This window comes from Melanerpes formicivorus, unplaced genomic scaffold (genome assembly GCF_026170545.1).
Source record: "Melanerpes formicivorus ecotype bairdi unplaced genomic scaffold, bMelFor1.0.p_v2 SCAF_14, whole genome shotgun sequence".
Lineage (NCBI taxonomy): Eukaryota > Metazoa > Chordata > Aves > Piciformes > Picidae > Melanerpes > Melanerpes formicivorus.
This window is the reverse complement of record NW_027142366.1, coordinates 2,107,542-2,225,308: the sequence shown is the minus strand read 5'-3', so window position 1 is coordinate 2,225,308 and position 117,767 is coordinate 2,107,542. Positions and strand designations below refer to the sequence as shown.

Genomic DNA, 117,767 nt, shown 5'->3' with positions numbered 1-117,767 from the left:
TCCCCCCCCCCCCCCACCTGCTGGCCCCCCACTACTAATTGTAATCACAAAAGGCAAATGGGAAGGGACTGGGGGAGCAAGGCTGTGGTTCACTGGGGTCATGGTCTCCATCAGTCATTCTCCCAGCCTGTTGCTGGGTAAAAGCTTGGCTCCTTGGTTATCGAAATGACTGAGCAGTAAAAGCCTCTTTGCCCACACCCCCCCCAACCCCCCCAAAAAAAAACCCCTCAAAAGCTGTTTAACTGACTCAAAAAGCATGAACTTCCCATCAACATCCAGAGAAGACTTTCTGTTGGCTTCTCTAGGCACAGAAGGGAAAACAGAGGGTTTGGTGACTCAGGCACAAACCTGGGATCTCTTCCTTTCTCTGATGCTGTTGGCAAATCCTTTAGGACCCAATTCAGTATGGGGCCAAATGCCACCATCCTGGTGCCATTCAGTGGGGCATGAGAGGACACACTGCTGTGTCAGGACTGAATCTTTGACTGTGCTGTGCCTGAAGTCCCCTCAGCTGCAAAGTATCATGGTGCTAACCCTACATTGCATAATGGTGGAGGAGCTCATCACTATTAATGCCAGGGAGATGCTTCCAGAACTCTAGATAAAAGGTGCTCAAGGAGGGAGAATTATTACCCACATGGGCCGAGTAGCTACAGGGGACTCGAAATCTGTTTGTGTTTGTAGGATGTAACCACTAAGGAGGGAGAGACTGGGACAATGGAGCATGCACAGCACTAATGGAATGAGCGTAGGAAAGAGGATATCTCTGGAGACCCTTAGAAACCATTTCCCAGTGGTAAGATCTGCTTGGGTTGTTTGTTCTTCTTCCCAGATGAGAGCTGCAGTCGTGGACGCTTTTATCACTTACGAACTGGACTAGATGGAGGGCCAGAGAGCCTTCTGTAGGGCTGAGCCTGCCTGGCTCTCCAGTGGGTGGGTCTGTGGATTTAACAGGTCTCAGCTTCCGTTTCTCAGAGCTGTGCTTTGTAAGAGAGGAATCTGGACTGGATGTTTCAGAGCTGTTTTTCATGCTTCTGAGATGCAGATGTGACCATGCAAGGACATGACTTGGGCATCTTGAGGCTGCCGCTGCAGCAGAACAGTTGGGGTGGGCACATCCCCATCCCATCTTGGGATGGAGCCTTGGGATATGGTTTGGGCTGAGGTGTGAATTTGGAGCAGCCCCCTGGTAGCATGTGAGCATGATGGTTCCTTGAAGCTATTTCACTCAGAGATTCACTTTTCCAACTGATTCATGTTCCCAGTACAAGCCAATTTCTTGCTATGGTGCAAGTAAAGCTCTCTGAGGCTCTGCATGCTGATAAGCTGTACCCAGGATGGAGTTTCCTAATGGGCTCTGAGCACTGTGGTGCCAAAAGCTGTATGAACATAATGACCTAGATGACCTTTAAAGGTCCCTTCCAACCCAAACCAGTACATGATTCCATGATTCTATGATCAGCAGGACAAGGGGTGATGGTTTTAAACTAAAAGAGGGAGAATTGAACTAGGTAGAAAGAAGAAATCTTTTATGAGAAGGGTGGTGAGACACTGGCCCAAGTTGCCCAAAGACATAGTAGATGCCCCATCCCTGGAGCCATTCCAGGTCAGCCTTGCTGTAGTTGCAGATATCCCTTTTGAATGGATGAGTTTTAAAGGTCCTTTCCAGCCCAACCTAGTCCATGATTCCATGAACACAGGCTGTCCCTCGAGATCAAAACCGAGTTAAGACAAGCTGTTTGCAATCTGGCAGTGCTGAGAGACCTTTCATTGCCGTACAAACCGTTGGGCAGGCCAGTAAAAGAAAGGCAGCATCCATCCCAGCTTCCCAGGAGTATCTATCCTTTCTTACCCACAGTCCCATACTGCTCCCAGGTCGCGCTTTGCACCCTCAGACAGCCTCATTTTGTGCTCTGGGGAGCTGAAGACCTGCAGCACACCACACTTCTCTTTTTTCTCTTGGGTTTTATGTTGGGTTTTTGTTGCCTTTTTTGTTGTTGTTGTTGTTGTTGGGGGTTTTTGTGGTTTTTTTTCCCCCCCTCTCCTGGACACTTTACTTAGGTTCTTTCTTCCCTCTCATTTTCTCTACCATCAAATGAAAGCCATTCAGACCAAAACGGTTCAGTCTGCTCTTTGTGTCTGGAAAACAGAACACCAAAGACAGCTGGACCTACCCGAGATGGCCACGGCCGTGGCAACAGTGGCTCTTTGTTAGCTCTGTTGTCTCTGCCCCTATCTCCAGTGTCTGGGGCCCTGTCTCTTTAAAGCTTTAGTGCGCTGTGTCAAAGCCAACAGAGAGTTCAGCTTATTAATGGATTCGCTAGGTTAATATCCCAACAGTTTGGTGTGGTGGGGGGTTTTTCTTGTTTTGTTTTGTTTTTTCCACCAGCATAATTTAGAAAGGGGGGGAGGGTGGAAGGGGGAAAAGAGAAAGATAACCCAGTCCCATTTCTGGGGAGGAGGGCACGGCATGGCTCATTGCTTTGGAGAAATGGAGCTGGAATGGTTGGTCGGGGCCAGGAGGAGGTGGTGGCCCAGCCCTTCGCCTTCCTGTCTGGGTGTACATCTCTCTCTATCTCCTTCTCCTGCGGGGTTCCCTGCATCAAAGCTTCTTCCAGTTCTTATGCTAATGAGGTGCATTAATGCTTAATGACTGTGAACAGGCTTGTTTAATTGCACCTATCTGAGCAGGAGGCACGTTGCTGTATAAGAGGGAACGACCATGTAAGCAGCTGCATGCCCTCCTGGACAGTCTTAATTACATGTAAAACTGATGTGATCTAAACCACCAGGCTGGTGATTAGTTTAGTGAGGCAGGTGGTACTTTGCAATTCAGTGCCTCAGAAACTCTAGAGCAAGTGAGATCAGATTCTTTCGGAGGCTATGGAGGATAAGGCAAGCCCTGATCATCCTTGAATTTGATGTTGGGTGGGGACAAGCAGCGGCGTAGTAGATTAATTTAATTAATTTATTGCAGTTAGTTTGCAAAGACATTATCCGCCGGCGTCTGTGCGGAATACTGAGCAGTCCCATTAATGCAATGCTATTTCGCCTGTAAATCCTCTCCCCCCGCCCCTTACAGGAGAAATGAGCTGCAGTGGTCTCAGCTTTCTGCAGCGTTATCTCGCGCTGTTTGAATCCGACTGATTGTCTGAACTACAAAGGGCCCCGGCGCTAAGCAAAGCCATCCCCATTGGCACTAGACCTAGATTAATGACTCTGCATGCATCGCCTTGGCTCCAAACTGGATTTCCCTAAAGCAGCTAAGGGCGCTGCTGCCTGCATTCCCCTACTGGCGCCTCTGGCCGGCTTGCGAGGGCTGTGCTGGTGAGAGCAGCTGATCCGGGAGCACCTCCAAGTGAGAAGGTGGTTAAGGAGGGGTGTACAGGTATGAAGGTACCTGTCATCACCAGCCATCTGCTGCTAATTACCCAGCCTCCCTTTTTTGCCGTTGTTTGTTTTGCTTTTATTCACCAGAGGGGGGGATTAAAAGAAAAAAAAACAAAACCCAAACAAAAACCCACAAAAAAACCCCGAACAAACCCCACATCCTCACAACCTTATTTAGAAATCGCTTGAAGCTGCAGTCCTGAGCCCCGCAGTGTCTTGCAGTGGGTCGTGCTCCCAGGGCAGGCATCTGCCAGCACACCGTCCCTGTCTCTGCGCTGGACCCTTCCCCTTGGCCTCCTCTCCTTTCGCTCCCTCCCCGTCCCATGAACTCTCTGATCTTCCCCCCTCCCTGCCGGCCCGGGCCCCAGCGGAGGCTCTTCCTGACGTTACTCCCACAACAACCACTTCCTTCCCGTCCCGGCAGCCCCTGGCTCCACAACCGTCCCTTCCCGGCCCTGGCCCCGCACTATCTCCCCGAGACCCCTCTTCTGCTGCTCCACTTCCAGCCACCGCTATTTGTTTTGTAAGGGCTTATCTCAGAAGTGGAGGCTCTTTCCCATGGGGTGAAAGCCGTGGCCATGGGACTGCGGGGTGGGAGGTGACTCACAGCCCTGCTCCCACCGTCACAGAATCACAGAATCGCGGAAGCCTTGTGGTTGGAAGAGAGACCTCTAAGATCATCAAGTCCAACCGTTAACCCAGCACGGCCAGGGCACCACTAAGCCATGGCCCTCAGCACCACAGCTACACAGCTTTTCAATCCCTCCAGGGACGGGGACTCCACCACTGCTCTGAGCAGCCTGACCCAGGGCTTGACAACCCTTTTAGGGAAAAATTTGTTCCTCATGTCCAACCTAAACCTCTCCTGGCACAACTTGAGGCTGTTTCCTCATGTCCTATCACTTTTCCCTTTGGAAAAGGGATCAACCTCCACCTCACTCCAGGCTCCTTTCAGGGAGCTGTAGAGAGCAATTAAGGTGTCCCCTGAGCCTCCTTTTCTCCAGGCTAAACAACCCCAGCTCCCTCAGCCTCTCCTCACAAGAATTGTTCTCCAGACCTTTCACCAGCTTTGTTGCTTTTCTCTGGACGTGCTCCAGCCCCCAATGTCTTTCTTGGACTGAGAAGCCTAAATCTCTTCTGGTAGCTGTAACACCTGTAAGATTTTGGGGTTAGAACCCACTACATGGGACATATGTTAGCTAAACCATGGGGACTAGTTCCCCAAAATTAAACATCCCCCCCCAACCCTGCCACTCTTTAGGCTTGTTTGCAGGGAGGGAGGTCCTGGCCATGACAGCTGGCAGCTTGTGGCAGGAGGGCAGCAGAGCAGGAAGTGTGGAAGGAGCAAGCTAGGTGTGTGTCAGGGGTAAGAGAGTGCTTTGGCATCTTCTTCAGTGTCTTCCTCCCAGCTGGTGCGGTGTTTCCTGGCAGGAGAAGGTCTGTGGCAGTGGCAGGGCAGCAAGAGAGGGAATGGCAGGGGGAGGTGCAAGAGGGCAGCTACCCTAAGGGGAGAACAGGACCCAGTCTGGTTTGGGTGGGAGCTCTCGCTCCACGGGTGAGTCCCACTCTGAGGGGTCACAGCTACCTGACTCCCTGTAGGGGAAGTGGTACCACAGCCACCTGCCTGCTCCTTGCCTGCTCCATCATGGCTTTTCCTCCCCTTGTCCTACTGAAGCACATTTTGGCATGCCAGCTTTTGGCCCTAAGGCAGACTTTGGGGGGCAGAGATGACTTTTCCTCTGAGATAAGCCACCCTGCACTCAGCCCTGTGGTGGCAGTGGCAAGGCAAGCCCTGAGGTTCCTGATACTGCTGCTCCCAGGAACCCTGACCCAGCGTAACGCCATCACACCAGACCTCACTACCCCAGCAGCCATGCCTGCCCACAGTGCCGTGCCCTCAGGTGTGCCAAGCACCCCCAGACACCCCATCTTTAGGAAAGCAGGAGCATTTTACAGAGAGCTGATGCAGAGCTGGCCCTGCCACGGCCGTGGGGTACCTCTGCCTCGGTGGGGGCTCAACCCTGAATCGTCTGTGGGCAAAACACTCTGGCGCTGAACCTGTGCCTGAGCAAAACCTTTTTTTAGCGCTCCCCTATTTGCCAAGCACACTTCCTTTCTTTTGATTCTTACCACCTACATACAGTCTGACTGCAATGGGGGGAAGAAAAAAAAAAAAAGAAAACAACACAGAGAGGGGGAAAAAAAAAAAGAGAGGAAGAATTGCAACATTCAGTCGAAAGCTTTTCTGTCTAATGACGTTAAATTTATTAACCAAAACTCCAGCTGCACCAGGCTGGGATCTAATAATATTCAGGCTATGGAGACATCAAGTAGAAAGAAGCTTAAAGCCCTTTTTATTTCACAGTAAAACTGTCAGTAAATAACTGGATTGTCTTGAGACTGAGAAAATGGGGATTTATCTTCCTGAACATGAAAAGTGTGCTTATGTTTTTTTTTTTATCAGCTTCAAAAAGCCCCAGCAACCTTGATTTTTTTTTTTTTTTTTCCTTCCACACCGTTCTCAGCAGCTCTGCCAAGCCCCAAAACCACACAAATCAAGAGACAGGCTCTAAAGATATTTTTAATTAAATTAATTCCTTTTCCTTCCTTCCCCATTTCTCCCTTCTCCCCTCCTCCATCCTCTCTTTCTCTCTCTCTCCCTGTGTCCCCAGCTAATGACTTCTAAGCACTGTGACATTTCAGCACTGGCTGTCACTAACACCACACCTCCATGCTGGTTATAAATTGGGCACAGAGACATAAAATTCCCTGCAGAAGGTCCCCGTGTGATGATATTCTCGGAGGTAAATCTCCAATAGCTCCCTGTTTTCTTTAATAACGCTAATAGGCATAGATTAATTAAACTGTTATATTGCTTCCTTCTTTCTACCAGCACCAGTTAGAAATCTTATTACCTGCTCCTCTCCGCTTGCCTTTTCCCCAAGGTGGTTCTATTCCAACCAGTTACCAAGGTTTCTCAGAGGCTGTAGCACAAGGTGAAAACGACAGCCACCATCTCCACGAGGCTGGATCCTGCCCCCAGCCCTGGGCTCCGAGATCTCACCGACCTCGGCAGAGTCCAGGCGGGCGTAAGCGGGGTCAGGATTAAACCTCAATTTGTCTGAAGAGGTTCTGTCTTGAAAGCAACAGCGGGGCTATTGTTGAGTCTGGATTCCCCCTCTAAAAGGGACCACAGCTGTAGGAAAGGGAATTGTATACATCCATCAACTCCTCCAGGGCCCCAGGATGTATTAGTTAAGATTGCGGGATAACATGTCTCGGCTCCACTGAAGGGGTCCTTTGAATGACATGTTGGATATACTGTTGCACATCTGGCTGCTGTATTATTGAATTGCTCTACGGTTGCATTTTCCAGACCACGGGAATGTCTTGGTCTGGATTGGGGAGGGGTGGGGGGGGGGAGAAGGATGAAGGGGATGACATGTGGGAAAATTAGAGGGATGCATCCCGGTGGGTTTGGATGGAGCTGCGTGGTGGAGGCGGGGAGGGAAGAGGAGGGGGAGCAAGGCAATGCTTTCACACAAAATGCCGTGTTGCCATTTGAAATCCACTCCAGAGCTTCCTGCTCTAATTAAATTTGTCACCATCGTTACTATAATGCCTGCCATTCCTCCGGTGCTTTTTGTTCTCAGGGATCCCAAAACATGACAGAGGCAAGGGCAAAACCTCCAGGTCCTCCCTGGTACCTCTGCGGGAGCCTTTTCTGAGCAAAACCAGGAAAAAATGCAGTTGTAGAAGCTGTTGTGGGGCCACTTCTGGTTTGGGGACAGTGGAGCAAAGTATACCGAGTCTGGGTGATCCGGGTAGCTCTCACACTCACACATAAGGTACCTTTGGGACCCCTCATTTGCCGGAGCTTCAGTGAGCGCCCTGGGAAGACCAGCTGCCCCAAAGAGCCCTTCTTGGGTTCTCACTTGGCTTGTCCCTCTCTCAGCCCCTCCAGACCCACATGGGAGCCCAGGGTCCCCATTGCTGCATATCTGCTCTAGGCACCATGTCCAACCAGCCTGCCAGGGGGTGCCACGTACGGCTGCTCTGCACCGTGCTGGGGCAGGAGGAATTCACTAATTACTCGCGGCTCTTAGCATGGCCCCTGAACGCTGCCAGAGTGGCGTGAAGGGCTCAGAGCAGAAGACACAACCTGCTCCATCGTGTCTTCTGTGTCAGCTTGCAACGAACTGAATGCAAAAAGGCTGTCTGAGCTGCAAACAGCCGAGCCCTTGGAAATTTAAAGGTGCAGAGCACACAAAACAAAGGCGAGGCGATCGCCCTGCTGAATATTCATCCTGGTGTCTGATCCTGCCAGGAGCAAAGCCCACACAGCTCCCCTGAAAGCTGATGGGAGGGAACCTTGATCTGAACCTCATCTTGGGCTCCAGCCCAAATCTGAAGGGGGGAGGGCAAATTAGTCCTTAATGCACATATATCTTAGACTAAAACCTGATAAGGGAACTCTCCTATGTTAATTTACCGGAGTTATTTACTATCCTGATTGCTGAAGGTACTCTGATTAGCGCATGCAATATTTCTATACCTTCGGTCTGATTAACCCATATCTGCAAAATAAATATTTGTCTCATTATAGTTATGCGATCGTGCAATCAAAGACCCCATCATAATGGGAAAGGGAGAGAGTATCCGTGTGGAAAAGGCAGGGAATGGCGACACAGAACGAGCAGGTTTGAGAGCGAGGAGATGAAAAGCGGGGGCATAGCTGGAGGGGGAGGCTCAGTGGTCATAGCCTCTGGCTGGAGGGGTTGAAATGCCAGGCAGGGCACGATTCTCCTCCTGTTTCACCCGTGCTAATTGGGACTAACTCCACTTGACTCAGCAGTGTTGTGCCAGTCCCAGCGAGAGGAGGGTCAGACCTTGGGAATCACAGGGGTGAGTCCCAGCAGGCTCCCAGCCTCCAGCTTTTTTGAAACAGAAGCAGGGAGTTCCCGGCAGCAGCGCGGTGCATGTGCCAGTCTCCCAGACGAGCTCTTAAAATAGCCCAGCGCACCAGGCTGTGGCACCGGGGGAGAGCGCAGAGGATGAAGTGTTCAGGCATTCTGGCCCAGATCTGGGGAGAGGAAGGGGGTTGGCAGCTGCCTGTCCACGGTGAAGGTGGCTTAACGCAAGGTCTGGGGCAGCTGGCACCCTGCAGCCGGACGGCGGGGAGCAGAGGAGGTGGCAGCCGGCGGTGCCGGCCCCGCCACGAGTGCCGGTCATCCTCCCTCGGCGAGCCGTAAGTCATCTGGAGGAGAGGATCCCCACTCTGCCGTTGCAAGGCTGTTTTGCATATGCTCCGTTAGGAAAAGCGAGGGAGTTTTATTGTGGCTGTACAGAAGAGTGAAGTCAAGAGGTTGCTTTATGGCTCGCAGATCCCGGCGTCGAGAGGAGAGCGTCCCAGATGCAGCATATAGTAAAGGCTGGCGGCGTGGTGTGGTGCTGCTGCATCGCTCTGCAAAAGAGCTGAAGTCATTTTTCTTCTAAGGGCAGGGGGTAGTGGGGAGGAAATATGAAGGCAGCCCTGTTGCTAAGGAAAGCTGCTCTTTGTATGGTCGTACATTTAGGTAATGCTAATGAAAGACCATAGAGTAGCGAGGTGCAGATGTCAGCACTGTGCACTCCTGGATGTTTGATTAGCATTTCTTTGACTTTGCCTCCTCTTAAGAGAAATACCTGAGTGTGTGGATATTAGGAAAATAAAATCCCCCTTCTCCCCTGCCAACAGCACACGTTGTGCAGAGCAGGGGAAGACCTTACCAAAATGAAACGCTCCATAACGAATGTGTATTTTTCTACCTTCCTTTTCCCCCCCCAACACACACACCCTGGAGAGGAGGAGAGCAAACATGTGATGAGAACAGAAATAGTCACATCGCTTAATGCATTGCTGGACGGTGCCCAGCCGGCACGGCGATGAACCTGGCGTAAGACCCGACAGCAGCAGACCAGCACAGCATCCTATTGAATGGCTGGTGGCCCACAGATGTTTTAAACCTCCAGACTGCAGCTCTCAGAGGCTTCCCTTTCGACTCGAGCTTCGGCAGGCTGCTTTAGGAAGCAAAGGCTGCAGATGCTCTATCCAGGGACCCAGCGCGTCCGCGGATTAGCTGCTGTGTGCGCGGCGTGCCGGCCCGGATCCGGTGATCCGGCTTAGGAAGCGGGAGAGGACCCACGCTGCCGCTACGGAGCCTGGTGTCCTGCTCTTGAGCGTCGCCGGAGGAATGAGTCAGCCGTTTTCCTCTGCGCGGGGGTCGAGTGCCTGCCCCCGGCTGAGTGTCACTAATAAAAGCACCCAGGAATGGAACCGCTCTGTGCTCGCCTGTCGTGCTTGCGACTGTTTTAAAGAGCAGCTGCTCTGCGTGAGACTTCCAGAGAGAGAGAGCTTGAATGAAGCCCTTATATCTCTCTCTTTTTTTTTTTCTCCCTTTTTTTTTCCCCCTCTGCCACACAGTGTAACGTGGGCTCTGTTCCTCTTCGCCTTTCGCTCTTCCTCCCTGGAGCAGCCCTCTGTGTCGTAGAGGAGTGAGTCCTCCTGAGAGTCCTCCAGCTCCTGTGAGGAACGGTTCCCTCAGGGGCCAAATCCAGCAGCAGGGCTCAGGGGGTGGCAGAGAGGTCTGTGTGAGCAGCTCTCCTCCGTGCCAGCAGTGCTTAGGACAGAGGTTTTCACACTTTTTTGGTGCAAGGCCGGGGACGCCTTCCTCCCTTGCCAGTACCTGCCCCTCCCTCTCGCCGTTGTGCAACATCCCAAGGGCAATTACAGCAGCGCTTACGTGGAGGAGTGATATTGGGAAAGTATTTAGTCATTTTTAACTGTTCTGCTGGCAGCTCCCCTCCCTTAAGGTGGTTCCTGTTTCTTCTCCCTTTCCAGCATTTCATTGCAACTCCTCATGGAAGTCCCTGGCCCGGCAACCCTTCTTGGTGCATCCTTGGTTGTCAAGGGCTCCTTTCAGGGAGGGCGAGACCACGCTGCCATGGAAAAGCCACGTTCCCATCGGACAACTCTGTTCCTTTCCTTTCCCATGCCTGTTACTGTGATTTTAAATCCTTGCACCTTGGCAGTGAAGCGGAGGGGGGATGGTTTTGAAAGCAAAAGTAAAAGACAGGAGGTTGCAGATCCTCTCCTGCTCTCAGAGGCTTCTGGATACTTCTTCATCTCCATCCCCAGAGTGCTTTTCCCTGGACCCTGTGTAAACAAGGCAATCCGTTACGGCAGTTTGAGCGTTACTCCACAAACACACCGCCGGCCCCTGCCCCCACCACAGGCTCTCCCCACTCCTTCCCTTCCTGCTGCTGTGCCGAGCGTTGGCATGGGGTTATCTGGTGCTCATCAGCACGTGGGAGCGACCTCTGAGCATTGGAAAGCTCCAGCAGGACCTGGAGTGGTGTCTGCTTCAGCCCCATGGCTGTGCTGCACAGCTGATTCTGCCTCAGAAGGACAAAACTGAGGAGCCTTCAGGGAAGGTTAGGGACAATGATGCGCTCTGAGGGAGGGATATGGAAGAGTCAGGGTGAACCTGCCTTGGCAAGGGGGGTTGGGCTAGATGATCTCCAGAGGTTCCTTTCAATCCCTATTATCATTCTATGACTCTGCGATTCTGTGAGTGTTGTTTGTCCTAGAAAGAGGCTGAAAAGCAGATCCCATGGTTTGGCACACCAAACCAGCAGTAAAATGTGCGTGATTGGGGTTACAAAGTCAGGCAGTGAGCACATAAGAAATCCCAGTATTAAAGGCACCTGAGCGGCTTACGGTCAGCAGTGGTGTGTGTTCATTAGGGCACACTCTTAATTCTCTGGTCACAAGCTACTTGTTCCTCAGGGTTTCTGTCTCAGGAAGCGTGGGAATGGATGGAGCTCAGTTAAACACAGCTCAGGGTCCAGTAGGTAGCTGTCCCCCCATTATTTGCCCTGCAACCCCAGTGCCTCGTTCGCTGTATGTTGTGCAGATCCTACTCAGAGGACAAATTTGTTCCTCCTGGACCTGGCAGTGCTGGGTTAATGGTTGGACTTGATGATCTGGAAGATCTCTTCCAACTGTTCAGAGATGATTCTGTGATGATTCTGTGATCCTATGATTATCTTAAAATGCTGAGTCTGCTCTCACCCCTTGCTCTCTCTTCTTTCCCTCTGTCCTTTCTACCTCCATGCTGCTCAGTAGCTGGCAGAGGGGAGGAGAACGACCTCCTGCCAGTAATAACCCTTTTGAGGAAGGCTGGGACCCCAGCACAGGAGGGAATATGCTCTGCAGCTCCAGGAGGGGTGATGCAAGTGCAGCCCACATGCTTCACGCTGCTAGCATTTGATTTTTCCATCTGTTTTTTGTTTTGGTTCAGTTAAAGGCGGAGAGGGGAGGTGGGTTTTGGTGTGAACCTCTTGTCTGTCTGCATGCAGTGTGCAGGAGAAAGGCAGCTTAGCATGGAAAGCCCCAGAAACCCCCAGGAGTGGGCTGGGGAACTTAGACATAATTTCTTCTGAAGCTGCAGGGGAAGCATACATTTAGGAGAAGCAGCCTTGCAGCCTGCTGTATGTATTCCCTTTCTGAGAGCCCAGCCAGCCAGAACCTGGAGGGGACAGATGGAGGAATTAAGGACATACTCAGCTGGGCAGTAGGACTAAGGGATGCTTGCAGGGGAACTGGCTCCCATACCTGAACCACTTTGGAAACAAGGCTGGGAGTCATCACAGCTTTTCTTAGCAAGAGAGCCCTCCACCGGAATAATGTGTTGTGGACATAAAAGGAGATCTGGAGAGGGAGTATTTTCACCCTGGAAGCTGCTGAGGAACTTGCATTTAGCTGCTAGCAATCTGTTTCAAACTGGGTTTCTGTCCCAGGGAAGAGAAAGCAGAATGATCTCGCTGCCCTGACCAGCTGTAAATTCTTCCCTGGCTTTGCTGGGGAAAAACAATGCTCTCTCAGTGCAAGCCTCCCAGAAACCCAGGACACAGCTCTTTTCTGTGTCAGCCCTTCACTGCTTTGGAGAGAGCAGCTAAGGAGAGCAGTCGAGCAGATCCTCCTGACTTTTATCTACCCACAAGTCGGTGGAGTGCCCAGTGGAGGACGGAGATGCTGCCTCCCCCCCTGAGCTGGGCAGGTCACGGTGACACACGCATGACCAGGGAAGAGAGGCCAAGAAACCATTCCTGAGAGAAGAGACTGGGGAGGGATAGGTGTAGCAGAGCACAAAATGCAAAAGCCATGTGGAAACTTTTGCATTTAGATGCCTGCAGCAGCAAACTGGGGGAGCCTTCCACGAGGACCGAGGATTTCCTGCCTCACAGCATTTGCTTAAGAAGTATTCATAAATATCCCTTCCACTGCTAACCATCCTTTTCTGCTGGGATTTGCCATTAGCAGCTAAATTCAGCATTCTACATATAAAAAGCACTGAGGCTCAGTTCTGTACCATGCTTTCTTCAAAGTTCTTGTAGAAAGAGACAACTCCAAGCTGGATTGTGGCTGAGAGCGTGTTGGGAAGCAGGGATTGTAACCCTGCTCAAGGTGCAGTCGCAGCACCCCAGGGGGTGCACATAGTGATGGAAGGATTGGGGGGGTGCCCCCTGCAGAGGGACCTGTCAGATGGGGGAGCTGCTGCAAATGGTGGCAGCTTGCATCGAGTGTGTACAGGCAGCACTCACTTGGAGGCCAAAAATGGGCAGGTTCTCCTGGATGCAGCAAGAAGCACATCCCTGATTATCCCATCTCATTGCAAATCCCTTCTGCAGCACGGGGAGGGGGGATGTGGGGGGCTGAGTGAGGTGTGTGCAGCCTTTTTGAACAGGGAGGGAGATTCTTGTTCCTCCAGCTGCTCTCTCAAAGGTACCTGGACTTTTCCAGCTGAAGTTATACCCACGAAGTGAGCCCACAGGGAAGGTCCCCATGGAGATGCAGTTTTGGAGGGGAGCTGTAGCCTCATACTCCGGCCTGCAGAGGAGTTTCCAAAGGGGGAATTAGGACAGGATTTCAGTGGAAGCGGATTATCCCCTTTCTCTCTTCTCTGAGCACATTTCTTCCTCCAAAGCAGCACATGACAGGCAGGGCAGCAGCCGAGGGGGCTGGCAGGGCAGCTCCCGTGCATGCTGGAGGGGACCAAGCCCCAAGCTCCGGAGGGTTCCCTATGTACCCCATGTGGATGGAGAGGATGGAGCAGGAATAGCAGGAGTGGGCTGGAGGGAGAGCAGGCAGCAGGCACAGAGCTGTGCTGCTGAAGGGGAGGCACAAAGAGCTGTCAGAACAGCAGGGGCTTGTGCTGGCGACGGCTGCAAATGGAGATGGAAAGGGCTGGAGAGGAAAGGATGCGACACAGCTGGTCCCCTTCGGCTTTGATCTCGAAAGCAGAGGGGTGTTGGCCACAGAGCAGGAGGGGGGGGTGGGGAGAAGGAGGGTGACTCATAAAAATATTGCTGTTTCCATGAAGATGCAGTTACCTGAGGACAGGAAGGAGGAGGGAACTTCCCTGCAAACGTGGGGGGAGCTGGAAGAAAAAGTCCCACTTGTGTCGAAATTGCCAGCCTCCTTAGGAACACAAAGCTGTTTGCTTTGGAGCCAGCGGGTTGGTTATTTGCTGCGAGTTGCTGGTTTTGAGCAGAGCAGAAGGTGGTTTGTGTGCTTGTTGCTTCAGGGCAAAGAGAAAAAAAGAGAGAGGGGGAAAAAAAAAAGGAAGAGCTGATTTTCTCAGAGAACCTGTGTGGTGGAGATGTCTGTGGAAGAGAAAAAGAGACATCTCCTTCCTGCTGGCCGGGTGAGGGTGATAATCCAACCCTGAGTTGCTGGGGAGAAGTCAAGCACACCCCTGAGTCTTCATTTGGAGGCTTTGACCACGGGAGGGCTGAGGTTTTGCCTTCCTGACCGCCGTGGGGAGAGAGTTGTGGTTTACTCACAGACAGATAGGTTCACTCTGTGAACCTGTCCCTGCACCTCCCCAGCTGCAAGAAGGAGCGCAGGAGGACACGAGAAGGATGGGTGGACATGGCTGATGCCTGCCCTTCACCAAAGCGAGCTCAAACTTTCTCTTGCTTCTTCCCCTCCCCCCCATGAGCCCGTGGGGGATTCCAGCTCACGGAAGCCTCACGGCAGCGCAGCACCCGCTCTTCATTTTCATCCTGGAGGCAAAAAAACCCAAACCCCAAACCACCCCACAACAAACCCAACAACCCCCCAAAAAAAAATCGCTGGAAATAATGCTTCATCACTCTGAAGGTCCTGACACCAGCCTTAACCACCACATCACGAACCTCCTGTCGCAATTGTGATCTGCGTATGTGTCAAATCTTGCCTCGCAGATAAAAGCTGCTCCGCAGGCACCTTTTGTACTTAAAATACGGAGCCTTTAGAATGTGAAAGAAACAACAAAATGTAGGACGCCACACAAAGCTGACCCACTGGGGACTGGGGTGGGGGGGGAGGGGGGGGGAAGGGGGGTGGTGGTGGTGGGGAGAGAGAGGGGGAAAAAAAACCCCGCAAGAAGGAGGGCTTGACACACAAAAATTGTTTTGTTAACAAAGCATCATTGTTCGACTCTGAATCGGTTTGACTGGAGTGGTAGAAACACCCCATCTGGAGACAGATGGAGAGTTTTCTGGCTAAAGAGACGGCGGGGAGGAGGGATGGCTGACAACCCAGCAGATAGCATTGTCTGCTGCTACCTTGGCAATGGGGAGGAGAAAGGGTGGGTGGCAGATTAGGCGTCCCCTTTGCAACCCGCTGCCCGCCGCGCCGGCTCCTCCTGCGCCCTGGGCCCCGCGCCCGGAGGGAGGGAGATGTGCGCCCAGGTTGGCAGCTCACGCTCTGGGATAATTCTCCCTCTCTTCTGGCAGGGTTGGATGGATGCTTTTGGGGACTGGGGAGGTGTCTGGGGAGGTGATGAGTAGGTGTGTGCCCCTCCAAGGTGCTTTTGGTGCCTGCCACAGTGGTGAGGTGGTACCATGCCCCTTGTGTGCTGTGCTGGGGCTTTGTGTGATGTGGTTTTACAAGCACTGGGGGACCAAAGTAGAAATGGTTTCCTGAAGCCTTGCTCCTACTCTCACATTGCTTTTACCACTCACTTCCAGGAGAGCAGGATTTGGGCTGCTGGGAGGATGCTGAGTGGAAGCCAGTACAGGCAGAGCTGTGGAGAGTAAAGCTGGTGACAGCAGCACTGAGAAGCTGGGACATGCACTGAGGTGCCTGGGTGACCCAGCAGGGCTGCAGGCCTCCTGAAGACCAGCCCTTTGAATCGCCCTGGCCACCTTGCTGAGGTTGGGAACCAGTGGGGGGAAATCTCTGCATGAGCGCCTGGGGCCTCTTAGCTCCAGCACACACTGACTGTGAGGTGGTTTCTGGCAGCAGGCTCTGCTGGCTCAGGGTCTGCTCGCCCAGAGCTCACCAACAGCCCCTGCTTCCTCTGCTGCCTTCCATGCCTGATGGGAAACTCTGGGGTGGGTTCTGCTCCTGCCAGAGCTTTGAGGGATCGTATCCTGCCCACCCTATCTGAATTCCTGATTACTTGCTAATTGCTTGACACACTCTACTTGCAATGCAGGAGACAGGCTCACGTCATCCTCTGTGGTTTGCCAGGGGAGAGTGTGAACCTCTCTTTGACTTGCCTTGAAATAGATGAAAAAGAATAGAGCTCGATATGATTAATGTGAAAACTTCAGCTTGGTTTCTGTCCTTGGCATCTGGGCTTTGCTCCTCTTAGCATCACTCTGCCTTGGTTTTTGAGGGTTGGGCTCACGCAGGGGCATCTGAGAGCTGATGTTGTGGGGCTGTGGTGGGCTGGATGCTCCTCTGCAAGGTCTGTCCATAATCCCCAGCCACTGGAGACATTTTGGGTTTGTGCAGCAGTCACGGAAGGATTCAGGTGGTTGCCTCCAGGCACTGCTGAGATAATACCTCAAGGGCTCCTATTCAAGCCCACTGGGGCCTTTACATTTGCATGGTGGAAATATATTCAGATGCACCATGGCTTTTCACCGAGCCCAGATGAGCCAGGCCAGCTCAGCCCACTCCATCCGGGCAGGCAGTTGCCCATGCAGAGGGGCTCAGGGGACTGTCACAGCTTAGACACAGCCCTGACAAAAAAAATGTAAGTAATCAAGTACAAAATGGCTTTGGGGGTTGAGCCTTGAGACTGTAGCAGCAGCATGGCAGTGGCAAGGGATGTCCTGCTGGTGCCCTGGTGTCCCCACACCCATCCAACACGTGCCTGTGAGCTTGCAGAAGTTGATGCAGTATTGACCTCCCTGCCTGGCTCTCCAGGTCTGCCTCCTGCATCCCCTGCTCTGAATGGATCCTGCCTGGTCCCAGCAGTGCCCAAGATGGCCCAGAGGGACATGGCATGGGTAGGAACTTGAGGGTAGTGGGAAGTTCTGTGTCACTCATGTTGTTCAGTTCAGGAAGTCCCAAAGTGCTTGCCTCCATCCTGGCACCACAGGCAACTTTAGGACGAGGGAGAAGAAGTGAAGGGGATCACGGAGTGTAACCGAACACAGGGGCTGGAGCAAACCAGTTCAGATCTGTTTATCTGAGCGTTTTTGTAACGTGACATGATTGTCCCAGAGGGAAGGCACATGGAATTTGGAGAAGCAGAATGCTTGGACAGCCAGAACCTACTTTTTCAGCCATTTGTCTGACCCAGGCTGCTGGGAACACTGTTCCCATAGCTTGCCCCCCAAAAGCATCAATTTGCTGTCTCCAGTTGTAGGCCTGCTGCAGGCAGGGACCACACCAGATACACCACACGGGCAAGAGAGAGGAGGTGACACAAGGCTGGAAGGTTCAGCTCATGCCCTGGCTTTTGGTGCCAGGAGGCCAGCCAGAGTGCAGACCCCCCTGCCATGCACTGCCTGCCCTGGAATGAAGAGATGGAGCCCAGACTGGTGGTCATGCAGCAAAGGACCCTGACACATGCACAGTGGCAGGCCAGGATGCTGTTTGCTTTACCCTACCACTTGGAAAGCAAAGTAGGTCCCTGGGGACCCAAGTGCCATCCACCCCACCTCCTGCATAGCTCCATCCCCACCATCCCCATCTCTGCATGGCATGAAATCTTTCACCTTGCCTTCCCCTGTGCAGAAAGGGGAGAAAAATCAGCACGAGAGCTCTCCTGGGGAGCAGGAGGGATGAATTCACCTTGCTGAGAGGCGAGGGAGCCGCTGGATAAGAGGCGCTGGAACGAGCGCAGAGCAGATTAATCTGCAGCAGCTTCAGCGCCGCTAATCAGCGGTGTGAAAGCTCTCGGGGAGGTCGGGAGGCTTTCGGGTGGCATTGCAGAGGCAGCTCCTGCCTGCGCAGGCAGCAGAGCAGCCAGGTCGCTCCTCTCTGCCTCCCAAACGCCTCCTGCGCCGGGCTCTGTGAATCAGCATTTCTGCAGCTGAAAAACAGAGACAAGCAGGGAAAGGCAGGGAGGCTGCTGGGGAGCAGGGAGCCTGGCAGGGACCCCTTCTGTTGGGGGACCTCGTCAAAAACGGGCTGAGGGGGGGTGTCCTGCTGTGGATTTGCAATCTGCTCCCTCTTGGGTTTTTGATGGTTACCACCGTGCACCCCTCGTGTGTGTGTGTGGTGAGGTAAACAAGCACTGTGAGCAATGCCTTCCCTTCTGACACAGCAATGCCTCCCCTTCTCACACAGCAGTGCCTTCCCCTTCTCACACAGCAATGCCTTCCCTTCTCACACAGCAATGCCTCCCCTTCGCACACAGCAATGCCTTCCCCTTCTCACACAGCAGTGCCTTCCCCTTCTCACACAGCAATGCCTCCCCTTCTCACACAGCAATGCCTTCCCTTCTCACACAGCAATGCCTTCCCTTCTCACACAGCAATGCCTTCCCCTTCTCACACAGCAATGCCTTTCCCTTCTCACACAGCAATGCCTTCCCCTTCTCACACAGCAATGCCTTCCCTTCTCACACAGCAATGCCTTCCCCTTCTCACACAGCAATGCCTTCCCTTCTCACACAGCAATGCCTTCCCTTCTCACACAGCAATGCCTTCCCTTCTCACACAGCAATGCCTTCCCTTCTCACACAGCAGTGCCTTCCCCTTCTCACACAGCAATGCCTTCCCCTTCTCACACAGCAATGCCTTCCCTTCTCACACAGCAATGCCTCCCCTTCTCACACAGCAATGCCTTCCCTTCTCACACAGCAATGCCTTCCCCTTCTCACACAGCAATGCCTTCCCCTTCGCACACAGCAATGCCTTTCCCTTCGCACACAGCAATGCCTTCCCCTTCGCACACAGCAATGCCTTCCCTTCTCACACAGCAATGCCTTTCCCTTCTCACACAGCAATGCCTTCCCCTTCGCACACAGCAATGCCTTTCCCTTCTCACACAGCAATGCCTTTCCCTTCGCACACAGCAATGCCTTCTCCTCACTCGTCCCTTCCCTGCCATAGGTGACAGGGGAATGTGACAAGCTGGTGCTGGGAGAAGGCATGAAAGCGATGCAGCTCCTGAGCAGAGGACCTGGGGAGATCCAGTTACAGCAGTGGGGTTAGAACAAAAGAGATTTGCCTCCAGGATCAATTCCTCTCCATTTCCCGGGCTGTGCGTGTGCCTGCACGCACCCAGCAGCCTCTGTCTCTGGCACTTGGTGCTGCCGGCTGTGCTGCATGAGCAGCTCCAGGCCTAGCCAAGCATTGGCCTCCAAAGGTCTCCAGTGCTCCAAAATGCTATTTTTTGTCCCCCCTTCTCAAACCAGAGAGAGCAGGGCGATCCCCTGGGACAGGCCTAGAAATAGCAAGGTCAGGCTGGGTTTTGCAATGCTTGAAAACCAGGAGCAAAGCTGGGCGGTCGGTGGTTACCAGAGATCCAGCTCTGCCAAGAGCCGACCCAGTGTAATGCTGAGCTCTGGATGTGGGGCTCAGTATGCTCATGGTCCTCACTGGTGGCTTTTGAGATGTTTGGAGGTGACACCTCCCTTCCATGACACAGCTGGCAGTGAGCAAAAGTGGAACCCCTAGAAAGCCTGTTCTGTGACTTAAAGGCTGTGCCAACATTGACCAAAATGCCATTGCCATCCCTGGAGGGGTTTCAAAACTGTGTAGATGTGGTGCTGAGGGATGTGGTTTAGTGGTGACTTGGCAGTGCTGGGTTAATGGTTGGTCTTGATGATCTTAGAGGTCTCTTCCAACCTAAATGGTTCTGTGATCCTAACCCACAGAGCTGGTGGGGCTGGGAGCGCGGCGAGCATTTCACACGTGCCTCAGGATCAGGTTGAGGAATTAGCTGGGTCCAGCACCCTGGGGTGCTTCTCATGCCTTTTGGGGAGGGATTTGGCTTACTTGGGGTTGGGTTTTGTTTGGCATATTGCCCCCAAATGCCGCTGGGGATGAGCTGTGGAGAGCACAGATGTGCATCCCAAGCATACCGCAACGAGGCTCCTGATTTAAGGGCTGTGATTAACCTCTTTCCAACAATTGCTAACCAGGTGCAGAATTGTAATGGGAAGAGGAGAGAGCGCAGTGAAAGCAGCCAGTTCTGCTCTGTCACCTGGAAATGCACACGGATGCCATTTTCTGCCTGGAAAACAAGCAGGGGTTGGGATGTGTAAAAGGGTGCAGGGACACCCCATTTGTATCAGCACTGCCCTGTGGCTGCTTCCCAGAGCCTGCCTTAGCTTGGAATCCTGCAAACAAGGCATTGATACGATGTGAATCCGGCACAGGGCGTGCTGGTGTGTGGGATGATGGGCTGTGTGCAAGGGTGCTACATAGGAATGAGGCAGAAAATCACCCTGGAGTTTATAGAATGAGCACAGAATGGCTTGGGTTGGAAGGGACCTTGATGGTCATCTAGTTTCAACCCTCCTGCCATGGGCAGGGACACCTCCCACTAGACCAGGTTGCTCAAAGCCTCATCCAGCTTGGTCTTAAACACTAACAGGGATGAGGCATCCACAGCTTCTCGGGGTAAGCTGTTCCAGTGTCATCCTCATAGTGAAGAACTTCCTAATGTGCAATCTAAATCTACCCTGCTCTATGGTTTAAAACCATTACCCCTTATCCTGTCACCACAGGCCCTTATGCATACAGATTTCCTGCCCTTCATCTCAGGAGTCTGAGCTGGAAAAGCACCAACTCCTGGTGGCCTCTGCCAGGTGTTCCTGCATGCAGGCAGGATCCATGACCTGCACATGTAGCTGTGAACTTGGATGTACCCAGCCCAGGTTTCTGTGGCACCTTGCTTTTTGGAGGAGAAAAGCAGTGTTCCGTGCTTAGGCATGAGAAGGAAGAGCCACTGCAGCCTGCCCTGAAGCAGGAGCTGCCAGGCTTGCTCATTTTCAGGAGATGTGGCCTCTCTGGGACTCAGGGCTTCTCTGCCTGGGACTGACACTGGCCTCCCAGGTCTGCTTCTTGTGTGTGACACTCACAAGTGCTGTATCTCACCCCAAATACCAATCCTGTCGTGGTGGGGTTTGGAACACTTTCCAAGCTGCCTGCTGGCCAGCCAAGCACTGTGGTGCCTGTGCGTGCAAGGGCTTCTGCACCTTGCTTTTGGAGGGATGGACATCTACTCCTGCTCCAGCCACTGGCTGGCTGCTTTTAGTGCCCTTCCCTTATAACCTCTTTCCCTTTCGATCTCCCCATCTCTTAATAACCAAATCCCTGTGTTTTGGCCCCAAAGAGGAGGCTGTAGCCTGAATTTCACACTGGGGCATCCCCGGGCAGGGAGCAGCGGTTGTTGCGCTCCAAACACTTTGCAGAGTCAAGAGCTGTCGTGTCCCTGGGGGGAACAAGAGGGAGAGAGCGGGATGGGGAGCTGGGAAAAAATGGGAGCACCCAAAGCAGGCGAGTGGCTGGGCTTGAGAGATGTGAGAAGACAGGAAAACTTATTCAGGACAATTAATAGCCGCTACAAGCAAGGGTTTAAAGTGAACCCAAAGCCTGGGGGGGGGGGGGGGGGGGTAGGAAATGAAGTGGCTCACCATTGGTATTTTATTGCTTAATTTTTGGTTTATTTTGTATTTTATTTTGTTTTATTTTGGTTTGTTGGTGGTTCCCCCCCCCCCCCCCCCCCCCCCCCTTTATGATATGCTAAATGCAAATAAGCAATTCTTACCGAGCTGGAGAGGGAGGCAGGGAGGCAGGGAGGGGATGGAAGACATGCTGGGAAAAGTGAGTGGGATCTAGGTTTTCTTGCCTCTTTCACTGAATTACTGGCAGGCCTTTTGTAACATCTGTTAAAAATAAAACAAACATTCATTGCCATTTCTCGCTGCCTGAGATGGCTCCTGAAAAAAAAAAAAGGGGGGGGGGGGGGGGAAGAAAGGAAAAACCCCAAAAAAATTTCAACCTGTCCAGGAATTTGTCTTGAAAGTTGCCCTCCCTCTCCTCACGCCTCCTCTTCTCCAAGGGAGATTTCCTTCCTGGACTTCCCAGGGGCTCCATTAGCCCCACATTAAAGCCTTTTTGCTTTGCTCTGAAACTCTCCATCGGAGTAAAAGGAATTCTAATAAACCACTGGGAAGACTCTTGCTATTCACTCTTTCCATGGAAACACGGCGCTGCCTCGGAGCAGAGCTCCTCTCCACAGAGCCTGGGTCACGGCAGGAGGAGACCAAGGAGGGATGGAGAGATGGTTTCCATTATAAGAGACCTTTTGAGAGAAATAATCACTGCTCTCCCACCAAGGAAAAGCCTTCGAGACGATGGGGGCCTCGGCACGCCGCGGGAGCGGGGCTGGCCTCGGGGCGGGGGGTGGTGTGAAGTGGGGATGTGCTGAGTGCTGAGGAACTCATTAAAACATCTGATGAGTGGAAATGAAGGCACCCAGAACCGATTCCTCTGTCTTGATGGGACGCAAGAGACCAGGAGAGTGGATGGACCTGTGGTGCTGTGGGCAGAGGCTGCAGGGGAGCTTGGGTGCTGTGAGGGGACAGGGTCACGGGAGGACATTGGTGGCTCCTTTCTCAGGGCTGTGCTGCACCAGCTAAATGTCACAGAAGGCCTTTTAGAAGGCCATAATATTTGCCCTGGGAAGGGTTTTCTCTGGGTCCTGGGCAGGAGCTGATCCAAGGAGGTCAATGCAATGTCCACCCTACCCAAAGTGACTGTGATAGAATTAATTTGGAGGCTCCTTGCAGGCACAGTCGTCCCAAGGGTTGCTGCTGCAACACCACAAGATGAAGGATTTATTTTTTAAGTGTGAGGAAGCTCGTTAGAAATAGCCCAAAGGGCAAAGTTAGCAAATGAAAATCCATTGGATCCGCTCAGAGCTGGTGCATGGAGCCTGATGAGAGCTGGGGCAGGACTGCCTGCTCCCTGCCTGCACGGAGCTGCGGGCACAGGGTGGGCAGTGCTAGGTGTCACTTGGGTCAGGGGATGGGAGCAATCGTTTGGGATCATTGGCAACATCAGCCAGGAGGAGGGATGAGAGGAAGAGGGATGAGGAAGAGCCAGCTCAGAGCATCCCACATTGGCACTGGGGATGTCCCAGGGCCAGCAAAGCACAGCAGGGTCAGAGAGAGGGGAGGCTGGTGGGGAAAAGCTCATTTTTCTCAGCACAGAGGAGGAAGCCTTATCTTTGTAGGTCGAGGTGGCAAGACACTGAGGAAACCAAAATGCCTTTGTTTTAGCAGCTCCAGAAATGACATTGCAATGAGTCATTATTTTATAGCCCCCTTGGGGCAGGAGGTGGAGGAGTTACCTCCAGGGAAGCCTCCAACTTTGATTGGCAAGGTGAGACCTGCACTCCTGGCAGGGAGGATGGGAAGAGGCTTTTAGATGCTGGTCTTGTTGGATCTGTGGTAGCTCAGGGTGGGATTTTCTCTGTGGAAGCAGGTGATGAATGCACAGGGCATGGGGCCACATTCACACCTGGGGCGGGGAGGGGGGGCTGTGAGTCATTCAAGGGGATGCTCTGGAGCTGACTTTCATCAAGAGGATGGAAACTTTCCCATCTACACAAGTGCAGCACCATCCCTCTGAGCTTGGAGGCTTTAACGAGTTTTAATTGCTGTGGTAGGCGATGGTCTCCCACCCAAATGGCAGCTGGGCAGAGACAGACGTGGCCTTGTCACGCAAATGGAGGTGATGTGGGTGCCACCACCTCAGAAGTGCTGAGAAATCATCAAACCAGCCTTTGTGAACCCATAAATTTGAGTCACAGGACTATGAATCTGCCAGGAAAAAAAACAACAAACACCGAAGTGTTTGGTGGTGATTTCATTTGCATGTGGGGTTCTCAGAAGCTTGTGGTTTCAACCTTGGTCCTCACCACAGCGAGGTCAGGGTTTGAGAAGTGCAGGGCTGAGGTTCTCCTGAGATCACAGGACTCCTGGAAGGGGGGATTTCAAACGTACCAGAGCCAGGGAATGACTTGGATGGAGCAGACTGCTGACCTGGTGGGATTGTAAGAAAAAACTAACAAATACTTAGCCTTCTCTGAGTCCCAGAGGAGAAGCTGGAAGTGATGTCCGTTAGACAGGTCCCACCTTGGATTTACTAGGGCAGCAGTCCACAGCCTGTGGTGCCAAATGATGGAAAAGCTCTTCCCTGTGAAGGGCAGAGTGGGATCAGTGGTTGTGGGGAATAAACACTGAGTCCCAGGGGGGCCATGGCATCCTGGCTTGCTTTGCCATCCTGCAGAGGCACGTGTGAAGTTGGAGGTGTTTGGGAGCATAGTGTGGTGTATTGGCTGTAAACAACCAGGCTGGGGCTGAAATGGAGATGGGGATGGAAATCAGGATGGAGACAGGGATAAGACTGGGGAGAAAAGGAACCAGGGACATGAGAGCAAACAGCCTGTTTTGGCAGATGCTGGGTCTCCTTATGAGGTCTGGTCTGTTTTGCAGCTTGATGCCTGCTATCTCAAGTAATTAACAGGGAAAAGAGAGGGTCTGGTTATCCATCCTTCAAGAGCAAGGGGTTGAATTGAAAGGCAGCACCTTGGAAGTGGATCAAATAGCTCTCCAGCCCCCTGCGTATGGCTCAGCAGCTCGCTGCCTTGCTGCGTTATCAAGGTGAACAGCTTTGGTTCAATTAGAGAGAGGCTCAGAGTGGAGTCGTGGGAGGAGGCAGGGCTGGGCGTTTGCACCCTTTAGGCAGGGACCAACACACGGAGCTGCACGGCAGCGACCTCGGTCAGCCTGCATGGGCACTGCTGGTGGCATGACGTGGGCGTCCCGGTGTGCCAGGGCCACCAGAGCAGCGCTGTGCTTCCCTTTGCGCGGGGACCAGCTCCCCCTCTTTGCTTTTGCGCCGGATTTTATTTACCTCGTGAAAAAAATGTGTGGGGAAGGATTGCTCTTTGTTACCGTTTCCCTTTCCTTCAAATAACGTCCTCCCCCTTTCCCCCCACAAGCGATGCCTCCCAGGGGTGAGCTACCATCAGCTCACCGTGCACCTAAATCCCAGCAGATGCACGGCGCAGGGAATCCGTGCGCCTGTATTTTTCCTGCCTGGGCTGCAGCTGGCTTCAGCAGGCAGAAAGCTGCAGGTGTGATTTGTTCCTTTGCTTCCACTCCCCCCTGTGCTGCCTCCCTCTTGCTTTCCGTGCCCGCTGCTGGGCGAGCCCACCCCGCTCATCCCACCCAGCTCATCCCAGTGACGAGACCCTCCTGCCACCCCAGGCTGACTCCGGTATCTCCCCAGTGCAACGCCTGGTGGAGGGGCTGGGATGGTTGGGGCTGGCGTGTGTGTGTGAGGGGAGGGGGGGTTAATCTGATCCTACGAGGCTGGAAGAGGGAAAAAAAAAAATCCAAACTATAAAGGCGGCAGCAGCAGCCTCCTCCTTTTCCCTCTCCCCTGCTCCAGAGGATTAAGCCTTAAAAAAAAAAAGGGAAAAAAATGTCTGCAGCTTTCTGTTGACCCTGCATGATGGCATTTTTGCGCTCTGTGTGCTGCCTCTGCTGATTGCTATTCCTGGCACAAACACACACACACGCACACACACACACACACACACACACGCAGCCCCAGCACGGCTCACACGGGCACAGCCATCACCCCCCCCCTCCACTACCCCCCCCTCCCCCAAAATAATACCCAAACCAAACCCCAGCACCCCAGCCATCATCCCCTGAACCCAACGCAACCCCCCCCCCCCCCCCCGCCGACCCTCAGCATCCTTGAGGCTACCGTGGTCTTCTGCGCAGGGAGAGCCAGCGGCACCCCTCTCACCCTCTCCTCCACCCCACTTCTCACCTCCGTCCCCAGCTCCAGCGAGCACTTTTCCGCCGGAGCCGCCCGCAGAAGCCAGAGCCCTCCACCACTCCTACCGCTGGCATTACATTTTCAGCCTGGATGCTATAGGGCCGTTTCTAATTACCTTATATCCCCTAGTGGTCTATGAATAATGGTTAGTGAAGGAGCTCAGAAGGGCTGCTGAGAAGGGAAGCGAAAAAAAAAAAAAAAAAAAAAAAGAAAGAAAGAAAGAAAAAAGAAAAAAAAAAAGAGAGAAAAAAAAAAAAAAAAAAGAAAAAAAGAGGAAAAAAAAAAAAAGAAAAGGGAGAATTGTGCTATTTCTCACATTTTTTTTTCTAAGGATCTAATCTGGCTACTGTGCTCTGGAAGAGGAGGAGAGCGAGCCAGCAGGAGAGAGAGGAGAGAGCGAGGAGCAGCGCAGGTATTGTTGCAAGCTACATCTTTGTGCTTTTTTTTTCCTCCCCGGTTTTTTTTCCCCCTCTCTCTCTCTCTTTTTTTTTTTCCCTCCTTTTTTTTTCCCCCCCCCCTCACCCCCGTTTGGAAGCCGCAGCCGAATCGGAGCTCTCTCTGTGTGGTGTGTCTGTCTGTCTGTCTGTGCACGGACAGAGCTTTTGCCTGGATTTATTTCTTCTTCTTCTTCTTCTTCTTTTTTTCCCCCCCCCCCTCTTGTGCAACTCGTGTGCCGCCGCGATTGAATGGATGCACAGCACCGCGGAGTTTGGGGAGGGAAATTGGGAGGCTGGGGGGGTGGGGGGGAGAGGGGGGGGGGGTACGTCCGTCTGTGTGTGTGTGTGTGTCCGTGTCCTATGTGCAGCAGAGGAGGAGGTGGAAGGAGACTGGGGGGCTTGGGGGGGGGGGGGGGGGGGGGGGGAGGTAAGGGCTGTGTGTGCTGGTGGTGGTTGTTTTGCTTTTCTGGAAGTAATAAAGAAATTTGCAACCGGTCCAAAAATCCTCCTGACTTGCCGATGGATGAGTGTCTGAACAAAGCTTAACAGCTGAGACTCGGAGCATTTGTGTGCGGAAGGGTTGGATTCCTTTTGCTTGTCCTGACTCCTACTTTCCCAAAGTTAAAATAATAAACGGGGCACGGGGGAGGGAGGGGGGAGAGAGGAGAGGGGGTGGGAAGAGAAGAGGGGGGGGTGGGGGTGGGAGGGGGGTGTGTGTGCGCTGCGAAAGCCTCTGAGGAGGGAAATCTTCCAAGGGAGGCTTCTTTCACGGTGGAGCTGTGGATGTGGATGGGTTTCTAGTTGTAAAAGTTGGGCTGGGCGGGCGCCTGGCGCTGCTTGCCGTTGTCTGCACGTGAGAACGCTGCCTGCATGCATTTGCTTTCTTCTGGGCTTTTTTTCGGTGGCTGCCGGGGCAGGGAGCTCAGCAGATATCACCCGAGGAATCGCGGGGTTTGCACATCTGGCTGCTCCTTCGGGAAGCCCCTCGGTGGGACTTTCACCTCCCACTCCCTTTCTCCCATGGCAGATTTTTTACCCCCCGCCCTCCCCCCTTCCCCAAATCCTCCGCTGACATTAATAAACAAACAAACCAGGGAATAACCGAGGAGCCTGGTGAGGGGGATCTGAGCCTGCTGCTTGGTAGGGGGGGTCCTTGTGCTTTTGTTTTAAAGAAGGGAACAGCGATGATTGGAAACATATGAATAGGATGCAATGCAGAGCGGGTGTGTTACGGGGGGGTGTGTGTGGGTGGGAAGAGCTGGAAACTGCTTATACGACAGAAGCAGGGCTTGAATGAGTGTGGTGAGATGAAAGGCGAGGGGGGTCCGTCCCCTCGCCCCGCTGCGGGGCTGCGGCGGCGTGGTGATTCCCAAAGGCAACGGGAATGGTCTTGGAATTGGGGAAGCGGGCTGAGGAAGGCGGGGGGGAGGGGGGGAAATACAAACCCAAACAAATAAAAATCCCAACCTGAAGTATGTGATTATATCCCATCCAACTTTGCCGGCTGCGGTGTTAATGGAGCTATTCATACCTGAAAAGAATCAAATCCGAGGAAAATATGTCTGTGAGTGGAGCCGGGGGAGGGGGGGGAAATGTGGGAGGGCAGAAGCAGGTCTCAAACCCCCATCAGCCCCCCCCTCTAAAAAAGTGCCGCTGAGGTGAGTGGTATCAAGGCGATATCCAAACGTGGTGGGATTGTGTTTATTTGGGCGGAAATAAAGATGGAGCAACTGCCCCGGGGAGGGTTGGAATCCCCTGGGAATGGCTCTGGTGCTGCCCTTCGCTGCCTGCCCTTCGCTGCCTGCCCTGCCTGGCCTTGCTTTTGTGTTTGTTTGCTTCCAAAGGAGGGGGGAAGAAGGGAGCTGGAGGGGAGGGGGGGGGCGGGCAGGGGGGAGTGGAAGGGATGCGAAGGCGGGGAGAAGCCGTGAGGGCGGAGAGCCGATTTAAATTGGACTTAATGGATTCCCAGGGCAGCTCTTTTAGATGAAAGTCAAAATAAGAGCCAAAGTGAATCTCAGCAGACCTGTCTGTTGCATTAGAGATGCAGCCTTCCTCTCCCTGCCTCCCTCCCTCCCTTTATTCTTTAAAAGAGAGGGGGAAAAAAGTGTTATCCGTACAGAAGACGGCGTGGAGTTTCTCGTTCCTATAATGAGAGCTCTAATTGAAGAACTTGCAGCCTCTTGGGAGAGTCTTTACTGATCGCTGCTTTTGTTATTCATGCCACGCTCTGTTTTCTTGGGTATTGGGGGACGGGGGGGGGGGGCTGTGCCGGCATTGGAGTGTGATGCTGTGGCCCCCCCCCCAAAGCTGGCTGCTGGCAGGTCAGACCCCCTGGTCCCTTGTGGGTAGGCTGGGTGGCTGTGCCATGCCTGAGGAGGAGATATGTGGCTAAAAAGCCCTGGCAGCTGGCGGGGGTGAGAGGCTGCAGTTTGGCTGCGAGTGCCCCTTGTCCTCACAGGACCCCCCCGGGGCTGTGGGATGGATCCTGCCTGGCATGGGATAGGTATTGGTGAGGGTGCAAAGCAGGGCTCCTGCCTCCTGCGCGGGCTTGCTGCAATAGCAGGGAACTCGAGGTGGCTTCAGGGTGCTGTGGGGTGCCACAGGGTCCATGGAGTGCCATGAGGTGCCACAAGCCCACTCGGTGCAGAGGGCAGAGGGCACTGTCTCAGATCTCTTGGCCCTCAGGACTGTGGGGTGACTCTGCAGACCAATTGTCAGCTGGAGGGGACAGGCATTATACCAGAGCCACGTGGGTCCTCTGCCCGCCCAGGATGCAGGGTGGGACATGGCCAGTGAGGCAGCAGGACCTGTGTGGAGCAGGAAAGGTGATATTCCCCCCTCTCCTGGCTTTTCTGTTGCTCAGCAGTTTAGGAAAGGGATGAGCAGAGGGACTGGTCGATGGGGCTCCCCTCCACGGGGGGTCACATCACACTCACTCTCCCTCCCGGTCACCCTTGGGTGTCTCTGTGATCGCAGGGAGGTGGTGGCTGTCCCCAAGCCCTGTGTTCCCACCTGCTTTGAAGGCAGTGCTGCATGTGGCATTGGGCTGGTTTGGTGCAGCCAAAAGCGCCTGAGAGGCAGGTCCGTGTTGGCCATGTGTCCCTCCCCCAGCCCTGGACACCTTTTACAGCTACAGCTGAACTCTACTGTGGGTGAAAACAAGCACCGCAAGCCCTGGGGATGCTCTCGGTGGCATTTCAAGGCTGCGGGGGATGAGTGTGGCTGGGGAAGAGGAATGTGTGAGCAGGATGGGGCTCCACCAGCCCATCAGCTTAGCACGGAGGCAAAGCAGTTAACCTGGACGTCTGATCTCCCCGAGAATTGTGTATTGACCCTGACAGCGATGCATCAGGAGCGACAGACTCTCCATCATCGATCCCTCTCCTCCCATCACCAGGTGTCGACACCGACAGTCCTGAAGCTTGGCTTTAATTTCAGGGCTCTGGCTCCAGCATGTAACACTGAGCCATGGTCCCAAGGTGCTGCCAGGCTTTGCAAACACCTCCGTGGGCAGGTTGCCATCCCAGTTTTGTGGTGGGGGTGGCACTTGCTGGGGGTAGCTGACTTGAGCTGAAGATGTGGCTTGTGGAGGACCCAGTGGGCAGGGTGGCCTCCTGAGGTTGGCATTGCAGCCTTTGGTGGAGGACTCAGGAGATGACCTGAAGCTCCTGCTTTGTTTGTGGTTGCTAGGGCAACCCTTTGATCTGGTCCTTCCTATGCCATCGGTGCCAAGCAGCAGAGGATGCACCCAGCCTCGGGGCAGGGGGGTGGTGCCCCATTCATTCTGCAGCCTTTGCTGGGTGACCTTATCTAGCCAGGACATCTCTTGCCCTCATCTACTCTGAAATGACCATGGACTGATCTGATGGACATGTGGTCACATATTTGTGCCACCCCATGGAGGCTTGATGGGGAAGGTGCTGGGTTTGGGGACTGATAAAGGCACTGCTGGGGGCCAGCTGGCACCTTGCCTCTCCTCCTTCCCAGCATCTTGAGATGTTTTGAGATGCACACAGCTAAGCTGAGACTGAAAAAGCTGCTTATGGTTCAAGAGCATCTCCTCAATGGAGGAGAGAGGAAGGCTATTCATTCCTCCCTTTCTTTCAGAGCTAGCAGAGCTTCCTTTGCCAGTGCAGGGGTTCTTCCTTCTCCCCCCTGCAAGGGACCGTTAAAAGCCAGGGCCAGCAGATATCTTGACACCCCGTCAATCCGAGCCTTTTCCAGCAGCAGTCTCTGAAGGCTGGCACTCTGCTGCACAGAAGAAAACAAGTGAGAAGAGGGGAGGAGGCGAGAGCAAGCCTTTGCAGCCGGCAATCGATAATTGTAGTGTCAGTCACTGCCTAGGAAGTTCCTGCATCCCCACTGTCGCTGGCGAGGGGAGGGAGAAGGGGGTGGCAAGAGCTCGTCTCTGCCCCATGTAGCATCGGGCACAGGGCAGGGAGCGATGGCAGGGGGCGAGAGCCCAGCCCCGACAGGAGCCTCCCGCTGCATTACTCACCACTTGATGTAGCTTGAACCTTTCAACTCCCTCCCCTTGGGGATGGAGCAGGCTGGGCAGAAGGTGTCGACAGAAAACGCTCTGCTTTCTTAGGTTTAAGGGTGGGTTTTTTTAATCCCTCTCCTTCTTTCTTTTCCCTTCCCCACCCCTCTCTGTATGCATTTTGGGATCTAAGATTATCCAAAAAATAGAAAAGAAATAAAAATACCCAAAACCCCCTCCAGAAACCCAGCCCAGCTCCCCCTCGTGTGTGTCTCCGTCTTAGCAAAAGCCGAGGTAAAAGATCAAGGAATTCTTCCTTTTGTGCAGCTTTCAAGACTAAAGATGTGCTGGTGAAAAGGGGAGGCTCAGAGAACCAGGCACACACAAGTGTTAAAGGAGAGGCTTCCCCTTTGTCTCCAAGGCAATCAGCCGGCGAAGGGATCCACAAATTAATTAAAAATTGCTCTGTCTTGATTGAGTTATTCCTGCTCGCATCCCACCTGCCTATTAAAAGGCTGGGAATGGCAGGAGGAAATTCCTATTTCTTTCCCAGACAGCTCAGACGTGCTATGGATCCTCTCCCTCGCCTTTTATCCCAGGAAGCAAAGGAAATAAGGGAAAGGAAGGGCTGGCGCTGCATCCAAAGAGGTCTTTCCTGGAGGATGTGTCCCTCTCCTGCGCTAACGAAGGCTGCGATGTTTGGGCGATGTGGAAGAGAAGCGAAGAGCTTTGGCGTGTCCTGCGTGGGCCACGTCGTGGTTGTAACTCCACGAAGCTGATGGAGGTCCGTCAGAGGTTCATTTGGCCCAAGGTCTGGAACTTGCTCCGCAGGGAACGGGCTGGATCTCTGCCTTGGTGGAAACGAGAGGTATTCAGATGGGTTTGTTGTGGCTGCGCTATGCCCAAGTGGTAGAGCCGAGCGAAAATCCCAACTGGTTGTATCCCCTGTGCCAAAGCACCATAAATACGCTGTGATCTGTCAAGTTGGGCACGCTCTCCCACATTTACCACTGAGAACATTTTAAGGGGGTAGATTTATACGTAGAGGATGTGCAGAAGGCTCCCTGTGTGCTTTGCTGAGAGGCTTGAACTCCATCCCAGTGTGCTGACGTGGGGAAGCCTTTCTCCCCTCCCGTTTATGGGATTTCCACCCAAACCGAGCCTGCGCCAGGGCTGAGCGCAGCCCGAGCCCAAGCTCGGCTCCCTGTCACCAGCTCCTCTTGTGCCCATGCAGGGCTTGGGCTCCCTTCTGGTTTGGGGGAACGTTGTCAGGCAGTGCCTCTAAGCTGGATACGGGGGGGTTGGTTTGCTGCTTTGCAGTCAGACCTTGCTTCCTCCGCTTTATTGTCATCTCCGCTCTTAGTCACCGCTCGATGCCTCACCAGGGGACACCGCTCCTGCTGCATTTATGGCAGCCACTAAAATCAGCACTCAGTACTTGTGCTCTGATAAGGAGGGACGCTGAGCATCAAGGAGGCTCTGCCCAGCTCTGTTATGGTCCTCATGGGATGTGCAATGGGGCCGCAGGGCAGGTCAGTCACCAGATGGGTCCCCTGTGCTGGGGACCCCCTGCTGGCTGTGCTGGGCTCACGTCGGGAGGGAGTGCTGGAGCAGTGCTGGGAAGGAGCATCATCGGCCGCGTTCTCAGGTGGACATGGCCAGCACATAAATGAAAATGAGGTGCTCGATAAAATAGGAAAGAATCATTAAAACCGTTCAGGGCTGCTGGCTCGCAGAGGCGTCGGCACTCACTGATCCAGTGAGGCACGGCCACGTCCCCCCCCCGCCCCCAGACACTGCGTCCTTCAGCTCGGCTGGCGCAGGGTTAACCCCCCCCTCAACACCACCTCGTCCTGTAATAGCGTGTCCTTCAGCATGCCTGTCGCTGCATGATCTATAGAACAGGGCTGGCCTGTTCCTACCACTGCCTTTCAGCAGGCTGGCAACTGGATTCTCCGGAGGAGGCTCTAGTCCTATCACAGCGTGTCCTTCACCGTGACTGCTGCTGCGCGCCGGGCTCGGCAGCGCGGGGCTCTAATACCTTGTAATTCACTCTGACTGCTGTGGCAGGACCTGCACCGCGCTGCGCTGCCGCAGCCCTTAGCCTTTTGCATCTGCTCGCTGGCTGTCAGAGCAAGGGCTGGGTGGGAGGAGACGTTGGGGGGGACGGACCTTGGAGGTGCCCCAGGGCTTGCAGCCCGCAGCCTGGCTCTCAGCAGGTGCGGGGAGGGTGCTGAACCACCCTGGGGCACAGTCCCATCCTGCCCCCTGGGTGGTTTGCAGGGTGAGCTGTCTGTGAGGAGGGTGCTGGAGGACAGATCCTGCCTGGGCAGGGGAGAAATCGCCATGTGAGTGTGCCAGGGTGAGAAATGGCCTCAGGGTGCAAGGAGAGCATCCTTCCTCTGGGTGGTTCTCAGGCTGCATGACAAACGTCCAAAGCCCAGCACACACAAAGGAGAAGGGGACGTTTGGCTACTGAGTGTGTTTGTTCCAGGAGTTGATTTACTTTGAAGACTTAAAGCATTCTCTGATGCTTCTCTCTTCATTGCTTAACCCTGTTCCTTTGCCAGTTAAATAGGAACACAGCCACTGTCAACAAAACCCTTCCGGAGCCTCCTCCGGGAACATTTGCTGTGCTGTTCTCTTCCCGTTGGACATTGCTCCCTCTCCCACCTACCTGGTTTAGCTTCTCCATGGCAGAAGGTGGCTCTACCCATGGGCTTTTGCTGCTGTGAGAGGCAAAGGTTTGCTGGCCAGGCAATGGAGCTCACCAGTGCTCACTGCTCTATTGAGCACCAGTGGGAGCTGTGGTGCTGTGGTTGTGCATGGCACAGGGTGCAGGTGACTGCAGCTCAGCCAGGAACTGGTGCTTTGTGGTGTTGGCTTTTCTTTGCAGAAGAGGCAATGAAAAGCAATTGTAGGAGGCTGGAGCCTGCAGGAAGAGTGAGGATGAAGGAGAATATCCTCAGAGGGCTTCCAGGCTGGGAGAAGGGCACGTTCGGTGGTGAGATGGTTGAGGGGGCAGGTGTTTGGAACTGTCTCTTCCCTGCAGCATGATGCTCAGCAGCAGGCACAAGTGTGGCATTGCTGGAGGAGCTGGCAGCTTGACGACAGGAGCTCTGGTTTTCCAAAAGACAGGTGCTGGCATCTCCCATTTTGCTTCTGTGCAACTTGGCAGCGATGCTGCTGCTCCAGCGTGGACTGAGGAAGGAGAAATTTGGCCCAGTGTCTTTTCTTCCTCCCACTTCCCCCAGCAGCCTGGGCTACATATCTGCAAACAGCTGTAAGAAGAGCAGAGATCATTAGCTGGAAGGATCAGATGAGATAGTTTCTTAAAAGGATTGTCTGATTTCTCTATTGATCAGCCTGATTTAAAAGAGGGAGTTGGGTCAGAGGGCATAAATTATCATTGAAGGAGGGGTGAAGGCCTCAAAGGCTGTGCTGCACTTAGCTGCAGTGCTGAGGAATGTGTCTCTCAGTAGGGATGTGAATAGCTGAGCGCTGTGGCTGCTGGCCAAGTTGGGTCTCCTCTACGCTGAACTGGGAACCGAGTCAAGGGAAGTGAATTTCAACTCGGTTAAAGAGCCTCTCCTCACCAAGCTGGTTGCTCACAGCCCTTGCCAGTATGGCAGAAGTGTCTGCTTGGGGTCATAAGGGAAAAGGGCTTCAGTGTGTGGCCCTGCATGAAGTTTGGGGTGCTGCAATGGGTCAGTGGAGCTGTGGGGTCCTGCTGGCTGTGAGCTAGTTCCCTCCCTGGGGAGACAATGCTCTTGCCCCACTGAGACCTGTGACCTCTCCCTGGCTTTCCCCAGGCTCCCTGTGTGGTCTCCAGTGAGATGTTGAACCACAGGAGGTTTCTGCCTCCCTGGCTATAAAATGAAGCTAATCTGCAACCTGAGGTTACTGCTTTCCCTGTTCTTGTGATCACTGCCTGGGGCTCCTGCATCTCCTCCTGCCGGAGTCATGGGACTCACAGCCTTCGCTGCGGCCCCCTTGACCCTCCGGCTTATGGGAAGGGGATCAGGAAAGCATCCAGAGAAAATAAGACACTGTTGCTGTTGACTGCAGAGGGTCTGGTTTGGGGGAGAGATCCCCCACACTGGCTTGTTGGGCAGCAGCATGGACCCTTGCAGTGCTCATGGGGCTGTCAAGCACAATGGCTGTTCACTCAAGGTGCAGCTCCTGTAGCACAGGGTGGCACAAGCGCTGGGCAGCAGCCTGTTTGTATCTGTTGGGCTGTGGGCAGTGCCCATTTCCACACCAAATCTCATCATTGCTGCCTTCTCACTCCTGGAGCTCCACTCCAGGCCCTGCCACTCGAATGTGGCATCTCCTCAAGCTGAGCTTGGTGTGAGTCAGTTGATTCTTCTTGCTGGTTTGGTGCCCGGTGGAGGTTTTGGCTGGAGTAGGAGGGAATCACAGCCCTGCAGGGTGCATGAGAGCTAAGGCCAACCCTATGTGTCATGCTTCTCCTTTCGTCCTCCTCCTCCTTGTTCTCATCTTCATGATGGTTGAGTCTCCTGTGCCCAGGTCAGCATCCATCTATCTCTGCCTTCTGCTGAGGTTTGCATGTCTCACCTCTGGCTGTGCTGGACCATGGCGATCTGCAACAGGGTTGTGCTACCCCAACAAGGTTTGATTTGGAGCCAGGACAGGCTGGCTGGTGAGGAGAAGCTGCAGGAGCTGTTGTGGGATGACAGAGCACCCTCCAGTCAGGGTTTGTGCTCTTTCCAACCCTAATGGGGTTTGTCCCCTTTTCATTTCTGGCTGTGCTAAAATAAAGCAATGCCAGAAGCATGGTTTCTGGGACATCACTGAGGTGAACACAAACAGAACTATAGCCAGGGGTTGTGGACAGATTTGAGGTGCCCTGGTGAGCACTGGATTAGGACATCTGCCTGGAGCAGCACTGTGGGGGAGACAGATATAGCTGTGTCCCAAAGGTGGGCTGAGAGCATCTACTCACCTTTGCCCAGGGTGTTGGCAGTGTCATTGGTGCAGCCGAGGCTGCTGCCTGCCCTGGTTTCTGCCCATCCTCTTGATCCTGCCCTCCCTTGCTCCCTGCCCCCATGCACAGGGGCTGGCAAGGCTGGCAGCATGATGGTGGCACACAGTGTGTGGCTTGGGGCTGGGAGGAGGTGAGCCAAGGCATTATCATGGCTCACCTCTGCCAGGTGAAGAGCAGGGGGCCAGGACTCCAGCCTAGGGCATGGCCTGGAACAGGCAGCATTGGGCAGAGGTCTCAGACCCAGCACAAGGACAAGCTGGGGTGGCAGGGGCTCACAGCAGCCCCACTCTCAGCAAGGAAGCCTCATCTCTCCCAGGCATCTGCGTGGTGCTGGCTGCCCAGTTGCAGGAGAAGGGTGCGGTTGTGGCCACTGGCGAGCGGTGCCTGGGCTGGCATTATCCTGGAAATGTCAGGCGAATGCCAGCCCCGCGCTGAGTGCCAGGACGCGGCGGGAGGCGGTGACTCGGCTTGCTGGCATTGGCTACCATTTTAGAGGAAATGTGGAGCAGTGGGTAATTATTTCTCTTTCTTAATTGAAATTTCAGCCTCAGTGGTTTGCGAGAGCAAGCGGGAGAAGGAGCACAGGCAAGCGTGACACGAACGTGGGGCTCACCAGGGGACAAGGGGGAGCGTGGGCACACCAAGTCCATGGGGTGGCAAAGCATCTCCTGGGGTCCAGCACCGCTGGGAAGGAATTCCCAGAGCCCTCAGGCCTGCTCCTGCTTATGAAATAAAACCAGCCCTGAAAAGGCAGAGATTTCATTTTTTTTTTCCTTTTTTTTTCCCCCGGGGGGGTGGGGGGAAGAGAGAAGGGAAGGAAGGGCAGGGGGAGAAGGAGGGGAAGCTGCTTTTATTGTTTCTTGATTCCTCTATTTCTGTTTTGCTTGGGATGGAGGGCCAATTAAATGAAATTAGGCGCTGCAGTCTGGCACCCCGCGTGGGCGCGGAGCAATCAGGTGTAACGCAGCATAGCTGATGAGAGCCAATCAAGATGTATAAATGAGGTGTTGACATTCAAACAGCGGGCACCCGCGCCGCCCAGCCGCTGCCAGGCTGGCAGGCCCCTGCCACCGCTTCCAGCACGGGGTTGTGACAGGCGACAGAAGGGAGGGTGCCCGACAGGGCCGTCGGGCTCCGCTCGGGCTCCGAAGTGTTTTGCGTCAAGTGTGACACTGGGGACGTGCCAAGCTGATCATGCTGGGAGGGAGTAGGCATTAAAAGGGTGGGTGGTGGGCATCCCTGCCAGGGTCTGTTCGTTGGCATGCCCGGAGCTTGCAGCCTGTGGTCAAGGAGATGCGGCAGTCACCAAGCTGCTGCAGGGTGGAGAGCAAAGCGAACTGCTGTTGGTTTAGGGAAACTGAGGCACAGGACAAGTTGGTGGAGAAGGGCTGCAGTACTGGGGCCTGGCTTAGAATCGGAATTGGTTTGGTTGGAAGAGACATTTAAGATCCTGCCAAGTCCAGCTGTTAACCCAGCCCCGCCAGGTCACCGCTAAACCCTGTCACCAAGCATCGCATCTACACAGCCTTGAAACCCCTCCAAGGATGTGGACTCCACCACTGTCCTGGGCTTGACAACCCTCAAGGGGAAGAAATTGTTCCTCATGTGCAACCTAATCCTCTCCTGGCACAACATGAAGCCATTTCCTCTTATCCTATCACTTGTTACTGGGGAGAAGAGGCTGACCTCCATGTGGCTCCAACCTTCCTTTCAGGGAGTTGTAGAGAGCAAGAAGTTCTCTCCTGAGCCTCCTTTTCTCCAGGCTAAACAACCCTAGCTCACTCAGATGCTCCTCAGACCACCTGTGGTCTAGACCCTTCACCACTTATGTTGCCCTTCTCTGGACATACTCCAGCACCTCAATGTCCTTCTTGTAGTGAGGGACCCAAAGCTGAACTCAGTATTCAAGCTGTGGCAGACATGACCCTCCACGTGGTACATTTCCATTACCACTGGCAGTTTTGCCTCTGCAGTTACCTGGGGACTAATGGCAGTGGGACACATCTGTTCCTATGTGGAGATCACCACTGCCCAGGGACAGTGGATGGGGACCTCACTGTGACCACTCTCCTGGCACGTGCAGGGCCTGCGTGGCTTGCTTGCTGTGGCACCCTTGCTGTGGCTACCACCTCAGGGAGCTGGGGGCCGATGCCATAGCAGCACCACACAGATCAGAGGAGCTCAGAGGAGAAAGCAGCTCAGTGGTGAACAACCTCTTCAGCATTTCCTGTCTCACGATGGAGAAATCGCATGTGGTGAGGAGGCTCCGAAAATAGGCTCGGCAAACTTTAAACCACATTTGCAGATGCTAAAGGTACAGCCAGAGCAACGCCGGAGGGGAAGACATCCCCGGGCAGCCTTGCCTCCCTGGCGTTAACGCTCAGCGCTGCCGGCCCCGCGTCCGAGCTGGCACAGCCACAGGAGAGCCGCATCGTGGGGCAGCAACCCTGAGACGGGCAGCGCGGCCGGGGCGTCGCTCTCCTCCGTGTCCGCGTTAAGTGTGCCGGGAGGACATTAGGAGCAGGAGCACGTCGCGGCAGGCTCTGTCTAACAGCGCTGCCGCCTGACCCTGATTTGTAGCGGGGCTGAGCAGGGAGGTTTGCTGGAGCGTTAGGGCTCTTCCTGTGGTAATCGCCGGCCGGGCGGCACACGCACGGCGCTGCCGGCGGCACCGGGGGGCCGCGGCGGATGGGCTGGGGAGAAGCTGTCGCAGCTGGGTCGCGGCGCGTTTGCTGGTGAGGGGAGTGAAGGGGCACACAGGGACGCCTGTGGCACAAGCGGTGTTGCCGCAGGGGCTACTTCTCGCAGTGGCAGTGGTGCTGGTGAGGAGGAGGGTGAGGAGCCGGCTGGGTGCCACCTGTGCCCCAGCAGCTCTGTGTCCGGTGGCTTGTCCCACATGCTGCAGGGAGTGGTGCTGACCCCTCGCTGCCTGACCCTATGTCACATCCCCAGGGCTAGAGTCATTTGGGGGCAGTGGCTCCCTAATGTAGCCAAGAGACATTGTTTCTCCTCTCCAGTCTCTACCAGGATAAGGATGACAAACTGTCAGAGAGTGCCAGTCCCAGTGGCCCTGGTGGGATCTGGATGCAGACAGATGTGTCCCACTGCTCTTCAGCCCAAGGGACTTGCAGAGGCAAAACTGACCCTGGCAATGGAAATGCAAAACCTGAAGGATCGAGCCAGGCCCTTGTCTGTAGAGGGCTGGTGGGGGGCATTGTGGCCATGAAAGTTGGGAGAGGCAGCACTGCCTGTGGGCACCGCTCCATGGTGCTAGGGTCCCCTCCGCCTGTGCCAGCCCCACAAGCCCAGGTGGAAGACAGCAAGAAGCCTTTAACCTTGCACACCTGGAAGGTTGATTTGGGCAATTGGAAAGATGAAAGTAACCAGAGAGAGGGAACAATTGTAGGGAAGAAAAGGAGATTCCTCTCATTTAAGTTAGCTGCCTGATGCCAGCAGCTGGCAGACCCTGGCCATCTCTCGCAGGCAGCTCTATGTGGTGCATGGGAAGGCAGCAATGGTTTGCTCTTCAGGAGAGGCTCCCTGGGAGGTTTTAGATAATTGCTGTTTGTGCAATGGTTTGGGAGAATCCATTGCTTACTCCCCACCGTTGCCTGGCTTCACCTCTCCTCCTCCCTGCAACTGCTGCATTCTCATGGCTGAGTTTGGGGGGATGGTTCTTCATCAGCCTTTCCCTGAGACCTCAAAGGGGAAACACTGCCCCTCAGAGCTTTGTTTTGGGTGAAAAGCAAACCCAAACCCAAGCCTCCGACAGGCACAAGCTGTGTGACGCCTTGAGGCTGGATGGCCAGGGAGCAGCACTGGTCCCCAAGAGTCTCTGTGGGTGAGCGCTGGCCCCGTCAGGATCAGTGTTTTGGCAAAAGGCATCACCTTGCCAGTAGGAATAATAACCAGGAGGGGGAGGGGGCCGGGGCAGGCAGACAAGCAAATCCGTTTTATCAGACGCCGCATATTTTATGAAAGCACATTTCAGCTCTTCAGCCTTGGAAAGCTTTTCATACCCTTTAATTTTCTAATAAAAAGGAATTACGTTTGCTGAAAAGCCAGTAACAAGATTCACTGTCATTGTCTTTTGTACAGACCATAATTCCTGGCTTGGGCTCCTGCCTGCAGCCCCGTTGTGTGGTCCTAGGTGTGGGTCTGGCACGCTGGCAGCGGGGCACAGAGTTGCTTTGTTGATGGGAGCTTGCATCAGGTGTCCAGTGATGACAAGGGGTGAAGGCAAGTGCCACATCCAACTGCAACCATGCTGATGCCTTTTGGTGCCATGAACCATATGTGGCATCTGGTTTGGAGGTTCAGAAAGGTGATTCCTACCGGCTGTGAGTGCTAGCGAGCAGTGCCAGGGTGCTGCAGTGTACCCACACTTGCAGAGCCATTCTGCAGACCCTCCTAGACTGGGAAGGCATTTTGTGACCCCATCCGATAGGATGGAGATTTTGGAGGTGTGAAGGATGTGGCACAGCAGGCAGCGATGCTTGCCACATGCTATGCAGCAGAAAGATCTGGATCAGACCCTATTTCTGTGCCTCCCCCTGTGTCACCCTACCCAGCTGGTGGGGTGGCCTATTCCCAACAGCCTGTCAGCTCCTGGTCCTCTCACTGTCCCACCCATCACATTGCCCCTTGCAGGGGTTTAGTGCAGTGGGAAATTGGCTGTATCCTGGCTGGGAATCAGCATGGCAGAACTTCATCACCTGCTGCTTGCATCAGATGGGGCAAGCATGGAGCAGGGACCTTGTGTCAGCCAGATGAGAACTGCTGGCACCTCTCAAGGGTCCTGATGCACCAGAGCTGCTGCTCCTCTCTCCATGCTGCTGCTGGCCCTGTTGGGATATCCCTCCCAGGCAGTGGCTTGCTGTGGCTGATGCCAGGGGACCATCCAGGTCCTGTCCTCCATGGGGAAAGCTGTCCCCAAAACCTCAAGGATTTAGTGGCCCCCAAAACCTCAGCAATTCACGGGGTGGCAGAGTGGGGCAAGCACTGGCACAGACTGACTTCCCAACAGCTTCCCCATGGTGAGGGATGTGCTACTAGCGTGGCAGGTGGGATGGCTCTTGAACCAAAGCCCAGGGAATTTAATCGCCTTGTAATCATGAGCTCAAGAGCAGTGTGGTTAGGCTGGTGGCTGGGAGACAGCTTTTCCAGTCTCTGATGTGGATGGGGCAGGTCATGGTTAAACTCATGCTGGAGCAGCTGGGTGTCTTTGCTGGTGGCTGGAGACAGTGAGCCATATCTTTTGTCTCTGTGCCAGCACTGTGGACCTGGCTGTAGAGGAGGTTCAGCTGGACAGCTGGCGCTTCCTCATCACTCCCCAGCCTCCCAGGCATCCCTCCTGCAGGGTGCAGGATCCAGCATGCAAACAGCCTCCATGACACTTGACAAACCAGCAAATCCTTGAGGTCTCACCAACTACAGCCCATGCTGGTGGACAAAGCATGCCAGGGTGCCAGCTGTGTCACAGTGAGCAGCCTGGCACTGAGAGCCGTCATCTCCTCTCAGCTCCCCTCAAGGCCCCAGCACATCCTAGCACTGCTTGAAGCATCAGGAGCCCATTGAGGTCTCACTTGCTCCCTGCTTCCCCCTGGAGATACATCTCTCTGAGCCTCAGCTCTGCCTTTGCCGCTCGGGCTCCCGGTCGGCTGCCACGTGGCGTCGGAGCCACGATGCCGCAGCTGCAGGCGCTCCTGGTCTCCCTCCGAGTTGCTCATTTGAAGTTTTTAGCTCACAGGCTGTTTTCGTGCAGGGGGGGATGCAAAACCGGCACACAAACACCAATAAATATCCTCCCCGTCCTTCCCTCCACTCCAAACCTCGTTTTCATGCTCCCTTCCCAGCTGGTTTTGGGGGGGAAAGGGCTTTTCAAAGCTTTCCGTAAACGTGTGTAACAATAGGAAGCTCGTTGCCTTTTAGCCTGCGGCCGGCACAGTTTTAAATGAGGTCCCAGGTAGTCATGGTTACCTCTCCTCTTCAGTAAGAGATGACTTTTATTTCCTGCCTTTTGTATTTGCACATCTCAGATATACATTCTCCTAAACCGTAATTGGTATTCACGGATAGCCGGGGACGCAGGAACGAGCTGCCGCAAGAGGGGAAGAGCCAGATGGACGCAGGGGGTGTCAAGGTCTCCAAGCCCCCAAACATCAGGAAATCTTAATTTCAAGTCATTTTTCCTCCCCTGGCAAGGGCGGGGAAGCAGACCTGCCTCTCTGCAGCCTCAGGGCTTGTCCTGGTCCCACCTCCCTCGCAGCGTCCTGCTTTAGCCCGAACGCTGCCCTGGGATTGGGGATTCACCCTGCCTGGCAGCAGCAATCCCGCAAGCCTCCTCTAGCAGAAGGGCTCCCTGGCATTCCCCCATCCCCTCCCAAGCATCCTTTGATCACACCAAGCTGCGACGGCGGCAGAGAGGCTGTTCTGAGCACCCCCCAGCCCCGAGCAGCATCCTGACCCTCACAGGCATTTTGGAGACCAACCCTGCACCTTTGGATTTTGGGAGTGGAGGGTGGGAAGCGGAGTGAGGTGGCCATACGAGCACGGGCAGGGGAGCAGGCGCGGGAGGGAGAAGCGCTCGGCAGTGATTGATGAAAGATCATAGCCTCATTCCACAGGATCATTGCTCAGAGTGTGGGCAAAGCTGCGTGTCCCAGGGGGACCATCGCCAGGATGCGTGCGAGCCTGTCTTTCAGGGCAGAGGGGATGGAAAGCTACATATTTTATGCCTCTTTCTCTTTTTTTCCCCCCCCCCCTTCTCTCTCTCTCTCTCTCTCTTTCCCTAAAGCACCAGGAAAACAAAAACCCAAGCTGTCTAATCAGAGACGAGCAGATTCCACCCACTTCCTTGGAAAAAAAAACCCACCACCAAGAACAACAACAACAAAAAAACCCCTTGCCTTTTCTTTTTTTTTTGCTAGGAAATCATCTAGCTGCATTTTACAGCAAGCAGAGTGCCCCAGCGGTGGCTGGTGCCTTTCTGGCAGGATGATAACCAGTGCTGAACAATTACTGTGCTGGAGCAGGAGCAGCAGACATATTGGCTTTTCTCAGCCAGCAGGAAAGAATTTGCAAAACTAAGCAGGCAAGGGGAGCAGCTCAGATCTGCGGCGCTGGGCGCGCGGTGCCGGGGACTCGCGGCTCGCCAGATTTGCTGCTCGCAGCGTATCAGGGCCTTGCACACCGCATGCACCTGGGCTCCTATTTACACTGGGTTTGCTGCTTCTTGTTTTCTGCGTTGGTTTTGGTTTTTTTTTATCCTGTATTTTTTCTTTAGCCAGGGAAGAGCCTGGATTTCCTGCCTGGAAAATGCCTTTGGTTGTTGCCAGCTCCCTCCCGCAACCCCCCCCTCCCTCCCGCAGATGCTCGGCCCCCCCAGGTGTGCGCAGGGGCTGGTGGGGAGGAGTTATCTGCTTCTTTTCTTTTCCCTCCCTTTGCTGAGAAAAATGTGTTCTTGTCAAGGAGGTTGTCCATAAAAAATAACAGTGCTGGGAAGAAAGACAGCCAGCTCCGTGACATTTACCTCGGTGGGGCCACGATTGATGTGCAGCACCCAGGAGCCTGCCCTGTGCCAGCTCAGCTGCCCCCAGCGTCTGCCAGAGGAGCAGGGTCAGTCCCAGGGTTCCCAGGGGAAGCCCTCTTGGGGCACAGCCCCAAATCAGCACTCAGGGTAATGCTCCTTTGCTCGGTTTTAACTCCAGGAGGGGGATTTAATGGGATTGTTGGAGCGACTCCCATACCACTAAGGTCTTTTGGTTCTTCCCTGGAGCAAAACTCCACCTGATTTAGGTTTGTTCAACCTTGAGAAAAGAATGCTTAGGGAAGACCTTATCACTGTGTTCCAGGATTGAAAGGGTGGCTACAAAGAAGAGGGAGACTCTCCCTTTTTACCAGGAGTCACATGGAAAAGATGAGGGTAATGGGTACAAGTGACTCCTGGGGAGATTCCAATTAGACACAAGAGGAAAATTTTTCACAGGGACAATCAGCCATTGGAATAATTTCCCCAGGGACATCTTGGAAACCTCAACATTTAAGATTGAGCTGCATGGATTGCTGGGCCATCTTATCTAGACTGTGCTTTCCCCAAGAAAGGTTGGACCAGATGATCCTTGAGGTCCCTTCCAACCCGGGATTCTGTCATTCTATGATTGCAGGTTCCACATCTCTCATTTTCAGGTGGGGAAAGCAAAGAAGTGGCTTGTCTACAGCCTTGTGGAGTTGGGAGTCAGGGTCTGGCCCCATGAATAGATCCACTCACAGCAATCCCCTTCCCATCTGGAGCTGGGGAAGGACTGTTTAGAAGGGCTTGTAGTGATAGGATGAGGGCCAATGGTTTTAAACTAGGGAAGGGTAGATTTAGGTTAGACATAAGGAAGAAATTCTTTACACTGAGGGTGGTGAAATAATGGAACAGGTTGTCCAGAGGGGTGGTGGAGGCCCCATCCCTGGAGACATTCAAGGTCCAACTTGATGGGGCCCTGAGCAACCTGATCTAGTTGGAGATGTCCCTGCTCACTGCAGGGGGGTTGGACAGGACAACCTTCAAGGGCCCCTTCCAACCCAATGCATTCTGTAGTTTCCAAACAGGATGCTCTGCTCCAGAAAAGAGACAGGGCCAGACTGGCACCCTGTGCCCATCACGGCTGCTGCCTGGCAAGGACAGCAGGGCAGAGCCTGGCCCAGGATGCAAACTGCACATGGGTTGCAACAGCAGCTGATGGAGACTCCAGTATATTAGCAGCATTAATTAAGTTACAAAAATTATGCATGTTATCAGTTATGAGATGACCTTTCATAAACTCAGTTATTAAAGCAATAAAGCATGACCTGCTGGTCCCAACCAGTTTAATGGCTGGCTAAGAGTGCGGTTTTTCACATAATACTTTTAGCAGGTCATTAGCTGAGCAATAAGACAACATAGAGAGCCAAAGTGATGCGTGCAAATGGCAGGGAAGCAGACACATCACTCCATGAGGGGACATGGAGCTGAGGGTCACCCATCCTCCCACGCTGCTCGAATGGGTCTGCGTGGGCGCCGGTGGTGGCTGCGGTGGGTGATGGCGGTGCGGTGGCTGCTGCCAGGTCTGCTCCCAGCCCTGCTGTGCTGAAATCCTTGAGTCGTGGGGAAAACCCAGCCCTGGGTGCTGTGGGGCAGGTCTGGGGCTGCTGCTGGTCCCTCTGCAACCCCAAGCCCCTGCTGCAAAAGGGAGATAGGATACTGGAACACGGTCCAGGATGGGAGACCCTGACCTTCCATGGGGCTGGGGAAGGGATGGAGGGGCCTCGGTTACTTGTGCCTGGACAGACTCTTTGCACCAATGGGTGCTGGTCTTGGCATACAGATGGTGTTGGTCTTGCTGTGCAGATGGTGCTGATCTCTTTCTGCAGATGGTGCTGGTCTCAGCATGTGGATGGTGCTGGTCTCAGTGTACAAATGGTGCTGGTCCTGGTGTACAAATGGCACTGGTCTTGGTGTACAAATGGCACTGGTCTTGGTGTGCAGACAGAGCTGGTCTTGGCATACAAATGGTGCTGGTCTTGGTGTACAAATGGTGCTGGTCTTGGTGTACAGAGAGAGCTGGTCTCGGTGTCCAGACAGAGCTGGTTTTGGCATACAAATGGTGCTGGTCTTGGTGTACAGACAGAGCTGGTCTTGGTGTGCAGACAGAGCTGGTCTTGACATACAAATGGTGCTCGTCTCAGTGTACAAATGGTGCTGGTCTTGGTGTACAAATGGTGCTGGTCTTGGTGTACAGACAGAGCTGATCTTGGCATACAAATGGTGCTGGTCTGGGCATACAGATAATGCTGGGTTTGGCATATGGGTAATGTTGGTCCCCCCAGGCTGAAACTCCAGTTTAGGGGTGTCCAGGTTGGTCCCTACATCCCTGTCATGCCCACAACAGCATCCATGGGGACATGACCCATGTCCAGAGCCAGCCAGAAGAAGCCACCGAGCTCTGGCTGCCAGGTCCTGTTCCTTCCATGCACTGCTGCCGTTGCTGAGCACATCCCAGCCGGGTGCCAATGCCCTCTCCTGCCCGTGGCCACGCTGTGGTACCCGGCCATGCCCAGAGCCGTGCCACGTCACCGGCACCCCCAGGACCCCCAAAGCGCCTTTCCCTGTCCCCGCCAGCCGTTTCCAAGCACTGACCCTCTCCATAAACAAAGGAGAGGGAGAGGGAGGGTGGCTGGCATGTTAATATACTCTCCCCCCCTCTTTTCCTCCCTTCATCCCTCTGGGAAAGGCCTTTGCAGATATAAGCAAACCTTGATTAAAAGCTGCCTGACAGGCAACGGCAGCAGCAAGCAGCAGGCAAGGAAGCTCTCCAAGTCCAAAGGGAGCTGCTTCTGCTGCTGCCGCTGCTGCCTCCATTCTCAGATGTCCCTGATCCTTTAATCAATCACAGCCGCGGAAGAGAAGAGCAAACACCCGTGCTGGGGCAGAGGTATGTGCATGCATTCGTTCCAGCCGCAGCACAGCCAGCAGGGTGGCCGCACGGAGCCATCCCTGAGCCCGGAGATGCTCTTTCATCTCCCGGAGGCAGCAAAGGGCTGTGTCATTACTGGTCCCTCTCATGTCCCCGTGGGACCTGCTATGGAGGATGGTACCCGCGGGGTGCAGGCAGCAGGATAGGTGCAGGCAGCAGGATGGGTACAGGGACCCTCTTGCTCCTGTCTCTGTCCTGTTTTACTCCAGTGCAAAATGCATCCCTGGAGGGGAGGATGCTCCAGCTCCCTTCCCATGGGCTGCGCTGCACCAGCGTTCCCATGCCTGGGCAGCAGTGAGTGGGCAAGATGGGTGTTTGCAGAGGGGTACCCCGCTGGGGAGCTGCTGCAGTGGGGATGGCTGTGGGGTACCAGCCTGAGCGTTGCCTCTAACACAGGATTGGCCACAACACAGCCAGCCTTCGACGGCAAAGCCTGGCAGGGCACGTGGTGCTGCACCCGCAGCTCCTGGCTTGGCAGCCCTGGGGGGCACAACTCCGACCTGGGCTCCGTCGGGTAGGCAAGGGCTCCACTCCAGCCCCAAATCAGCGGTGTGTGGGAGAACCTCCCCGCCCTGGGATGATTTGTCACCAAACCCTGCGTGTCACCGCGGGACTTGCTTCCCGGCGGGGCTGGAGGTGGGGGGGCGGCGGAAGGGAAAACCCGCGGCGTTTTAATAAATCCCAGCAAAAATCCCCTCCTTCCTGCCCCGCTGCCCCCAGCTTGCGGGGGGCTCTGCCCGCGCCAAAGCCGGCAGGAGCAGGCAGGGACTGCGATTTCCTCGCTTATGTGTTTTTCGCCGTTGCTTATTTTTAGCGCCGCGTCTTAATATATAGTGACAGTGCCCTGGGACGTAGCGAGCCTCCGGTCGTATGGGAAGGTGTCTGGGGCAGAGCCGCTTGACGCCGCCGCCGCGTCTCAGCCAATCGCCGGCATGAGGCTGGCTAACGAGGCACCCGCCGCTACCGGGGCTCCCCCGGGTGGGAGGGGGGGAATGGGGAGGGTGAGTGGCAGGGTTGAGCCGGTGCCGTCAATTGGCCCAGGCTCTGCAGGGAGGAACTTGCTCTTTGGGGGAGTTCTTAGGGTTTAAAGCCCTTTTAATGGCTTTGGGTAAGGGGGTTCTGGTAGTGGTGAGCCAACGGTTGGGTGAGGGAACACTGGAGCAGGCTGCCCAGGGGGGTTGGGGAGTCTCCCTCTCTGGAGATATTCAAGACCCACCTGGATGAGTTCCTGGGTGACCTGGTATAGGTGATCCTGCTCTGGCAGGGGGGTTGGACCTGGTTGATTCTGTGGTTCTGTGTTGATTAGTTAGGGTTAGGTGATTGGTTAGACTTGATGATCTTGGAGGTCTCTTCCAAGCTGGTTGATTCTGTGATCTCTCGAGGTCCCTGCCAGCCCCTGACATTCTGTCATTCTGTCATTCTGTGACTCATGGTCGTGGCTGAGCTGTGCTGGGTGGGAGTGGTGATGGTGTTGGGGCTATGGCATCTCAGAGGAGAACGGCTGCCTGTGTGGTTAGGGACATCCAGCCAGGCAGGTATTTGGACTTCAGGGGTACTGGGGGAATGCTGGAACCATGCTGGCCTCAATTTCCCTTCTTAGAGCCACTTTTTGGGGAGGGTTGAATGGTTTCCACGCCAAGATGTGCCATGTGCTTGCGTGTTCAGTCCTCCCAGCAGGTTTTATTGCAGAGAGGCAGCCAGCAGAGTCGAAGGGACATCAAGATCTTGCTGGAGCCTGGGGGGGAGCCCACCAAGCTGGAGGTCACCAGCACTGGCTCAGCTGCAGGTGCAAATCCAGTGAGGACATGGTGGCCAGGGGAGAGCTGGGAGCATCATGGTGCTGCCTGCCCCAAGCCCAGTTGTAACAGATCTTTGTGGAACCATCTCCTCACCATGGCGAGCTGCCCCACACCCCAAAGATGCTTCACAAAGGAACTCTACCAGGCTGCCAGTGTGGGGCAATGCTCAAGTCCTGACTGAGACATCATGGGGCAGCTCAAAACTGAACCTTCAGGAATCCCCAGTCCAAGGGAGAGTAGGGGGCTCTGGAGGGTGCCAGCAGTGGGGGTTGTGGCCCAGCCACCTCCTGGGATCCAGCAGCCCCAGGGTTTTGACAGGAGTCACAAAGTTCTTTAGGACTGGGATATCTTTGGTTGGTGGAGGCTCCAGCATCCCAGGTCTATCCTCCATGTCCTCCAGATAGCATCATGGTGCAGTTCCTGCCCTCTGCACCACAGCACCCCTCTGGGTTTGGGGGAGCAGAAGGGAAAACCCCCTCTCATCCACCCCCCACCCCCCCCACCTCAATTTTATCAAGATGTTGCTATGTGCCCAGCACTGTTGTGGGGCTCCCCACTTCGTGCCTGACCCAGAGCTCTCACTGAACTGGAATTAAATCCTCCAGATCACACACACCTGAGGAGTTGGGATACTTCACACACACGTTTCTGATGCTCCAAAGATGCTGGAAGCTGGAAGAAGGTGTTGGAGCTGAAGCCATCTGGAGCATTGGGCAGCTTTAGAACCCATCAGAGAACACTGAAGGACATCAAAGGACACTGAGAGACTCCAAGGGATGCCAAAGGACATTGAGGGATACTGAAGGACACTGAGGGACACTGAAGGACACCAAGGGATGGCAAGGTCCCTCACACAGTGCCAGTGCCCCTTCTGCTGCTTTCCAAACGCAAGGAACGCTCAGAGCATGGCAGCACCAGCTCTGCCAGCTCCACCAGCTCCACCAGGGCATGCCAGCACGCCAGGGCATCGGCTCCTCTCCGCACAAAGCCGGTGGCAGCTCAGCAGGGAAATAAGACCCTTGGTGGTTTTGGCAGCGTGCTGCTAATCAGCACGACCCAGCACGCACCGCCGAGGGCTCGCTGCTATTTCAGGAGCCTACTTGAAATCCACCTGCAAGAGGGGAGAGGAGCGCCAGCAAGTAAATAACCCAGCAGCCCGCCGGAACGAGAGCCCCGGCGGGGGCAGCACGAGCAGAGAGGCAGCGCTTTGAGGAAGAACAGAGGAGAGCAGTCAAGTGCAATCTGGCAGCTGAGGGGCTCACTCCTGATCGTGCCCCAGTTTTCCACAGGGATGCTTGCTGGGGAGGTCCCATCCCAGTGGCCGTGGTGGGGGTGTTGCCTGCATCCATAGCATGGATGGATGGACCCCCCCACAGACCTGCATCCCTGCTCGATGTGTTTACCACGTGCTGCTGTTCAGCTTCTGCCTTCCCTCCCTCACCTCTCTCTCCCCTTTCCTTTCCTGAAACATTATAAATCAAACAGCTTAAAATGTAAAGCATCAAAAATTCTAAAACCTTCATCTATTATTAACTCTGACAGTAAATTCCACCTCTGAATGTTTCACATAGCAACTGTTACCAGGACTCAGCATCCGAAGCTGATGTTCCAGCAGCTTTCCATCACACTGCCGCCACTCCAGTGATGCTGAGACTGTCCCAGTGAGACATGCTGCCACTTCTGACACCTTTCCATGGCACTGGCATGACAGCAGAGAAACCCAATTCAGATGGAGTGAGCGCAGCCCAGTCGGCTCCACACAGGAGCCTGGCACCTGCGTGTTGGCGTGCAGGTCCATCACTACCTCCGTGACAGCATCTCACCCCCTAAACTTCCTTGCTTTCACCATCATGTTATGGAGCACCCTAAATAATCACAGAATCATGGGATTGTTTGGGTTGGAAAAGACCTCCAAGGTCCTTGAGTCTATAACACTATCATGGCCATTAAACCATGCCCTGGTCTGCCATGTCCACACATTTCTTGAACACCTAGGGGGAGGTGTCCCTGCCCACGGCAAGGTGTTGGAGTTAGATGATCTTTAAGGTCCCTTCCAACCTGCACCATTCTATGAATCTATGAATCTTCCAGCATGGTGATTCCAACACTTCTCTGGGCAACCTATTGCAATGCCTGACAGTGGGAATGAGGATGGGAATGGGGTAGTTAAATAAGCAGGTAGAGAAATGCTTTGCAGGGCATGGTCTTTGCTTTTCTACTGCTGCTTTGCCCCGGTGCTGGCTGTGGTTGTGCCCCCTGGGTGGTATCTTCTGGCCTGGCATGGGCGGTGGATCTCACTGCCCTGATCATCAAGGTTAAGCTGAGCTTTCAGTGAGCTTGTGGTGTGCTGGGGTACCTGCAGGAACCAGTAGCAGGGCATTCACTGCTGGTGCTTGTTCACTTTCTCCATGTGGCTCTGCTCTGCATTGTGTTATGCATTGGGAGGCCAGGGTGACTCTGACTGCTCAGCTAGAGTCAGGCTGGGGTACTTTGGGTTGGATTTGGCTGTGTTGGAGCAGCAGAAGCCTGGGTGGAGTCAGGGAAAAGGGGACACTGAGCCTGGTCCGGTGAGAGCCTGGTGCTGAGCCATGGCCAGCTTGAGGTCCAGAGAAAGGCAACAAAGCTGGTGAAAGGTCTTATGAGAAGCTGGTGAGGGAACTGGGGTTATTCAGCCTGGAGAATAGGAGGCTCAGGAAAGACCTCTGGCTCTCTACAACTCTCTGAAAGGAGGTTGGACCCAGGTGAGGGCTGGTCTCTTCTCCCTGGTAACAAGTGACAGGACAAGAGGAGACAGCCTCAAGTTGTGTGAGGGGAGGTTTAGGTTGGACATTAGAAGAAACTTTGTCACTGAAAGGGTTCTCAAACACTGGAACAGGCTGCCCAGGGAGGTGGTTGAATCCCTACCCCTGGAAGTGTTTAAAAGACCCCGAGATGTGGTGCTAAGGGACATGGCTTAGCACCAGACGTGGCAGAGTTAGAGGCTGGTTGGAATCGATGATCTTAAAGGGCTTTTCCAACCAAAAACATTCCATGATTCTCTGACGACAGCAAGGTTCACATCCACATTCCCAAGCAGCCAAGGCCACCCAACCCCACATCTCAACATGAAGATCCTCACTTCACCATCACCCCAGCTGTGCCATCTTCTCTCAGGTCCCAGTGGCTGCCCATGTGCCACCAGGATGTCTGCCGTGCCGCATGCCGCGCCATGCTCTGTGTGTCATGCCGTGCTGTGCCACGCAGCAGTGGCTGCTCCACCACTTCTGCAGGGACAGGCAGCAATTTTCCTGCTCTGAAGAAGCTTGTGAAGGTTTGAGTGAATCTGGGAAGCAAATCTAATTGGCAACCTGGTAATTCCTCGGGGGGACATGTTCCTCGGTCATATCTAAGTACATTCCAGCCAGTGTTTAAGACACACTGAATCCAAACTTGGACAGTCAAATACCAGCAGCTCTAAGCTCCTTATCTATTTCAGGCAGATTAACTCCTTAATCATCCCTTTTGGAAGTTCCCTGCCCCAAATTCCTCTCCCTCTTCCCCTTTATCCTCCTGCCTGGTTTTTCAGCAGGAACAAAAGGAGCAGGGCTGGTGAGGTGCAAAAGGTTGGGCTGCCGCCCGCCCGTGATTGACAGAGTCAATAACCAGCAACCAGGAGAAGGCTTTTGGAAATCTGCTTCTCCCAGTTCACCTGTGCCCAGTGTTTGTCTTTGGGATTTGGAGACAGGGAATGGATAATACCCAAATAATTTCTCACTTGGCATCAAGACTCCAGTTATGATTTTCAAACCCCTTTTATTCTTTTACTTCAGTTTTTTTTTTCCAGCTCCTTTTTATTCTTTTTTTCCCTTCCCCCTCTCCCCACCCCCCCACCCCCCCCCCCAGGAGATCCTTGCTCATTATCCACAGGTTCAGCCAGGGGTACCAGCTTCCACCATGCCAGCTGGGGACATGTGCCACTCCACAGCCCCTGGCCATGCTCATGGCAAGGGGATGCTCATGTTTTCCACCCCTCCCAGCAGGGAGAGGAGGCTGTGCCGAGTTGCCAGGACGCAGCCGGTGCTGGCCGCTGTCGCTCAGGGGAGTGCTGGAGCATTGCACTTCATTACCGAGCTGCCTGCTGCTGGCAGGAGATGGCTTAGAGGGCAGAGCTTGGCAGAGGCACAGCCAAATTCATCTCCAGAGGACAAACCTGTCTGTAGGCAGACACCAAAGTGCAGTGTCTGTGGAGCACCTGGTGACCAGTGGGGGGCTGCCATGCCAGTGCTGAGGAGCTGGTGGTCACTGGGTCTGCAGTTTGGGCAGTGTGGTTTGGCACGATCGAGAGGCTGTGCCAAAAGTGAAGGCAGGGGGAACCATGAAACCAGACCATAGGACTGGAAAACTGGGGACAGGGTGATGTGCCCTGTGGTTATCATGGGTCCCAGGGAGGTGGTCTCAAGAGCACTGGGTCCATCAGCGGTGTTGAATGACTCTGATCTGAAGCACAGGCATAAATCTCCCTGCGTGCCCACCAGCAGGGGAGGGACATGGAGACATAGGTGGCAAAGCTCCATGGCCTCCCAGAGATGGAGCAGGATCATGGAAGGGGGATGGGTTGCATTCAGGTGCCAGGGGTCCACCAGTAGCCACCCTGCAGCAGCATCCTGGTTTCAGCATGAACTTGCTGAAAGTTTTCTCTGGTTGTGGCAGAGCCTGGTCCACCAGAGCTGGAGGGGATGGACCCAGCAGCATGGCTGTAGGAGCTAGAAATGTCCTGGAGTAGATGGCCACCTGTCACCCTCTGGGGTCTCCAGGGCTGCTGGGAATGAGGACACCTGCTGGACAAGGAGGTCTGGGCCTTGGCACAGGGCTGGGGCATGAGCCCACTAAGTCCCCATGGTCCCAGCCTGGCATTTCCCGTGCTGGCTAGGGACAGGAGCACCACCACAGTGCACAAACCTGGAGCACCCCAGAGGTGGGAGGACTGAGGCACAGCTGGAGAGTGGTCTCAGTTCCCACCCAGCTATGTTTCCTATGCAGGGTGCAGGCCAGCTGTGAGCTGCAGTGCTGGGCAGGTGCCAGGTCCTGCCACTGGGTTTGTGCCCATGGGCCAGTACGGCCTGGGCACTGTGAGCTGTCCCTATTGTGTTTCCCCAGGGGGCTCAGCCTCTCACATTCACCTGCAGCCACTTGCAGCATCCACGAGCAGCTGGCTCATGAGATCATGCAGAGCAGATGTGGGACAGGGGCAAGGATCCATTTGCTCTCCCAGCTCCTTGGAAAAGATTTTATTTTCATTGTTGCAGTTTTAGGCTATGCCTTTAAAATTGCAGCATGGCAAGCGACAGGACACGAGGAAACAGTCTTGAGTTGCACCAGAGGAGGATTAGGTTGGATGCAAGGAGAAATTTCTTCCCCAAAATTGTTGTCAAGCTCTTGTCAGGCTGCCCAGGGCCACTGGTGGAGTCCCAGTCCCTGGAGGACTTTAAAGCTGTGAAGATGTGGTGCTGAGGGCCATGGTTTAGTGGTGACCTGGCAGTGCTGGGTTAATGGTTGGACTCAGTGATTTTAAAGGTCTCTTCCAACCAAAACAGTTTTATGATTCTGTGAACCCCAAGGGACCAGGACTGCAGACAGCCACATCCTCAGCATCACCAAGGAGGATACCATGGGGCATGAACTTTCCTTGCCCATCAAGGGGGGTCCAGCACCCACATCTCTCCCGGTAACAAACCAGCATCTTCTTTATGTAGCTGCTGAGTGAGGCAGCTCATCCGACAGTCGTGCCAGTGAGTGAGCAGTTGTGAGGCTGCTCTGTGGGGAGAGTCTCACTGGCAAAAGAATCAATGATCACAAATGATCAGTTGGCATCGGCTCTGGGTAGCAAGAGCAATGAGCTGCATCCGGGCACCACCAGGCAGCACTTCAGCATAAGCATCACTCTGCTTGTTCTGCACTGCTGCCCTTTCCTTGCAGGGATGCAGTGGCATCCAGCATCAAGGGGAAACTGAGGCAAAACAGGGCATTGGAGAGTGAGGGGAGAGCATATTGATTGGAATGGGTAATTAATTATTGTTGGAATGGTTGGAACTGAAGTGAGTCAGGCCAGGAGCAGGAGGAAGGAAGGGAAGGAGGAAGGAAGAAGGATCCTGACCTGTCAGGCAGAAAATGAGTCAAGAAGAAAAATTAAAGTGCACTGAGATCCATCCAGACTGTCACTTCACACTGGCACCATGCTGGCACCGTGCTGGCACCGTGCTGCTCACTTGTTTGAGGCTGGAGGGTTGGCTGAAGGTCACTGTGGTGGTGAGTGGCCACCCCACAGCAGTGGTTGTGCCCACCGGTGCCTGGCACAGGCTTGTTTTGCCCATCCTGGCCGGCAGCAGCAGGGTTTAGGAGCAGGGGGGGAGAAGCTGAGCTCTCCATCCCCTCAGCCATGTTTCCAGCCTCATGCCAGGCTCATTTTCCTCTCCCACTGGCACCTCGAGGTTAGGGTGAATCCCATGCCAGAACAGGAACATGCCCCAGCCCTGCCTCCACGTTACCTCTGCCAGGGATTGTGCTCTGGAGCCGTGACCCACCGGGGAGGGAATGTTCCCAGCCAGGCTCAGGCTGAGCAGCTGCTCTGCTGTCAGCCACCAACCTTTTTTGTTCCCTCTTTTTCTTTCTTTCTTTCTTTCTTTCTTCTTTTTTCTTATTTTTTTTCCTTTTCTGCCTTTTTTCTTTATTTTTTCTTTTCTCTCCTTTTTCCTTACCATGCCTTTTTTTTTTTTCCTTTTTTTCTTTTCCTCTTTCTCATTTTGCCTTTTTACTCTTTTTTTCCTTTTTCTTTCTTGTTTCTTTTATTTTCTCTTTTCTTTTTATATTTTTCTTCTATCTTTACATATTATATTATTTGGTTTTTCTTTTTATCTTTTCTTTTTTTTTTCTTCTAATATTTTTCCTTTTTTTTCTCTCCCCCCCCCCTTTTCTTTCTCTTTCTTCTTTTTATTTCTTCCCCTTGTTCCCCCCCTCACCCCCCCCTTTTCAAATCCCTTCTTCCCAGCTGACAGCTTCCAGCAGCGACCAAAAAAAACTACCACAACTTGCTCTGATTTCCACATCCCCTCCGTTCCTCAGACACTCCCCAGCCCAGCCCAGCCCAGCCCTCTGCCAACCTCTCAGCCCTGGCATCGAGCACCCAATCTTCCCCTGCTTCAAAATAAAGGAGGAAGAACCAGGGGGTGAGAGGCTGGAGCTGGCAGATGAGTTGGATTTCCATGTGAGGGGATGAGGTTGAGGAGGCCACGGGCTTCCCCTGGCAAGCAACGGAGGAATCGGGGCCAGCAGAAACGTTGAGTCATGAGTGCGGTTCGCAAGCGATGAGAGTTTGTTTCCCCAGTAAAATTCCTGCCTGGGGAGGAGTGGAGCCGGTTGGGGGTGGTGCAAGGATGAAGGACTTTACCCACCAGAAGGGGCACGTTGCTGGAGGCGCATCCCATTGCACCGGGAATTCCCTGGGGAGTGGAGTTGGAACTGGGGGGGCACACGACGCACACCTACCCAGGGAATTCCCAAACAGCTGGATGGGAGGAGCAGCGCGATCTGGGGGGGGGCTGCAGGGGATGGGGACGCCATCCCTCCTCCTCTTCCTCGCTCCCCGCACCCGCCCACCCCAGCGCAATGGGCGGTGCAGCCCCAGTTCCATTTATCAACATCTGCGGGCAAGTGAAGTGTGCAGGGAACAGCTGCTCCGGTCGGCTGAGCGCCGAACTGGGCGGGGGGAGGACAGACACAATGATGGAGGGGAAGTAGGGGGCTGGGGTCTGTCCTCTGGGTATCATCCCGCTGCCCCACTGCTGCGCTGCAAGGGCGGGTTGGTATGCTGGGGGGTGGTGGTGCTGATGGGGGGAGGACTGGGGAGAGGGTCTGTTAATGGGAGTGCACTGGAGAGAGGGTGTGTTCATGGGGGTGCACTAAAGGGGTTCACTGGAGAGGAGGTGCATTAGTGGGGTTCATTGGGGAGAGGATGTTCAAGGGAGGTTCCTTGGGGAGGGGGTGCATTACAGGGATTCACTGGGGGAGGGATGTATTAATGAGGTGTGTTGGAGACAGGATGTGCTCAAGGGGCTCATTGGGAAGAGGGTGCATTAAAGGGGTTCACTGGAGAGGGGGTACATTAAGGGGGTGCATTGAAGAGAAGGTGTATTAAAGAGGTTAATTGGGCAGAGGGTATATTAAAGGGCTTCATTGGTGCAGTCATGAGGATGTATTGAAGGGCTGCATTGGAGAAGGTATGTTAAGGGGGTTCAGTGGGGGAAGGATGCATTATTGGGGTGCATTGGAGAGAAAGTCTATTAAAGGGCTTGACTGAAGAGAGAGTGTGTTAAAGGAGTGCATTGGGGAGGCTGTACTGAAGAGGTTTGTTGGAGAGTGCTATTGGGGTGCATTGGCAGAGGGTGCACTGAAGGGGTCATTGAGGGGACAATGCATTCAGAGAGTTCATTGGAAAGAGGATGTATTAAAGGTGTGCACTGGAGAGAGGCTTCATTGGCAGGGGGGCATTAGAGGGTGCATTGAAACAGGGGGTGCATGGGCAGTGGGTGCACCCAGCTGGGGATGCCCAGTGCCTCCAAGCTGGGTGCCATCACCCGGTGCCAGACACTGCTGGGGGGTACCCGCAGGCGGCAGCTCCACAACCGCCTGCAGTGTTTAACCCTGCCCAGGGCAAGCCTCTGGGTCCTTCTACACTGCCAGGGGGGTGTCTCTATGTCTTTCCAAACCCCCCCATTCTCATTCCCATCTTCCTGGTCTGCCCCACACATCTCGACCCCGCTGCCTTTCCCCTCCCTTTTCTCTCTTCCCTCAATAATCAAATTCTCCGGCGCAGTTTGCGGTGTGGCAGCCGGCCAGGAAGGGTTTCTTTAAACTCCACCAGCTCACAATTAAACAAATCCGGGGCTGACGCTGCTTGATAGGCGTTTGTTCCCCTGAGAGCCTCGAGGAGGGGGTCCTGCCCTTTTGTTCCCCTCTCTGATGCCGCCTCGCCACGTGGGGCTGCACCCCTGGGCTGGGAGGGGATTTGGCGCAGAGGTTTCAGGGTGGAGGGCGAGGGGTGCGCGGTGCCAGCCCTGCTGTGATGGCGAAGCATCCCCCTGCGAGGGCACGCTGCTATTTTTAGGCGTTGAGTCCTTGTTGCTGGCGCAGCAGCAAAGGAGCAGCCGGAGGAGCAGCAGGATCAGGCCCCACGGGAGGAGCAGCAGCAGCTGGGAAGCAAGGCTGGGGTTCGGTGGGGCTGAGGGATAACCGCCGCCCCCCCGGGCTGAAGCACTGGGGAGTCTTGGGAGCTTACCGAGGGGTCCCTGCTAAGGAAAGTCCTGGATTGCCTTCAGAGGACTCTGGATCCAGCCCTACCATGTCTCTGTCAGCCAAGAGGAAAGAGGAGAAGGCAAGAAAGGAAGGATCAGGAGGAGGAAAATAACACCAAACCCAGCCACGCAGCACAAATCCTCCTGAGCAGCAGGCAGGCTGTGAGCCACCGTGTGAGCAGGCGTCTGCAGTGGTGGGGTTGAGCCGGCTTGGCACTGCCTTGCAGTGCCCCAGCTCAGCTCCCAGCATCACACCCCAGCACTGCATCAGCCCTAGGCACCACATCAGCCCCAGGCAACACATCTATGCCCCATACCAGCCCCATGTCAGCGCTGGGTGTTGCAGTATGGCCCTGTGCACAGCAACACAGTGCCAGGCATGCAGAGGCACTGGGAGACGCAGCAGGTCCTTGGGTGTCTCCCATGGGTGGCACCACAGCTGTGCTTGGAGCTGTGTGGTTGGCTTGGCTGGCTGTGCATCTCCAGGGACTGGGAATGGAGTGTCCTGGGTTGGCCAGAGCCAGAGGCAAGCATGGCTCATTGCACTGCCAGGACAGAGTCCTGCTGCCTCTGGGTACCATGATGGCCCCAAGTCCCTACCTCCTCTGACAGATGCCCTGAGGGTCACTTCCCCAGGGACTCTCTCCACAAGCCCTGGCTGTAACCACCATGGCTTTACCCAGCCACCAAGGGCAAGCATCTGGCTGAAGCATGTGCAGACAGCCTCTTATCAATTCCCATCGCAGACACAGCAGGAGCAGGGCTGGAAACTTCTTCAGGGCTGGGAGAGCACGTCTGGCAGGGACGTGGCAGGGGGAGAGAGCATTGCAGGGCCCCCGGGACGTGGCCACAGCCACCTCCCCCTCCCGGGAAGGGTCATAACCTTGCTGCTGTCGACAGTTTGATTTGATGCCATTAAAGCATTTGCTCGGAAACAGCCTGCATCAGGCAGCAACATCTGTTCTGGCCCTTCCCTGGCAAAGCTGCGGCACAGCCAAGGGCAGAGCTCGCCTCTGGCTTTGCCCACAGGCCCAGGTGATGCTGGTGATGAGTTTGACCCCACCCAGGCTTAAATAGCCGCATGTGACACCCCCACCCCCCCTTCAGAGCTTGGGTGGCCAAAAGGAGATGGGGCAGTGGCTTGTTGGCTTAGGACTTTGGCTCATCTTGGATGGGGAAGCAGTGGGCAGCCCCCAGATGCATCTCCTGCCAGGTGGGTCTCATTCAGGTCCTGTAGGAAGAAACCCAGGGGTGCAGGATGAGTTCCTCAGGCCTTACCAGGCACTAGGACATGGATTAGCCTCCAGGGATGGCCATAACTTGATCCTGTGTCAGTGCTTCTTCCTGCCCAAATGCATGCACACCCCCCTGTGCTTCCCCACCTCTTCACGCTGGGGAGTGACCTGTGTCCCCTCACACTGGGCACTTTCAGCCTGGCATTGTCACAGCTGTTTGGGACATTAACAATGATTAAATAGTAATGATAATTAATAATAAAAGAGAAAAGGGGAGGAAAGGTCTCCTTAAGAACACCAGCCCAGGGTCTTCTCAAGCCAATTTCATTTTTCAAACCTGAATTCACATGAGAAGCCCTTTTCTCCCTTGAATTTTCTTGCTGTGCTCAGGGCTGCCCCAGGGGCCTGGCTTTGATTGTGCTGCCTTTGTTCTGGCAGCCCTGGCATAGGACAGGGCAGCACTGAGCCCACAGTGTGGTTGGCACTTCCACACAAGCCTTACAGCATTTTTAACTGATCCATCTTCCCCCCTAGTTCTAGGCTTTGACTGCATCCACGCAGCCTACAAAGTGGAGCTGCAACATGGGGGAGTGGCACAGCAAGCATCCAGAATAGGGGGGAGGTTATGGGGGACAGGGTGCTGGGCTGGTGTGGGTGGCACCGTGCATGGCTCTGGAGGGCACCAGGTGATTGGTGCATCCCTGAGCCACTGGTGGTTGTGGAAATCTAACTAAATAACCCCCCATGTGTGCATAGACCCCAAAAAGCTGCTGAGATGTTACCAGTGTCCACAGGGCACTGGGGGAAAACAGGGCCAGGCTGGGACTGCTCAGCTCAGCAGTGTGGTTTGTGTGGCTGTGGCAGAGCCATGGACAAAGGGACTGTTCTGGGCCATGTGCTGTTGGCATGTTGTGGTGGTGGCTTGAGGGTGGCAGAGAAATACGTGGAGGAGGACACATACACAGCTGTGTTCTGGGGTGCAGGGCTGGGTTTGCCTCCATTAGTATTGGCAGTGCAAGCACCTCGTTGTACTCACCCCCTTAATGAAGGCAGGGGAGACAGCACCAGGGTCACTGCCACAGCTCTGGCTTAGGGGGCAGTACCAAAGTAGTACCCAGGGAGCTGCAGACTCTTGAATCTACCTTAACCTAGGCTCCCAAATCTGAAGGTGGTGCTGAAACAAGCCGGTATTTCCCCCTGTGCTTCAAACCCACTGGTACTGGGGATGGGCAGGATGTGCCCCCTGCTGTGGCCTTCATTAGCTCCCTACAAGCTACTCACCTGCCTTTGAGATCAAACTGGTGACCCAGGTGCTTCTCTGCAAGCAGGGCTGGGAAATGGGGAGGTGTGATGACGATGCTGGCAAGGGGTTTGGCTAATAGATGGCTGCTGGCGGGAGCAGACAGCTTCCAGATGGCATCGCACCGGGGCAGGGGGATCTGCTGGGGCCAGGGGGGCTGTGGGAGGCAGCAGCAGGCAGAGCCAGGCAGAGCCAGCAAGTTGAAATGATCTTTTATTTTTTTCTTTGCAGTGGAGCCTGCGGTTCTGGCCCTCCACGCTGCTGCTTCCAGTAATTAGCCCAATAATTAAAAAGAGTGGTGATAAGCAGGGTGTTCGGAGGGGCTCGCAGGATCCCAGCATCCCTGGGGAGGGCATGTGAGGAGAAGGGGGGGAGAGTGATTTACAGAGGCAAGGGGAAGCAAATGTGTGAAATTCAGAGCACCAGGGCTGGGGAGCTCCAGCATGGTGCAGAGGATCATGGTGCTCCATGGGGTAGGCAGAAAGGTGGTTTGTGAACCCTGTGAAGATGGGATGGGCAGCAGGGATAGGGAAGGCTCCCAGCAGAAGGGCAAGGAGGGCTGACTGGGCACACCACAGGCAGGGAGCACCCCAACCATCTCCCTGCACATAGGCACCAGAGTGAGGCAATGCAGGAAGATGTGATAGAGGAGGATGCAGGGCAGTGGAAGGTGAGGTGATGCAGGCAGCGTGATGTGGGACGACACAGCATGGTGCTGAGCGATGGGAGCCAGCTGCTGGGATCTAGGGCAAGGCAGGGTGGTGCAGTGTGAGATGATGGGATGGGATGTGCTGCAGGGCAATGTGATGCAGGGTGATGCAATGCAAGACAATGCAATGCAGGGCAGCGTGAGGTGATGCAAAGCAGTGCAGTGCTGGGTGATGCAGGGTGATGTGAGGTGATGCAATGGAAGGCAGTGCAATGCAGTGCAAGGCAACATGATGCAAGGCGATGAAACTGCAAGAGCATGTCATGAAGGGCAATTTGAGGTGATGCTGGGGGAGGGGATGCCAAAGTGATGCATTGCTGGGTGATGCAAGGTGATGCAGGGCAGTGCAAGGTAATGCAGTGCAGGGCGATGCAATGCAAGGTGTTGTGATGCAGGGAGATGAACTGCAAGGCAATGTGGTGCGAGGGAGCACAATGGAGGCAGATGAACTGCAAGGCAGTGCAATGCAGGCATGTGAGGCAGTACAATACAAAGTCATGCACTGCTGGCTGATGCAGAGAGATGGGAGGCAATGGAATGCAGGGAATGCAAGGCAAGGCAAGGTGATGTGATGCAGGGCAGTTCAATGCAGGACAATGCAATGAAAGCTGACATGGTGCAGAGAGATGAAATGCAAGGCAATGTGATGCCAGGGTGATGTGAGGTGATGAGATGCAAAGTGAAGCACTGCTGGGTGAGATGAGGTGATGCAGCATGAGACAATGCGATGTAGGATGATGCAAAGCAAGGTGATGTGATGCAGGGCAATGCAATGCAAGGCAACAAGATGCAAGAGGATGACCTGCAAGGTGACGTGATGCAGGGTGAGCCAAGGTGCTGCTGGGTGACGTGATGCAAAGCAATGTGCCACTGGGTGGTGCGAGGCAATGCCATGCAAGAGGATGCGGTGCAGGATGGTGCAAAGCAAGGTGATGTGATGCAGGGCAATGCAATGCCAGGTGATGCAACACACGGCGACATGGTGCAGGGAAATGACATGGCAGGCAGCACGAAGGGATAGCAGGTGATGCGATGCGGCGCAGCGTGATGAGATGCAGGGTGAGGCGAGGCAATGCAGTGCCAGGTGCTGTGGTGGCCATGAGGTGATGCAGCCCCTGCAGGGCAATGCCAGGGCAGACCAGGCGGCGCAGTCCCCCCCCGTGGCACACACCGTGTGCCCTTCTCCCTGCGTGGCTGCGCTCCCCGGCCCGCCCTGGTGGCCGTGCTTCATTTGAATTCTCGCCTCTCTCTCTTCGCAGATAACGAGCCCGCGCCATGCAGTCCTTTCGAGAAAGGTGTGGTTTCCATGGCAACCAGCAGAGCTACCAGCCGGCTTCACAAGACACATCACGCCTGGAGAATTACAGGCATCAAAGTCAGGCAGGGCCGAACTGCGAGCGGCAGAGGCTGGTGGCGAAGGAGTACTACAGTCAGCAGCAACTGCCATACGCGGGCTACGAGAACAGCTCCGTGGAGAAATACCACCGGGGGAACAAGCAATTAGCAGGGCAGCAGCTGCAAGGCAGGCCAGCCTTTTCCAGTTACACCGTGCAGGAGAACAGCCCTTACCCAGCTCGCTATTCGGGGGACGAGAGCTTGCAGGCCTGGGGCGGCCAGCCGCAGGCACTGCCTGGTGGTGTGGCCAAGTATGAAGACAACCTGATGAAGAAGACGGCGGCTTTGGCAGGCGGGCGGCCCTACCACGAGCCAGCAGCTGCCTCCTTGCCCTTCCGGACTCACTTTCAGCAGCAACAGCAGCAGCAGCAGCAGCCACCCGCACTCCCCTACCCCAAGCTGCAGCGGCAGAAGCTGCCAAACGACGTCTCCTCACCCATGCCCTTCTCACAGAGCCCCCACTTCGGGCAGCACTCACAGTCCTTCCCTGCCTCCTCTACCTACTCTTCGGTGCCAGGGGGCAGCCAGCCAGCACACTCCTACAAGAGCTGTACAGCACCCTCGGGGCAACCGCCGCTGGAGCGGCCCCTGGGTAGTGCTGCCAGCCTGGCGCCTGGCCCCCGTGTGCCCAACCTGCACGGCTACCAGCCCAACCGCATCGGCTACGAACAGCCCCCGCAGCCGCCCCCCGCAGCCCCCACAGCCGCCCCCACCCCCACAGCCCCCGCAGCCCCCACAGCCCCCACAGCCCCCGCAGCCCTTGCAAGGGCGGCATCACGCTCCAGAGACCCTCCACTACCAAAACATGGCCAAATACCAACATTACAACCAGCCAGGCCAGACCTACTGCCAGGGCGAGGCACCACCTGTCCGGACACCAGAGCAGTACTACCAGACCTTCAGCCCCAGTGCTAGCCACTCGCCAGCTCGCTCTGTTGGCAGGTCCCCATCCTACAGCTCCACTCCTTCCCCTTTGATGCCCAACCTGGAGAACTTCCAGTACAGCCAGCAGCCGCTGAGCACTGGCACGTTCCCAGCCGGCATCACCGATCACAGCCATTTCATGCCACTGCTGAACCCTTCTCCCACTGATGGCTCAAGCCCTGATGCTCAATCTGGGAACTGCAAAACCTTGCAGAAGGAGAAGCTGCCTGAAAATCTGCTCTCAGACCTGAGCTTGCAGAGCCTAACAGCTCTGACCTCCCAGGTGGAGAACATCTCCAACACTGTCCAGCAGCTGCTGCTCTCCAAAGCTGCTGTGCCCCAGAAAAAGGGAATCAAGACTCCAGCAAGGACCCCTGAGCAGCTCAAGGGGCAACACTGCAGCCCTGAGAGCAGCACCTACTCAGCAGAGCAGGTGGGGACACCCCTGTCTGACCCACTGAGTACCCCTCAGTCCGTGCACGCCGAGACGCAGGATGCCGACTACCTGAGCGGGTCAGAGGATCAGCTGGAGAGGAGTTTCCTGTACTGCAACCAGAACCGCAGCCCTGCCCGCGTCAATAGCAACTCCAAGGCAAAGCCTGAGTCAGTGTCCACCTGCTCTGTGACCTCCCCGGATGACATGTCCACCAAATCAGATGACTCCTTCCAGAGCATCCACGCCAGCCTGCCCCTGGAGACCTTTACCAAGTATGTGACCAACGAACCGGACTGTCCCCGGCTGCTCCTCAGTGCCCTGTCCCAGGAGGAGCTGGCTTCCGAGATCATTGTCCTGCAGGATGCCATCAATGAGAAGGCAGACAAAGCCTGGGCCAACTCGCCCATGCTGAGCAAGGAGGCCACCAAGTCCCCCTTCCAGCTGGAGAATCACAGACCCTGCTTGGATTCCATGGTAAAGGGCACCTGGCCCAGCCAGGGTGACTCCAGCACCCTCACTGAACCCCTCAAGCTGGATAAGGCTTCAGGGGCCAGCACAGGGAAAGACTTTGGCGAGGAGGTTTTCGAGGGTCCTCAGGTGGAGTTTGCAGACACTGAGAACAAGGATGCACTGAAGGACACAGCCTCACTGGCCTTCAACTCCAAGCCCAGCATCCCAGCATCAACGTCAAGTGCAGGAGCCACCAGCTACAGCTGCTACTCAAACACCACAGCCAACTCGGTGGGGTCTGAGAACACCATGGAGCACTTTGAGTGGCCGGAGGAGAGCCTGGGCGAGGAGTGCCTGCGATGGAAGGAACTGCAGGCCACCGAGCTCCCCAAGGGCTTGTTCCCTAGCAAATTGGTGGGCTCCTGCAAGGAGAAAAAAAATGCCTGCGGCTTGGATCTGTGTGACGGTGAGCAGCCAGCCAAGAGCGAGCCAGCCCAAGACTTCAGCCAGCAGGCGATAGAGGAGGAAGAGGAGACGCTGACCTATGATGAAGCAACAAAGGCAGACAGTGAGCGGTGGCTGCAGGACACCCGGCACTGCTGCTCGACTGGGGACTTCAGTGAGATCCCCATCATCTCCTCACCAGAGCTGAAGGAATCAGACCTGGAGGCAGAGGAGTACTCCTCGCTCTGTGAGCTGGCTGGATCGGAGCAGAAGTCGGTGACGTTCGATGCCTCATCGCCCAAGCCCCCGGAGATGCCTGCAGTGCTGTCCTCCAGTGAGGTGCCTGTGTCTGCCGAGGAGACCGTCAGCACGGTGGAGAAGGAGAGCTCAGCCCCCACCCCACGCCTCTCTGACGAGTCTGTCATCCTGCTGGGCCCTACCGTGGGCACGGAGACCAAGGTCAAGAGCTGGTTCAAGTCCTCCCTGCCCCACATCCAGCCCGAGGAGGAGAGCGGCGGAGGGGAGACGTCCCACCCAGAGGTGGCCAGTGCCGAATCCACCCCATCGATTGTGGCGAAGCAGCAGCTCAGCCCTGAAAACACTCCGGGGAAGACGGAGCCTGTCTCACGGGGCAAAAGCCTCCGCAACAAGAGGGTCCACTGCCGGCTGCCAGAGGGAGATGGCCCTGGCAGTGCTGTGCCAAGCCCCTTCGACGACCTCTCAGCACCTGGCAGTGTGGCCAGTACCTGCCTCGGGCCAGATGGCCAAGGGGAGATACCCAGCAAGAACTCCCACAGCCAGACACCACGGTTCCCAGCCGAGGGGCTGCCCGCTCGCATGTGCACCCGCTCCTTCGCTGCCCTCGCTGAGCCCCGCACCCCTGCCCCGCTGGAGGGGCTGAAGGCCCCCATGCACCAGGAGAAGCTGGGGAAGAAGCCTGCTTGTGGTGTGAAGCAGAGAGTTGGTTTCAGAGCCAGGAAGCGCAGCAGCCGGCCAGGCCCCAAAATGGTCCAAAATGCCAGCGATGCCACCCTCCTGGTGCCCAGCTTGGTGGTGGCAGAGGATGTCTCTGGGCCAACGCCAGCAGAGGGGGATGCAGTGGAGGTGGGGGACAGGGACCAGCGGTCAATGATCCTGCGCTCCCGGACAAAGACACAAGAGGTGTTCTACACCAAGAGGCGGAGGGGCAAGCGGGCAGCTGATGTCCGGCTGAAGAACTGCAAGGCACCCAAAAAGCTCATCTCCAACAACCACCTGCCACCCACCTTCAAGTTGGCAGCCCCAGGTAGCCCCCACAAGGAGGGCAAGGTGGGTGCCCGGATGAAGCTGCCCAAAGCAGGGCCAGGCATGGGGGGCAAAATGTCCGAGCGCTCCCTGCACTCACTGAAGAGGAAATCCACCTTCATCTCCCCCATCCCTGCCAAGAAGAGGAACCTGGTCCTGCGGAGCAACAGCGGCAGCGTGAAGGAGGAGAAGCCCGAGGCACCTCCCAGCCTCTTCAAGAAGATGCCTGTCACCAAGAAGGTGAAAGCCAAGCTGCCCCCTAAGAGCTCTGGTGAAGCTGTCCCAAAACCCCCCCAACCAAAAGAGGCTCCCGATGTCTGCATCAAGATCACCTCCCGGGCAGCTTTCCAGGAGGCCACCAAGACCAAAGTGCTGCCTCCCCGCAAGGGCCGTGGCCTCAAGCTGGAGGCCATCGTCCAGAAGATCACCTCCCCCAACCTGAAGAAGTTTGCCTGCAAACCATCAGCCACCGCAGCAGTGGCCACGGTGGCTGCCTACAGCACCTCCCTGAACCCGGTAGGAGCAGAGAGGGAGCGGGCAGTGAAGCACAGTGGGGTGGCTCTGGCAGTGGGTGACACAAGGCTGTCTAAGCCAGCGATGGCTCAGAAGGTGTCCCCCATGCCAGCAGCTGATCAGCTCTGCCGAAACCCCAACGGCCGAGCGCCAAAGGGGAAGCTGGGCAGCGGGAAGAAACTCTCTGCCGACAGCTGCCAGGCTGAGGCCTGCGCACCCGCCCTGGGCACCCAGCCCAGCTCTGCCATGACAGCCAAGAGCCTGGGGCTCCTGGGACCCAAGAAGAGGAACCGCAAGGGCAAAGCAGCGGCGTTAGGTGTGGCAAAGGCCCCCATGGGCCCCACACCAATGCTGTTGTCCCGGGAGCGTGCGGCCGGTCCGGGTGGTGGGGAAGAGGCACCACGGGAGGGCAAGAAACCAAAGAGTGAGGACAAAGAGACTGGAGGAGGCGAGGGTCCTCCTGAGAACCGCTCCACTGGTGGGCCAGCACGGGGACCGAAGCCACGGGCCAACCACTCCAACTACAATGGCTACTCCAAGCGGCAGCGTAAGCGTCTGGCCCACAACAAGGCCAAGGCAGTGCCGGCGCGGTGCAAGAGTCGTGGCAAGCGGCGGCGGCAGCCCCAGCAGGCTCCACTGCTGCACCCTGCCGAGCCCGAGATCCGGCTGAAGTATATCTCCTGCAAGCGGCTGAGGGCGGACAGCCGCGCTCCCCCCTTTGCCCCCTACGTCCACGTGGAGCGGCGCGGCGAGTTCACCACCACCTGCACCATCATCAACTCGCCCGGCGACGAGGCCCGGCTGCAGCGGGGACCGGCCGGGCCAGCACCGCGACCACGGGCAGCCCTACCTGCCTCGTCCACCATGCACATGGGGCCGGTGGTGTCAAAGGCACTGAGCGCTGCCTGCCTGGTCTGCTGCCTGTGCCGCAACCCTGCCAACTACAAGGACCTGGGGGACCTCTGCGGGCCCTACTACCCTGAGGACTATCTGCCCAAGAAGAAGTCGCGGATGAAGGAGAAAGCACGGGCAGAGGGGCCGGGCGAGGACGTAGTGCCGCCCGCCGCGGCTGAGCGGGCGCCACGAGGGACAGAGGGCAGCTGCGGTGCCGGCAGCAAGGCAGCTCGGCCAGAGGCTGCCGCCGAGGTGGCCAAGCAGAGCGCGTTGCGTTCCAGCCCGCGGGGCATGTTCCGTAGGCTGCAGAGCTGCTACTGCTGTGACGAGAGGACAGAGGGCGAGGAGGCGGCCGAAAAGCCCCGGCGGCACGAATGTCACAAGACTGAGTCCCCGCCGCAGGAGCTGGCGGGAGACACGCAGGAGCACTGGCTGCACGAGGCCTGTGCCGTATGGACCGCGGGGGTTTTCCTGGTGGCAGGGAAGCTCTACGGGCTGCAGGAGGCCGTCAGGGCGGCTGCTGACCTGGTAAGAGCTCGGCTGCCTGCGCGGCATCCTGCGGGCACCCTGCGGCCAAAGTGTGTTCCCCTGGCTGTGTCTCCAGCTGGGATGAAACTTAATAGGGTTGCCTCTGACAAGTTGCCCTGGGAGAGCCAGGTGGGTGCTGAAGCACCTTGAACCCTGCTGGCTTCCTGCAAGTTTGGTGCTGCCATGTCTCTGGTAGAGCCTCAAATCTCTTCTTTTAGGCATAGAAGTGTTAATGACTTTGTTATGCTTTGAGCCCATCCTGGGGCCGTGAGGATGCTGCTCCTGCTGGGTTGCAGCCCTCAGCCCAGACATATCACTGGGAGAATGTGAGATGAAAGATGGGCACAGCATGGCCTGATACCACAGTGATGAACAGCAGGGGAAGGGGAGCTGGAGGGAGGGTACTGCCCTGCTGCAGGGAGGATGCTGCTGGGAGAGTGCCACAGGGAGACGAGGTTTTTGTGCTGGTGAGAGGGAGGGGACAAGCATCCCCAAAAAGATGGGGCAGAGAGCTGCCAGTAAGCCCCCTGGTACTAGGTTTGGGCCTGGTTGTACTTCCAGGCATTAATGGCTGTCAGGAGGCTGCTGCCCTTTCCCTGCCCATGCCACAGGACTGGGTGCTGCTCCCACCCTTGCTGCGCCCATGGGGACAAGGGAAGAAATAGCAAATACCACAGTCCTCCACCCCTGAGCCGTGGCATGGCTCAGGCCATGTCCCTTCACCTCTGCACCTTCTGCCCTGTGGAGAACAGTGATGGGCTTGGTGCCATTGAGGGGAAGAGGATGGTGGGCAGAAACCTTGCACGTGGCAGCAGATGGCCAAGCAACAGGCACTGCATCATCCACGGTGCACCAGCACGGGAGGAACGATGCTGCCTGCTGGGCTGCAGAGGTGCAGGGACAGCAGCATGTTGCCTTACCAGGTGGGATTGTCAGGGTGCTTTGCTCCTGTGCTGGGCTCTGATGGAGTCTCTCTGTCTCTCTGCATCTCTCCATCCTTGCTCTGAATTCCTGGGTGTGTTTTAAAGAAGTGCTCAAGCTGCCAGCAAGCGGGAGCCACCGTGGGCTGCTGCCAGAAGGGCTGTCCCCACACCTACCACTACGCGTGTGCCGTCGACACAGGTGAGCGTGGGAGCATGGGACGTGGGCACCCCTGGCACTCTGCCACCCAGCTGGCTATGGGGCTGGTCACTGCAATGCTCAAACTTGCCCAAGAGGAGGGTGGGCTCACAGCTCTCTGCCTGGCCAGGATGGTGATGCCCTCTGCACAGGCAGTGCCTGCTGGTGTCCTGATTTTGGCTGTCCTCAGCTGAACCCTCCATGCACATGCTGTGGCTGACCTGGATGGTGGCAAGAAGAGGATGCTGTGTCCCCACGCTTGGGGACAGCCATCACACAGCACAGGGACTCCCCTGACACATCGTTCTCTCCTTGCAGGTTGCTTATTAACCGAAGAGAGCTTCTCTCTGAAATGTCCCAAACATAAGGTAAGCCCAGAGCCCCCCCCTGCAATCCCCAGCACTCTGCAGCCCTCTGGGGACCTGCCTCTGGACCACACTGGGGACACTCTGCTCTGCAGTACCGCCACCCCAGGCACTCAGCCCCAAGTGGCATGGGGCATCGCATCCCTGGGGGACACCAGGTCACCCAGGAGCCTTCCAGGCAAGTGGGTGCCAAGTGTGGGATCCCCCAGGCTGGGCTGTGGGGGTTTATTTCTCTTCCCTGAGTGCTGACGAGGCGTGGGGCAATAACTGAACCCTGACTAAATGTGCTGGGTGGACAACTGATTATTCATGGGTGGGCAGAGAGGGTATCCCTGGGACATGCCCACCAGCTTGGGAACTGGAGCCAGGGTACCCCCCCCCCATCCCAGCAAGACCACTGGACTGACACCCCCCTTCTCCCCACAGAGGCAGCCAGTGTAGCCCTGCCACCAGCGAGGGACCGGTGGAAGAGGCAGCACCCTGGGAGAAGAGTGGGGCCGGCCTGGGCTGTACCAGGAGCTGCCCTGCTGCAGGTGGGCACAGCGCTGCCCCCCGTGTCTCCCATCCCGAGCCCATTCTGGGCGGGCAGAGCCAGCGCCAGGTTTTCCCTCCTGCCAAACCCCAGCAAAACATGGGCAAATCAAGCCAGTGCCAGGTTTTCCTTCCTGCCAGACCCCAGCAAAACCTGGTTTGGCTGCTTGGGAGAGATGGAAGAGAATCCTCCAGACAGTGCCAGTGCCAGGTTTTCCCTCTGCCAGACTCCAGAAAAAAAGCAGCGTGGCTGTATGGGAGAGACTGAATGGGATCCCCTCAAAGGCAGAGCCAGTGCCAGGTTCTCCCTCCCGCTGGGACCCTGGCAAAACCTGGCCTGGACGTGCAGGAGAGGTGGAATGGGATCCTCCAGGCTGAGCCATTGCTGGGTTTTCCCTCATGCCAGACCCTGGCAAAACTCAACCTGGCCTTATGGAAGACGTGGAACAGGATTCACCAGGAAGAGCCAGCACTGGGTTTTCCTTCCTGCCAGGCCCTGGTAAAACTCAGCCTAGCAGTAGAGACGAGATGGAGTGGGGTTCCTCGGATAGAGCCAGTGCCAGGTTTTTCCCCCTGCCAGGTTCCCAGTAAAACCCAGCCTGGCCATATGGAAAAGGTGGAACAGGATCCTCTAGGGAGAGCCAGGGCTGGGTTTTCCTTCCTGCTGGGCCGCTAGTAAAACCTGGCCTGGCAGAGAGGGATGGAATGGGATCCCTCGGCCCTCGATGGCTGCACAGGGGGGGAGGGGGGAGGGAGGGGCCGTGTAAAAGGGAGGGGTCCAGCAATGTTGTCTTACAGTGGGGCTGCCAGGCCCGCTGCGGGTCCTGGCTCTCCACATCTCACACTGATCTGATCTGAGATGTTGCCTTCAGCAAACCTCACGGTGTCTGTCTGTATATACCTGTGGCAGAGAAAAGATAGAGGAGAAAAAAAAAGAAAAAAAAAGACAAGAAAAAAAAAAAAGAAGACAAAAAAAAGAAGACAAAAAAAAAGAAAAAGAGGAAAAAAAAAAGGAGGAAAAAAAACAAAGCAAAAAGCCAAAACTGGGCCTGCTGTTTGAAACACCACTCTGCATCTTCCCTTTCCTTCTGCCATCTCCTCTCTGTCTCCACCCTGCCCAGCCTGGAGTGCTTGGCTGGGCTGGTGGGTGCTCACTGGACTGCCCCATCCCTGCTCCGTCCTCCACCCCTCAGCCTCTTGCACCCAGCACCCTCCCACTCCATGCAGCCTCCTGCTCCTGCTCTGGGGCACTCTCAAACCCACCCTCCTCCCTCTGCTCAGCATTCTCAGCACATCCTCTGCAGCTTTTGCTGGGGATGGGTTTCACTCCTTGGGCTTGTGCTGAATCCCAGACTCAGTGCTGAATCCCAAAGCTCTGGGTGCTGAACCCCATGGCTCTGGGTGCAAACCCCAGGCGCTGGGTGTTGAACCCCAGGGATTTAGCCTGGTACAAGAGGGTGACAGGAGCCCAGAAATTACTTCCAGCCAGCAGCAGGGTTCTTGCTGGAGTAGGAGGAGGCACTTGTTCCCCTCTCACCCCTCACTGCCAGGGGTGCCAGGTTTGCTCAGCTCCCTCGATTTTCCTGGCCACCTTGGTGGAGCTGGGGAGCTGCCCAGCACTGGGATCACCCCCTGCACACACCGTGTCCCTAGAGGGTGCCCCACATGACTCCCCAGTCTGCACACACACACCCCCACCCTAGCACACGTAGCAAATCACCAACCCAGGGTGAATCGACCCCAAATCCCATCCCAAAACTCCAGCCACCCGTGGGAGGCATCCCACAAAGTTGGGGGGGGGGGCACAGAGCTGCTCCCATCCATCCCTGTCCCCACAGAGTCAGTGTCTGGTGTCCCTTATCAGCTGTCACATCCCCTCTGTCTCACCCAGCCCTCACCCTCCAGGTTTGCTGGCCACAAAATGTTGTTTCAGCAGCTTGCCTTGGACACAGGAGTGAAAAGAAACAAACAAACAAAAACACAGCATAACAAATAACAGGGGGAAAAATAGAGGGGGAGGGGGGAGGGGAAGGGGCAGGGGAGAAAGGAAAACAAAAAGAGGGGGGAAAGGAGCTTAAAAAGGGAAAAGAGGAGGAAAAAAGGAGGGGAAAAAAGGAGGGGAGGTGAAAAAAGAAAAAGGAAAAAAAAAGGGGGGGGAGAAGAGAAAATATGGGGAAAAAAGAGGAAAAAAAAAAGCAAAAAGAAAGAAAAAAGAGGCAGAATAATAAAAGTAATTAATTTAAAAGAAAAATCCAAACCCCACCCACAAACAATAAAACTCCTGGTGTCCTTGGCAGCATTGCCTGAAATCTGGCTATTTTTAGTGACATCTTGTACATATGACTGTAAAATGGTAACACCCCCCCCCCAGCCCCCCGCCCCCCACCCCCACCTCCCCACCCCGTGTGTATTATATATTGCCTCATTATATAGTGTATATATATGTATACATATACATATATATAATATATATGAAGACTGTAAATGTTAAGACTAGTGTTCTTATTAGTATATTGCTTCACACTGAAGATTGTGTGTAACAAGGCTGTTTCTAAAAGATGTTTATTTTCCTTAAGAGTTAAAAACAGGTCATTGCATTCAGAGCGTCAATAAAGATACAACGATTGTTTTGGAAGTATGTGGTGTGTCCCCCCACCCCCACCCCCACCCCCCACCTCCTGGCCTCTCTTTTCCTCCCTTTTTTAAGGGGGGGTTTTGGGTTGGGTTGTCTCGGTGGGGAGGGGGCATGGGGGTGCCAGCTGCTGCCTGCCGCCGTGTCTTCAGGTGCCGCCCAGGGTCTGTGTCGGGGTACGGTAGAGGTTGGAAGGGAGCGCCAGAGATCAGCCAGTCCAACACCCCTGCCCCCACACCCACACCAAATCAGGATCACCCGGGTTTAGTCCACACAGGAATGCATCCAGGAGGATTTTGAAAGTCTCCAGAGGAGACTCCACAACCTCTCTGCCTGCAGCAGGAACAGTGTGGCCAGCAGGAGCAGGGAGGTCATTCTGCCCCTGTACACTGCACTGGTTTGGCCGCACCTTGAGTCTTGTGTCCAGTTCTGGGGTCCTCAGTTTAGGAAGGAGGTTGAGTTGCTGGAATGAGTCCAGAGAAGGGCAACGAAGTTGGTGAGGGGTTTGGAACACAGCCCTGTGAGGAGAGGCTGAGGGAGCTGGGGCTGCTCAGCCTGGAGGAGACTCAGGGGTGACCTTATTGCTCTCTACAGCTACCTGAAGGGAGGTTGTAGACAGGTGGATGCTGGTCTCTTCTCCCTGGCAGCCAGCACCAGAACAAGAGGACACAGTCTCAGGCTGCACCAGGGGAGGTTCAGGTTGGATGTAAGGAAGAAGTTCTATACAGAGAGAGTGATTGCCCATTGGAATGGGCTGCCCAGGGAGGTGGTGGAGTCACCATCACTGGAGGTGGTCAGGAGGAGACTTTATGGGGTGCTTGGTGCCATGGGTTAGTTGTTTGGGTGGGTTGGATTGGTTGGTGGGTTGGATGCAATGATCTTGAAGGTCTCTGCCAACCTGTTTTATTCTATGTAATTCTCTGGGCAGCCTGCTCCAGGGCTCCATCACCCTCACTGTAAAGTTTCTCCTCATATGGAGGTGAAATCTGCGTTCAAGCTTGTAGCTGCTGCTGTCTGATTACTGTGCACCACCCAAAAGAGCTGGCCCCCTCCACCTGACACTCACCCCTCTGATACTGATGGACATGGATGAGATCCCCTCTCGCTTTGCTGGAGGGGATGCTGCAGAGTGGGGCTGGGGGTTTGGAGCAGGGAAGCAACACCACCCAGGTGAGGAAGGAGCATTTGGGGCTTCTGCATCCCTGCCACGCTTGTGTCTCCGTTCCCCACCTCTGCCACCCTTGTGTCTCTCATAGCAACCTCTTCATGAGGAAGAGAGTGAAAGTTGGGGCATAGGAAGTTCCATGTAAACAGGAGGAAATTTTTTGTCACTGTGATGGTGACAGAACACTGGAGCAGGCTGCCCAGGGCAGGTTGTGGAGTCTCCCTCTCTGGAGATACTCAAAATCTGCCTGTATAGGTGATCCTGCTCTGGCAGGAGGGGGGTGGGATTCGCTCTCTCCATGCCCCAGCCCATGAAGCAAGCTAGGACCCAAAGTTGGAGCTGCCCAACCAAATTGTATGATCACAGGATGTTAGGGGTTGGAAGGGACCTTGCAAGATCATCCAGCCCAACCCCCACTGCCAGAGCAGGATCACCTCGAGTAGGTCACACAGGAATGCATCCAGGCAGGTTTTGAATGTCACTAGAGAGGGAGACTCCACAACCTCTCTGGGCAGCCTGCTCCAGTGTTTTGTCACCCTCACAGTGAAAAAGCTTTTCCTTATGTAAAGGGTGTTCAGAGAGGGTGGGTCCTTTGTCCCTAGGTGCAGCCAGGCTCTGTGTACCCCCCCAGCCTCAGTGTCCCCACTCATTCCCAAGGCCAGCACACACCAGTATAAATAATCAGCTTTAATAGTCTGTACAAAACTCTGCAGCTATGAAAATACCGTTTAAAAACGCGGGGGGGGGGCTGGGGGAGGGGCTATGTACAAGTCGGGGTGAAGCAAGGGGACAGGGGTACCCTCCAGCCCCCTCAGAATCCCATGCCCCTCTGCCATCCCTTCTCCAAAAAAGCTCAGGACCAGCCACGCCTGGGGGTGAGGACAGCTCCTAACTGGGGACACTGGTCAGAACTGGGGGTGGGGGCAGGGTAGGCTGGGGTTGCACCCCATGGGCATGGTTGGGGAGAGGGTCCTTAGCTGCCACCATGGGGTCAAACCCCACAATGGGGGCAAAGCTGAGCCTCCCATGCAAGACCCGCGGGAGCAGGGGGAGGGGATAAAGCAGGGACAACCAGGAGAGGAGGATGAGGATGCCCCGCCCCCTACCCTGTGCTGAAGGATTACCGGGGCACTGGGAGGTACTGGATGGCACTGGGGCCAGGCTGCTGAAGCGTCCCAGTGCCATGCAATACTGAGACAGTGTCACTAGAGGTCCCCACGCCCCAGCACCGAAATGGGCTGGGCACAGGGACAGAGCCATGGGGTGGCCAAGCCTATTCAGGGTGCCCCACACGTGGCTGTCCCATGCTGGGAGCCTCCGTGGGCATCACCAGTGGCACTGGGCATCACCCTGCCCCTCCTCACTCCCCCACCCCCTCACCTTAAAACCTGCTCCCTCACACCATCCTGCTGAAGGGACTTCCCCCCTGAGGGGAAACTGAGGCAGGCACATTCTCGTCACCCCCAGCCACCCCCGAGCGCCACGGTGGGCAAGCAGTGGGGCTGCCAGCGCGCCCTCGGTCAGCCTGACGTGACAGTGGTGCCACTGGCCAGGTTGATGATCATCTGCTGGCAGTCGTGCAGCGTCCGTTTGTCGCCCAGCCGCTCCAGGGTGCGGGCAGCCTCAGCCAGCATGCCCACGCGCTGGCCCGGTCCCGAGAGGAAGCTGGGTGGGAGGTAGCAGCAGGCCAGGAGCAGAGCTTCAGCATTCTCCCGTGGCGTGGGGTGGCTCTCTGGCTCACCAGCTGCGAGGAGGGAGAGCGGGTGTCAGCCTCAAGGGTACCTACCACTGCAAGCCACCAACCCTCCCTTGGGTGCTGTGGCTCTTCACCCACCCCAGAGCAGGTGCCACCACCCAAGCATAGGCAGGAGCCCGCTGTGCCCTGCTGCCAAGCACTCCTGGAGTGCTGCAGGTGGGGAGCAGCGTCCCACCCTGTGTCCCACCTGTTTTGCTTCCCTGCACCCCTCTCCTCCGCAGGCTGCGGTCCAGCAGCTGGTGGGTACGTGTGGGGCTGGCCCGGGCCATGAGCCTGGCAGTGGCTTCGTGCAGGAACACCTGAGCAAGGGGAGGATGGTGAGCACGGCAGTGTGCAGGGGACAAGGGGACACGGCGGGAGGAGGTGCTGGGGGCTCACCCGGTGCATGGCAGGGCGGAGGGTCTGCGCCAGGCGCCGGAGGCTGCTGAGGTCCTGCTGGAAGCCGCGGAGCTCCATGGCAGAGGCCTGGTAGAGGCAGCTGCGCTGCTGGCTGACTGTCATCTGCTGCTGCCACAGGTTGGTGCGGGTGACCAGGAGCAGGTCACACAGCAAGAACTGGACCGCCTGGGGCAAGGGGAGCCGGGTGAGCGTGGGGGACAGACGGACGGACGGACAGACACGACGGCATGGGGCGGACAAGGAGGTCCCTGCGGGCAGGCGTGGCTGCGCGGGACCCCCGCCGGGCTGCACGGCAGGGGCATTGCACTCCCAGTCTGACACATGCAATGCAACTACAATGCACCCCCGCGAGGGCCGGGGGCACCTCCCGCCAGGGCTCGGCCCTCCCGCTCCACCCGGGCCGGGCAACCTCCCCGTCCCCAGCCTGACTCACCTTGTCGATGGTGCCCTTGGGGGGGCTGCCCAGCTCCAGGCTCTCCCGCAGGCAGGCGCTGGCCTTCTCACAGTGGTTCAGACTGGCCTGGCTCCCGTCCTGCTTGCTCAGCATGGCTCGGATGGCTTGGAAGGAGTGCAAGGCAGCGCGGGGCAGGGGCTTGCTGCAAGGTGGGGATATGGTCACTGCTGAGCCCTCACTAGGCACGGATGGTGTCCCACTCTGGGGACACTGGGTGGCATGGCCACGCTGCTCAGTGTTAGTAACAAGGTCAAGCAGGCCAGCAGCGTCCTGGTTTGTATCAGGAATAGTGTGGCCAGCAGGACCAGGGCACTGTACTGGTGAAGGGTCTGGAGAACAGGGCTGGTGAGGAGCAGCTGAGGGACCTGGGAGTGTTTAGCCTGGAGAAAAGGAGGCTGAGAGGAAACCTTCTGGCTCTCTAACACTCCCTGAAACGATCTTGGAGGCAGGTGAGGGTTGGCCTCCTCTCCCAAGGAACAAGCAACAGGACAAGAGGAAAAGGCTTCAAGTTGTGCCAGGGGAGGTTTAGGTTGGACATGAGGAATCATTTTTTCCCCCAAAGGGCTGTCAAGCCCTGGAGCAGGCTGCCCAGGGTAGTGGTAGGCTCCCCATCCCTGCAGGGCTTTACAAGCTGTGTAGATGTGGTGCTGAGGGACACGATGACCTTGGGACTCAATAAAGTGTTTTTTCAACCAAACCAATCCTCTAAGGGCTGTGCCAACCCAAAAAGGAGGGAAGGTATGTGATGAGTTGCCACCCTCCCCTCCCCCGTGCCCCCCAGCACTCACTCAGAGCTCTGCAGTGCCCGGGGCATGGTCTCCACCAGTGGGTAGAGGCGCTCAGCCCCCTCCTCGTCGCCCTGCAGCCAGTGAATCACTGTGCCAATGATGGATGCCCACCACTTGGACACGGGGTCGGTGCCTGCAAGGTGAGAAGGGACACGAGAGTGGGGTGTCCACCAGCCCTCTGGCCTCCTTCTATAAAGCATCCCCACAGGGAGGGAGGACATTCCAGCCTCACCAGTGACAGCAGCCAAGCCAGAGCTGATGCAGGGTGCGGGGCCGGGCGTGCCGCTGACGTTGGAGCATCCATTGAGGAGCTGGAGGTACTCCAGAGCACTGGAGAAGCGCCTGCCAGGAGAGGGGCCATGAGTGGGGCTGGCCCCACGGTGGGTGGAGGGAGCAGGATGCCCACCCTGGCACTTACCCCTCACTCTGGGCAGCGGGGCGGCCAGGCTCGGGCATGGCCACGCAGCACAAGGCCTTCTCCAGAAGGTGCTCACGGAAGAGCTGGGTGACCTGCGCCAGAGGGTCCACTGTGGCACAAAGGGATGGTGAGCAGGTACATCCCCACCCTGAAACGGGGGGCTCAGGGGGGCCAGGGGTGGTGGGGTACCTGGGTTGCCAGCAGAGCTGTAGATGGTCTCCCTTGGGACGCCCTTGACGGCCCAGTCTCCATCGACGAAGAAGCGGTGGCCCAAGGGGTGGCAAAGCCACTGCATGGCCGGGGGCACAGCCCCACCATGGGACAGAGCCACACGCCGGGCACTGCAGAGGAAGGGGCGCTGTAGGGAGAGTGGGGAGTCAGGGAAGCATTCAGGGGCACAGGAGACCCCCTCTGCCCCAGGGTGGAGGGGGCTGCTCCACACTCACAGCCAAGAAGTGGAAGCAGCGGTGCAGGCTGGCCTTGACCCGCAGGGCAGCTGCCACATAGATCTCAGCCAGGGCAGCCACGGAGACGGCGTCACCGGCACACTCGGCCAAGTTGACGGCGCTCAGTGCCAGGTTGATGGCCAGCAGGTGCCCCCCTGCCTGCTTCCCTGCGGAGATGGGGACAGGGACTCAGGGAATGGGATGAGAGGCTCGGGAATGGAGATGGGGACTCGGGGATGAGGACATAAGGCTAAGTGACAAAGATGAGGGGTTCAAGGATGGAGACAGGGAGCTCAGGGAGGGGGACAAGGGGTTCAGGGACAGGAATGGGGTCTCGAGGATGGAGAGGGGGGCTCAGGGGTGGAGGTCTTCAGGAGGGGTATGGAGGTCTCAGGGATGAGCACGGGGTCTCGGGCACAGTGATGGGGTGCTCAAGGAAGGATGTGGGGGGCTCAGGAACTGACACGGGAAACTCAGGGATGGAGATGGTGTCCCAGGGACAATGCAGGGCACAGGGGTCCCATCCCCTCACCCCCCATAGCGTGGGGCCATACCTGCGAGGTGCAGCTGGTGCAGGCGGTGGTAGGCCATGGCAGCATCGCGGGCGCTCTGCCGGACGTGGGCGGGGGGCGGGGGGTCGGGGCGCAGCCTCCCGGCGCGGGCAGCCAGCCAGCGAACCACCCAGAGGCGCTGCAGCAGGTGCCGCAGCAGGGTCCACAGCAGGCTGCAGGCCAGGTCCCCGTGGGAGGCGGGCAGAGGGCGACCCAGTGCCCCCAGCGCCGTCCGCAGGTGCTGGGCACCCTGGGCGAAGTCCCCCTGGCATTGGAGAGAGGGGTCAGAGGGGACAGCAGCAGGGGTGGGACCAGGAGAAAGGGGTCAGAGGGGACAGCAGCAGGGGTGGGACCAGGAGAAGGGGTCAGAGGGGACAGCAGCAGGGGTGGGACCAGTGCGAGGGAATCATAGAACGGTTTGGCTTGGAAAGGACCTGAAGAGATCCTCTCGCTCCAGGGTGTGGCAAGGGGCTGGGGCTCACCCGGTCCAGGTCGAGGTCAGCCTGCCGCCGGTGCCGCCAGAAGAGCACAGAGGGCTCGGAGTGGGGGCGGGTGACAGGCTCCCCGAAGACGAAGAGCCGCACCACCGCCCCCAGCACCAGCGCCGTGTTCAGCGCCCAGAAGGCCAGCGTGGGCCACAGCCACTGCGACCACCCCCATGGCTCCTCTGTGTGGGGAGGGGGGAAGTCAGCACCACCCCACACCGTGCTCACCCCATGCTCTCCAGCCCAGCAGCCTTCACTTCATGCCCACCCCAGAAGCCTCCACTCCAGTGGTGTCCATCCCAGCAACCTCCACCCAATAGCCTCTGTCCCACGTCCACTTCAGCATCCTCCACCCCAATCATCTCCCATCTGACCTACCCTGTGACATCTCTCCTGATGGCCTTCACCCCATGTCCACCACAACCGCCAAAACAGCCTCCATCCCAACAGCTTCAACCCATATCCACCCCAACAGTATTCACCCTGATGGTGTCCACCTCACCAGCCTCCAGCCCATGCCCACCCCAACAGCCTCCACCCCAACAGCCTCATGCCCACCGTGACAGCCATTGCCCCACACCCATCCCAACAGCCCTCATCCCAGTGGCCAACTCCAATAACCACCAGACTGACAGCCTCCATCCCGACATCTGCCACCTCAAGAGCCCCCACCCCACGCCAGGCCTTACCCACGGTGCCAGACTGAGCCATGATGCTCCTGCTGGGGCCACTGGTGCCTGGGTTTCCCACAGGGGCTGGGGCACTGGAGCCCCGGAGGAGGGAGGCCAGGGGGTTGAAGGAGAGGCAGAGGAAGACGAAGGCGCAGAGGGCCATGCGGGAGCGGTCCAGCATGCCCTGGCTGCTGGGCGAGGGTGGAGGCTGCTCCTGCTTCACCTGCACAGGGAGAGCTGCCGTGAGCCCCAGGGCGTGGACATGGGGCATGGGTATGCGATATAGGGCATGGCATGGGGCACAGGCATGGGACAGGGGGTACAGGGAATAGGGCATGGTTATGGGGTTCAGGTATGGGGTACAGGGCATGGTCCTGGTTATGAGCATTGGACACAGGCGCTCCCAACAGGGCATGGGGCACAGTGATGGGGTACATGGCATGAAATGCAGGGTACAGGCATGTGCCACAGAGCACATTTTGGGGCACAGTGCACGGGTGCAGCAGCCCAGCCCCAAACTGGGTGAGGAGCAGCCTCAGAGAGCAAGACCAGAACTTTCAGCTCCTTTTCCCATGCCAGCACTGGGCACACTTTGCCCTTGGTACCCCCAGTGTGATGCAGCAGACCTGCTGCCCACTCAGGGTGGTGGGATTCCTCCCCAGAGCCCCCCACACCTTGTCATGCTCGCAGAGGGGGCTGTCGGGCTCCGAGTCGCTGCTGCTGTTGCTGCTGGTGCCGCTGAGCGAGAGCAGGCTGCTGTGGGACGGCGACCCCACGTCCGAGGGCGGTGGGGTCAGCATCTCCATCACTTCTGGCTTCACCACCTCCATGGGGGCCTCTGCCTTGGCCCCACTGCTGCAGGAGGCCACCAGGTCCTTCAGGGACTCTGCGGGGAGTAGAGCCGGTTGAGAAGCGCCGGCAGGGGTACGGCAGCTGAGGCGCCAAGGCCGAGCCCTCCCCAGGACCTGCCCTGCCACTCACGGTTCTTCTGCACAGCCATCTTCAGAGCAAGGTTCTCCTGCTTCAGCTTCTGGTTGCTCTGCTGCAGGAAGCGGATGTACTCGATGGCCTTCCGCAGCACCGCAGACTTGTTGAGCTGCCGGCAGACAGGGGACGGCTCAGACCCCGGGCACAGCGCCCCCTTGCCCAGCCCTGGTCCCATCTCACCCCGGCTCCCACCTTGGCCTCGGTGCCCACCACGAGGTCCTTGAGCTCCACGATCTTGTCGTTGATGGAGGAGCGGTAGCGCTTCTCGATGGCGTTGTGAGCCGTGCGCTTCTCCCCCCGGCTCTGTACCAGCGCCGGCTTCCCGCTGGGTGCCAGCCGGTTGATGGGCAGCTTCTCGGCGTCCACCACCAGTGGCACCGTGGCCAGGATGGTTCCTCCGCTCACCAGGGCCTGTGGGGATGCAGGGTGGTGTTGATGGGGGTCCCCAAGCATTCTCTCATCCCAGAGCTCCCTGGATGTGGGACCTTACCGGCACCTGCAGCGGGGTGGCAGAGCTGCTGGTGGTGGTGGCCAAGGAGGCGATGCTGGAGCTCTTGGCACTGCCAGCGTCTGTCTTGACAGCTGTCAGCAGCAGGGAGTCAGCCTTGATGAAGTGGGGCTGCAGCAAGACCTGGGGGACAGGGGAGGAGTCAGTGGAGCTGGTGGGCAACAGAATCCCTTCACCCACGCCTGGCTCTGGGCTTACCGGCACCGGCTGGATCTGGGGTGAGATGGGCTGAGGGGCAGCGGAGGCCAGGAGCTGCTGGGGTGCCACACTCTGCACTGGGCCGGGCAGTGCCACGGGCTGGGCTGGCTGTGAAGTGGGCAGGGGACTGGGCACAGTCTGCCCTGCACCCCCGGGCTGCACAGCTGGGCATGGAGCAGAGCACAGCATTACCACAACAATCCCACCCTGGGCACCCCCACCCCACCCCACAGGGATGCATCCCTCCCACTCCAGCAAGAGCCCCTCACAAGCCCCCACCTGGGGACCCCTAACCCTCCCCACATCCCCAAATCCTCACCAGAGAAGCTGTGCTGGTTCTGGAAGCCCCCCAGGGGCTGGGAGTTGAACTGGTTGGGAGAGGCAGGGACGAAGCTGGGGGCCAGCACGATGCCAGGCTGGGGCTGGCTGCTGGGTACGGCCACAGGCTCCTCCTTGACACCCGGGGCCGGCGCCGGCAGCAGCGGGGCGGGGGGCTGCGGGGTGAAGGTCGCCATCCCGGGGGGCCCTGGGTAGACGCTGCTGGTGGGGGCAGCAGGGGGAGGTTTGTTGGGCCCCAGGTAGGTGCCAAGGGTGCCTGGAGCCGGGGGCAGCCCCGGGGGCATGGCGGTGTCAGGGGCACCGAAGGGTGAGTCGAAGAGCCCCGGGAAGTCGTTGTCAGGTGTGTTGATCAGCTGCAGCATGTCTGCAAAACAGACCCCCCCATGCCATCAGTGGCTGCCCCAGGCTGCCCCCACGCTGCCCAGCCCACAGTTGGGGATGGATCTCTCCATAAACCAGGGGCAAGATTCTCTAAGAGCCCAGGAATCTGCTGTGCCCTCCTAGCCACCCTCCTAGTGGGGAAACTGAGGCAGGGGGCTCATACTGTTGGTGCCAAGACCTGGCCACCAGCCGCTGGAGGTTTCTAGGGGGTGACAGAGTGGATCTGAGCCTGGTTCTGAGGTGGAGGGAGGCAGAGAGGAGCCTGTCCCAGCTAGCTTATTTATCCTGTACTGGAAACCCCCCAAAGCCCCCCACAGTATTACTGGGAGGGGGTGATGGGACTGGGACAGAGAGGTGGCACACCAGACCCCCATGCCAGGCGTGCCTACCCACAGCAGCCCTCTCAGGAGGGCAGCTGGGCAAGCACAGGGTTAAATTAACTCAGGGTGGGGGTAGGGGCTCTGCCCCACTCAGTGGGACCTGCGTGCCTGGGGTATGTCCCCACAAACATGGCCAACATCCACACTGAGGTGCTCTCAGACACTCCTACCAGATCACCCCAAGATGCCCCTGTGGTGGTACCCCCAGGAACACAGACCCCGGGATGCCCCCCGCCCCCCCAGTACTCCTGGAGTGCACAGACCCTGGGGTACCCCCTTCACAGCACCCCCAGGGTGCACAGACCCCAGGATGCCCCCACCACTGTACCCCTAGGCACAGAGATCTGGGGGTGCACAAACCCCTAGATGCCCCCACCATAGTGCCCCTGGAGTGCCCAGATGCCAGGGTACCCCCTCAGTGGTACCTCCAGGGTGCACACAACCCAGGGTGCCTGCAGAACCCCCAGGCACATGGACCTTGGGTGTCCCTGCTGTGGCACCCCCAAGTGCACAGACCTCGGGGGTCCCCACCGCAGTACCCCCAGGCTTCCCACCCCTGGGACGCCCCCCCCCGAGGTGCGCAGCCCCTAGACACCGACCACGGGGGTGCAACACTCCAAGAGGAGTCTCAACAGTGAGCCTGCCCAGCGAGGAGGAGGAGGAAGACGGCGAGGAAGGAGCTACCTTCGCAGGGGCAGTCCATGCCGGTGGGCACCGCGGGGGTCCCAGGAGCAGGCTGTGGGCCTCGCTTAGCCCCACAGCGGCCGTGCGGGAGCAGCAGGATGTTTTAAAGCCACGTTCTGGCCTCCTCCCCGGCAGCCCGCAGCCCTCCCCAACGCTGCCGGTGCCAGGGCTGGAGCGAAGCTGGCGATGGGGTGATGTGACTCCGCCAATCGCCGCCCTCCGCCCCCAGCCAGCCCCGCGGCCGCGCCAAGGTGAGCCCGGCTGAGGGTTACTCGCGGGCACCCCGCCGTAACCTGCCAGGCCACCGGTTACTTGGGGCCAGCCACCGTTAACCCCTTCCCCCCCTTCGCCCCCCACGTCCAGCCAGCCCCAGGTGAAGCTTCTCGCCGGTGCCCGCAGGAGATGCCCTGCAAGAGCCCCACGTGCAGCCCCGTGTGCCCGCCGAAAGACAGCCTGCTCTTGGCACCTCTGCCCGCACACGTGGGCTCCCTTCTGGGGGGACCCCTCAGTCTCAACACCACCTGCTCAGGAGACCTCTCCCCACAAGGCTCCTCTGTGATCCAGGGGCAAGTTTGGGGGTACAGAGAGGGAACGCCTCTCCCAGCCCACCCACCAGATAATTCTATGCTGTGGCACCTGCTGCCACCCAGGCCATGAGCATGGCACCCACTGGTGCCGCAGTTTCCCCCACCCTGCTGCTTCAGCCCACTGGGAGTCTGTGTGGCAAAGCCACACAGCTGCAGGTCCTGGTGGGCACAGGGCACCCACACCCCTGGATGCAGATCTCAGTCAACCTGGAACAGGCTCAGGGACAATCCACAGCCACCCAGGAATCACTGGCAAACGGGGCGGGGGGAGCCATGGAGTACAAGTGGCTGTGATGGCCACGATACAAAAGGGCATGGTAAAACCCCAAGGTGGCACAGCCTCACACCAAAACCTTGCCAGAGGAGGCAGGTGGCACCTGGATTTGTGACGATCCACCTTGACTTCCACTGGGATGCAGCTCCAGCCCTGGGATGCCACCTCCAGAAGCAAGCTGCCCCACTACAGAGCAGGCATCAGAGGGCTCAGTGCCTGCCTCACCACATGCTCCACCAGCTCTGCTGGGCTGCATCGGATGGCACAGACTGGCAGAGCCGCTGGAGCATGCAGCCAGACCGGGCACTGGGGCTGGCCAAGGGTTAGCAAACCCAGGTTTTGGCTAAAGCCATGGTAAGACTGCACCTGGCATCAGCAAGACCTCGGTGCCAGGGTGGTGAGGAGTGGGTGCTCTTGGGGAGCAAGTCCCCTTGGTACTGGGGACTGGGTCTCCTTGGGAACAGGTCCCCTTGGCACTGGGGAATAGGTCCCCTTGGGAATGGGCTCCCTGAGCACCACCTCCATCCCACGGACACCCCGGCTCGGTGGGTGCTGATGGGTCTCAGCCGCAGGGATGCTCCGCTCAGCCCCAAGGGCCGCTATAGGAGCCTCCCCCCGCCTCTTCACCCCGTCCCGGTTGGATGGCTCGGGGAATCCAGGCGTCCTGGAGGGAATGACCGGGAGTAACCCCGGCGGTGATGTCACGGAGGGGGCGGGACTAGAGGTGACACCATGCTGAGGAAGGGGGGTGGGGGTGTTGGGGGAGCCCGTCGGGGCTCTTCCAGCACCGGCAACTCCAGCCCGAGGGTCCTGGTGACCTACACCCCACTACCCTCCGGGACTCTGCTCCCCCGCTAGCTCCCTGACATGGACCAGCCCCCGGTACCGGAACCAGCCGCCCATTAACCGACCCACGCTCCTGCAGCTCGGTGGGCTCCCCCCGCCGCACCAAGCCCGGCACCGAGCCCGCTTCTCCGGCCACGCACCTAGTCCCGGTTATGCACCTAACCCGCTCCCCCCGGTCATATCACGGTCCCCGGTTCCATGGCCATGCACCGAGCCTGGTCTCCCTATGCCCGGCCGTGCACCGAGCCTGGACCAGCCGTGCACCGAGCTCCGGTATTGCACCGAGCACAGCCCCCCGGTCATGCATCGTGCCCTGGTTTTATCTGCGGCCCGGTCCCAGCCATGCACCCAGCCTCAGTACTGCACCGAGCCCAGCCCCCCGGCCATGCACCGAGCCCCCAGTTTTCCCTCCAGCCCGGTCCCGGCCGTGCACCGAGCCCAGGTTTGTCCCCCTCCCGGCCCCACTCGCCGCTGCCCGGGTCGGGACGCACCGTCGATGTCGCTGAGCAGGGCCGTGTCGATGTCGCTGGCCCCGGAGAGGCCGAGGGACGGCGACAGCCCCTCCAGGGCCCCATCGTCGAAGCCGAGGGTGCTCATCCCGGCGGCGGCAGGTCGCGGGCTGCGGCGGCGACTCTAGGAGCGGCGGGGCCGCCCGCCCGCCATGGCCGCGCTGGCCCGGGGAGAGGGAGGAACGGGACGAGCCGCCAAGTTGCTCCCGCGAACCGTGCCCAGACCTGCTACCGGGCAGGGGAGGGACGGCGGGAGGGAGGGAGGGAGGGATGGAGGCGGATCCGCCGTCGCAGCCCGCCCCGGGGCCGCCTCCCCGCACCGCGCTGCTGCATCGAGCAGGGACCCTCGGCCGTACCGAGCAGGGACCCCGGGCCGCACCAGGAAGGGACCCCTCGGCTGTATCGGGCAGGGACCTCCCAGCTGCACCGGGCAGGGTGCCCCTGGCTGCGCCGTGCATGGGCCCCCTGGCTGCACCGGGAAGGCAGCCGGTGCACCAGGAGCAAGGCAGGCTGAAGTCCCTGAGCAGAGCAGCAGTCCCTTGGGGAAGTCACCGAGCTCTTGGGACAGTCATCGAGCCCTGGGGATCGGTACCAAGTCCTAGGAACAGCCACCGACCCTTGGGGACAGTCACCAACCCCTGGGGACTGTCACTGAGCCCTCGGGAAGTCACCCAGCCCTTGGGACGTGCACCAAATACCTGGACTGGGAATTAAAGACCATTTAGCCCAGCCCGGTGCACACACGGGAGCAGGCAGGAAGGCCAAGGTGGTGGCCATGGCTACAGTTGCCCCCAGCACCTCGTGGAGACCATGTGCCAGGGTGAGCTTGGGACACTGGGTCAACTTTCCAGGCTCCTGGCACAGAAGCAGGCTGTGGACATCTACCTTTGCCCCCTCAGCTCTGGGGTCCAGGGCACATCCCAGCACTGTTACCAACCATGGCATGGCCCAGAGTGGGAGAAGGTCCCACAGCCCCAGTTAGGGGATGCCAAAGCAGGTATGCTGCCCTGTGAGCCCCAGCTGAGACCAGGCACCCTCCCAGGCACCGTGAGCTGTGGCAAACCACTGGTGCCATTGGGGGCAGCCCTGTGGGTGCCCATGAGTGGTGAGTGGCAGACTGGGGATCTCATGCCAGAGTGAGCCCATGCCACCATGCCCTGCAGAGCTGGGGGGGGGGGGGTTGGACTTGCTGCTGGGAACAATTTAGGAAAATAAAATGCTCCCCAACCTTGGCCCTCTTCAAGTCTGTCCTCTCCTCTCTGCACCACCCAGCACCATCTGAAGGTAGCTGTGAACGAACCCTGACTGCACCATAGAAACCTCCCCCCGAGCCTTGCTGGCTCTCACAAGGGGGTGCAATGGACAGCCCTGTGTCACATGGGGATCCCCTGCATGGCACAGGGCACCCTGGTGTGACATGGGGCTCACTGGGGACCACACAGAGCATACTGTGTGTGCACATGGTGGATGGTACACAACCTTGCCAGTCCCTCTGCGCTCTCACCCCAAGTTGAGCCTCCTGGAGCTGGGGGCATTGACCTGTGGCCAAGCTGGATTGAGCCCAGAGAGTCCTGGCACAGCTCCATGCTGATGGCTGGGGCAGTGTCACTGACAGCTGCTGGGACATCTCTGACCCACAGCAAGCACTGCTAGAGACAAGCCTTCAGGAGATCCCCAGCCTCCTGTGGGGCATGGGGGGGGGGGGGGGGGGGGGATGTGTGCTTTCTCCACATTTTTATTGGGGTGACCAGGGAGAAACTGGGCTCCATGGCAGCGGGAGGTTCCCTTTGCTTTCAGGAAAGCCCTGGCAGCAGTCTGTATGCTGCAGGAGAGAGCTTTCAGGGCTGGGGAGATGGAGGTGCCACAGCCCCAGGGGACTTTAAGGCATCCTCCTGAGAGTCACCCCCTCCCCCCACCAAGAGCCAGGTGCCCAGCCTGGGGGAAAGCCACACACACAAACATGGCTTTGTTGTCACTCAGAGCCAGGTTTTGCAGGGCACATTCCCTGACCCTAAGGTTCCATGCACCCCAGGGCCCTCCACATGATGCTTGCCCTGCTCTGGGGGACCAAAGCAAACCCTCAGCATCCTCTGTGCAGGATGGGAGTACGGAGCACCCTCGGCGGCTCGCCGGGTTTGGAGGCCAATGGATGCCAGGCGGGGTGGGGCTCCCCGGGGTGAGCTTGGTTGCGGGGCAGGGAAAACCCCGCCCGTAGGACCAGGGCCACGCAGCCAATAAGAGCGGCGGCCCGGAGTGGAGTGATTCTGCATCACGGCTCAGGGCCCGCGATTACATCATGCCGGTCCTGCGGGGATGGCAGCGGGGCCACGTGGTCGCTCCAGAGGCACTCAGACGTTTTTCCTGAGCGCAGGCTGAGGAGGAAACCACAGGGATGAGACGGAAAACAAACTGACCCCCCAGGGTGGTTGGGTTTCAGCCACCGGGCCGGCCGGGCAGGCTCGAGTGGCTGCAGCGAGCTCGGGCGGCTGCATCAGGGCTGGCTGGCAGCACAGGGCTCGCCGGTGGCGCGGAGCATTGTCCTGAGTCACACTGGTGGCAGCGGCAGGCTCTGCGTCGCGCTGTGCTCCAGCTGCAGAGCACAAATGTGGCTCCCTGCGTGGAGCATCCCTCCCTCATCCTGCTGCCCCTCCGCTCCCCCAAAATGCTGTGCTCCAGACGGAAACAAACCCCTCAGAGAGATACAAGCCCTCTGGACACTTGTCACCTGCCAGCACACCTTCACCCTGTTCTGCAACCAGCCCAGCCCCGGGCAGCCCTGCTCCCAGCCTCACATCCCACATGCTCCGGGGCTTGGTTTGTTTTGCTCCGGCGGAGCGTGGCGTGAATCATTAACCCGTGTTGCAAACAGATTGAAAGCCTCTTCTCTCCTTCACTACCTGTAACTCTGCCCTGACAACTACCCCTTCCTGAGCCATGGCTCGGGTAAACACACAGCTGGGGCCGGTGGCACTCCAAAGCACTGCACAGCCCCTGCCCCGGGGTTACTTACCCCAGAGTGATATGGGAAGAGGTGAACGCACCCGTGGCCACTCCCCGTTCACACCAGGAGCCAAACTGGGTGCCCAGTGCTGAAAAGCAGTGACACAGAATCACAGCATGGTGGGGGCTGGAAGGGACCTCTGGAGGTCATCCAGTCCAACCTGCCTGCTAAAGAAGGGTCTCTCACAGCAGGTTGCCCAGGATCACAATGGCCAGGTGGGTTTGGAATCTCTCCAGGGAAGACTTCACAACCTCTCTGGGCAGCAAGCTCCAGGGCTCCAGCACCCTCACAGCTCATGTGAACCTCCTGGGTTCTAGTTTGTGTCTGTTGGCTCTTGTCCTGCCACCAGGCCCCACAGAAAAGAGTCTGGCTCCATCCTCTTCCCCCCAACCCTTTAGCTCTTGCCAAGCATTAGGAAGATTCTCTCTCAGGCTGCTCTTCTCCAAGCTAAACAGCCCCAAGGTCTCTCAGCCTTTCCTCATAAGGGAGAAACTCCTTGTGGCCAAGGGACACATACCTTGGCTGAGGCTCAGCTGGTGCTGGGCTTGGCAGTGGACTCTGGGGTGGGGGCTCTGCAGCCTGCAGTGGAGGGCAGTGATCTGCAGAAGCCCCCAGCCCATGCTGGGAGCTCACAAGGTCTCTGCAGAAGCAGGTTTAGGAGACAAGAAGCCCTCAGGGCTCACAAACACAGGGAAGTGACACTTGGTCTGGGGACTCAGGTGTCTCCATTTGTTGGAGGCTGGGGGGGCACAGGTGTGAAATATTCACACTTTGCTCCTGCTCTTACACTCTTCCCTCAGCACCTGCTTTGCCTCCTGTTGGAGACAGACTTTGGGGCTGCAGAAGACAATGTGTTGCAGCCCCCAGAAAGGCAGCAGGCCCCTGCCCTGGCAGCCTCTGTCCTGCAGAGTGCTGAAATGGCTGACCCAGTGCTTTCTGTGTGGTTTCTGCTCTGTCAGGGCAGTGGCAGCTCCACACCTTCCTCAGCAGAGCTGGGCTCAGAACTTGCCCACCACAGAACAGCCCTGAGCAGAGCTGCATTTCACACATGCTCAGCTGCAGCTGCAAGGAGGGCAAACCCATCTTTCAACCCCCTTCCCCCAAAGCAGCTTCTAAACCACAGACCACTGGTTTTGATCTTTGTGTGTGGGGTGGAGTGCATCATTCAAAGTGGGACCAGAGCTGGAGCACTGGGTCCAGTTTTGGGCTCCCCAGTTCCATAGAGACAGGGAACTACTGGAGAGAGTCCAGCAGGAGCTAGAGAGATGCTGAGGGGCTTGGAGCAGCTCTGTGAGGAGGGAAGGCTGAGACACTTGGGGCTGTTGAGCCTGGAGAAGAGCAGCCTGAGAGGGAATGTGATCAATGCTCAGCAAGCTAAAGAGTGGGGGGCAAGAGGATGGGGCCAGACTCCTGTGGTGCCCAGTGAAAGGACAAGGGGAAATGGGCACAAAATGAAACACAGGAGGTTCCATCTGAACAGGAGGAAAACAAATGCTGTGAGGATGCCCAGAGAGGTTGGGGAGTCTCTTTCTCTGGAGAGATTCCAAACCTGTCCAGACATTAGGATCCTGAGCAACCTGCTGTGGTGCCCCTACTGTAGCAGTGGGGTTGGGCTGGATGATCTCCAGAGGTCCCTTCTAACCCTCCCCATGCTGGGATTCTGTGTGATTCTGTAGTAACACCACATCACTTCTCCAGGCTTGCTAGATGGCTGCTCATCCTTCGCTGCCCATCACAGCCACTGCCATAAATGAGGATGTTGGAATGAATTCCTGGCTGATGAGTCAGGAAAAGTCACCCATTGCTTGGGCTGGAAACATCTCCTGCACTGCAGTGCACAACAGCTCCTTCCCTATCACTTTCTAGGTCACCAAGCACCAAGGTCACGAAGTTACCCCCTGAGGACCATCTGGCAAGCCCTGCAAGTTGGGCAGGTGTTGTACCAAGCACCAGGGTTGTTACTCGTGTGCTTGTCTGATGTCAGCCTTAAAAGATGTGCCAAGACCCTCAGAAAGGCACAGAGCATCTTCTGCTGGCCACAGCCTCCTCCTGGTGAGAAGACCTGGGCCTGGAGGACACTGAGGGTCTAGTTTCAGATGTCCCTGCTGGCTGCAGCAGGGGTGGACTAGGTGACCTTTAAAGGTCCTTTCCAACCCACCCCAGCCTGTGATTCAGTGGTCCCCAGAAGCCTGTGCTGTGTGGTGACACCTGGGCTCCAGCCCTTTGTGCGGGGCTGGGCAGTGAAGCAGAGTGAGACACCACCTGACAGACAGACAGACAGACAGACAGACAGACATGCCACCTCTCCAGGTCACACTAGTAGTGTCTTTATTGGAGTATCTCACATGCAGGAACCAAAGTAGAGATGATCTCTGGAGCAAGTTAAACAATGGCAGATTAGTAAGGTTGTCTTGTCCTGAAGGTAAACACTCTCTAGGTGAACGCAGCCAGGGTTTGAGTGTTGAGTTTCTCTGCTTGTGGTGGATTCTGTTTCTCTTCACATCATCAATCTCTTTAAACAGTTATGTCGTCCCCCTTCTCCCCCTACCCCATTCCCAAACAAAAAAATAGCCAATATCTTCAGTAAATAAATATTATCCACTTTGATCTGGAAAGCCTACAGCTGTAATATACAGAGAAGCTCTTACAGGGGTTACATTTGTAGGGTTAATGACAGCTCATCAGAACATGTGCAGAGTGAGGAGCTTGTACTCATAAAAACACAGAGCAGGGTGGGATGGTTGGCAGAGCTTTGCCACTGGCTAAAGAGAACCAGCACCAGAGCTCCCAGCTGGCTCTGGCTGAAACACAACCTCACCTCTCCCCAGGGTGGGGAAGAAGCCTGGGGCATGGTGTGGGGAGGCTGGGGCAGGCAGCCTGGGGATGGAGCAGGCAGGCACAGCCTGCTCTGGAGGCTGCAGTTTGGGAGGGGGGAGTGGGAAGCTGCTGTGTGGGCACCAGCAAAGCCTCTGGGCACCTGGCAAGGGGATTTGTGCCTCCTCTCCTTGCTAGTGGGCAAGGGTGGGTGGGTGCCCCCAGCAGCTGAAGAGTTACCTCCAAGGAGGCCATAAATCCACTCACTGATTGCCTGCCTCATTATTTCCACAAAAATAACTGTCCTGAGAATTGTTTTTTTCCAGGGTAGGCTCCTCAGGCCTTGTGGTTGGCATTCTGGAGGTAAACAATGACTGAGCTGGATGAGGCTGGGCTAGGCATGGAGATAGCACAAGCAGTTCCCACTCTACAGGACTCCCAGCAGCCACAAGAGATTGGGCAAGTCATCAGATGATGAAGACTGCTGGAAACACTGCTGGGTTTGCTCTCCTGGTCTGCATGTCCTGTCCTTGTGGGTGAAAGCAGGAGAGCATTGAATAAGGAGCAACAGGAACAGGCTGAGTTGGCCAGGGGAGCACTGACCCAGATCCTCTTGCCCTGGGTCTGAAACCACTGCCCAGATCTGCTCTTCCACCACTGGAGGGAAATAGCTCTCCACCACACAGCTCTGCAGAGCCCTCCACTGAGGAGTGGAAACAGTTCAGTGCACCCCAGAATAAAAAAAGCCAAATGAATGAACCACCCCCCACTAAAATCCTTCTTCATCTTGGAGGTGTAAACCCAGCCCTGGAGATGGCAGAGCTGGTTTGAGCAGCAGGTTCCAGAGTCAGAGGCTGAGATCCTTGGAAGGGGGGAAAGGTACTTGGGAGGCTACGTAGAGGGTCCCAGCAAGGCCCAGACTCTGCCTTTATGCTGTTCCCTTTCAGAGACACCATGCTGGGGTTTTATGAGCAACTCTCCTATGAGCCTTACCTACATACTAAACACCCTAACTGTCTGTACAGCACATTGTTAGCTACTACACCTGCCAAAGATGCAGCTGGAATCTACATGTGACAATTAAAAACCCCAAACAACCCCTTCCCTCCCCCCCTCCCCCTTCCCCCCCAGGAGATATTTAAATAGAAACCATTTCATTTCTTACATCTCAGCACATGACAGGTGAACAGAAGAGGTTAAAAAAAAAACCACACTGGAAAGGAACAACAACAAAAAAATATATACTGCCCCCCCCAATAAATATTTGAAGCTAGAGAGGGGTATGATTAGAGTTTACAAAGGACCCCCAGAATAATTTAGTGTCACTGAGGGTCAAGCTGTGATTCCTACCAGGCCCAGAGAGCAGCTGGGATGTTATTTTCTGGTGGGAGGTGGAGCAGGCTGCAGCTCCAGCCCTCTGCTCGCAAGCGTCGGAGCCACCCGAGGCCTCTGCCCCATGTGCACAGAGGAAGCACTTCAGAGTGGAAGTGAAGGGAGGAGAAATCAAAAGGTTGGTCCTCGAAGCGAAAAAGCCCTTCCCTTTCCCTCCAACAGCCTCTCTGCAGCCCACAGGAGGATGGGGAAGAGGAGAGATCCTGATACAGGACATTAGGGAAGCTCTGGCGCAGCTCTGACTTTCCTTACAGAAGGTTTGGGCTAAACCACCACCGTCCTGCCCCCTGCTCTGTCCCCCTCGGTGCTTCCAGCCCCTAAGGGCCAGGTCTGGTGGATCCAGGCCCCAAACTGAACTCGTGGCAGGGCTGTGCTTTAACCAGACCCATCAAGGACCCCGCCACAAGGATGTTCAGCCCCAGGCTGAGCACACAGCACCCAAGGAAGGCATCTCCTGAGTGCTGCCCTACATCCAGGCCAGACACCTGCCACCCCCTGCAAACAGTGCCCTGGAACTGCAGCAGAGAACGTGGGATGTCAGTGGGGATTGTGGGGTGCCTTGAGTTGTGCCAACACAAGCTCCTCTCAGCCCCAGCCGTTTTGCTTCATCTCTTTTCCTCCCAGGCTGAAGGGAACAGTCACTGACAGCTCCATGAGATCTTCAGAAAGGGACCTGACTGCTCTCTACAGCAACAACTTGAAAGTCCCAGGACAGGTTTAGCATGACAGAAAGAAGCAGCATTAACAGCACACACACCCCCAGCCCCCTTTTTGCCTGGGGGTGGGGGAAGGAGGGCCAGCAATGGGGCTCTGCAGTGGTGCTCTGCAGCGGGGCTCGATGACAGCCTGGAGCTACCCTTGCCACTCAGCATCGTTTGACAACGTCCCCATGCCTGGGCAATGAGATTATCTCCTCTGGCTTGGCAGGGAAGCTGGATTAACATGCTTAGAATCACCTGATGTGGCCATTTACAGGGTCAACGTGTTCCAAGGATTTAGGAGAGAAAAGACACTCTTAAAACACCCACGGAGCCTTTTGCACTGACAGGGACACCAGCAATTCACTCTGTGCTGGCAAGACTGCCCAGGCAACCACCAGACACTGTCTGAAATCCAATCAGCATCATGACAGAAGTCTTCTCAGGTCTCTGGGAGCTGGTGGCCACATCTGATGTGTTACAACAAGGCAGGAGCCGGCAGCAGGGTGCCTGGAAGCCAGCACCTGGGCACTGGGGTCACCTTGTGTTAAGCAGGGAAGGCAGTGGGTGAGAGCAGCAGCACACACATGCAGCCAAGGCAGACTGTTCTGGCACTTGCCATTAACCACAGAGAAGATGAAATGGAGAGAAACCCTCTGCAGACCCACATGGAAGGGCTTCAGATGGAGAGAGGGTCAGCAAGTGGGGAGAAGAGGCAGCTCAATCTGTCCTAAGCTATCTCCAGCCTTACAGTGATTCTCCCCAGCCGCCTGCAAGCCATGCAGTGAGCTATGGAGCACTGAGGTGGTGCTGGAGGGTGGCAGAGCAGCATGGCTGGGCCCAGCTACATATGGAAGGATCCCAGAAGAAGAGGCAGGCAGAGCAGGACAAAGGAGAGGACGTGCAGGGACCGCACAGAGCAAGATCTGACCTGGGACAGCCTGGAAATCCTGCACCAGCCAACACTTCCCTCTGAGGATGAATATGATCCCTCCTCTCAGTGAGCACCACTGCTGCCATTGGGCCACTTGGTAAAAGGTTTTATGTGTTGCAGCCTACCAAAGTGTGGTGCACCCCAGAGAGCTGAATAACTATGCTGACATAAAAGCTTTGCTCACCTTCCCATCAGCAGTTTATAGCACAGCTCCTTGGACTAGAACAGCTTCTGAGAGAGCTCAGTACATACCAGCACCCTGGGAAGCTCAGGCATGCCAAGTCAGAACCAAGTGGCTGGCTGCCCAAGACAATGAGCACCCTGGAGAAGGGGGGCTGGTGTTCTGCTGCCTGCCTGGGCATCATCTGATTAGTGCCTCTCTGTCAGGAGATCCTCCCTGCCACGCAGCGTTCAGCTCTCTTCGGTCCTGCCACCTTGCACCACTGGCTTCCTACCAAGGAACACGCTGGGGGCTGCAGTGATGGCTGGAGCTGCCTGCTCCAGCTCTGCTCCTCAGCCCAGCCAGGCAGGCACACATGCTGGAATCCCTTCTGGCAGCTCCAGGAAGAGCAGCACTCTCAGCCGTGCCTCTGGCAAGCGAGGGAATATGCTTGTTGGAACGGGCAGGAGGAGACTGCAGACCCAGAGGCCCTGGGAGTTACTAAAGGGGCAGAGCTATCAGAGGACACTCTAAAGATGAAAAATAGCACAGCCACAATCATCCAACACTTTCAGGCCCAAACCTAGAAGGAAAGGAGGAGTTTCACCTCCAGCACAGGCAGGCAGGGCTAATCCCGCCACGGTAGCCATCCCCCTCAGCATCTCATCCAAGCCTCTGTGAGGTTTGCCTCTTTTTTTCCTCACACCTACCACCAAGAGCCAGCACATCTATCCTACCAGGCATGGCAGAGGGAATCCAGGAATCTCAGTTCACACCCAGTCCAGGAGCAAGTCCCATCCATCTGCAGGGATGGGACTGACACCGAGCCCAGACAAACGCAGAGCTCTACAGTCACTGAAGAAGGAATCCAAGGTAAGGGAAAAAAAACCCAACTCAGCTATTTTAAAAGGCAGCCACACTAGAAAAAAAGTCCTGATGTGTGAATGCTCTCCCAAAGAGCAGAATGCTTCATGCACTTAACGTTACAGCATCCATTTAGCTCCGTGTTCCACATCCTCCTCAACTGCCAGAGCTACTGGACGCAGCCCACAGGCTGCTTGAAATCAGAGCAAGCCCAGATAAAACACAAGGGAAAAAATACCCTGTGAGCCTTGGAACATGAAGGGGGGGAGGGGAGGAGGGGGGGAGCGACCACCATATGGTACTGGGAGATGTGTGAGTGGGAGAGTAAAGGATTTTAACTTGTGAAGCACATGTTGAAAGGGGAACAGTTGCTCCTTGCTGTCGAATCCGACACGAAAGCCAACACATTACCATCTCGTCTAAAAATAAAGCCCCGCTCCTCCCGAACATTCCAGCTCAGTCAATTACATGCTGATCGACAGAGCGCTCGACTTGGCAGGACCTGCCTACAGAAGAGGATGATCCCTACAGAAACTGAAGGGCAAGGCTGCTCTCCCTCTCCCTCTCTCTCTCTCTCTCCCCTCTGGGCTTTTGTTTCAAGGCGGTGTGACGTACTCATGCATTCGAAAGGGTTTTTTCAGCGTCGAGAGCCGGTTTTGTGCAGCTGGGATAGGAAGGAGGGGATTAAGCGAGGGCTGGAGAATCGTGATCTGGCAGGAACAGTGTCGGACTGAAACGGAAAGAGTCAGAGCTTGTGGGAGTAGTGGATTGTTTGGGGAAGGCTCGGGGCGGGGAGGGGGGAAGGAGAAGCCACCTATGAAACTGAGGGAGGTGGGGAAGAAGGGCGGGGGAGTGTGGGGGGGTCGTTGTTAGCCAAGTAGTGTGGGAGGACAGCGTGGCCGTCCAGCGACGTTCGCCGGCGGAGCGGCGGCGGGCAGCGATCTTCACAGTGCAAAGAGGGCGTCCTCCGAGCGCTCCTGCTTTTTCCTGCCGGAAGGGTTTGTTGGAGGGGTTGGAGCTTCCAGGGGAGGGGATGGAAGGTTGGGAACCATCTCCGCCGCTTTGGCTCGCTCTTCCAAAAATTTGTCAAACTCTGCAATGCAAAACAAACAAACACACACAAAACAAACACAAACAAAGCAAACACACAAACACACAACCAAAACACACACACAGAGACAAAACAAAACCAGAAGAGAGAGAGGTGAGAACAGGGGACACAGATTAGCAGGGTCTGAAGCAGCAGCGTCTGAAGCAGCAGCGCCTGCCCGGGCTGTGTTTGCAGGCACACGTTTGTCCAGCCCGGCTTCCTCAGGAAGGGAATGGACGTCCTTCCAGACACCCCAGCCCAGGCAGCAGAGGGAATCAATCCCATGCTATGCCATCAGCTGCCACAGAAGCGAGGAAACTCATTCCCAAGGGCTGAACAGCTCGGGGATGCATTCCTGCTGGCACAAACACAGCGCAGAGCCAAGGAAGATGGCAGGAAAGCACTTGCAGCCAGCAGAGCTTCCTCACACCACAGACACCGACTCATTGCAATGCTCTCCTCCTGCCTTTCTGTGTGCAGAAGCATTTGCTGGGGAACATCAGGCTGGGGGAACTCAGCATCTCAGCAGGGATCAAAGCAGATCACTCAGTCTGTGCACTGAGAACATCTCATAGCCATAGGCATCTCTGCTTACCTTCACTGGTCACTCCTTCTTCCAGTTCATCTCCTTTCTGCAAGGGGAAGGAAAAGGCAATGTGAGCACCCAGGCAGGCACTGCTTCACCCTCACCAGCAGCCTCTGCACACGTTTAATGCAACTGGACAGCTTCCACCACTTGTTTCCACATGCTAACTATGTGAGCAGGGTGACCTGGGGAAATGGCACAGCTCCTGTGTCAGGAGGCTGATGGTGACTGACATTTCTCTGTGCTGCAGAGCAGGAGGATGAGCACTAGAGCTGCCTCTGAAGCTTGCTGGTGGGTAGCTAGGCTTTCCTGGTTGGAGCTGAGTGGTAGTCCAGTGCTGTTTCCACACCAGACAGCAGCAGGCCCAGTCAAAACCTGAGCTGTGTGAGCCACACCAACACTCTGCAAGAGGCCACCTTGCCTGTCACACACAGTCCTTTAAATGAAGCCAGGAGTGCTGTTTGCATTGTGCCTCCAAATAAAATGCACTTCTGGCTGACAAAAGGACACATGCTGCAAAATAGGTCTGGGGCCAATGTTCCTCCTGTGGGAATTCATTGGAACACAGCAGCTTTCCTGGTGTCCATGCTGTACAAAACCAGGGTGGGCTGCAGGAGGGACAGAGATGGGCAGTGAGTGCCTGCCTGTAAGATGCAAGGCCTGGCACGCTGGGGTGTCAGTGTGTGTTCTACCAGCTGTGTAGAACACTTCCAACTGTGCTTTAATAAGGAAATGAAAATGAAATTAGAAGTCCAAGGTTATGGCATCCTTGTCAATCTATCAGGATGTCTTGACTGGTGTTCCCTCCCAGCTGAAACCTGGACATGAGGGGTGAAAATTCTACTTGAAAACCTCAGGTTGAACCTGCTTTGGAAAAGAAAAGTGTTTGTCCACACCATGGCTTAGCTACCAGGAGAGCAGGAACGTAACGACTGGCCTCACAAAGGTTTGTAGTGCCTGACTACTAAAACTCTGGAGCATCTACCAGCTTCCTACTGCACAGAGGTTTCCTAAGGTGCACACAGCAGCCTTTTTGACACAGCAGAGGTACTGCTTGTTCCACTGGACCCCAAAAAGTGTCAGGAAGTAAATAATGATGAGCTGATCTAATCTGTAACTTCCTCAGCCAGGAAGCAGAGAACTGAAGTGAACAAAACAAAACAACCCCCCAAACAAAACAAACAAACAAAAAACCCAAGCAAGGGGAGGGGGAACCCAGGAAAAAAAGCCTCACCAAAATCCAGTTGAAACTTTCTCAGAGGGCAGCTCTATGCTGCACTCACACACAGCTAGGATGGGCACCCAGGCAGCCAGGAGGAGAGAAGCTGTTATTGTCATGGCAAGTGCAGTCCTCAAGCTTGTTCAGGCATTTACACAGAGCTCTGCTCTGCTCTTTTGGAGCAAAACCAGGGGCATGACAGATAGACAGAGCTACCTTGCTATCTCTCCATGAGATCTTCTCCCCTGCTAAATTAATTTAAATGGCAAAGACAAAAGTTTGCTGTTTGAGCAGAGTGGACATGCAGCATTTGCTGTATTGCTCTAACAAAATGAGGCCAGGTTGGAATTCAATTTGAAAATGACTGTCTGCACTGAGGCCTGGAAAAGCTACCTGCAAGGCAGTGACATTTCAGAGACAGCCAATCAGTCTGCCAGCCTCCAACACCCAAAGCCAGTATGTGTTGAAGTACTTCAGGCAGCTTTGGAGAGCAGGAGCTTTCTCCTCCTTGGTGCAGTCAGCTCTGGTGCTGGAGCAGAGGGCTGGCGTGCTGGAGCGTGCCCGCAGCGCTGCTGCCAGAGCCCCACGGCTCCCAGGCTAGGAGCTGAGCAAGCAACAACAAGGGGCTGGGGAGACCTCCAGGAGTAACCTAGGGACAATATCTGAAGTTGGAAGAATGGAAGGAGATGATCCTTAGGGATACAGTGACCACAAGGCACCAGTTTAGCTCAGTAAAACCACGTTTAGAAGACCAGTCTGAAATACACCCCAGCACCCCTCCCCAAAATGCACTTGGTTAATCTGAGTCAGATGCTTACATTAAAAACAAGAGCAGAGTTAATGCCTGCTAGCTGTACCACTGCTTAACCCTAATGTGTACTGGTACAGCAAACCAAGCCCCAGAACAAAGGAAAAGCTGCTTCTAGGTCTGTCTCTTGTTTGTTTGTTTAATAATCGCTAGACAATAACCATTCAGGAGAAACTGAAAGTTATAAATGTTGAAGAGAGACTGCCATAAATTTTTATTATCACTGTTATGAAACATGTCAGAGTTGCTTGCCAATTTAACAAAGCCATCTCTGTCTGAGAGAAGTCTCAGCCCCGATCCAGCATCTCTTAAAAGCGTGCCTCGGTGTAAGCATGTCAAAGCTCGTGCAGCCTTAAACATGTGCTCCAGGTCTGGTGGAGAACACAGGGAAACCCTCAGCACATGTTTAAATGCTTTCCTGCATGGGGACCAGGAAGGCAGGGCTTCTGGAGTGCTGCTACTCTGTGATGTTAACGTGGAGAAGGGAAAATAAAACAACTCGGGGTGGTGGGGGGGGAGGAAATTGAATTGCTGAACACGACCCTGTCTCCTCCTGCTGAGATCTTCCCTTCAAAGGGAAATAAGCTGTGTGATTTGGAAGTGTCACTGCCTCCTGTTAGGAGAAGCATCAGCAACTCAGCAATGCATTGAAAGTTATCTGTACAAGAGTGAAAAATGAAAATATAAAGAGTCTCACCAAGTCGGTACTGAGCCACTCCTCAATGTCATCCATGACAGAGGACTGTGCAACAGGGATCTAGGGAGTGCAGCGAGAGAACAGCAAGGCAGGCAAAACCCAAAACACATCCACAATCATGGCCACAGAGCGATGGAAAACGCCAGAAATAAGATTCAAAACACAACAAAACAAAACACAAAGATGTGAGATGTGCTGGGGGGAGGGGAAGGGAAAGAACCAAAAAAAAAGGAGAGGGAAAAAGAAACCAGGCAAAAAAAACCCAAAAAAAAGGCAACCAAATATAACTGGCATTTCAAATAAAGAAACACTTGGAGAGGAAATCATGAACAACAAGGCTAAAAAAACCAAGAAGACCAAGAGAAAGCTGCTGGGGAATGAGGTGACTTGATGCCAGGGGAAACTTCCCGACCACACATTAAAACCATCCAGCTGGAACTGATGATTCTAATCTGGGTCGTGAAAAGCTTTTAAGGGTAGAATACTGGATATCAGTTAGGGTTTGAAACGTTCAATTTAACACCTTTGTCTTTTTTTGTGTTTTGTTGGGTTGGTTTTTTTTTTGCCAGAGGGGCTGAGCCCCGGTGCTGGCTTAGCAGCGAGAGGCACTGCGGGCAGCGCTCCTAGGAAAACAGTTTGGTTCCCTCCGCAGGTGGAGGCGGTCAGAGCCCAGAGCACACAGTCATGTTTCCTTCCCCATCCTCCTCCCACCACACCGCTGAGCCTTGGCAAGCCTCAGCACACCAGTTTAAAGCAAAACAGTCCCAGTTCCCTGTCCCCATTCCTCTTCCAAAGGTGACTCTCTCGCAGCGGAGGCGGTAAGGCTCAACGTGTGCCAGTGTGGCGTCTCAGAGGTGCGGGTGAGGGAGGATGGGGCAGCAGCTCCTGGCGTAGGCAGAGGAGAGCATGGTATGCATTCCTCTTGACTCCTGCTCCCCCAAGGCTCGCTGGAGCTAGCCCATCAGGCCTCCCTGGTTTAACAAACAGGCATGGAAGTTCTGCCTGCCCCCCTTACGTTACGCTGTGCGGCTGCGACAGGCAGCGCCGAGCGGCGGAGTGCAGCGATTTCACTGCAGGCAGCTGGGTCAGCCAGGGGAAATTGCTGCCTGTGAGGGGTAGGGTTTCCTGACTGAACTGCACTGCTGAAACCTGACCGAGGGCTGCAGAAGTAAACAGGAAAGCACCACAATAGATCTTGTGAGGGCAACCTGCAAAACCCTTGGAAAACTACATCAGGCAGGCAGGTTCCAGGCCAAAGCACGGCAGCCGAGCGGCAGGGCTGGCAGGCAAGAGACCTCGGGGTGCTGGAGAGGCTCTCCTAGGATGAAAAGGTGTCAGGGGTTGTTCACAGCTTTGCCTGAACCTCTTTAGAAGAGGAAGAAGAGCTGAAAGAGGCTCTGCAGATGAATTTGCTGGGACATCACAGAATGGGTTGGGTTGGAAGGGAACTTAAAGATCTTCTAGTCCTAACCTCCCTGCCATGGGCAGGGACACCTTCCACTAGCCCAGGTTGCCCAAGGCCTCATCCAACCTGACCTTGAACACCTCCAGGGAGAGGGCATCCACAACCTCCCTGGGCAACCTGTTCCAGTGTCTCACCACCCTCACTGGAAAGGATTTCTTCCTAATCTCCAATCTAAATCTCCCCTCCTTCAGCTTCAATCTATTCCCCCTTGGTCCTATCACTACAAGCCCTTGTGAAAAGTCCCTCCTCAGTTTTCTTGTAGCCCTCTTCCAGTCCTGGAAGGCTGTTCTAAGGTTGCCCTGAAGCCTTTTCTTCTCCAGGATGTCATTTTCTCAGGGTTTTCTAGCAGAGACAGACAGACACTGAATGACAGGGGCAGCAGCACAGGCTGGTGCTGTTTAGCAGAGCTCCTCACAAGCCTTTTTCTTCTAATCAGTTGGCCCTTTGCAGTGATGAGGTCAATTAAACCCTTGCTTGAGGTGAGGTCTGATAAATTGGGTTAGTTGTGTCAAAGGGCTGGAATCCAGAGTTCATCCAAAGCCTCTCACACCAAGAGAGGCACCAGGAAAATGGCTCAGCTCCAGTTCTGCAGGTTGCTGGGCAAAGTACATGTGACAGATCCAAGAGGGGTCAGAGGTGCAAGTTGTCATTTTGCTTTCAGCTAGTCCATGAAGATCCCATGCAGCAAATAGTTTCTTGCTGTTCCCTTTGGGATGAGCCAGATCTAGGATAGCTTCCCCTTTTACATTTGCAAGGGAGAACTGGATCACACAGGTCCAACTCCAAGGCAGTGTGCTGAAGCTGCTGTGAGCTGACCCAGACAGCCATCAAGGAGATGAGGGCTCTGTAGACATCTTCCAACACTGCTCCTTCCCAAGCACAAGTTGCATCTTGTAGAACTGGCTTGTTAGTTTAACAGCTTTGGAAAATGCTGGCTTCAGAGATGGAAGGCAATGAATTTCTTCAGCCTACAGCAACCTAAAAGCCGCAGCAGACGTTTCACCTGTGTCTCTCTCCTGGATTGCTCAACCCTGCACACCATAAGCAATGCCTTGGAAGGTGTAGCCTTCAGAGCTCTTGGCTAGTTTGCAGCTCAGAAAGGTATTTAAGCTTCTTTAAGGATAAGAAAGTATGTATGGAGAGGGGGAGGAGGAAGATAGCAGGCTTTTGTTTTGAAAAGCATGGTGATACTCTAGCCTCTGTGTGAGGAGAAACAGCAGTTCAGACACTGGTGTCAGATACTGGTTATCCTGAAAACACAACAGATGAGTGAGCAAGGAATGGCTTCCTGAGAGCTGCAGGACTTTGGGGCTTGCAGTACTGAGTCTGTGCTGCTGCCTTGTGCAAGATTCAGGAAAGAAAAATAGCAGTTCTGCTTTCAGACAGGTCTGCTGCACATGCCAAACACACACCAACCCCAGAAGTGCAAAACACTTCTCACAGGTCATACACAAGAAGCAGAGAGAACTGGAAGATAAACACTCGAGCATGCCAGCCCTTTTTCTGCTCAGCATTGACCTTTTAAAGAGCTGTCCCCATCTTCCAGCACACTCACAGAAGAGCCAAGGCTTTGCATCTATCACTCCTTCCCTACCCAAACTGCCAATTCACTGTCCTCAGACTCTGAGCCCTGGTTTCCCCACAAAACTTGGGTTAACTGTGTCAGGTTTAATTTGAGAATAAAGCAGAGGGTGGGGGGGGAACTCTCAAGAGTAACTGGAAGTTTTCAAGTATTTTAACTCTCTCATTGCAGCACTTCTCTCTCTTCTGAAATGGACCACACAGTACAAGTTCATCTTTTGCCAGTCAGTTGTGCATTTGGCAAAGTCTCCTCCTTCCAGAAACCCTAAAGTGAGGAATGTGGAGGGGAGTTTTGTTCAAAGCCACCCCCACCCCCAATCCCCCTGAAACACAGCAGAAGCAATGTGAAAATAAATTGGCTAGTTTACACATTAAAAAAGACAACAGTTGCTGGGAACAAACAGCAGTGGCAGCCACAGACTACATGGAAATGGCTCCAGAATGGGATCCTGTCTTGTTAATACTTTGATTATGCAAACATCCACGGTCTAGTGGAGCTCTCAGTCTTGGCAAGACAGCTCCCCAGATAGTCAGTCTTGGCTGCAAGAGCTGTTTTTATAACGATACTCTGATTTCTTTTATAAAAGCCTACACTCAAAGTCAATGGAAAGGAAGCCACAAAGTATTTTGGGGTCCTTCAAGTAACTGGCTTTAATTAAAAGTTGGGCTCGTGGCTCAAAATGCCTTTTTTTGGTTTTTTTTTTTAAATTTATTTAGCCTTTGGAAAAAAATCCTACAAATGGAGATCATCTCAACAGTCCTGAAAGGGAACTGGAAAAGGGAGGGCTGGGAGAACAAAAGCGAGCGTTCGATCCCACAAATCCCACGGGAAGCTGGAAGCCAAGTGCGTACTTAACCAAGTCAGATGGGTTGGTGTTCTCAGCAGCAATCCAAAGCCAGAGAGTGTTGCCAATACAGTTCCTCAGAAGTCATAAAATCCAATATTCTACCCTTAAAATGACAGCTTAAGGTTATGATGATCACATTTGATTTCTATTAGAAATGATCCCCCTGGAAAAGCAGCAGGTCTGGAATGACAACTCAGGTCTCTAGGTGAGCTCATTAATGTTCTTAAAATACTTAACAAGGTTCATGCTAATTGCTGCTAGACTACCCTCATGTAGTAGCTGAGTTAATTCCACTTCTCTCTAGATGTTGAACAGAGCTGACACAAGCACTTGGTTAGCTGCTACTCACTCCTGTTAGTTAGCAATAGCAAAGAGAGGGCTGCTGTTCCTATGATAGCAGAAGGAGAGCACTGACATGCACACTAGCAGCCTACTCCAGCTTCCTACTCCAGTCTTACCAGCTATTTTAAGCTGTTGTGATCTTGAAATAGCTGCCTGGCCTCAATATTAGAACACTTTTGGCTTTACACATAAGGATTGAATTAGCTACTTGATCACTTGTAGCTGTGTTTACACATCACGTAGAGGGGAAAGGCAAGAGCTCGGGTGCAGCACGTTCCCCGACACAGCCTGTTGTGCCTGTACAACAACCAGCTGATCTGGATCTGATAGGCATGTCCAGACAGCCAGAGCCTTCCTTCTCATGGGGTATCACACTGTCCTTGTAGAGTGCTCCATAAAATGTTGTGGCTGGACAGGTATTGAAACCCAGGCGGTCTTCAGCAGAAAGGAACATGCCTGCTTGCCTTCAGAAGGGAGAGGTGTCCGACCACACAGATGAAATGAGATTTTCACACGTTCTCTTCCACAATTCAAGCCCTTCAGTCTCCATGAAGGTGATGCCTTTCAACAGTCTCATGTTACCCAAGTCATTTCCACATCTTAGATCCTATCTGTCTGTTGGAGGCACACGTAGCGGCATCCCGCTGCACTGCTAATTAACGACATCTCAGCAAAGCTTTCATTTGATCTTTACTACAGGGAGGAATCTCCTCCCTGGCCAGGCATGCTGCTGGTGGTCAAGAAGCAATGCTGAAAGCTGCTCCTATCACCTTCTGTGAATCCTGGTTCAGTTTCCTTCCTCCCCTGTTGCTGTCCCAAATAGTGTCTGACCTGACAGGGTGGCTCAAGCACCAGCTGCTTCTCTCTTTCACAACAAACATCCATGTGGTATGTGAGAGGGCTGCCAGATGAATACATTCATGCAAATCTGCCCAAACTCCTGAGAAGGGAACTGGAATTACCTGCCCTAAACTGTGGTGGCCTTATGCTAAGGTCTGTGTCTGAGGGCAGCTGATGCAGAACCTCAAGTGAGACCTGCAGAGTCTAACTGCACAACCCCCCCAGACCTCACCCTTCAAACAGATCCAGTACTGGAGCACCTCCCTAAGTCACAACTGAACCAGAAGCACTCTCTGCAGGTATCATGGTGGCTGTGTTGGTTTTGCAGGCATAGCTGGAGTGGATAAAGGTGTGGTTTGTGTCTCCATGGTCCTGACACCACCTTCCCAGCAGCTGTGGATTAAACTGAAACAGAAACAATGCTGCCAAATTTCACTGGTAAAGCACAGAGAGCCCTCAAGGAGCCTCTTTGCTGCAAAGCTGTGTAGGTGGACTGGGATGCACAGAAATGGAGTGGGGAGAACTCAGCCCCAAGTTAAATGTGTCACGGTTGGGAATGAACATCATCAGGACACGAGGGATGTGGGGAGCACTCTGGCAGGGGGAGAAGACCCCCTCCAGGGTTCTCAGTGATGCCCAGGCACAGGAAACGGCAATGTCAGCTCACCCCTCTTTCCTCCTCATCTCGACAAGACAAACAGTTACCAAAGCAAGTGCACATCAAGTTCACACCTGGGATGCCAGTTACTCCACTGGTATTGCAAAGGCTACAAAGTCATATTAATAAATCTGGTTAAGAACTACAGCCAGTTAGGAGAGAAACTGAGTTAATGATTAGTTTGGTTTGACTGGAGGTGTTTCTCTCTCGTATTTAGCACACAAACAAGGTGAGAGGCTTGTCAGAGCAGCGACTGGCTGGACAGTCAGACCCCCCCTTTCCCTCCCCAAATCCATATGCCTCCATGAATGCTGCAGTATCCTTTTTCCAGACTGAATAACCACAAGCCAAGGAAGGAATATTGTGTTTGTTTTTTTAATAAAGCAGTGGTGTGAGTGGTGTGAACAGCAGGGGGGCAGATTTCATGCTTCCCTGCTCTTGTAAACAGTGGAAAGGCAAAGAAGAGGAACTAACTCAATCACTGGATTATCCATTATGGATGAACATCTAACAGTGGCAGAGAACATCTCTGGCTGCCACAGAGCCACCAAACAGCGAGAGCCTCTGTCAGCCACAGTCAGCTGTATCAGAGCAAAGCAGGCGCTGCTCACTTGACAGCTTTTCACTCTCATGTGGGTCTCTGACAAGCACTGGAGTGAAACTCTGGCTCCCAAGGATAGCTACCTACAGCTGGGCTTACCCACGTGTGCCAGCAGGCATGGGGCTGCTGTTGGGTGCTTGCATGGGCAGGCAGATGTGACAGTAAATATGCACAGGTCCCACCTCTGTGTGTGCAGCAGGCATGCAGACTGCTGACAAATTCACAAGCTGGCCCTCAGGAGTAATCTGGATTAGCCCTAAATCCAGAAGAACAAACACAAAGTGCTTCACAGAGCTGGTGCACTTTGACATTGCACATTTGGGTTGTTTCTCTTTTTGGGGCAGCTTAGTCTGGGGCATTCAAGGCTCTCCCCCCAGAGCCAGGCATTCCTGCTCCAGAGGCCTCCTGATGCCCAGCTCCACAGGCAGCACTGCAGGTGCACCCCAGGGGGTTCCAAAGGGAATTCTGAACTGCACCTTTCTGAATCCAGCTGCAGCCAGGACTGTCTCAGAAGGACTTTGTACTGTTAGGTCACATTACTGGGACTAACCTCAAACACTTGAAAGTGATGGATTATGTTGTCCAAAACTACAAAATTGGTCTTAGAACTTGGCTTTAAGGCAGGGCTGAGGCTATTTTTTACCTACCTCTGACTTCTGCACTTAAAGCAGGCTTTTGAACTTCTCTCTGCAAGCATGTTGATGAAGGACAACTTCAAACAAGGTCAAAATGTGCAGAGATTCAGTGATCTTCAGAAGCTTGATTTTATCAGAGCACTGGCTTCACTAGACATGGGAATTAAATCTTTAAAGCCAGAAACACCATTGTACCTTTTAGAGTCTGAATCCTAATGCCAGTGGGGTGGAAGATGTCAGTCTGGGCAGCAGTTCTCCCATTCCCTTCCTCTCACACACAACTATCCCAGCATTACTCAGTTCAATTAGGTTATGATCCTACAAGCTCCATCTGTTTATTCCAGACCATGAAGCAAAGCACTACCAAAAGACTGTTTTAGGGACAGGTAGAAAGTGTCCTCTTCATGAACAAGATCCATGAGACTTGTGTTTATCCCTCGAAAAGTGGATACTGCATAAACAAATCAAGACAGTATAAGGAACCAGCTGGATCCCCACCCCTCTTCTGAGGGTGATGTGGGATCCTACAAATGATTCAGTTGGTTACAGTTGGTTTGTGCTGTACAAACCAGACATTGGTGCACATCTTTCCCTTTGCCCCAGGTAATCATGTAGGTGGGAGATCAACTCCTTGTACTGTCTGATTTCAAGTGGTTCAGTAGGGCAGGACAAGAGGTGAACGGAGGATGGTTATTGGAGGAAAAGGGACCGGGGTGGGCAGCAGGAATCGCTTCACTGGTGAAGTCCTCACCATTCCTTGTGTAATTAGCCACTTGTCTATGGGCTCCATGTCTGAGTTCCCACCTTTACCTCTCCTCTGTGTTGAGAACAGAAAGGTCCATAAAGAGAGAAGCCACAGCAACAACCCGTGATAAATAACAGCAGCAAATGGAAAACTTCACATACACATTCCACACACACTCAGAGCTTTGCTCTGCAGAGCTCTGTCCCTTGAGGGACAGACCTCACCCTGACCTCTGCACTTCCTACAGACAGTTCACAGAATCTGAGCACTTCCTCCATGCTGACATTAAAAATAATAATTATAATTAAGAAGAATCTCTGCCCAGTAGTGAGGCTGATGTTTGTCATCTTCTTAGAAGGAAAAAAAAAGTGTAGGTTACACAACCTGCTAAAATCAGCCACACACTGCTGGAAACACTGTGGAGTTTCCCTTGTTGATGAGGCTGTGAGATGCAGCATGCCCTACTTACCTCATCCTCTCAGCAGGCAGGCTCTGCCCCAAACTCTAATAGCTCTAATGACAGCGTTGAGCAGGAGGGTAAATAATGGCAGTGTGCTGCAGTGTCCTGGCAGGCTTTCAAACTGCCCCTCTTGAAGGGCAGCAGAGGTTAAAAGGACCATGCTGATGCATCCAGCTCCTCTGAGCAGGTTGCAGGCTGCACAACACAGCAACACAAAGGCTCTCAAGATGGCTTCTTGTCCTTCAGCATCTCACCCCTGAGCCAGGACTTGGATGTAGTGTCCTCTCCAGCACTGGAGGGGTTTGCCTGGGACTGGCAGAGCTCAATGGTTGCAGCCCGCTGCTCCTGCCAGAACTGGGCTAGCTCTGCAGAGACCTCCATCCAGATACCTCTCCTGTCTCCACTATCACAGATAAGGGAGAATCAGCTCTAAGCTTTTATGTCTCATTTCAGTACTTGGGGAAAAAAAAAAACCAAAAGAGGAAAGGGGGAAATGATTCCAGCTTCATCTACTAGCTGTGTAACACCAGAGGATTGTTTCTTGGACACCTCTCCTCCCGGTTGTGATCACGCAACAACTCTGTGGCAACAAAAGCAATTCCCAACATGGAAAGGCAATATTAAGAAAACAGAGTATTTTTAGCTTGCCTTGTTTCCAGCTGCTAAATCACATTACAAGGCAGCTAATGCCACGTGATTGGGGCCATCTCTCCACAGACTCTTCTGAGAATGACTACATTAGAGATGTCGGATGTGCTGGATTCTAGCGCCGGACAACCGTGCTGGAACGAGATGTGTGTGAAGAATGTGCTGGGAAGCTTTTGGCTCCTCCCTAGAGCTGCTCTTAAATTAGCTCTCTGCCCAACTGAACGTGTGTCTGTCGTTCACTGAGCGCTGCCAGCCCGCCTGCTGCGCCTGCTGGGGCTGCTGGCTTTAAGGAGAGTTCAGTTTTTGTTTCCTTTAAGAAGAGACACCCACGAGCCTCACACCCCCTGACAGAAAGCACTGCTTCCCTTTACCCAAAGACTGCTACGAGGATGATGAAGGGGCTGGAGCACTGCCTTGTGAGGAGAGGCTGAGAGGCCTGGGGTGTTCAGTCTGGAGAGGACTGAGAGGGGATTTAATACATGTCAATAAGTATCTGAGGGCTGGGGGTCAGGAGGGAGGGGACAGGGACAGGCTCTGCTCAGCTGCACCCTGGGATAGGCCAAGGGGCAGTGGATATAAACTCCAGCACAGCAGGTTCCACCTCAACATGAGGAGGAACTTCTTCACTGTGAGGGTCACAGAGCACTGGAACAGGCTGCCCAGAGAGGTTGTGGAGTCTCCTCTGGAGACTTTCAAGACCTGTCTGGCTGTGTTCCTGTGTGACCTGTGCTGGATTCTCTGGTCCTGCTCTGGCAGGGGGGTTGGACTGGATGATCTCCAGAGGTCTCTTCCAACCCCTAACATGCTGGGATCCTGTGACTGCATTTCAAAACAAGCTGTTCTGATTCATAGACTCATAGAATGGTTCAGATTGGAAGGGACCTTGAAGATCACCTAGTTACAACCCCCCTGCCACTGGCACAGACACCCTCCACTAGAACAGATTGCTCAAGATCTCATCTAACGTGGCCTTGATTACCTCCAGGGAAGGACGATAACACAATACAGTCTTCGGGACCTTTGAAAAGAGGCTGAAAGTCTCTATGACATCTCAGAGCCCAAAGTTCCACAGCCCATAAAGCATTTGCCCAAAAAAACTTTGACCATCAGATTAGCTTCAAGACAGCCCTTTGAACTGACAGCACTTGGGGCAGAGCAGCAGCTCTGCTGGTGTGAATGACACATCGCAGTGGTGCCTCAAGCAGAGCTGGCTGAGAACAAAAGTGTTAATAAATAAGGACATGACCCTGTGGCCACAGGGGAACACAGCTCCCTTGACCAGTAGCTCAATGCAAGCCCTTTGCATCTGGTTAGCCAGGAACAAAGAGCAGAATCTCAAATCCTTTCCCAGGTCCTGCCAGAACACAGCTCAGTGATCCTGGGGGATTGGGCTATCACCACTGCATTCAGGAATTCCTCTCTTGCCACCCTTAAGATTCTTACTTCTCTTCCTGCCTCCCCCTTTTTCCTCAGTACTGCTGGCACGAGTTTTCGTGGGGTCAAGCTTGAAACTGCTCACAGGGCTAACCTGGGTTACAAATTCCCCTTTGTGCAGGAGGATAGGGACAGGAACAAGCAGGTAGCTTTGTGGGACAGGGGGATGCTCCATATAAAATCACTGCCGAAGCCCCACTGCCACTGAACTATGGCCAAGGCAGGCAGGCAGCTGTGATCTGACCCCAGCTGGCTCTGAACACAAATTCTCCTTGGCTCAGAGCACAAGCTGCCAGGCATGCCAGCTGCCCCCAGCACTCCCATTTCAACTGATGAAAGAACCAGGGCGGGATCAGCCAAGGCATGGGGAGGCAATTCTCCATGGAGGGAGGGGTGTGCACGCTGCTCTCCCAAGCTACACTGGCTCTGCCATGCTCCCTAGTGGTCAGCAGACACCAAAATTAGATGAGAGAAAGGCTCTGAACTTGCTCTAAAAACTTACACGTTGTGAAGTACAAAAGAGCAGGGTGGTTTTAAAAGGCAGGGATGGTACAATGGGGTCGAGGGACAATGTGACAGCTCTCTTCCCTTTTCTGCCTTCACCAGGGCATGTGCAAAGCTGGCCAAGCTCACTCTTTCAAAGCTGTTTCTAACATCAGCTGCTGCAAGGTGTCAGTACATGGGCCTCTGCTCACATGAGACAGGAAGAGCCTGCCTGGGACAGACAGGACAGAGACTGCATGCAAGGGCAGCTAAAGCCAGGCATGTGAAGCAGTAACAGCCTGCACAATTCCTCTCCCTCAAACGTGCTCCTGCATCCATGCACTCAGAGCAAAGTCGGTAGATTAAGACTGCATCAACTTTCATAAGCAAAACTGAATCAAACAAATGCACACCAGTGTTCACAAGATGCTTGCCACTTATTATTTTTAGCAGTGATTCCATCAAAGAGCTGGACCTTCCCACCCCCACCTCAGGCAAGCTGCAAAAGCACAGGAGAATTTACCCACAGTGATTTTGATGTCTTTTAGGCTAGTGTGCTAAGTAGCAGCTCTTTAGAGATCATTACCGAGCAAGTGCTCGCTTCCAGATATCAATTTCCAAATAGCCAGCACTAGCATGTTGCTGGAATACAGAATGAGACCTCAAAGCAGCTGCCTACAGCTTGGATTCCACACAGGGCTTCAGATAACAGAATGCAGAGCAGCGACCTACCCCTCCTGTGTTCTGTTTTCGGACATCCAGGGCAGATGCCAGTCCTTTGACAGCCTGCGGATCCTCGTACGTCACGCTGAAAGAGAGGAACACACCACACAGCTAGGGAGTGAGTCCAGCAGTCACCCCACACAGAATGCATCTGCTGCTCTGATTTACTCCCCTGGAAATCAGAAAGCACATTCTTTTGCTGAACAAGACTTAAGTGTACTGAATGTACTCCAGGAAGAGGAGTGTGCTCTGGGTAAAGACCATCCAGCGGTTTCAGAAGCACGTTGAAGCAAAAAGCGTAAGACTGGCATAATGAAAGGTAGACAAATAGGTCATGAGTGTGCCCAAGAGCTAGCAGGGGACTGTGAAAAGAGGCCTGATTGCAGATTATGTTTTGCAAAGCTTTGATGATGACATTTGGAAGCCTGACCTTGATGCGTGTGTGGAGGGGGAGGCAGAAGGAGACTTGAAGCCAGATGAACCATAACTAAGCAACTGCAGTGAAGCATACAAAGAAATGCACTATTCACAGAGCTTGGGTTTTAAAAAGCTTCTTAAATTGCTATGCAAAAGGGACATGTAGCAGTCAGGTGACAGAGGCAACAGCATAATTTCTCAGAGCACAGTGAGCCATGAGCTGAAGCAGACACCAACACCTGCCCACAAGGCAGCCCTTGGGAGGAGCCGTGGGTCTGAGCAGGAGGAGCACCTCCTCCTCCAGCACGCTGCCTTCTCCCAGGCTCTGAGCACAGCACCCAGGGGCTCTCACCTACACACTGTGGCAAGTCACATTCACATCTTCACTGCCTTGCTGCTGCTCCACTTACACAGCACACAATCCAAGGAAGGCACATCAATCCTCCCCTGTGAAATCACAGGCTGCTATGTGCTCCCTGTTCCATTAGCTCGCAGAAGGAGATGGAGGTGCACTGGGGGAAGACTAGTTTTGTGCTTCATTTAGCACAAGAGACAGAGGGACCTCCATTACATCTCTCTGCAATGCATCTTCTTTCTGACTATACATTAGGGCTCTCAGCCCAAAATCTCGGGGGGTAATGTACATCTCTACAGTAGAGCACATCCTCTCAGCACAGCTGAGGCAGCACCAACAGCTCTGCTGGTAACCACACAGAAAAAATCTGCTGGCTCAAGTTTATCAGAGCTGGTAAGATTTTGATAATCTGCTAAGGTCTGAGCTAAACCATTTAACAACATCTCTCAGTTTGAGACAAGATATTGATGATGTTCTAACTGCTGGCAGCTAATACATCCTGTAGAGTCTGAAGCCAGAAGGAGGCAAGAAAGAGAATATGAAAGAACAACACCTGAGTGTGTCTTTTACTGAATCTTGCTTGACAAGGATCAAAGGATTGCTTAATAAGTGCATAGATTTACTTTACATTAAAATAATTTGACCTGTTCAATGCCCTTGAAAGTGCCACATTAGCAGCTCTAGAGATGCAAGCCCTGTGCATATAAACAAATTAGGGATAGCACAGCAGCTGGGCAAGCTGCACTGCCTTGACAGCCCATGAGTGTCTGACTGCTTGGCCAAAGGGAGACTTTAACTGGATAGTAATTCTCTTTCCAAGCCCCTGATGACAGTAATTCAGTCACCAAAGTGTATCCATGACCTTCAGGTGAAGGACTCTTGTGCTCCTGTAGCTCAAGCACTGGCTGGGTGGATGGGATGAGAAGCCTTTACAAGAGGAAGCATCTGCAGAACTAAAGGCAAGTTTAATTCCAAGTTTCCAGTGAGCTCATTAACGAAGACAGTCAAACAACATTACTCAGCCAGTCTGCTCTGCCCAGCAGCAGGAACTTCTCCACTTGCTCATATGAATAATGACCAACAGGATGGGGATTGGATGAAAAGCACACAAAAAACCATAGAGCAAAGCTACTTTTTCAGTCTGGAGTGAAGTCAAGAAGTTTCAGATTTATGCCCTCAGAAAAGAGCAGTGCTGTGACTCAACCAGTGCTAAAGACAAAGCCCAACATACTTCTTTCGTTGCTCAGCCAAGGAGCTGCCTCTTGTCTGTGCAAACATGTCGAAGTCATCACGAGGGTTACAGTGCTGTAGAGAGCTGAGGGTGCCACTGACGCTGTTTGTACCCAAGTCTGCAAGCAGAGGAAAAGAAAATGAACCAATGAAGTAGCAAACCACAGGCAAACACCATGGTCCTGACTGCCTGGGTAAGGGAGGATGGCATTAACGACACACAACAGCTACAGAACCAGAGATCATAAAAACAGCATCTAGTTCACAGCTGCAGCACTGAGCACAGCTCTGTGCAGAAGGAGATGGAAGCTGCTAACCATGAATTTCTGAAGAGACAAATGTAGAGATTGTCTTGCTCCTCCTGCAAGCACCACACCACCAGCACTCCTCATCCAGACAGCAGTGTTTGGGAATGGCTCTGCACCTGCTGCCAGTCTCATCCTCAGGCACTTGCTACTATCTACTACTACATGGTCTCAGATGTTGGCCATGGATATCAGTCTTCTTCACAGTGTTGTCTTGCAGCTATTGACTGTGAAACCTACAGTTGCATATCAGATTATATGATACTGGTGCAGTGCTGAAAGAGGTGAAGAATCTTCACTCCAAGCAAGTGATCTTATCAAGCAATCTTTGGTTTGATTTAACCTAACACTCCTAATAATTTCATGAAGTCTTTCACCCAAACATTTTCTATTTGCAGAAGGGGAATCATGAACCTTCACCAGACTGAATTCACTGAGTTATACCTAAGGAGAAATAAAAGTAATAGTACAAGTTTGACCATCAATAAGAACCTAAATCCTCTCCTTCAGCTTCCTCTTTGGTTAATAAATCCCTCTCTTTGTGCCAGGCTGGTTCCCAACTACAGATGACTGCAGTGCAGGGAAAGCCCTCCCAGCCCTGTAAGTCACACACCCAAACGTTCTGAAGGCTCCAGGGCAACGTTAATCAGGTAGTGGAGAGCAACAGAGAGCAGAAATTCCCTGGCCCACATGAGAAAAATAGCTCCTCATAAATGCCAGCAGCCCACTGCCATAAGTGCTTGTGCTGGGTGTTCAGCTCAGCCACAGGGACCTCAGCAAGTGGCTCAGACTTCACAGAATCATAGAATGGTTTGGGTTAGAAGGGACCTTAAAGATCATCAAGTTCTATGTCCACTGCAGTCAGCAGGGACACCTTCCACTACACCAGTGGCCTTGGACACTTCCAGGGATGGGGCATCCACAACTTCTCTGTGCAATCTATTCCAGTCCACTGCTTCCCACCACCATGCACTTGGATGGCCCTAGCAGCCTGTTCAAGACCCACAGACTGGCAGTGGCTTGAAAAAGCCCACACTTTGCAGCCTCATGTTCATCAGCCCTAATGGGATCAGGCACTCACCAAGCCCTGCGAGCTGTGAAGAAAGTGAAGAGGGGGGTGCTGAGTTTCCAACCATTGGGCTCACTACAGCTGGAGAGCCAGGACCCAAATCTATTAAATTATCTTCTGTCACCTCATTCAGTACCTGTTGGGACACAAGAAAGGCAGCAAGTTCCACATGCCAGAGATTTCAGTGCAACATTAAACAACAACACGAATGGGTGCATCCTGAAAAGCTCTTGCATAATGCTAAATGGATCAACCTCTTGCATACTACAGTGGTAAGTGCAGAAGAAAAAGGCTCAGCCACCAGAAAACCAGTTTGACTGCTCAGCACAGTAGGAAACTCTTCTGGAGGTCATTTCCATCTCTTCAGATTTAGCTAATGTGTCTGTGTTCCCCACTTCTTTCAGCACTGGATCAGCATCGGATCCAAGTCAAACTGAATCTCTGTCATCTTCCACATTAGGTATAAATTGTTCTCAGAAACAAAACTTCTTTGTTGTGACTGAAGCGACAGTGCAGAGCCTGTGCTGAAGTTTGCATCACACTGCAGAAGTGGCAATCAAACAGGGAAAGTAAACAGAGGAAATGATTGGAAGAATGTAGAACAGGAACTGCAATAGTGCCACATCTGAATTCATTATGAACTCAGATCTTGAACACTTTAAAACAGCTAGAATAGAGTTTTCATTGGAAGAATAATTAGATCTGTAGCTCTTCAGCTTGAAAAGGGGCTGCTGAAAAAGCAGAGAGGTTCCTGGAATTATAAATGGTGTGAAGAAAACCAAACTGAACTGTGGTATTGCAAGACAGAATCACAGAATGGTAGGAGCTGGAAGGGACCTCTGGAGATCATCTAGCCTAACCCCCTGCTAAAGCAGGAGGGCACTCATAGCAGGTTGCTTGGGATCACAATGTCCAGGTGGATTTGGAATCTCTCCAGAGAAGGAGACTCCACAACCTCTCTGGGCAGCCTGCTCCAGAGGAAGACACTTCTCCTCATCTTCAGATGGAACTGCCTGGGTTCCAGTTTGTGCTCACTGCCCCTTGTTCTGTCACTGGGTGCCACTGAGAAGAGTCTGGTCCCATCCTCTTACCCCCCACCCTTTAGTTCTTGTTGAGCCCCCACTGGGGCTGCTCTTCTCCAAATTAAACAGCCCTAGGTGCCTCATCCTCTCCTCATAACAGATGCTCCACTGACACAGCGAAAGAAGAATCAGGTGGAGCAAATAAAAATAATTGACTCCATCAAATGTAAACAAAATGTTTATTAACCATGTAAAAACGTGCAGTGAAACTGTGGAAACCACTGCTTAAGGACATTCTGAATGCCTGAAGTCCACACAGACTCAAAAGCAATCAAAAAAAACCAGTTAATAGAGGAAAGAAAATCCATCAAGGACTGTAAACACAGAGATGCTTTAGTGCAGTGTCTTCCTGAGCAAAAAGCTGTCACCTGAGGGTTGCCATTCTTATGGTTCTTTTCCTGGCATCCACTACTGGCCACTGCAGGAAGGACACAGGCTGGCCATGTAGGAGGTCTGCTAGTGGTGGTACTAGGATGGCTAGTCTGGTGTAGCTGCTGGTATACTACATGGAGTTTGGTACTTACTCCGTTGCTGGCGTTTTGTGTTGACCGTCCTGATCTGTATCGTTCAAATCTGTTCAGAAAGAGAGACAAGAAACCAACAAGGGCTGTCAAAGCCACCAGGAAACAATGAAAACCACAAGTCTGTAACAAAGCCATGGCCTGTTTTGCACAGAACTTTGTTTGCTTTGGTTCAGGAGGCAACCCTGAAAGCTTTAACTCCAAGCCAGGACAAAGGGAGGACAGTTGCCAAAGCTGCATTCTTGGCAGATGTGGCCATGAAGCTGACCAGCCTGATCCTGCAACCTGAAAGACTCTGCAGCCTTTGTCTTTGCTTTGGTGTTGTTTTTGTCCCATTAAGTGCTTCGTGATAGACTATTATGTGAGCCAAGGGACAGGAGCAAGATTGATGCTCCCAGCTAAGTAAGCTGAGGGCTTGCAGCAAGTCTTCCTCCCACTTAACAGCTCCCTCTTGCTGCAATCCATGTAAATGAGGAGGCCTACGCAGGGCAGCACAGCCCTACCCAAGAGAAACAATCACTGGCAGAGCCAGCTCTTAACACATTCTGGGTCAGCTCAGAGATCATCAGAGCCTATGTCCAAACACGTTGGGACTTCCTAAGAAAGAGAGGTGATGATGGTGGAGAAAGAGCCTCCTAGTTCTTAGGGGAAGAAGTCTGCCGAGTCAAGACCTGGTCTCTTTTCTGCCCCTTCCCCAACCAGCTGGGCTTCTGGGGCTGCAAACCTGGATCCAGCTTTCAGGAACTCAACAAAGCACAGGGGGAACTACCTCCTCCCAGAGCCTGCCTAAGCCTCCTTCCTTACACGGATTTCTCTGAGGTTTAAATGCTTCCTCATTTCAAAGCAGTAAGATATTTAACAGTCACATAACCCTGTGGGCTTTCTCCCACATGGACACAGCACAACAGGGGATCTCAAGCAAGCTAAAATGTTTTCTTACTGTGACAGAGGAAAACGGAGACTCTGCAGGCAGCAAACCCCAAATTCAGGCCCACATTTCCATTTTAGGAAACTGTGGGTGTCTGCTATTCCTGGAAATCCAGCTCCCTTCGCTGGAAACCTGACACCTCCCACCTCCAACTTTCTCACCCAAAGGCTTATGAGCCACTCGCTGGTTTCCATCCTTCCCGGTGCAGGGCAGAGCTGCTGCTTGAGTCACTGGCAGAGCTCGGTCCCCATCCTGGGAATCAACGTGATCAGTGTGGAGCTTTTGGAATGGCAGAGGAGGAACTGGAATTTATTGAAACGCTGAGACCAGCGCAGCTATTCCCCAGCAAAGAGCCTGCTAACATCACTCAGCTCACCTCTCAGTGTCTAATGACTACAAATACATTAGCCCCAGGCAGCAGAGTCACAGATGGAGGAAAATAGAGAAAATATTAAGGGTGAGTAGAACAAGCCTTAGTGACAGTGACATTCTGCCACTTGTAGGATCATGCCTGTGCATGAAACAGGGACCATTTCACATAAAAAGCCACCATTTGTTTCAAAGTTTGCCCCCATCTCCTCTGAACGACTAAATCAAAGGCAAAATCGAGGCCACCGAGTCTTCCTTCCAGCCTTTGCCATGACAGCACACATCCACAGACCTAGAGCCTAATTTATTTTTAAAGGCTTGAGAAACAAAGCCCTGCGCTGAGAGCAAGGAACAAAGGGTACTCTTTAGTGCCTCCCTCCCCGGGCCTGTCATTAAGGGGAAGATTAAACTTTCCCAAGACTGCCGTATCACGTGTCACCTCCTGCAGCAGATGTGGCTGACAGAGCCTTTGTCTAACATGTCCAAAGTCCTGTGACCCACATCCCGCCCCTGGGGATGATTCCTGCAGACCAACCCTTCAGCCCCTCAGCTCTGCACCAGACAGGCTTCCCCCCCCCGCCCCGCCTAAGGTTTGAAGTGTTCCTTAAAAACAAACCCATTACATGCACAAAGGTCACACCCACCTCAGCTCCCCTTGCACTGGCAAGGGAGGCAGAAAGCTCAGAGTTCAGAAGTCAGAGAGAGCTCACGGGAGCCTCCCTAAGCCAGGAAGCAGCACAAGCACTTGTGCAGAGCCCAGGCAAGCATGGAGCTAGTAGCTGTGCTATTTATGGTCTCAAGTCCCTACGTTTGTAAAGCAGCACACAACAGGGACTGCAGACACAAGTCTCTGCTAGTTCACAGAGCTTTACACAAGGTTGCCCTTCATTTCATGGCTATGCCCCACAAAAATTCAATGGCTAGAAATAGAATAGAACAGAATAAAGTAAAATTTAAAAAAAAATATAAAAGGGAAAGGGAAGGGAAAGGGAAAGGGAAAGGGAAAGGGAAGGGAAAGGGAAGGGAAAGGGAAGGGAAAGGGAAGGGAAAGGAAAGGGAAAGGAAAGGGAAAGGGAAGGGAAAGGGAAGGGAAAG

At 55.0% G+C, this 117,767-nt stretch overlaps 3 protein-coding genes and 1 long non-coding RNA gene across 8 annotated transcripts in view; 2 read left to right on the top strand and 2 right to left on the bottom strand.

Annotated features, from left to right (window-relative positions):
- Positions 1-25,803: 25,803 nt before the first annotated feature.
- Positions 25,804-49,929, top strand: LOC137445121 (uncharacterized). 2 transcript variants are annotated; one of them, XR_010988337.1, is made up of 3 exons: positions 25,804-25,945; positions 31,004-31,318; positions 48,365-49,929. It is a non-coding gene; the product is annotated as an uncharacterized lncRNA (long non-coding RNA). The 2 variants fall into 2 exon arrangements; XR_010988336.1 differs by lacking the exon at positions 48,365-49,929 and adding an exon at positions 36,004-36,243.
- A 97-nt stretch (positions 49,930-50,026) lies between these two features.
- On the top strand, positions 50,027-71,189 carry RAI1 (retinoic acid induced 1). Its single transcript, XM_068146570.1, is given in 6 exon segments — positions 50,027-51,109; positions 61,589-62,408; positions 62,410-67,197; positions 68,226-68,319; positions 68,635-68,684; positions 69,108-71,189. Coding segments are annotated over 5 exon segments (5,751 nt in total). The 5' UTR covers positions 50,027-51,109; positions 61,589-61,604; the 3' UTR covers positions 69,123-71,189.
- A 2,492-nt stretch (positions 71,190-73,681) lies between these two features.
- SREBF1 (sterol regulatory element binding transcription factor 1) lies at positions 73,682-84,908 on the bottom strand. The gene is made up of 19 exons (XM_068146569.1): positions 84,653-84,908; positions 80,990-81,373; positions 80,671-80,834; positions 80,455-80,595; positions 80,157-80,375; positions 79,959-80,073; positions 79,652-79,863; positions 78,996-79,200; positions 78,304-78,488; positions 77,825-78,086; positions 77,271-77,437; positions 77,014-77,182; positions 76,825-76,933; positions 76,639-76,748; positions 76,407-76,539; positions 75,598-75,760; positions 75,144-75,329; positions 74,953-75,064; positions 73,682-74,753 (listed from the first exon to the last, which is right to left on the bottom strand). The coding sequence occupies exons 1-19, from the start codon at positions 84,756-84,758 to the stop codon at positions 74,530-74,532; spliced, it is 3,366 nt and encodes a 1,121-aa protein (XP_068002670.1). The 5' UTR covers positions 84,759-84,908; the 3' UTR covers positions 73,682-74,529.
- A 5,068-nt stretch (positions 84,909-89,976) lies between these two features.
- Positions 89,977-117,767, bottom strand: part of TOM1L2 (target of myb1 like 2 membrane trafficking protein) — a 70,406-nt gene continuing 42,615 nt past the window's right edge. The window contains exons 9-16 of one of the 4 annotated variants that reach the window (XM_068146565.1): positions 115,379-115,429; positions 113,785-113,908; positions 112,400-112,517; positions 110,406-110,481; positions 106,655-106,720; positions 98,934-98,993; positions 96,219-96,255; positions 89,977-95,626 (exon numbers count right to left, since the gene is read on the bottom strand). In XM_068146565.1, the coding sequence (XP_068002666.1) occupies positions 95,478-95,626; positions 96,219-96,255; positions 98,934-98,993; positions 106,655-106,720; positions 110,406-110,481; positions 112,400-112,517; positions 113,785-113,908; positions 115,379-115,429 (681 nt within the window). In that variant the 3' untranslated portion in view covers positions 89,977-95,477. The remainder of the gene's footprint in view (positions 95,627-96,218; positions 96,256-98,933; positions 98,994-106,654; positions 106,721-110,405; positions 110,482-112,399; positions 112,518-113,784; positions 113,909-115,378; positions 115,430-117,767) is intronic. The other 3 variants (XM_068146566.1, XM_068146567.1, XM_068146568.1) reach the window with 3 other exon arrangements.

Bases quoted from the DNA above. Each gene is read 5' to 3' on its own strand.
- SREBF1 (XM_068146569.1), bottom strand. From the start codon at position 84,758: ATGAGCACCCTCGGCTTCGACGATGGGGCCCTGGAGGGGCTGTCGCCG. The intron at 78,087-78,303 runs GTGAGCCCCAGC...CTCCAATGCCAG, and splicing joins CTGACCTCGACCTGGACCGG to GGGGACTTCGCCCAGGGTGC. The intron at 75,761-76,406 runs GTGAGTGCTGGG...CCCACCTTGCAG, and splicing joins CGGGCACTGCAGAGCTCTGA to CAAGCCCCTGCCCCGCGCTG.